The sequence below is a fragment of the Hyperolius riggenbachi genome, chromosome 1 (assembly GCF_040937935.1).
Source record: "Hyperolius riggenbachi isolate aHypRig1 chromosome 1, aHypRig1.pri, whole genome shotgun sequence".
Classification (NCBI taxonomy): Eukaryota; Metazoa; Chordata; class Amphibia; order Anura; family Hyperoliidae; genus Hyperolius; species Hyperolius riggenbachi.
Window position 1 is genome coordinate 198,827,955 of NC_090646.1, and position 144,179 is coordinate 198,972,133.

At 44.2% G+C, this 144,179-nt stretch overlaps 3 protein-coding genes across 3 annotated transcripts in view; all 3 read left to right on the forward strand.

Moving 5' to 3' along the window:
- The first annotated feature begins 17,379 nt into the window (after window positions 1-17,379).
- MGARP (mitochondria localized glutamic acid rich protein) lies at window positions 17,380-109,819 on the forward strand. The gene is made up of 8 exons (XM_068278526.1): window positions 17,380-17,617; window positions 46,243-46,346; window positions 49,150-49,388; window positions 60,105-60,220; window positions 72,211-72,588; window positions 88,747-88,932; window positions 98,690-98,736; window positions 102,677-109,819. Exons 1-7 carry the CDS (start codon window positions 17,542-17,544, stop codon window positions 98,731-98,733), a joined length of 1,143 nt encoding a protein of 380 aa, XP_068134627.1. The 5' UTR covers window positions 17,380-17,541; the 3' UTR covers window positions 98,734-98,736; window positions 102,677-109,819.
- Window positions 22,278-25,479, forward strand: LOC137546916 (uncharacterized). The gene is made up of 2 exons (XM_068269952.1): window positions 22,278-23,015; window positions 23,370-25,479. The coding sequence occupies exons 1-2, from the start codon at window positions 22,562-22,564 to the stop codon at window positions 25,421-25,423; spliced, it is 2,508 nt and encodes an 835-aa protein (XP_068126053.1). The 5' UTR covers window positions 22,278-22,561; the 3' UTR covers window positions 25,424-25,479.
- Window positions 109,820-126,570: 16,751 nt separating the features above from the next.
- ELF2 (E74 like ETS transcription factor 2) overlaps window positions 126,571-144,179 on the forward strand; it is a 166,574-nt gene continuing 148,965 nt past the window's right edge. Inside the window, exon 1 of the mRNA XM_068279741.1 lies at window positions 126,571-126,589. The gene's annotated coding sequence lies outside the window, so the exon portion shown is untranslated. The remainder of the gene's footprint in view (window positions 126,590-144,179) is intronic.

Here is a 144,179-nt window from a genome sequence, read left to right on the forward strand (position 1 = left end):
TTAGCAAACTGCAAACGTGGGTCCAGCAGCACTTTTTGCGGTTTGCAGAAGCGTTACTGACTCAGTGTAGAGTATAGGAAAAGCTCAAACCGCTCTGAAAAACGCTAGATGAAAGCGGTTTTCTAGGTGTTTTTGTTACAGAAGCTGTTAAGTAACAGCTTTTACTGTAACAATATTTGCAATCTGCTACACAAAAACGCTCCAAAAACACTAGGCATGTTTAGAAAACGTCTCTAAACATGCCTAGAATCGCTCTGAAATCTGCTCCAAAAACCTCTAGCGTTTTGAGGATCTGCTAGCAGTTTTGGTGTGCACTGGGCCATACTGCCATGCTTTGATACCAACCAAATATGCACTAAAGATGGATGGGTGAGACCTTTCCTTGCTTCATAATTACAACATGCAAATGCATACTCCATATAACTAGACATTGTGATATACATGTGATAGTGATGTACGGTTGCGACTTGGCTGCTTGAAAACTCTGTCTTTGAACTGGCTTTGGTGTCTGGTTATAAACTTTGGAACAAATTGGCTGCGATTGGGCCATCGATGGATGTTTAACGAGTATAGGAAAGTGCTGGGACGTACCTGTAAAGCTGGTTTTGCTTGGCCTCAATTGGACTTTCTTTCTAAAGGATTTCAGCTGGCTTTTGTGAATATAGACTGTTACAACCACAGTGAAGCATAGGCACAGGAACAAATATGCTTCACTGGTTTCATTATTTTTCCAAGTTCTGATTTTTTTTGAGCAGTAATTGGACTTCTCTACACTTACTGGGGATGCCCAGTACAGTTAAGGTAGAGATAGGAAGTATAGGTGCAGGCAGCTATTCCACCTCCGGGGTATCCTATGCCATCTCTAGGGGTGTTGTTTTTAAGGGGTGGTTGATGGGTTTTGTGGGGAATGCATGTTTGCTGTTATAAGGATTACTATTTTTAAAGCTTACTAATAAACAGATTTTTTGATAAGTGGATTATATCTGTGTTGGATAATACATTATTATTATAGCCACCTAGGGGACAAATGCCTAAAGGTACTCTCTTGTCATTCCATTGATTAGATAGAGGTATCCCTCCTCTATGTGGCGTGTTTTCTTTTTTCCTTTTGGTATAATTTCTTTTTTCTTTGTTGAAGGACACACCGCTCCCCCAGGTCCTCTAATTCATTATTTAAAATTAGCGGTTTCCCTCCCACACCAAGAATTTTTAATAAAAAAAATAAAAAAAATTACAATAAAAAAAACAAAACAACATAAATAGTTACCTAAGGGTCTGAACTTATTAAATATGCATGTCAAGAGAGTATATCATAATATTTATTTTTAATGATGGGCTTGTAAATAGTGATGGATGCAAATTGAAAAAATGCACCTTTATTTCTAAATAAAATATCGGCGCCATAAATTGTAATAGGGACATCATTTAAATGGTGTAATAACCGGGACAAATGGGCAAATAAAATACATGAGTTTTAATTACGGTAGCATATATTAATTTCAAACTATAATGGCCAAAAACTGAGAAATAATGATTTTTTTCCATTTCTTTCTTAATCTTCCTGTTAAAATGGATTTAGAAAAAAATAATTCTTAGCAAAATGTACCACCCAAAGAAAGCCTAATTAGTGGCAGAAAAAACGAGATATAGATCAATTCAATGTGATAAGTAGTGATAATGTTATTGGCTAATGAATGGGAGGTGAACATTGCTCGGATGCATAAGGTTTTCGACACGGTGGTGCTGAAGTGGTTAAGTATTGCATTCCAGGGTATCATTAACTTCTTGGTGCTGCAGAAGAAAGCTTGAGGGCTCGTTTCCACTAGTGCGGCGTGCGTCTCGTAGACGCACGCCGGCACTGAGCGGGTGGGCGGGATCGCAGGCGATTCCCATCAGCCGTGCCATGCACGGCTATGGGAATCGCAGCCTCCGCCGCGAATTCTGTGGGGGTTACCGGCCGAATCGCTACTGCAAGCGATTCGGCCGGCGGCGCCGTTATCCCCTATGGCAGAGTTTCCCCGCGCGATTTGCCTGCGGGGAAACTCTGCGGATTCGCGGCCGTTTCCGCGAGAGTGGAAACGGGCCCTGAAAGGAAATCCATGCTAGTATGATGCAAACATTGAGCCCATTATACTCAACCCTGAAGATGCGGTGTTTCACCTTCCATGATGAAGATTTTGAGACTGAAGATTGAAGATGCAGCAAGATCTACAGGCAGTGATGAATTTTCAGTTTCCAGCACCTAACCAGGGCTGGTTCTAGACTTTGCTGCCTGAGGCCAGTGCTGCTCGGAGACCCCCCAATCACGGATTCGACTATTCGGCCATGATTGAAAAAAAAAAAAATCAGTAAATTCTGTGATTAATTTCCGGATTTGAAACGGACTTACGAATTTGACTCCGATTTTTTTCTGTGAATAAGGCAATTACGGAAATTCACGTCCGTGATCTCGGAAAAAAGTTTAAGCTATTATTAAAGCCCCCATACATGCTACAATCCCCCAAATTGCATGGATTATAAAGGTGATAAACTTAAACAAAATTCCAAAAATAACTTTTAGGTTTTGAGAAAATGGATTTTAACGTTAAATCAACACTTTAAATGTGGCTATTAATTGGTAATAAGTGGTTTTAAACAGGGAAATACACTTTAAGCAATCACAGAGGTAAAGGTGAGTCCCAATGGCACCTGGCAGGTGGATGTCCGTGGATGGATGTCACAGCAAGCGTGGGGCTGACATAAAGGGGCACTACGGCGGAAAACTGTAAAATGTAAAATATGTGCAAACATCTACAAATAAGAAGTAGGTTTTTTCCAGAGTAAAATGAGCTATAAATTACTTTTCTCCTATGTTAGTGTCACTTACAGTAGGTAGTAGAAATCTGACAGAAGTGACAGGTTTTGGACTAGTCCATCTCTTCATATGAGATTTTCAGGGATTTATTTATTTTCAAAAGCACTGGCTGCATTTCCACTTGTGCGGTGCGAATCGCCGCGGTAAAAATTAGCATGCGGATGCAATTTTCATTCGCATGGACGACGATGTATGCGAATTTAACCATGACAGTGCTGGTGTGATTTTCCATTGTTTCTATGCGAATTCGCATGAAAATTTGCATGAAAAATTCGCATACCCAAACCACATGCAAATTTCCTATTAAATACATTGCATGCGATTCGCATAGCGGTATGCAGTATGCGAATTCTGATGGCTCTGCCATGCAAATTTTTTCTGCACAGAAAAACGCAAAGGAATCCTGACAAGTGGAAACAGTCCCATTCACTTGTATTGCTATGCGAATTTGCATGCGAAAAACGCATGCGAATTCGCTATAGTGGAAATGGGCCCTGAGTGAATAGCAGTTGCTCTGTCCAACTGCCAAAAAACTGTGTAGCGAGCAGGGAAGCTGGCCAGCATCATTATTTAAATTATCTGTAGGGAATATCTTTATAAAGAATAAAAGCCTTGCTGAGAATCCCCATGAAGAGATGGACTAGTCCAAAACCTGTCACTTCTGTCAGATTTCTACTGCCTACTGTAAGTGACAGCAACATAGGAGAAAAGTAATTTATGGCTCATTTAACTCTGGAAAAACCGTACTTCTTATTTGTCTATGTTTGCACATATTTTAACCACTTCCCAACTGAGGGGTTTTACCCCCTGACCACCAGAGCAATTTTCACCTTTCAGCGCTCCTTCCATTCATTCGTCTATAATTTTATCATTACTTATCGCAATGAAATGAACTATATCTTGTTTTTTTCGCCACCAATTAGGCTTTCTTTAGGTGGGACATTATGCCAAGAATAATTTTATTCTAAATGTGTTTTAATGGGAAAATAGGAAAAAATGTGGGAAAAAATTTTATTATTTTCCAGTTTTCGGCCTTTATAGTTTTTAAATAATGCATGCTACTGTAATTAAAACCCATTAAATGTATATGCCTATTTATCCCGGTTATAAAAGCGTTTAAATTATGTCCCTATCATAATGTTTGCCGCCAATATTTTAGTTGGAAATAAAGGTGCATTTTTTTCAGTTTTGCGTCCATCCCTAATTACAAGCCCATAGTTTATAAAGTAACAGTGTTATACCCTCTTGACATAAATATTTAAAAAGTTCAGTCCCTAAGGTAACTATTTATGTATTTTTTTTTTAAATTGTAAATTTTTTATTTTTTTTTTAATTACAAAAAAAAATAAATTGGGCAGTGTGGGAGGTAAGGAGTTAATTTTTTGTGTAAAACAAGTTTATTTGTGTGTAAAAAATGGTTAGGGTGTAGTTTTACTATTTGGCCACAAGATGGCAACATTACCAATTTGTTTCATGCGACCTGCAAGCGTCCTTCCGGACGCTTGCAGGAAGTAGAAAGAGGCTGGGACTTTGTTATTTTTTCACAATGATCGCGCTGCTCAGCTGAGCGGCAGCAGATCATTGCGGGGCTTAGATCAACGAACGGGAATGGATTTTCCCGTTCGTTGATCTCTGGGCGAGCGGGCGGAGGCGTGTTTACTAGCGGCGGGCGGCGTGTTTACGAGCGGGAGCGTGGACAGCGGCGGGAGTGCGCAAAGTACGGATTTCTCCGTCCCTGGGGGTGAAAGGATGGAAAAAGGGGCGGAGAAATCCGTACGCGCGGGGGTAAAGTGGTTAAATTTTACATTTTTCCGCTATAGTGCCCCTTTAAGTAATCACTCACTGGCTAGCTAGCTGAATACAAGTATCAGATACAGTATAAGGACAATGTAAGGACTGAAAACGCGCTTGTTGATGTACAATATGGCCTGGAGATGATCCTCTCAGTGCCACAGAGTCTAGCAAGGACGTAGCTCTGGAAATGGCCCCCACTTTATATACAGGAGGGGAGAGCCACCCCTCCTATGACTGGTTGCTAGGGCCTGGCTGGGGGCCTCTGATTAGCCCAGGGATGTCAATTCTGCCCATTTCCGCCAATCACGACCTAATCTCGGATTTCCACCGTGATCACGGCCGTAACCGAATTTTGAATACTTGCATTCACGGAATTTCCGTGGCTGGTTTCTGTGATCCAGAATTGATCACGAATTCGGATTTAGCAGTTGAATAGTGGAAAAATTCTAGTGAATCACGGCTATTACGTCATGGAAATTATTCGAGCAAAACTGCCTGAGGCAAACTTGTGAGGATGCCTTGAAAGCCAACCCCCCACCCCCCCCCCCCCCCCATTTGGAATTATTGCACAGCACTTGAAAATGTTCACCCTCAGCATATGCAGGTAGCTAGGTATACTTGCCACCTGTGTAGGTAGCCAGTATAGTTGCCACAAGTGTAGGTTGCTAGTATAGTTGCCTCCATTATAGGTAGTATAGTAGCCCCAGTATAGGTAGCTAGTATAGTTGCCCCCAGTATAGGTAGTATGGTTGCCCAGTATAGGTAGCTAGTATGAGTACATATTGTCCCGGCGCAGGAAGAGCCAAATACTCTCCCTGCTGCCGCTAAACTCAGAGGCGGTGTTACATACTATTCCCCCTCCAAGTTGTCGCAACTCGGAGGGAGATGTAATGCGGGTTCTGCCATGACGGCACCCAGCTTTGGTATACGGCGTTGTGCAATGAAATAACCTGCTTCGGCTAGTATAGGTGCCCCCAGTATAGGTAGCCTGGAAGGAGAGCATTGGGCACAGCGGTGGGGAGGGGGGCTGGGTCCCCCCGCCAACCCCCCCCCCCCCTTTAGATATTACAGCAGTGTGTCAGTGGCAGCCTTGCGGGTGATAATTAACTCACCTCTTCCTTCTTGCGTTCCAGGCATCAGAGCGCTGCATGCATCCCACAGGTCTCCTCCTTCAATGCCGCCCACAGTGGAGGGCATTGAAGGAGGATACCTTTGGGACGCACGCAGCGCACAGGCTGGGCCTGCGCGCTGTCAAAAACCACATCCCCCCCCCCCCCCAGTGTGCTGTTTTGCTCCCTGTTTGACAAAGAAGCAGCGCATGCACTGTCTACTTCCACTCCCTGTAATCTTGTGCTCCTGCCCCGATGTGCACAGCAGCTACTACCATTCTGGATGTGCTTACTTTGAGAAATGATGCTCATGTATGAGTGGCACTTGTCAAGTACACATACCCATAACACTCCCGGCCTTAGCTGCTGTGCACATCCGGGTAGGTAGAAGAATATGGAGGCTGCCATAGTTATTCCCTTTTAAACAATACCAGTTGCCTGGCAGCCCTGCTGATCTATTTGGCTGCAGTAGTGCAGTAGTGAATAAAACCCGAAACAAGCATGCAGCTAATCTTGTCAGATCTGACAATAATGTCAGAAACTCCTCATCTGCAAATGCTTGTTCAGGGTCTATGTCTAAAAGTATTAGAGGCAAAGGATAGCCAGGCAACTAGTATTACTTCACAAACACTGGTTCGCACGACAGCCGGGGGCCCCAGTCTCTCTCACTGGCTGGGGCCCCTAAACCACCATGCGATGCCTAGAGGAAAATGCAGGCGAACCCTGGACCTCTCACTTCCAGGGACTTCACTCCCATCGCCTCTAAACTGAATGCTAACTGCAACACACACAATTGCTCACTACTAGTTCAAGCAATCTCCTACCTTTAACGCCTACACGCGGCGGTCCCTGTAAAAGATGTAATCAACAATTACGTCCAACCGAAGCCTCCCACCTGAATGCTAATTTATGCAATTCCTGCTAGATTTGGTATGGCATGCAAAGGGTGTATGACTGTACACCTGATTGGCTGACTGGCACCTGCTAACCAGATAAAGGTAGGAGATTGCTTGAACTGGTAGTGAGCAATTGTGTGTGTTGCAACTAGTATTACTTAACAGGAAATACATACTCAGCCTCCATATTCTGCTCGCTTCAGTTGTCCTTTAAACATAGTTACAATTTTGCACTTAGGGGGTTAATTTTAGTCAAGTATAGAGACACAACTTAACCCTTTCGCAGCCAATTTATTTAGAGGCTTGCAAGTGCGCCAGGGGAATTTATTTTAGCACATTTTTTATTTCTTATTTGTTACATGTCCTTGCTTAAAGGGATACTGTAGGGGGGGGGGGGGGGCAGGGGAAAATGAGTTTAACTTACCCGGGGCTTCTAATGGTCCCCCGCAGACATCCTGTGCCCGCGCAGCCACTTACCGATGCTCCAGCCCCGCCTCCGGTTCACTTCTGGAATTTCAGACTTTAAAGTCTGAAAACCACTGCGCCTGCGTTGCTGTGTCCTTGCTCCCGCCGATGTCACCAGGAGTGTACTGCACAGGCCCAGTATGGTCTGTGCCTGTGCAGTACACTCATGGTGACATCAGCGGTAGCGAGGACACGGCAACACAGGTACAGTGGTTTTCAGACTTTAAAGGGCCGGAGCATTGGTGAGTGGCTTCGCGGGTACAGGATGTCTACGGGGGACCATTAGAAGCCACGGGTAAGTTCAACTCACTTTCCCCCGATCCCCCTACAGTATCCCTTTAAATTACTGTAGTACTGTAGTAATGTGTACTTATTGCCACTTGTCACTAGGGGGCAGTGTGAGACAATAACAGAGGACTTTCAGTTTCTATATTTTCTGCTAGCAGAGAGACATCAAAGCATTCCATGATTCTACGGCACAACGAGTTTTGCAGACTGAGGCTGGCATATTTGTTTCTTCTTAAACAATACCAGTTACCTGACAGTCCTGCTGACATTTCAGGCATCAGTAGTGCCTGAATCACCGACCTGAAACAAGCATATGGGCCATGGCTAATCTATTCAGACTTCAATCAGAAGCATCTGTTTGGCATGCTAGTTCAGGGTCTGTGGCTAAAAGTATTAGAGACAGATTATCGGCAGCACAGCCAAGCAATGTTTAAAATGAAATGAATAGTAAAAGTAAAGTGGTGGAACTGATGCTCCTTGTCCGTGACCATAAAACACGTACAGAAAAACTCACCAATTAGGTGCTCTCTACAACCCCTGATCATCGTACACAGAAGGGGGTCATTAGGAGATGGCAGATGCAGCAGAGGAAGCTGTGACTGTCGTCACACTGTGCTCACAGGAAGTGAGGGAGACACAAGGAACTCGGGAATTCAGGCTGCAGACAGGGTGCAGAGCAAAGAAGACTGCCGACCAGGAGAATTTATTTACTTTAATGTGTGGCTTCTGTGATGTGTAATATATTTAAGGCTGGGATACACCGTGAGTTTTTTCGGGAGATAGATCAGTTCTGACAGGTCCGATCTGATTTTGATCATTTTTCTGATTTTCGCATTGAAGTGAATGGAAATTGATCCATTCACTCAATTGGCCAGTAAATCTGCTGAAAAAACTCATTATGTATTCCCAGCATTACAACTGTATTTTTTGCTAGTTGTATTTTGTTCCTGCATTGTTTGTTTGCTGTTTATTGGACTCTACATTGATTGTAAGTTACTGGAATCAGGTGGGGGATTTGCTATTGTTCTATTGTTTGTTAGCAGACTGCCGCCTTGCTGTTATCTCCTGATAACATTTGATGTCTGTCTGTCTGTTCACAAGTCTGATATACTGTCTGGTAGAGAGAGAGGGAACCAGTTTGGTGAGAGACAGCTAGGTGAAAGCTTTAAGGCCCATACACACGTCGGATTTGCGCGAACGACGGGTCGTTTGAACGTTCCGTCGTTCGCACGTTTCCGCATGAAATCCGGCGTGTGTACAGACTATCGTTCGGGAGATAAGACTGGTTACCAGCGATCCGCCCGGCGGATCGTTGGTAACCAGTCTTATCTCCCGAACGATAGTCTGTACACACGCCGGATTTCATGCGGAAACGTGCGAACGACGGAACGTTCAAACGACCCGTCGTTCGCGCAAATCCGACGTGTGTATGGGCCTTTATGCTACTTTTTGGATGGACATTCTCTTCTGCATGGATCAGAATAAAACGTTTATCATTGGATTCCATGTCTGCTCATGGTTTATGGACAATTCTCATGTCATATCATGACAGCTTCTTTTGTCTCACAAGTCTTGCCGTCCTTCTGTTTTTTTTCTGCCCAATACCATCACCTTTGCTGGCCTTCCCAGAAATCCGGCCCTGTCTACAGGCCTTTAACAATGTCCACTGCTGAAATAATTGGTCATGTTCATGACCTGATTTTGACAGGTTGGTGAATCTGGGATAAAACAATTGCTGAAACACTAGTGAAATACTGGGAATACATTGGGTTAATTTCTGAGCAGTTGGGTATTCAGAAACTGTAAGCCAAGTGGGTGCCAAAATATTAAATTCCGAAGTGAAACAAAATTAAATGGACAGCTTCAAAATTGGGACTGAAGCATTTTGAGCAATGTAATGACAGTTTCTTGGGGTAAGGAAGGTGTTTTGATGACTTGAAAGCCAAACACAATCTCGCAGGACAATGCACCTGCTCACACAATTGTGCAGGTGGTGGATGCTTTGAAGAATTTGGGGTTTGAATGCATTAACAATCCCTACTAATCACCAGAATTTGCTTAAAGGTGCGTACACACGCACGCACTACTACAGAGAACGACGAGTCCATCAGACCCTCCCGCTGGGCGGTCGTTCTCCCGACAGTAGTGCGTGTGTACAGTCTGTCTGCAGACTGATAAGGCTGTTTCTGAACGATCCGCCAGCCTTATCAGTCTGCAGACAGACTGTACACACGCACTGCTGTCGGGAGAACGACCGCCCAGCGGGATGACTATTTCTTGTTTCCAAATGTTAAAAAGCATTTGACAGACTAGAATGTTTTAAATGATTTTGATGTGATAGCAGCAACGAGAATGTTAAGTATTTTAGTGACCAGTCATTATGAAGGGTTTTTTTTGAAAGGATTTCAGTTTGAGAAATGATGTGCCAAGTAAGTTGGACTTTTGGGGTCAAAATGTGGAATAGCATGCCCGTTTTCTGGCTCAAGGTCATTCCCTTCTTGAATGAGCCTAGAACTTTTCAGCACCCCCTCGTATCTCCTGCAATACTTACGGACAGAATAATTAGAATATCATAAGAAGCAGACTTCCAAAAGGTGCAAGCTATAATGAATACTTATTACAGATAACTGATGAGATGCAAATACAGTTGAGGTTATGCAGCAGCATTTGATTAGTCTATTTTAAAGCTGCATATATTTACATAAAATTAACACACAAAACAGCATGAACTTGGAATTATTTGCATCTCATTGATTATCCCTATTATAGTTGAAATCTTTCAAATTCCCATGTAATCGTCATTGGAAATAATATTTTCAGCACCTAACAAATGAAAAAGTAGTAATTAAAGCAGCGCTAACTTCTTTTGAGTATTTCCTTGCTTGCTGGGTGTTTAAATGATATTTTATTGATAGGATGTAAAAACCTCTGCTGTGAGAAAACTCAGGGGAAAAGTTAACTGAATAGTGGCTGGTGTGATTCAAGTTTGATCGGACTGAGATCTTGGGAAAGTATGTACGGTAAAAGAAAATTTAATAGAACAGATCACTTTCTTCCACTGCTCCATGGTTCAGTGCTGATGTTTATCATACAGGGGCGTTTCTAGCCCCAAAGTTCAGTGGCACGTGCCCCTGATCTATTCTGGGGCGCCTTGGATGTCCCCCAGGTAGAGTAGAGGCATCACAGCACCCAGCATGGCACCACATAGTACCCAGCATGCCCCACAGAGGTACCACCGCACCCAGCATGGCACTACACAGCACCCAGCATGGCATTACAGCACCCAGTGTGCACCATAGAGGTACCATAGCACTCAGCATGACACCATAGCACCCAGCAATGGAGAGTATGCTGGGTGCTATGGTACCTCTATGTGGGCATATTGGGAGCTGTGCTGTGATGCTATGCTAGGTGCTGTGATGCCTTTACGGGGGCATGCAGGGAGCTGTCGTTCTTCTATTGGGATATGCTGGGAGTTGTGATGCCTCAATGGGAGGTGTGTGGGAGCATGGGAGGGGGTCCACTAGAAAGTCAGAGAATGCTATGGAGGGACTGGCAGCAGCAGTGCTCGCCAAGCAGAAATCAAGACCAGCCAGCGCAGAAGCCACGTAACTGCCTAGTTATGTTAAGACTGCTGTTAAGCTCGTGTAAATTTGGCCCCACCCATGGTCACACCCACATTCCGCTGCATGGCCACACCCATTTTTTGGCTGGAGTGCCCAAAAGTGCCCCGGATCTCTTAAGGTGCATGCACACTCACTACAGAAGCCAACGACGGGTCCATCAGACCCTCCCGCTGGGCGGAGTTTCAGCAGGCAGTAGTGCATGTGTTCACACTGTCGGCGGACTGATAAGGCTGTTCCGCTTAGCGGATCCTTCAGGAACAGCCTTATCAGTCCACCGACAGTGCGTACACACGCACTACTGTCTGCTGAAAGTCTGCCCAGCGGGAGGGTCTGATGGACCCGTTGTTGGCTTCTGTAATGCGTGTGTACGCACCTTTAGGATCCTAGCAACACCGCTGTTATCATACCCATTGTAGGCACTCTCAGCAGTGGACAGGAGTCACTATGGGCATGCTCTCATTGCCAGCACTACATTTTTCAGAAATTTGTGCTGCAGCACCTCTTCCCACTACCATGTTGCCAGTTCATAGGTTGACTTTCTTTGGACCACGTTTGGTAGTTACTAACCACTGCATACAGAGGAACACTCCACAATTCCTGTGATTGTGGAAAAGCTTGGACCCAGACAAATAGCCATCACAGTCTGAACCTTGTAAAAGTTGCATGGATCATTATGTGTCACCATTTTTCCTGCTTCTAACACATCAGATTCAAGAACTGACTAGTCACTTGCTGTCTGATATTGTCCTCCCCTTGAAAGGTGCCATTGTAACAAAACAATAAATGTTTTTTGTTTCTGTCTTTGGTTTTAATGTTGTGGATGGTCAGTGTATGAAAAAGGCAGTTTTAGCACCAAGAAAAACAGTCATAAATGGAGTAACTGTAGGAAAGGGTCATGTACACATTTGCTTTTAGCATCTTGTCATACTTCATATGTTTTTTTTGTTGTTTGTTTACCTTCAGAAGAACTATGTAAAAAAGAGATGAAGTATGTCAAGGATACGTCCAGCCAGCTAGATGGAAGACCTTGACTCCTCTTACTGTTTCATGAACAGTTTTCTGCATTTATAAGCAAGGTCCCAGTTCATAACTGGGAGAACATGAAGCATTTTAGCATCCTGCTCAGGATGATAAAGGATACTGGAGTCATAATGAAACCATGTCCTTTTAGATACCTGGGGCTTCTTGATGCCCCGTACTCTTCTAGGTCCCTCACTGTCCTCCCGTTGCCTTCCTTAATACAGTGTGGGGCACAATTAAGTCCACGTCTTAGCTAAGTTGCGAACTAGCGGCATACTTCCTTGATCGTGCTCCATTGGCCAGGAGCATTCTGTGCATGTGCAGTGCAATTTACCAGTATTCTACTAGTGGCTATCCTCGGTGTAATGGCCTAGAAATAGTGAATGCAGAGGTTGCAACTGCACCAGGGGCCCCTGGACTAGAGTGGCCCTCCTTCTTCCATCTTATTACATTTTTATTGGTGCTATGCTGGTAATAAACACCTCTATGTGTGCATTGCATAGTAGTAATCCTTAACCACTTCAGCCCACAGGGTTGACATTTTTTTGCATCTGAGCAACTTTCACCTCCCATTCATTTGCCAATAACTTTATCATTACTCTACACAATGAATGGATCTATATCTTGTTTTATCTGCCACCAATTAGGCTTTCTGTGGGTGATGCATTTTACTGAAAATTAATTTATTCTAAATCAATTTTAACAGGAATATTAAGAAAGAAATGGAAAAAAGTATTATTTCTCAGCTTTTGGCCATTATAGTTTGAAATTCATACATGCTACCATAATTAAAACCCATGTACTTTATTTGCCAATTTGTCCTGCTTATTACACCATTTAAATTATGTCCCTATCACAATGTATGGCGCCGATATTTTATTTAGAAGTAAAGGTGCAATTTTTCAATTTGCGTCCGTCACTATTTACAAGCCCATAATTTTTAAAAAATATATTAATACACTCCTTTGACATGCATATTTATAAAGTTCAGACCCTTAGGTAACTATTTTTTTTATTATTATTATTATTGTAAAAAATTTTTTTTTTCAACACTGATTTTTATTAAAGATAATAAAAGAGCATAGAACAAGATTATGAAATGTTGAACAGGTCTAGAGTTTCTTTGGAAAGTGTAATAAGAAGAGCTATTGGTAGAGGGGACTGTGTCGCCTTATTAGTATTTAACAGGATCTTCAGTCTGCAGTCCCAGACTCTGACAGTAAACTAGGCAGAAGAAGTTTCAATTGTCCATAAGAAACATATTAAAAGAAGCTAGAAGGTTGGATTATAGAAGGTTTAAAGGGATACTGTAGGGGGGTCGGGGGAAAATGAGTTGAAGTTACCCAGGGCTTCTAATGGTCCCCCACAGACATCCTGTGCCCGCGCAGCCACTCACCGATGCTCCGGCTCCGCCTCCGGTTCACTTCTGGAATTTCAGACTTTAAAGTCTGAAAACCACTCCGCCTGCGTTGCCGTGTCCTTGCTCCCGCTAATGTCACCAGGAGTGTATAGCACAAGCCCAGTATGGTCTGGGCCTGCGCAGTACACTCCTGGTGACATCAGCGGGAGTGAGGACACAGCAACGCAGGCACAGTGGTTTTCAGACTTTAAAGTCTGAAATTCCAGAAGTGAACCGGAGGCGGAGCCGGAGCATCGGTGAGTGGCTGCGCGGGCACAGGATGTCTGCGGGGAACCATTAGAAGCCCCGGGTAACTTCAACTCATTTTCCCCCGACCCCCCCTACAGTATCCCTTTAAGTAGTGGAAAAAAATGAAGTGGAAGAAGAAAGAGAGAAAAGAGGGTAGGGATAAAGGCACTAGGAATTGTCATGGGTCGCAGTGGTTACGGACCTCTCATAATTTTTTTAGGTGAGGATAATAAGGGAGAGAAACGAAGGGCTTATTCAGGCTATGATGTATAATGGGATGTCCAGGGGTGTAAGTGGAGTCTTGGGGGGCTTGGGGGGGGGTGCGAAAAGTCCGTATGCCCCAGGGTACTGGGGTAATAGAGTCAGGGCGGTCTATAGTCTGTGATAGTTTGCGTCCATGGGTCCCATATTTTGTGAAATTTGTCTTCTGTGTCCCTTAGCGATGCAGTCATTCGTTCCATAGATTTAGTCCATGAGATTTTAATCTTAACATCTAAGATGCTCGGCGGGGCAATATTTTTCCAGGATGTGGCAATAGATAGTCTGGTGGCAGTGAGTATGTGAGTAATGAGGCGCATAGTATGTGTGCTTAGGTCCGGTATGGGTTTGCCTAGTAGCATTAAGAGGGGGTCTAGGGGGACTTGGACACCAGTTACGTTTAGAATTAGGGATTGTACATGTTGCCATAATGGGATTATCAGAGGGCAGGACCAAAAAATGTGCTCTAGGGTACCTTTCTCTCCGCAACCCCTCCAGCATAGATCAGAGGTGCCTGGGTATATTTTTGACAGCATCTCAGGAGTCAGGTACCATCGGAATAAAATTTTATAGATATTTTCTTTGATGTGGGTACACATTGAGGAATGTTTAGCATTCTCCCGGATATCTTCCCAATCCTGAATGGAGATAGTTGAGGAGAGAGAGCCTTCCCATTTTGACATGTAAGGGTGTGAAGGGACCAGGGAGCCTGATTTGTTATGTAGAATCAGGTAGATTTGTGAAATTAGGCCTTTCTGATGTCCTCTGTGATCGCATAGTCTTTCAAAAGGGGTATATGTCGAGATAGAAGTAGAGTTGTGAGTATATTTATGTAGGAAGTGGCTAATCTGGTTAAATTCTAGGAGTGTTTGAGGGGTAAAAGTTATCTTTTCCTCCAAGGTTGACCTGGATAGTAGTTTTTTAGTAAGTGGGTCTGTACAATTATGGAGGTTAAAGTAACCTAATGAGAACCACCTGTCCATGAAGTTCTTTGAGATTCCGGGAGGAAAAGAGGGGTTGCCTAGTATTGGGTAAAGTGGTGAGGGATTGGATCGTAGGTGCGCCATGTGGACAGAGGTTTTCCATATGTGTAGTGTAAAGGTGATTGTGGGGAGGAGATTAATATGAGGTGTTTTAGGGGGAGGTGTTGCGCATATAAAAGAAGCTAGAGATAAGGGCAGTACATCAGTAGCCTCTAGAAGAGCCCATTTGGAGAAAACCCGAAAGCTCGTCCACTCTGTTAGTTGTCTTAAGTGTGAGGCTAGGTAGTAGTATTTTAGGTGTGGAAGGTTCAATCCGCCTAATTCTCTGGGGGAATAGATTATTGATTTAAGGACTCTAGGTCTCTTATGGTTCCAAGGGAATTTAAGTAACTCGGATTGCAAATGAGAGTTGGGTTGAGGGGACCCGAACTGGGAGAGTCTCAAAGAGATATAATAGACGAGGTAAGATATTCATCTTTAGTGCGTATATTCTTCCTAACCAAGAAATTTTGTACGCCGTCCATTTATGTAGATCTTGGAGTATGGTATGGATTAGGGAGGGAAAATGTTGTTTGTAGATGGTAGAGTATGTGGGAGTGAGGAAGATCCCTAAGTATTTAAGGGATTGTGTCTTCCATTTGTAGGGATAATGAGATTTTAGAGTAAGAAGTAATTCAGGGGGAATTTTGATTGGCAGGGCTTCAGTTTTTTCCTGGTTTAGTTTAAAGTTAGAAAGAGATTCATAATTAGAGATAGTTTTATGCAGGTTTGGTAAGGAGATTAAAGGTTGTGTGATGGTAAGTAATATGTCATCTGCAAATAATGATATTTTATAATCATGATCCTTTTGTCGGACTCCATGTATGTTTGGGTTCAGTCTAATAGCGTATATATTTTTTTTAATTAAAAATTGTATGTGGGTAATTTTTGGTGTGAGAGGTAAACAGTTATTTTTTAATGTAAAAAAGTGTATTTGTGTAATGTAAAATGTATGTGGGTGTAATTTACTATTTGGCCAAAAGATGGCCACAGTCAAATAGTCCTGGGAGCAATCGAGCTCGCTCCCAGGAAGAAGATTGAAGCAGGGGAACTTTTCGGAACGCAGAAAAGCTGCAGCGTCTGTAGAGATGCTGTCGGCTTTTCTCCGGGGGGATCCGATCAGTGAAAGGGATCTATAATCCCTTTCACTGTTCGCTGGGTTAACGGCCGGTAGCGGGAGCGCGCACGGGGGGGGGGGCCTGCGGGAGCGCGTGCGACCCGCTGGAGTGTGTGCAGCCTAACTGGACGAAATATTTCGTCCAGTTAGGCTGAAGTGGTTAACAAAGTGTTTCCTTAGGGCCTGAGCCTACAGACACAGTTGTGCTTGGTTTTCATTTACACGTCAGTTAAAAATGCTGAAAAGCGGACAGAAGCGGATACAGCTGCGTTAGTGGGCTCAGGCCCGTAGGCCCCATTTACACTTAATCAGTTGATACACGGTTTTTCTTTCTTCTCCATAGCAGTGTATTATGAAAAATCTTTCAGTTAAATAGTGTGAACTGTGTCATAGGAAAACATGGGCATCACTTTTAAAATCAGTTGTCCTTTCAGTTATAACTGAGAGCAACTGATTAATTACACCACTCCCTCTGTATCCAAATTATCGTGGCACGCCTTTTCTATGTTTACCCCTGGTAGGCTCCTCTAACCTACGGCTCTGTGGTCCCAACCTTTGCATCCCCTATTGTTATGCTACTAAGCTGCACATGGCACTCAAACCTGAAGTCAGTTTCTCAAACCCAGACAGATAATAAAAACTGAATGCAAATAAGCAGCAGCATATACGTTTTAAATGACCAGCCTGAACGTGGGGTTTAAATGCTGTGCTTCCTACAAAATAACTTCAATTTCCAGTAAAGAACGTTTGACTCTTATTGAAACGTCCAATGACACAGATGAGAGGAAGGATAAATGTGCCGGGTGTTGCCCCGCCTCCTGTTCTTGCTGTGTACGTGCCGGGCGCTGACCCGGAATGTGAGAGAATTCACAGTGCGTGTTGAGCACTCCCCTGGCTATGTCAGCCTCCTGCAACTGCAGCATGACCTTGCCAAGCCTCCACAATACCAGGCGCTGTCACACTGCTACTCTGCTAGAGCAAAAGACAAATGCTGATACATGGTACACCTGCATCGTCATCTGCATTGAGCTTCACTCATCTGTGGGATTACAGTACTGACAGATAGGACGCTATTTATATGCAGCAGGCAATTATTGCTAGTAGTAGTTGCGTGAAATACTGTATTTAAACAACAGCAGCTACAAATGAAAGTCGGAAAGTCCCGCAGAAAGTCGCGTAATTGGCGCCCTAGCTATCTGTTCTGCTTATAACCATTTAGTACGGCTCATGCGCACGCGCAGTGGGTGTATAATCGCCCAGCAGCCAATAGAATGCACTGGAACGTACACCTGGGGGGCAGAGTGGGCATGGCACACCCCCTCGTGACGTCTTGTGTCCTTGCTCGCTTGAGGCTCCTCCCGGTGCTGTCAAGCTGCCCGTGTTCTTCCTACGATTGTCCTGTGTCCTGTCCTCTCAGTGATCCCGAGACTCGCCATCCAGCAACATGCACCTGTGCCGGAGTGCCCTGCAGAGACTGGCTCCCCTCACCCAGCGGAGCTCCGCTACCCTCCTGCGCAATGGTGAGCCACCTCCCTGTCACTGACAGCTCTCTCTGCGCAGCGTGCTGTATGTGTGGTGTCAGCATTCCACCCAGCATAATGCTCAGGAGGACATCACCTCTAATGTAATGCACTGTACCTGGGCATTGTGCCCCTGTGAGGAGCAGGGGGTGTATGATTATTATGCATCTTCTCATCGGCAGGCTTTTATCTCTTTTCCTGGGGATTCCCATTCTCCATACATGGGGCGGTTATTCTAGTTCTGGCAAAGCAGAAATGCAGCTGTGAGGTTCTCCATGTCTCGTGACAGCAAAGGGTTGTGTGCGGATTACGTTCTGCAGTATAGCGATCTCCTCTATGCCAGCCATTATACGTCACATGAATGAGCCATGTCCTCTTGCCCATACACAAATCCATGCAGTTGTTCTGTTGATCACGAAAGAGGTTGTTGCAAACAGTAATGTAAATTATCATGTGACATCAAATTATTGACCCGCCAAATGCAACCCAATTAGTGCCAATAGAAATTAGAATAGAAATGGCCCATCAATCGCTGCAGTATCTTTAGCTCAGGAGTCAGCTGAGCAATATGATTTCTGTGTCCATAGCCTTCTCTATGATGGAATTTTTTTGATGGAATTTTAGAAAGGATTATAATACCTGTGAAAAATCTCACTGATAATTTTCTAACAATTCTGACTGAATAGTCATTTTAGAGCAAATACATTTGTTCTTTTGAATGTGAAATGTGATACTTTTATTATCTGTTTAAATAAGAAGATTGCATTAAAATCTAGTTGTGTATGGCCAGAATTGAATAGGAACGTCTGCTTTTTGATGCAGGTCTAGGTCACGCTGTGTGTTTGTGAAAACATAAATAGGCATAATGTTTGCTTTTAGATGAACAAAATTGAGTGAAAATCGCATTTTTCTAGTGGCTGTCTCATTTGTTATTTTTATTTTCACAATGCACTGAATGTTACTGCAGATTGTCCTAGATTTGTAATACACGTACAGTAATTGCAGTGCTTGCAGGATAGAGCTATGTGTAAGCTACTGATTTGTTGCTGGCTGATAATGGAGGCGGAAGGCAGTTATGGCCTAGTAGACAACTGAAGGTCAAACATCTGAGGAAATGGAGATCACAGCCTGATGGTGATTATGGTGCCTGATAGCCTGCTTATGCCAGAGTATAGGTTTTGTCTTACAGGATTCTGCACCACAGGCCTGTTTCAAAGGGAATTTCCTAGTGATGAGACAAATTGTGGGTGGAGTCTTCAGTTTAGCCTTGATTGCACAATATCAGCATAGTAATGTTACATTACAAGCTGATGTGGAGTGTATAAATAAGTGTGGTTTGAGTAGTGAAGTCATGCTTTACAGGAAGAAGCACTTGCTGGTCTGGTTTGGGATTACCAGAAAGTACATCTGGTTTATGTCTTTCCATTGTTGACTGGTGTACATGCCATACAGAGATCCTTCTAGATAATTTCATTTATTTTCCATGTTCCTGCTTGGTGGAATGTTAACAACTGATGTTTCTGTGATTCATTTTCCTTCCCTTATTTAAGTGATGCATTGGATGTTTCATGACAAGCGAGCTAACAGAATATTTATATATATATATATATATATATATATATATATATATATATATATATATATATATGTGTGTGTGTGTATATATATATATATATATATATATATATATATATATATATATATATATATATATTTATATAGCGCTGACATCTTCCAAAGCGCTGTACAGAGTACATATAGTCTTGTCACTAACTGTCCCTCAAAGGAGCTTAAAAATCTAGTCCCTACCATAGTCATATGCGTATATTGTGTAGTGTATGTATTGTAGTCTAGAGGAAACCCACGCAGACATGGGGAGAACATACAAACCCCTTGCAGATGTTGACCTGGCTAGGATACGACCCAGCGATGCAAGGCGAGAGCGCTAACCACTACGCCACCATGATATATATATATATATATATATATATATATAAATTTTTTTTATTTTTTTTTTACAAAACGGCATATGGTTTCAAGTGTTAATGAACACCTATGATTGTGAGCTTTTACTATAACTTATAGTGAACTTCCCCGTCAATTTAGGAATTCACAAAGGCTGCATGGCATGCCAGTACTTAGGCTGCCTTGGTCCTGTATTTCCTTACTACCAGTTTCCCAAGGATAGAATAGATCACCTGACCCTGACCCACCTCCTCATACGGTACCTGAAGTGAAAAAGAAAATTGAAAACTTACCTCAGTAGTGGGGAGCATCTGGCTACTGAGGCTGTACTTTTACCTTCGCAGAGCGGCTGTGCTCGTACACGAACTGAACCACTGTCTCAAAGAAGAAGAGGGTCCCAGCTAGCAGTGGTGGGGTGAAAGTTTGCTTGTAAAGAGTTTAACTACTTCACCCCAAAGGCGTTTTTTACCCTAACGGACAAGAGCGATTTTCACCTTTCAGTGCTCATCCCTTTCATTTGCCAATAGCTCAATCACTACTAATCACAATGAAATGATCTATATCTTGTTTTTTTCACCACCAATTGGGCTTTTTGGGGTTGATATTTGTTTTCAGTAATTACCTTATTTTCTATGCATTTTAAAGGGAAAAACAAGGGAAAAAAATGCAAAAAATATTTCTCCAATTTCATCCCCTATAGTTTTTATATAAACACTGCTACTGTGCATAAAACCCACACATTTTATCTGCCTATTTGTTCTGGTTATCACAAGATTTTAATTATGTCCATAGTACAAAGCATGGTGACAATATAGTATTTTGAAATAAAGGTGTATTTTTCCCAGTACGTCAGCTCAGACAGCACCCCTAATGAGACTTGTCTCCCTCCAACACACGGACAGGAATCTGCAAAAGATTTAAATTTGCATAATAGGCGGCCCCAGTATATAAGGCATTAGTCATCAATTACCTTCAGTTCTAGTTTCCTGTCCGGACGTGAAGGAGTGAGAGGTCTCCAGGGAGCCATCTAGTCAGGCGGCTGGGGCTCTGTTGCGGAGGTTTTCCTGGGCAGTCCGCTTCAGGGGGAGCGGTGTGGAGCCTGGCAGCACTTAGGAGGCTTCTCCTAGGAAGGCGGCGTTTTTATGCGTGCAGGGGCACGCAATGGAAACTTCCGATGCGGAAATCCGGAAGTGGTCACGACGCTGGCGTCCCACGTGACCCGGAAGTGCAGCAGGCGGCAGGGGCCGCGGCGGTGAGCTGCTTCAGCTGGGGATTATGCAAATTCTTCAGGAGCAGGTATTTTAGCCTCTCAAATCCTGGTCTCAGATGTGTTGTAAGCTGGGATCATGGAGGACGCTGTAGGACCCTCTCCAGCATTATCTGTGGAGTCTGGCTCCGAAACCCCTCTGGCAAGTGGTTATATGCACACTGCTTAGCTAGTTTTTTCTATGATTATTTCATGGGGGTTCTTGGCTAATTTAGATTTGTTTGTTTGTGTTTTAGCCCAAAAGATCTGATAAATCGAGTGCGCACTCCAGTCAGGACAAGCGCACAGACACCAAGGTTGAGAAAAAATGTGCTATCTGCAACAATCGCATCTCTTCTACCTCCTCTAAGAAATTATGCCAATATTGCACTGATAAGATTGTAAAGAATGAGTCTCCTGCTGTGTTTAAAGACTTAATGGGCTGGATGAGAGCAGAAATGTCTACTGCTATTAAGGAGATAAAGGATTCGGCTATGAGCACTGCTTCTACCTCTAATATTTCTACTGTGCCTGTTGTGTTGCCTGTGGATCCTATTGCAAGCATTTCTGGAATAGTTGTTACGAATCCTCCTGCTGCTGCTATGTCTCCAGCTGGATCAGGTGCCGCCCTTCCTATTCCTCTGGGAACTAAGAGAAAGAGGTCGGGGGAAGATTTGGGTGAATCTGAACTATCGGAGGGAGAGATTTCTGCATTTGAGGAAATTTCTGAGGAGGAGGCAGTGATTAAGGGAAGCAGACCACATAGGTTTGCCTTCTCTCCTGAGCTTATGAAAGACTTTATTGCTGCCATGCATAAAACAATGGGTATAAAGACTGAGCAGAGATCCTTGACAGCCCTTGATCAGATGTATGAAAGTTTGACGGATCCCCAATCTCAATTTATCCCTGTTCATTCCTCTCTGAAGTCCGTGATTAAGAGAGAATGGGATAGTCCTGAGAGAAGAGCCTTTTGGCCTAGATCTATGTCTAGTCGCTATCCTTTTAATCCGGATGACCAGGCTTTTTGGGGACCTCCGCCTAAGCTAGATCCGTCATTATCAAGGGTTTCAAGGAAGACTGACTTGTTGTTTGAAGATTTTGGCAATCTTAGGGATCCCATTGACAAGAAGATGGACAATATCCTTCGTAGGGCCTGGGAATCATCGTCATTAACATTTAAGCCGGCAGTGGCTTCCACCGCAGTAGGGAGATCTTTGAAAACATGGCTCTTGGATGTACAATCCAAGATTGCCTCAGGTGTACCGAGAGAGGAGATACTTAACGACTTCCCAAATCTGTTTAATGCTACGGACTATCTCACTGATGCTGCTGATGACACTGTGAAATTAACTGCAAGAACAACTGCTTTAGTAAATTCCGCTAGAAGAGGGGTTTGGGTAAAGACTTGGGGGGGTGATAATTCCTCTAAATCAAGACTTTGTGGTATTCCCTGTGAAGGGGGTCTTTTGTTTGGGTCAAAACTTGATGAGACCTTAGATAGAACCGCTGACACTAAGAAAAACTTCCCCACTAAGAGAAGGTCCTTTCAATACAAACGGTCCTTTCGCGGGCCCCCAAAGTCAGAATCCAATGAGCGTCCCACCACCTCCAGAAAGAGGTGGGCTCCTTACAGAAACCAGAGAGGGAAGCCCAATCCCCCCTCAACTAGCAAGACTACAAAACAATGACATCAGGCTTCCAGTGGGAGGGAGGTTAGCCCACTTTTACGAAATATGGCATCAGTACTTCACAAACCCATGGCTTCTGCACATTGTCCTGGAAGGATACAAAATAGAGTTCGAAATGTTACCTCCCCAAAGATTCTTTGTCACTCCTCTGCCATTAGGACATACAAAACAACTAGCCCTTCAGGACGAAGTAAAATCCTTGCTTCTCAAAAGGGTAATTCGGGAGGTCCCCTCATGTCAAAGGGGTCGGGGGTTTTACTCTCCAGTATTTCTTGTTCCAAAGTCACAAGGAGGCTTTCGCTTCATTCTCAACTTAAAAGGTCTAAACAAGTCAGTAAAGTACAGGAAGTTCAGAATGAACAACATTATTTCTGTGATTCATCTTTTACAGAAGGACAGTTTCCTTGCATCTCTGGATCTGAAAGATGCGTACCTGCATATTCCCATTCATCTCTCCTCTCAGCAATTCCTCAGATTTGCAGTCCAGTTGGACGGAAAGGTAAGACATTTTCAATTTAATGCTCTTCCTTTCGGGCTATCCTCTGCGCCCTGGTTGTTTACTAAAGTCATGTCAGAGGTCTTAGCAGTTCTAAGACTGAAGTCTGTTAATGTTATTGCCTATTTGGATGACTTATTGCTTTGGGGTTCCTCTGAGAGGTTACTGTATGCCCATTTGGACTCATGTCTCTCATTCCTTCAGTCCCTGGGTTGGCTTGTCAACTGGGAGAAATCCTCTCTGACCCCTTGTCAATCTATGGAATATCTAGGGTTCAACATTGACACTGTTAATGAAAGAATTTTTCTGACTGATAAGAAGATTTCTTCTATACTAAATACTGTTCTTTCTTTTCAGAAATCAAGATCAGTCTCGCTGAGAAGGGCCATGGCCACATTGGGTCACTTAACAGCCTCATTCCCGGCAGTTCAGTGGGGCCAGCTCCACTCAAGGGAATTACAAGTGTGGATTCTAAAGAACTGGAACAGGAGATCAAGTTCCCTAGACAGGGCGGTGATGATTCCTCACAGTATCAAGGTATCCTTGATGTGGTGGCAAATCAAGAAGCATCTATCCGTGGGTCGTCTCTGGAATTATCCATCTCAGACGACGATAACGACGGATGCCAGTGCGTGGGGATGGGGGGCCCACATGGACTTTCGACCAGCTCAGGGTCAGTGGTCAGACCAGATGAAATCAAGCTCCTCCAACAGCAGGGAGCTCGAAGCAGTATGGCAGGCCTTACAGTTTTTCAGCAGCCAGATCCAGGGCCATCATGTTCTAATAAGATCAGACAACAGCAGTGTGGTGGCTTATGTGAACCGTCAAGGAGGAACAAGGAGTCACCTGCTGTGGTGCCAATCGGGTCGCATTCTCAGATGGGCGGAAGCAAATCTGGAATCGTTGAGGGCAGTCCACTTGAAAGGGACCTCAAATCACCTGGCAGACTTGTTGAGTCGGAAAGCTTTGGATCAGAACGAATGGTCAGTCAATCCTCAGATTCTTCTGGAAATTACATCTCATTGGGGATGTCCGGAGATAGACTTATTCGCAAGGAAGGAGAATGCCAGGTGTCGGAAGTTCTGTTCCCTCCACCCGAAAGACAATCCTTGGGCAGTGGACGCCTTCTCAGTGAATTGGGGCTTCCATTTGATGTATGCGTTTCCTCCAATACCGCTGTTATCCAGGGTTTTGAACAAGATTATACAGGACCAAGCACGAGTTATTCTGATTGCGCCATTCTGGCCAAAGAGACCCTGGTTCACGTTACTTCAAGCCTTGAGGGTATCAGAACCAATCAATCTTCCTCCTCATCCGGAGCTTCTGTCTCAGGGGCCATTCTTTCATCAAAATCCGGAGCTTCTGCATCTTACGGCTTGGAACCTGAATGGGGATTGTTAAAGGCAAGAGGTTTCTCAGATGAATTGGCTGGCACTTTAATCCAGAGTAGGAAGAAGGTGACTCGTCAGATCTATCAAAAAACCTGGAAGATCTTTAATGAGTGGTGTGTTGAGAGATCAATGGTCAACAATTCCCTGACTTCAGTCCTGGAATTTTTACAATCTGGGTTCCAGAAGGGGCTCAGTACCAGCACCCTAAAAGTCCAGACGTCTGCTCTGAGCGTTTTCCTGGAGAGAAGATTAGCCCAGGAGGAGTTGGTTATACGTTTCTTTGAGGCATTAAAGAGAATTAAGCCTGTGGTGAGAACAAGGATACCTCCTTGGGACTTGAATATTGTGTTGCAAGGTTTATGTAAACCTCCATTTGAACCTTTAGAACAAGCTTCTGATAAGTTTTTATCCTTAAAGACATCATTCCTCTTGGCAATCACAACCGCAAGAAGATTGGGAGAGTTGCAGGCCCTATCCATAAAAGAGCCGTATTGTGTGGTCTCAGAGGATAGGATCACCCTACGATTGGACATTGCTTTTTTGCCTAAAGTAGTATCTAAGTTTCACAGATCGCAAGAATTGTTCATTCCTTCCTTTTGTGATAATCCAGCGAATGACAAAGAAAGGACGCTTCATTGTTTAGATGTTCGAAGATGCTTGCTTCAATACCTGGAAAGGACTAAATCCTGGAGGAAGACCGAAGCAATGTTTGTAATCTTCTCAGGGAATGCCAGGGGAAGTAAAGCTTCTAAACCAACACTTGCAAGATGGATCAAACAAGCGATTACTGAAGCTTATCAAATACAGGGCAGGCAGCTGTCCTTCCCAGTAAAAGCACATTCCACGAGAGCTGTATCAACTTCATGGGCAGAGAGGGCAGGAGCCTCGATAGAGCAGATATGCAGGGCAGCAACCTGGTCCAGCCAGAACACGTTCGTGAAGCACTATAGGCTTAATGTTTTGGCTAATTCTGACCTATCCTTTGGCAGAAAAGTTCTGCAGGCTGTAGTCCCTCCCTGAATTTATATATCGTGTATATCGTCTCATTAGGGGTGCTGTCTGAGCTGACGTACTGGGAAAGACCAAATTACTTACGGTAACGTCTTTTCCAGTAGTCGCGAAGACAGCACCCCTACAACCCACCCTGGGTAAAAAAAAAAAAAAAAAAAGATTAAAGATTATATGAGCATTATTACGGTGTCCGTGTCTTTTGTATAGAACTGAAGGTAATTGATGACTAATGCCTTATATACTGGGGCCGCCTATTATGCAAATTTAAATCTTTTGCAGATTCCTGTCCGTGTGTTGGAGGGAGACAAGTCTCATTAGGGGTGCTGTCTTCGCGACTACTGGAAAAGACGTTACCGTAAGTAATTTGGTCTTTTCTTTGGTGGTTTTATTTTTCACTATTTTCACATGCAAGTGCACAGGGATCCACGTGCACGCGCACACAGCAGCAGCAGCACTGTCTGACTTACCGTATTTTTTGGACTATAAGATGCTTCGGACTGTAAGACGCACCTAGGTTTAACCACCCTGGCGTTCTATTAAGATCGCCAGGGCGGCTGCGGGAGGGTTTTTTTTAATAAAAAAAAAACTATTCCATGCAGCCAACTGAAAGTTGGCTGCATGAAAGCCCACTAGAGGGCGCTCCGGACGCGTCATTCTGATCGCCTCCGGCGATCAGAATTAACAAGGAAGGCCGCAATGAGCGGCCTTCCTTGTTTTGCTTACCTCGTCGCCATGGCGACGAGCGGAGTGACGTCATGGATGTCAGCTGACGTCAGCCGCCTCTGATCCAGCCCTTAGCGCTGGCCGGAACTGTTTGTTCCGGCTACGCTGGGCTCGGGCGGCTGGGGGGACTCTCGGGCGATCAGGTAGCACACGCGGCTGGCAAAGTGCCGGCTGCGTGTGCTCCTTTTTATTTCATGAAAATCGGCCCAGCAGGGCCTGAGCGGCAGCCTCCGGCGGTGATGGACGAGCTGAGCTCGTCCATTCCGCCCAGCAGGTTAAAGGGCAAAAATCTGGGGGAAAAAAACAAACTACTAAACCAGGTGCGTCTATGGTGCAGGGCGTCTTATGAACCCTTTCCCCCACAAACTGTCTATCTAAGCTACACTGACTGCTCAGCTACACTAACACCTGCTGTCCCACTAACTACATTACACTAACCCCTGCTGCCTCCCAAAACCTACACTAAGCTACAATGCCCCCACTACCTCCACTAAGCTACAATGCCCCAACCCCCCACTACCTACAGTGGTGTGAAAAACTATTTGCCCCCTTCCTGATTTCTTATTCTTTTGCATGTTTGTCACACTTAAATGTTTCTGCTCATCAAAAACCGTTAACTATTAGTCAAAGATAACCTAAATGAACACAAAATGCAGTTTTAAATGATGGTTTTTATTATTTAGTAAAAGAAAAAAACTCCAAATCTACATGGCCCTGTGTGAAAAAGTGATTGCCCTCCCTTGTTAAAAAATAACTTAAAGGTGGTTTATTACACCTGAGTTCAATTTCTGTAGTCACCCCCAGGCCTGATTACGGCCACACCTGTTTCAATCAAGAAATCACTTAAATAGGAGCTATCTGACACAGAGAAGTAGACCAAAAGCAACTTAAAAGCTAGACATCATGCCAAGATCCAAAGAAATTCAGGAACAAATGAGAACAAAAGTACTGTAATTGAAATCTATCAGTCTGGTAAAGGTTTTAAAGCCATTTCTAAAGCTTTGGGACTCCAGCAAACCACAGTGAGAGCCATTATCCACAAATGGCAAACACATGGAACAGTGATGAACCTTCCCAGGAGTGGCCGGCCGACAAAAATTACCCCAAGAGTGCAGAGAAAACTCATCCGAGAGGCCACAAAAGACCCCAGGACAACATCTAAAGAACTGCAGGCCTCACTTGCCTTAATTAAGGTCAGTGTTCACGACTCCACCATAAGAAAGAGACTGGGCAAAAACGGCCTGCATGGAAGATATCCAAGGCGCAAACACTTTTAAGCAAAAAGAACATTAAGACTTGTCTCAATTTTGCTAAAAAAACATCTCAATGATTGCCAAGACTTTTGGGAAAATACCTTGTGGACCGACGAGACAAAAGTTGAACTTTTTGGAAGGTGCGTGTCCCGTTACATCTGGCGTAGAAGTAACACAGCATTTCAGCAGAAGAACATCATACCAACAGTAAAATATGGTGGTGGTAGTGTGATGGTCTGGGGTTGTTTTGCTGCTTCAGGAACTGGAAGGCATGCTGTGATAGATAGAACCATGAATTCTACTGTCTGCCAAAAAATCCTGAAGGAGAATGTCCGGCCATCTATTCGTCAACTCAAGCTGAAGCGATCTTGGGTGCTGCAGCCAGGGCTGTGGAGTCGGAGTCGTGGAGTCGGGCAATTTTGGGTGCCTGGAGTCGGAGTCGGGAAAAAATGCTCCGACTCCTAATGAATTTGTAACTGTAATTAAAATAGAAAATATGATAAAATGTTCTATTTCTCAGATAATAGTCATTAAAAATAATGTATATATACAGTATATATACAGTAATAGCTGTGCTTAGTCCACAAAAATGAAATAAACCAATCAAAATTAGTTACTTGTGCTGCTTCAATAAAGCAGTCCCCGTATTTTTAAGGTCAGATATACATATCTGATTGTGACTGTATATATGATGTGTACACAGGAATCTCTTATATATACACTAAATAACATCTATGCTGTAAGAATAAAGCCTGATGTGTAGCTGTGTCCCTAATAGAGATGGTCAACGAGATGGAAATAATTCTGCATTGATGCTGATTTATGCAAATGTATGCACTCCCTTTGCTGATGAAATCAAATAATTTGATATGTTGTTAAAATTTGGTTTGGTGACTACAAATTAAAGGGTAACTGAGACGGATGAAAAGTAAAGTTTTATACATACCTGGGGCTTCCTCCAGCCCCCTTCAGGCTAATCAGTCCCTCGCTGTTCTCCACCACCCGGATCTTCTGCTATGAGTCCTGGTAATTCAGCCAGTCAGCGCTGTCCGGCCGCATGCCGTTCCCACAGCCAGGAACATTCTGCACCTGCGCAATAGTGCTGCACAGGTGTAGTATGCTCCTGGCGGCGGAGTGTGTGCATGCGCACTACGCCCGACTGGCTCAAGTACCTGGACTCATAGCAGAAGATCCAGGTGGTGGAGGAGGACAACGAGGGACTGATTATCCTGAAGGCGGCTGGAGGAAGCCCCAGGTATGTATAAAACTTTAATTTCATCTGTCTCAGGTTTACTTTGTTACACAGTAGTACTATACTCTACATATGCACTCCCCACAGAGCTGCAGGGAATCCACTGAGAATGCTGTGCACATTGAACACAGAGGTGTTGTCAGTCACCCATAAACCTTGTTCAGATTGTGCATGAAGAATGTGTAATAGAGGAAGAATCTCCTCATTCCCCTGCAGTGTACCTGCACATCATTCTTACATGTACCCACGGTTACATTGCCTAGGGCCTGATAGATGTTCTTTGTTCCGATTTGTACCTTTTACAAGTACTCTTACCAAGGACTAGTTTTAGTCTAAAGGGAATAAATATAGTAGTCTACATATCCTTCTCACTTCAGTTGTCTTGTAAAATTCCTAAGCGTTGGCAGTTAAGAGACGAATTTCATGTTACATACTTTTAATCAACAAAATTGTAATATGCAAATTAGAGGAGTCGGAGTCGAGGAGTCGGAGTCGGTGGAATCCTAAACTAAGGAGTCGGAGTCGGTGGATTTTTGGACCGACTCCACAGCCCTGGCTGCAGCAGGACAATGACCCAGAACACACCAGCAAATTCACCTCTGAATGGCTGAAGAAAAACAAAATGAAGACTTTGGAGAGGCCTAGTCAAAGTCCTGACCTGAATCCTATTGAGATGTTGTGGCATGACCTTAAAAAGGTAGTTCATGCTAGAAAACCCTCAAATAAAGCTGAATTACAACAATTCTGCAAAGATGAGTGGGCCAAAATTCCTCCAGAGCGCTGTAAAAGACTCGTTGCAAGTTATCGCAAATGCTTGATTGCAGTTATTGCTGCTAAGGGTGGCCCGACCAGTTATTAAGTTCAACGGGGCAATTTCTTTTTCACACAGGGCCATGTAGGTTTTGAGTTTTTTTTCTCACTAAATAATAAAAAACATCATTTAAAACTGGATTTTGTGTTCAATTATGTTATCTTTGACTAATAGTTAACGGTTTTTGATGATCAGAAACATTTAAGTGTGACAAACATGCAAAAGAATAAGAAATCACGAAGTGGGCAAATAGTTTTTCACACCACTGTACACTAAGCTACAAAGCATTCTTCATACATACTTACTGATCCTATGGCAGAGGCATGCTGCCAGGGACTGGGCTGATGTTTAGCCTGGGCTACTGGGGATGGTGTCCCAGGTCCCCTTGCAGTCTGGTCCAGAGAGCAGGGACATCTGTAGCAAGGACTGGATCACCTAGATGGAGCCAATGCAAGGACTGGAGTCACGTGGGCAGCTCCAGCTGATAGCCCACGTAACTCAGCCGCCAATGTCCTCAGTCCGAGTAGCTGCAGGGAATGAAGAAAAAACACAGATCTTGCACCCAGGGAGTGCCGCTCAGCTGCATGGATGTCTGCAGAGCCGCTTTCTTCCGGGTGGTGGGAAAGAAGTAGGGACATCGGTGGCGAGAAGCAGATGCCTGCCAGAGCCGCTCCAAGGATTGGAGTCACGTGGGCAGCTCCATCTGATAGCCCACGTGACTCAGTCGCCGATGTACTGGTGCGGGTGGCGGTAGAAAAGGAAGGAGGAACTGCCGATCCAGGGAGACTGCCGCTCAGCTACATGGAAGCCACGCCACAGATGCCCGCACAGCCGCCAATGTCCTCAGTCACGTTGGCGGCAGAGAAGGAAGAAGGAACCACCGATCCAGGGAGATTGCCGCTCAGCTACATGAAAGCCACGCCACCAATGCCCGCACAGCCGCCAATGTCCTCAGTCCAGGTTGCAGCAGAGGAAAAAGAAACGTGGATCTTGCACACAGGAAGAGTGCCCTCAGCTGCATGGAAGCCACCGATGTCCGCAGAGCTGCTGATGTCCTCCTTCCGGGTGGCGGTAAAGAAGGAGGGACATCAGGAGGAGCACTAGAGTGGATAAGGAAGCAGGAGGGACACAGCAGCAGGATGCAGGACATGGAGCCCGCGGCTGGATAGGTGAGGGCTTCCAGTATATCTTGCACCTGCCTGTGGGGGACACCTGGCTGCACATTCGGACTATAAGACGCACTGCCTCTCCCCCCCCCCCCCCCCCCCCACACACACACACTTTTGGGGGAGAAAAAATGCGTCTTATAGTCTGAAAAAATACGGTACCCAGATTTTTCCATCATGTCCAATCAGATACATATCGAAAAAACTGAAAAATTGTTTGTTTTTTTTCTTGATCAAAAACGATTCTTATAGTTTTTCTCTTTATTCGATCGTTTTGGTCAAATAAAACTGGAAAATCGAACATTTTAATTGTGCAGTGTACAGGCACTATAAGTAACACAGAGGATAAAATGGGACACTGAATATATCTAGAGGTGTCCTTTATTTACTGACCAAAAAGCATGTGAGTGTTGAGGCAGAGACCTGATGGTAGTTATTACATGGATTACAATTTTTCGGGCTTGTGTCAGTGGTTGCCTTTACATCAGGTGATATACATGGATTGGCAGTCAGGTTGGTCTCTGCTTCAGCACCTACTTCAGATGCCACTTCTTGCTTTTCTTCTGGCCAGTAAATAAAGGGTGGCTTTGGATATAGCCAGTCCCTTGCTTTGTTTTCTGTCCTACATTCATAACTTCTTCCCTCCATCAGAGAGTCTGGAGAAATTCAGTAATGTGGCGCCTGATGTCACCCATCTGTGGCCTATACTTCAAGTTTTGTTTATGTTTTCTCCAGCTGTCATACAGCTATTGGTGAGTCAGACAGAAGTATCAGCATTTCTTTCTACCTTTGTTGCAATGTCCTTAAGGTGGCCATACACTGGTCGATTTGCCATCAGATCGACCACCACATAGATCCCTCTCTGATCAAATCTGATCAGAGAGGGATCGTATGGCTGCCTTTACTGCAAACAGATTGTGAATCAATTTCAGCATGAAATCAATACACCATCTGTGAAGCTGCCGCCGCCCCCCCTGCATACATTACCTGATCCGGCCGGCGCGAGTCCCCCGGTCTCCGCTGTCCCTTCTCCGCTCTGGGCTCCAGGGCTCCAGCTTCACTTTACTTTCTGTCCGGGGAAGTTTAAACAGTAGAGGGCGCTCTACTGTTTAAACTTCCTGTCGGGACAGGAAGAAATGAAGCCTGCCGGAGCCCACAGAGGGTATACGCGCCGGCCGGATCAGGTAATGTATTGCCGCTAGCGTCGGTCATCGGACACACGAATGCCACTATCAACGCACTCCCGACCCACCGGCGATCGAGCGAAATCTTCCGCACGGACAGATTGACGGGAACGATCGATTTCGGATGGAAATAGATTGTTCGGTCTGCGTTTGCACAATGATTTCACAGCAGATTCGATCACAGTGATCGAATCTGCTGTATATCTGCAGGAAATAGTATAAGTGTATGGGCCCCTTTAGAATGCTTCATGTTGTACACATTCTGTTCCTGTTTATTACAGCTGTTATCTTGTCACAGGTTCAAACAGTTATGTAAATGTCCTAACATCTACAGTGGGATGCGAAAGTTTGGGCAACCTTGTTAATCGTCATGATTTTCCTGTATAAATCCAGGGCTGTGGAGTCGGTACAAAAATCTTCAGACTCCAACTCCGACTCCTCAGTTTATGAAACAACGACTCCGACTCCGGGTAACCAAAATGGCTCCGACTCCTTAGTCTAATATTTAACAGGGCTGTGGATTTTGTACAAGAATCACCCGACTCCGACTCCTCTGTTTATGAAACCACGACTCTGACTCCGGGTGCCCAAAATTGCTCCAACTCCGACTCCACAGCCCTGTATAAATCGTTGGTTATTATGATAAAAAATGTCAGTCAAATATATCATATAGGAGACACACACACAGTGATATTTGAGAAGTGAAATTAAGTTTATTGGATTTACAGAAAGTGCGCAATAATTGTTTAAAATTAGGCAGGTGCATAAATGTGGGCACTGTTGTCATTTTATTCATTCCAAAACCTTTAGCACTAATTATTGGAACTCAAATTAGCTTGGTAAGCTCAGTGACCCCTGACCTACATACACAGGTGAATCCAATTATGAGAAAGAGTATTTAAGGGGGTCAATTGTAAGTTTCCCTCCTGTTTTAATTTTTTTCTGAAGAATAGCAACATAGTTACATAGTTATCTGGGTTGAAAAAAGACGTAAGTCCATCGAGTTCAACCAGAGAACAAAGTACAACACCAGCCTGCTCCCTCACATATCCCTGTTGATCCAGAGGAAGGCGAAAAACCCTTACAAGGCATGCTCCAATTAGCCCCAAAAGGGAAAAAATTCCTTCCCGACTCCAGATGGCAATCAGATAAAATCCCTGGATCAACATCACTGGGCATTACCTAGTAATTGTAGCCATGGATGTCTTTCAACGCAAGGAAAGCATCTAAGCCCCCTTTAAATACAGGTATAGAATTTGCCATAACTACTTCCTGTGGCAATGCATTCCACATCTTAATCACTCTTATTGTGATGGGGGTCTCAAAACAACTCTCAAATGACCTGAAGATAAAGATTGTTCACCATCATGGTTTAGGTGAAGGATACAGAAAGCTGTCTCAGAGATTTCAGCTGTCTGTTTCCACAGTTAGGAACATATTGAGGAAATGGAAGACCACGGGCTCAGTTCAAGTTAAGGCTTGAAGTGGCAGACCAAGAAAAATCTTGGATAAACAGAATCGACGAATGGTGAGAACAGTCAGAGTCAACCCACAGACCAGCACCAAAGACCTACAACATCATTTTGCTGCAGATGGAGTCACTGTGCATTGTTCAACCATTCGGCGCACTTTACACAAGGAGATGCTGTATGTGAGAGTTATGCAGAGGAAGCCTTTTCTCTGCCCACAACACAAACTGAGTCGCTTGAGGTATGCTAAAGCACATTTGGACAAGCCAGCTTAATTTTGGAATAAGGTGCTGTGCACTGATGAAACTAAAATTGAGTTATTTGGGCATAACAAGGGGCGTTATGCATGGAAGAAAAACAACACAGCTTTCCAAGAAAAACACCTGCTACCTACAGTAAAATATGGTGGTAGTTCCATCATGCTGTGGGGCTGTGTGGCCAGTGCAGGGACTGTAAATCTTGTCAAAGTCGAGGGACGCATGGATTCCACTCAGTATCAGCAGATTCTGGAGACCAATGTCCAGGAATCAATTACAAAGCTGAAGCTGCTCTGGGGCTGGATCTTTCAACAAGACAACGACCGTAAACACTGCTCAAAATCCACTAAGGCATTCATGCAGAGGAACAAGTACAACGTTCAGGACTGGGGACTGAGATGGCCATTACAGAATATACTGTAATTGAAAATCTGTGGTGTGAGTTAAAGAGAGCTGTCCATGCTCAGAAGCCATCAAATCTGGATGAACTAGAGATGTTTTGTAAAGAGGAATGATCCAAAATACCTTCAAACAGAATCCAGACTCTCATTGGAACCTACAGGAAGCATTTAGAGGCTGTAATTTCTGCAAAAGGAGCTACTAAATACTGATTTATTTATTTTTTGTGGTGCCCAAATGTATGCACCTGCCTCATTTTATTGAAACAATTCTTGCACACTTTCTGTAAATCAAATAAACATAATTTCACTTCTCAACTATCACTGTATGTGTCTCCTATATGAAATATTTAACTGACATATATATGTCAATATGTCAATAAACATTGACATATGTCAATAACCAACGATTTATACTGGAAAATCATGATGATTAACAAGGTTGCCGAAACTTTCACATCCCACTGTATGTCAATGTCAAATAATCTCTATGTACCTCAAACTGACCCTGTAGTGAGAGGCATATGGAGATGGCCATATTTCCTTTTTAAAAAAGCCAGTTGCTGGGCTTTCCTGTTGATCTTTCATGCTTAAAGGAATACTATCGATGTATGCATTTATTTTTTAAATGCTGTATGTTGTAGCACACATTAGGACAAGTATTAGGAGCAATTTGATTCCTCACACAGCTGTTCCTCTCAGCTGTAAAATCCTCCCTCAGTTTTGGAGTCGGTGTTGGATACAAGATGTATCTAAATACTGACTGCTCCCAGAGGGCTAGACCATGTCTCTGCACAGGGGAGTTGCTATCAACTCCTCAGTTTATAGTTTAATTATCACCTTGCTGAAAGAATCTTGTTGATATGGTGGTAAGGGGTTAAAGCCTCATCTACACGCGTAGATGAGGCTGCGATCCGGCGGCTCGATTAGCCGCCGGATCGCCTCTTCCGCGTGCCCGCCGCGTCCCCGCTCGCTGCGCGTGCGCCACATTCGATTCCCTGCTCGTCCCCGCCGGTGCCGCTTATCTTCCGCTCGATTCCCTGCCATTGTCCCCTCGCGGGGAGTGAGCAGGGAATCGGCGGAAGCAAGATCCGACCTGTTGGATCTTATCAATCGAGCCGCATCAGCGGCTCGATTGATAAGGAGCATCGCGGCCGCATCTACGTGTGTAGATGCGGCTTAAAGATTCTAGCAATGTGTGTTTATTATCTTTGCTTCTCTTGACTGAAAAATATACTAATAATGCTAATTGTAAACAGTGGTCTGCCCCTCTCAGCAGCTTGTAAAGTGGATGCAGCCTGGAGTGAATCATCATGGCAAGCAGGCAACCGGTCTCAGTGTAAACACAGACTAGGGTTATAGCTAGTTATATTCCAGCAATATTACAGCTCATATAGTTACCTGTTACTACCTCAGATCAGCCTATTTCTCCTCATGTCTCCTGCATGCTGTGAGTGACACAGTGAAATATATTTGTGAGCTGTGCGAGAAATGAATTTTTAAGCAGGGATAGAGTGCCCCCAGTACTAGTGTTAATGTGTACACTAATATAGAGTATTAAAAAAAAAGTTGTTTCAATCGATAGTATTCCTTTAAGTACCATCTGAGGTCCTGATATAGGTAACTACGGTAATATTGCCATGCACAGACAGCACACTTCTGCCAACAAGTACTGCAAGTTACTCTATTAGCGTGACGCGTGGTACTCGAGTAGCGCAACAGCTGCTCCGTTAACACTCTTTATTAATTCGCACTACCATAGCATCGTTTTCCCTACTCGAGTATTACGGGTTGTACCAATAGCGTATCTTGTGGTACGCACTTGTGAAAGTAAGGGTAATATTGCCGTGTGCTGCCTGTGCACGGCAATATTACCACTGTTTCCTGCATCATGCCCTAAATCACATATTTAAAATGTTACTTCTGCTGTCAAACAGGAAGTATTGGGAAGAGCACAGGGTGGAGCGCCATGGCTATCACAATGATTACAGTGCAGTGTGTTTCGTCAGGGTAATGCACAGCATGCAGTCCATTTACAGGGTAATGTGTGTGTTTACAATGGCAGTGAGGCATACTTTCTCAGTACTGTATGCTTTACTGTGTGGTTGAACGCTACTGCACAATGTAAATTCAGCTCTGCTCCGTTGCAATCTTCTCACAACGCAATGTGCACAGGGACCTCAAAGCTAGGGACACGCTACATTAAACTTGGTTGAGGAAGGCGTTAAAGGATGTATGAGGTGAAAAAAATAATAGCAGATTTACTTACCTGGGGCTTCCTTCAGACCCTAGAAGCCTATTTGTCCCTCGCTGCAGCTCTGCTCTTAGCCAGTCTCCTGGGGGTCCCCTCCATAGAGGCCATGTCGGGGGCTTCTGTGCATGCGTGGACGCGCCTCTTTTAGTCCTGCTACTGTGGCTGGAGGTTCTGCACAAAACACTCCCAGCCACGGGAGCAGACCACAAGCAATGTGTCTGCGCGCTCAAGCATGCGCAGAAACCACCGGGACGGCGCCCACTACGGAAGCTGGCGGCGAGGGACACATAGGCTTTTAGGGGCTGGAGGAAGCACATTTGTTATTATTTTCTTCACCTTAGGTATCCTTTTAAGGACCGTCTAGGCCGAGAATGTTTACAAGAGCAGCCTGACATCTTCAAATGATGCAGCATGCCAGATTTTTCTCAATAGGATGCCCAACGGACTCCTGAGAACTTAGATCTCCTCCTTACTCTGTCCCACCATCAGCAGTCTCTCACTTCCTGACATATGCCATGCGTTCTTCCTCCTACAGCTGAATGGCAGCGTTTGTACCCCCACACGTGTCCACATCTGACTCATGGCATTGTTGTCTGCCAGTAAGAAACGTCTGAGTGCATATTTTTTGATTATTTTGGACATCTGCCTTAATATTTTAAATCTTATTGATTCTGTAATCACAGTTCTCATTAGTTGTGTTTAGTTATCAATCAGAACTGCTCTAACAATGTTACCAATGTGGCGACTGATACTAGAAATGTGATCTAAAATGTTGCCTTGTCATTCAGTGACAATTCTAACATCGATTGATTAGATACATAAATACATAGGCCATACACTTACCGCATTTTTTTCTCTTGATATCTGTACGATTTGATAGAATCTGCTAGAAATCGTAGCTGCAAACAATTCCTGATCGACCAATTTGTGTTTTAACTTACATGCCTGTTGGATATAAGAAGACACCAACAATCGCGTTTATTTTTGGAATGTTGTATTAGCCGCCAGCTATCTGTGAGTTTTGAGCTTGGATTCCTTAAAATTTTGCTCGATTTCCAGCTGAAATCAGTTGATTGTGCAGGATGGAATATTTTGCTTGGTTCTAAGCAGGTCAGGAGCGCGTTGCTAGCAGCGCTCGAATCGATGACTGATGAAGTCACTTGTCCACGTCGTGGTTCTGATCTCTTCTCTCCTCACTGGCTGCCTTATCCTCTCTTCACTCCTTTCTGCTAGACGTACCAAGTGCTAGAGGCCAAATACTAGAGGCTTTTTGTGGTCATGTAAGGTACGTGCCACAGTGTTTGACCTCTACATTACGTCACACTTGTGCTCGGGGACTTGAAAGTAAAAGAACAGGAGCTGGCGGGGAGAGACTGGGACCGTGCGGTGGATAAGTGACTATAGTGCACGGCTTGGGGAGGGGCTGTGACCCACTCACAGCTTGGGGAGGGGTTGTGACCCGGCAAGCGCAAAGATTTTCAAAGATTTCAGGCTTAAATTGATTGAAAATATAATCTTAGTGTATTGCATAGAGGGAGTCAATCAGATAGCTCCATGTCTCTGATTAGATAATCTGTTAGTCATATCGACCAGTGTGTGGCCAGCTTAAAGTGAACCAGAGACGAAGGATCCTCATGTATTTTACCATATATGTCAGTGGGAACATTAGAGAAAACACCTACCCTGCTCTCTGTTTCATTATTTACTGTTCAGATTGCTTTTTATCAGCCCAGATAAAATCCCCGACTGAGCATTCAGTCTGGCTTTGCTATAATGACTCAGCTATAATGATTCCTGAGCAGAGCCACAAGGGGGCAGGCTTGGGCTTGAAAAGACAGCACAGAAGACAGACTCAGCTATAAAGATTCCTGAACAAAGCCAGACTGAATGCTCAGTCGGGAATTTATCAGGGCTGATAAGAAGCAATCTGAACAGTAAATAATGAAACAGAGAGCAGGGTAGGTGTTTTCTCTAATGTTCCCACTGATATATACAAGTAGTCCTCGGTTAACGAACAAGATGGGGACTGTCCGCTCGTTCTTAACCTGAATCTGTCCTCAAGTCGGGACAGCCACCTTTGCCCCCGTTTTTAAATGCAGAGTAAGCGCAGCGGAAGGTAAATAGAGGACATTTCACCTGATCCTCGGCGGTAGAAGGTCTCATCATGGTGCCCGGAAGCTGCGCAGCCCGTCCTCTCGCTCTGTCCGCTGTTCCCGGTGTCGGCTTCACATGTGTCGCATAATGACGCATTAGCAGGTGCTGCCACTAGGGGTCTTCTCCTGATTGCGTCATTATGCATCGCATAAGAAGCCGCCGGGGAACAGTGGACGGAGCGAGAGGACGGGCTGCGCAGCTTCTGGGCACCACGATGGGACCTTCTACCGCCGAGGATTAGGTGAGATGTCCTCTATTTACCTTCCGCTGCGCTTACTCTGCATTTAAAACGGCGCAGAAGATGTAGTCCCCGGGGCGGAGCATTAGTCGCGGCGTTCGTATCGGCGGGTCGTTCGTAAGTCGGGCGTTCGTAAACTGGGGACTACCTGTATGGTAAAATACATGAGTGTGCTTCGTCTCTGGTTCCCTTTAACCACTTGCAGACCGCGCACTCATAACGCGCGTCGGCAAAGTGGTAGCTGCAGGACCAGCAACGCACATCTGCGTCGCCGGCTGCAGGCTAATTAATCAGGAAACAGCCGCTCGCGCGAGCGGCTGCTTCCTGTCAATTCACGGCGGGGGGCTCCGTGAATAGTCTGCAGGCCGCTGATCGCGGCTCGCAGGCTAAATGTAAACACAAGTGGAAATAATCCGCTAGAGCCCACCCAGCACAGATCTTGGAAATCAGTGCTGGTCCTTAAGGGGGGGTAATGGCTGAGTCCTGAAGTGGTTAAAGGACAACTGTAGCTAGAGGGCTATGAAAGCTGCCATATTTATTTCCTTGTAAAGTGTACCAGAGATGACAGATTTTAATGATTTTTTACTTACTCGGGACTTCTTCCAGCCCCAAAAGAACGGATGGGTCCCTTGGCATCCTTCCGAGGGCATCCGTTAAGCCGCGATCAGCTCCGGTATTCGGCTCAGTGACGTCAGCAAGGGGCCTTCTGCGTATGCGCGGACCGTCTGCACAAGCGCAGAAGACCACGGCTGACGTCACGGAGTCAGACTGAGCCTGACTGAGACGAATACCGAGAGCTGATCGCGGCTTAACGGAGGACTTTGGGAGGACGGCGAGGGACGCATCCATGCTTATGGGGCTGGAGGAAGCCCTGGGTAAGTAAAAAAATCTTTAAAAGCAATCGTCTCTGGGTCATTATAAGCAATAACAGTTGCCTGGCTATCCTGCTGATCCTCTGCCTCTAATACAGTTAAGCCCCCTCTACACGATACAATTTTTTGTGCGATTTGATTCATCGATGGCAAATCGAATCCCGATCAGACATGTCGGATTTAATCGAATCGATGAATCAAATCGCACAAAAAATTGTATCGTATAGATGGGGCTTTGGACACAAACCCTGAACAAGTCTATGCAGATCAGATGTTTTTTCGCATTAATGTCAGATCTGACAAAATAAACTGCGTGCCTGTTTATGGTGAGGTTCAGACACTACTGCAGCCAATTATATCAGCAGGGTTGCCAGGCAACTGGCATTGTTTAAAAGGAAATAAATATGGCATCCTCCAGATTCCTCTCATTTCAGTTCAAACAACCATTCCCTTTAAAGGACAACTGAAGTGAGAGGGAAATGGGGGCTGCTATATTTATTTCCTTTTGAACAATACCAGTTGCCTGGCAGACCTTCTGGTCTATTTGGCTGCAGTAGTGTCTGAATAATACACCTGAAACAAGCATGCAGCTCATCTTGTTAGCTTGTTCAGGGTCTAGAGCTGTCGGCAAATTAAAAGCAGGAATGCCAGGCAACTAATATGACTAATACTAATTACTAATTTAATATTAAAAGGAAATAAATATGACAACCTCCATATCTCTCTCACTTAAATTGTCCTTTAAATATAATGGTCCTTTGCATTCTAATAAAAATTGGTATTTTGTTGCCTTTCATAGTGATAACTTGAATCTATGTTTATAAATATATATTTTTTTTGTTCAGTAATATCCACAATAAATAGTAGGCAATTGGTTTCATCAAAATAAATCAGATTTTTTTTATTGGTTCCTGTTCTTTGTCTTTGTTCTTTATTATATCAGCCTACATTAATATTGTAGTACAGATTGTTCGAACTGTTAATTTTTATCTTTTTTATCTTGATTTTAACCTGGTGCTTGTATGGTATTATATAAAGCAGCTTTACAGCACAGAGTAATCGCGCTTCAGCCATCTGTCAGCACCACAGCATAGATAGGAAAGCCATTCATAAACTCAAGTGACGGTTGTTTGGCTTACTCACTTCCTGATTATACAACTGCTGAAATACTAGCCTAAAAATGAGTTGTTAGGTGATATGAAAGCAAATTATTTATTTATAGGTATGGTCACTGAAGCAGAAAGCCAGCATATAGACTTTGTAGTTTTTTGTTTTTTTTATTTACAGCCATGTAGGAAGTAGAATAAATATTTATTTTTAACGATGAGTTTTTTTCTTTCTCCATATTCTAGTGTTAAAGTGAACGGGACCTTAAAAGAAACAAAATAAGCACCTGACAATGCTATGTACATAGATCCTTGACATGATGACTGTTTGTCTTTTTCATGTTTGGATATATGCATACTGTCCCAATGAGACGTTATCTTGCTTGTATGTTTTTTCGCTGAATATTTTCAGTACTTGCGTATTATACCATCCAGCACATTTGGGAGCCTCCTGTTAAAAATATATCTACTTTTCTTGCAAGGTTGAATCATCTTTAGAAAGCTGAACGTCTTGGCTTTTATTTGTACCAGGTCCCAGGTCGGTATGACACACGGTTTCTGAATAAGTGGGTGCTGAAGGAGGGGTGCCCCCTACACTTAGCTGTCGCTGTTACTATTAGAAGCCTCCGATCTCTACAGTGGTGTGAAAAACTATTTGCCCCCTTCCTGATTTCTTATTCTTTTGCATGTTTGTCACACTTAAATGTTTCTGCTCATCAAAAAACGTTAACTATTAGTCAAAGATAACATAATTGAACACAAAATGCAGTTTTAAATGATGGTTTTTATTATTTAGTGAGAAAAAAACCCTCAAAACCTACATGGCCCTGTGTGAAAAAGAATTTGCCCCCTGAACCTAATAACTGGTTGGGCCACCCTTAGCAGCAATAACTGCAATCAAGTGTTTGCGATAACTTGCAACGAGTCTTTTACAGCGCTCTGGAGGACTTTTGGCCCACTCATCTTTGAGGATTGTTGTAATTCAGCTTTATTTGAGGGTTTTCTAGCATGAACCGCCTTTTTAAGGTCATGCCACAACATCTCAATTGGATTCAGGTCAGGACTTTGACTAGGCTACTCCAAAGTCTTCATTTTGTTTTTCTTCAGCCATTCAGAGGTGGATTTGCTGGTGTGTTTTGGGTCATTGTCCTGCTGCAGCACCCAAGATCGCTTCAGCTTGAGTTGAGAAACAGATGGCCGGACATTCTCCTTCAGGATTTTTTTGGTAGACAGTAGAACTCATGGTTCCATCTATCACAGCAAGCCTTCCAGGTCCTGAAGCAGCAAAACAACCCCAGACCATCACACTACCACCACCATATTTTACTGTTGGTATGATGTTCTTTTGCTGAAATGCTGTGTTACTTCTACGCCAGATGTAACGGGACACGCACCCTCCAAAAAGTTCAACTTTTGTCTCGTCGGTCCACAAGGTATTTTCCCAAAAGTCTTGCCAATCATTGAGATGTTTTTTAGCAAAATTGAGACGAGCCTTAATGTTCTTTTTGCTTAAAAGTGGTTTGCGCCTTGGATATCTGCCATGCAGGCCGTTTTTGCCCAGTCTCTTTCTTATGGTGGAGTCGTGAACACTGACCTTAAAGGGACTCCGAGCTGACAAAAAAAAGGAAAGTTGTACTCACCAGGGGCTTTCTCCAGCCCAGTGCTGGTCGGGAGGTCCCACGCCGGCGTCCTGGCTCCTCTCCTTCTCGCCGCTCCGGTATGGCTGACAGGCCGCAGCCCGGGCGACACTCGGTAGAGTGTCGGGCTGCAGCTTCCGCGTATGACGCGGATTACGTCACACGCCGGCCGCCTCGCGTCATCACGGCGGCCGGCGTGAAAGTACTGCGCATGCGAGATTAAAGCGCGCATGCGCAGTACTTTCACGCCGGCCGCCGTGATGACGCGAGGCGGCCGGCGTGTGACGTAATCCGCGTCATACGCGGAAGCTGCAGCCCGACACTCTACCGAGTGTCGCCCGGGCTGCGGCCTGTCAGCCATACCGGAGCGGCGAGAAGGAGAGGAGCCAGGACGCCGGCGTGGGACCTCCCGACCAGCACTGGGCTGGAGAAAGCCCCTGGTGAGTACAACTTTCCTTTTTTTTTGTCAGCTCGGAGTCCCTTTAATTGAGGCAAGTGAGGCCTGCAGTTCTTTAGATGTTGTCCTGGGGTCTTTTGTGGCCTCTCGGATGAGTTTTCTCTGCGTTATTGGGGTAATTTTGGTCGGCCGGCCACTCCTCTGAAGGTTCATCACTGTTCCATGTTTTTGCCATTTGCGGATAATGGCTCTCACTGTGGTTCGCTGGAGTCCCAAAGCTTTAGAAATGGCTTTATAACCTTTACCAGACTGATAGATCTCAATTACAGTACTTTTGTTCTCATTTGTTCCTGAATTTCTTCGGATCTTGGCATGATAGCTTTTGAGGTGTTTTTGGTCTACTTCTCTGTGTCAGATAGCTCCTATTTAAGTGATTTCTTGATTGAAACAGGTGTGGCAGTAATCAGGCCTGGGGGTGACCACAGAAATTGAACTCAGGTGTGATAAACCACAGTTAAATTTTTTTTAAACAAGGGGGGGCAATCATTTTTTCACACAGGGCCATGTAGATTTGGAGTTTTTTTTCTCACTAAATAATTAAAACCATCATTTAAAACTGCATTTTGTGTTCAATTATGTTATCTTTGACTAATAGTTAACGGTTTTTGATGAGCAGAAACATTTAAGTGTGACAAACATGCAAAAGAATAAGAAATCAGGAAGGGGGCAAATAGTTTTTCACACCACTGTATATTGGGCGGGATTGACTTTAAAGCCTCATCTACACGGGTAGATGAGGCTCCGATGTGCCTTATCAATCGAGCTGCTGATGCGGCTCGATTGATAAGATCCGACAGGACGGATCTCCCCACCGCAGATTCCCTGCTCGCTCCCCGCGAGGGGACAATGGCAGGGAATCGAGCGGAAGAAAAGCGGCGCCGGCAGGGACGAGCGGGGAATTGAATGTGGCGCGGCGGGCACGCGCGGGGACGCGGAAGAGGCGATCCGGCGGCTAATCGAGCCGTTGGATCGCAGCCTCATCTATCCGTGTAGATGAGGCTTAAAGTTCCCATTGACTTTAAAATGCCCATACACACATCGATTGATTCATTTAAATGTTTTATTAACTGAATTTGGACAAAAATCTATTGAAAATCTAGGTCGATTGGGGTGGGGCAGGGGTGGTGGTAAATTGACGGACCATATCATTGTATTGCACAGTGTGATCAATTATCAATAGATTCCCTACTTAAATATATTAAAATCAGTGTGCTTTGAGTTGTAGGAATCAATTCCTTATGAATCGACTCCTTTCTTTTGAATTAATTGATGGTTTTTGAACTTTTTTATCTTAGATTATGTTAATTGATTTTCCAATGTCATACTTCTAAACAGTAGCACCAAACAAAACAACAATTCGAACAACAACAAAAAAATAACTACTAAAGGTACAATCCAAGGCATGTAAAATGCAGACAGTAGATAAAATAATTTAGAAGAAACGCAGTAAGTGCATCAAAGCATCATGATATCTCAAAAGATGCAATGGAACAGACGGCATAATAATAAGCATGGAACACTCAAGCAGAATAGAGTCACCCACAATCATATGACTTAATCTATCCTGGACTGAAATGTCTAAATGCCGGGTTTTGATGTCAGAGGGATTGACCCAAATTGACCATATCTTAGCAAATTTGGTAGATTGGTTACGACATTGGTAAATCAGCTTATATTGTGGTAGAGCTGAGTTCACTAGCCTTTTCCAATCTGACAAACTAGGTACATTCTGGTTTTGGAATGCTATATGTGTTGTGGTCACCTTTAGTTACTGATTTCAGACTGTATATTGAAACGCTGTATGTGTATGGTCACCTTTAGTTACTGATTTGAGACTGTATATTGGAGCGCTGTATGTGTATGGTCACCGTTAGTTACTGATTTGAGACTGTATATTGGAACGCTGTATGTGTTGTGGTCACCTTTAGTTACTGATTTGAGACTGTATATTGGAACGCTGTATGTGTATGGTCACCGTTAGTTACTGATTTGAGACTGTATATTAGAACGCTGTATGTGTTGTGGTCACCTTTAGTTACTGATTTGAGACTGTATATTGGAACGCTGTATGTGTATGGTCACCGTTAGTTACTGATTTGAGACTGTATATTAGAACGCTGTATGTGTTGTGGTGTATGGGCTTACACAAGTGTAAAGAGATCCGTCTATGGAGGTGGTGTGTTTATTCAGTCTTCTTACTGCTGTCGCAGTCATTGTATTTGCATGGACAAAAGCAAAGCACCTTTAATTGTAGGTTTTCATTTCTGCAGCCATGCACACTCTAACATAAACTAAAGCCTGTTATTCTTGTGAGAGTGATGTACTTGTAAATTTATTAGAAGGGGTGGTCAATGAGATGCAAATAATTTTGATTTGATGCAAATGTTTTATGGTCATTGATTTTATGCAGCTTGACTTGGTCCAATCAAATGCAGCAGTTGTAGTACCTGGTTCATTTTCAAGCTGCATATAGTTTTCAAAAACTCTGCATCCAGTTATTTAATCTCCTTGAACATCCATATGATTGACTTGTCACCAAATATTTCCAGAAGTATGACAGATGTGAGCTCAAAAAATGCTTAGGTCAGAGCCTTATGCTGGGCATACACAGGTCGACCCGGCGGCTCGATTAGCCGCGGGATCGACCCCCGCCGCCGTCGGGATCGATTCCCACTCATCCCCGTGGGCGCTTCCTTATTTTCCGCTCGACTCCACGCTGTTGTCCGCCCGCGGGGATTGAGCGGGGAATCGATCCGGCGGGTCATCTGACCTGTCGGAAATTATCAGCTGGGAGCATCGGCGGCTCGATACACGATACAGAAGCGAACCATGTATCCCCAGCATAAGATGCATAATATTTTAGGAATAACAAATATCATGCACTTTGAATTGCTGATGAGTTCAATCATGTGCTGGAGTCTTGTATTTGTGTCTCAAGTAACAAGATACACCCCACAGAAATCTCCTTTACAAGAACATATGGCACACATTACAATATGCCCTCCCTTCCCGTGTTGTACAATAAACAAATTATTGGTGTCCAATCAAGTGAAAGCAAGAAGTTTTAAATCAGGATGATACCATTTATTGGCTAACTACAAATGAATAAGAAAAAACAAGCTTTCGGCCTTGCAGCCTTCGTCAGGTTTACATCCTGTTAGTTTGCAAGCTGGTGGTACAGACAGCTTATATACATGCAACATCAAAAGGAAAAACAGATATTTTTTTTCAAGCATAAATACGTCATTAAGATGCCTTAATACACACAGACCATCTAAATGGGGTAAGATAAGGATCCTTGTTTACTTCATTGCTCACAGACCTGGTATTAGGATTGACCCAGAAGTATCGTAAATTCTTAGTTCACAAGTTCAGCTAGAGTGGCTGAGACAGTTCATATATCATCAATCTCATACCAATATAGAAAGTTGTTGTCCTTATTCAAGCCCTTCTGCACAGCTTTGAACCAATTTATAAATTTTGTTTCTGCTATTAATCGGTCATTTGACGTTTTGAAGCCGCCCTTCAGGGCAGTGACACGAAGATCATCCATGCTGTGTCAAGTGAGTAACATTGTGTGTTTGTCGTCTGTTCCAGCTCCTGTCCGTCAGATGTCCGCTAGCAGTGTGCCAGGCTCTGCTGGAAGTTCTCTGCCTTATTACTTGTTCGTTGGTGTGACTACGACGGGTGCAGGAGTATATGTAAGTATGGCTACCAGTGCTGGAAAGTTCTTTAATGGTTTGTTCCTATAAATATAGAGCAGGTCTAAAATCTGCTTTCTGTTTTTGCTTTTTAAAATGAGGTTTAAGCTTTTATTAGTTCATTCAGAACAAAGAGTGCACAGTGTCATGACAGCAGAAAATGTATATAACTAAAGTCCAATCATAAGCTGATCATGAAAGGACAGCTGAAGTGAGAGTGATGTGGAGGCTGCCATATTTATTTGCATTTAACCACTTCACATTCCATGGTTCTTTCCCTTCTTAACCTCCCTGGCGTTCTGGACGAGCTGAGCTCGTCCAGAGACAGCGGAGGTCACCGCTCAGGCCCCGCTGGGCCGATTTTAATTTTTTTTATTTTTAAACACGCAGCAAGCACTTTGCGTGTCCTACCTGATCTCGGCCCCCCCGAGACCCCGTGCGCTGCCTGGCCAATCAGTGCCAGGCAGCGCTGAGGGGTGGATCGGAACTCCCTGTGACGTCACGACGTTAGTCGCCATGGCGACGGGGGAAGCTCTCAAGGAAATCCCATTCAGAACGGGATTTCCGGACGGGTCTTTGCGCCGGCGGCGATCGGAGGGGTGGGAGGGGGGAATCATGCAGCTAGTGCTGGGTTAGCTACATGAAAAAAAAAAAACGTGGGAATCAAAACGCCAGGCAGGTTAAGATTCCTGACAATTTTGTCATCAAAGTCATACACGTGTAGTTTTTTTTCAGGACAAGCTAGGCTTTCTTTGGGTAATAGATACATTGCTAGGCAACAGCAATGCATATGTACAGTGTTGGGTCCCGGAGCTGTCGCTCTATTGATCGCATGCGATAGCTACTGGCGGCAGCCATTACAGGTTTCTGCTAATATTAGGGCTAAGTATAGGTGATACAAGGGGTTAATTAGTTAGGTAGGAGTTAAGATTTGACTTGGGGAGGAAAGAGAAACACTTTATTATTTAATGGGAACACTGTCACTTTAATACTTTTTTTTTTCCTCTTGGTTTTATGAATGAGTGCTGCTATTAGCAGCACTCATTCACAGTTAAATGAATGCACGGGCGGGACCGGCAGAAGCGCACATGTGCACGCGCAGGAGCGCTCCGCAGCCTTTTAACTGGAATGTTCAGGGGGGCCAATTAGGATGTGAAATTCATGTCCTAGAATCTTAAAGGACCCCCGAGGTGAAAATAAACTAATGAAATAAACGATTGTATCTATCTTCCTTCTCCTAAAAAATGAGTATTTTAGATAAATCCACAGTTTTATTTTATGTTTAAATCTACTTTTTAAGTTTTAACTGTTTTATTATTTTTGCTCAATGACACATTTATTGAAGTATGCCAGGGCTAAAATCTATGCACTATTGACCCTTTTTATCTCCCTCCTGCTCTCAGAAGCCATTTTCTGTTAGGAAAGTGTTTTATAGTTGGAATTCTTATCGGTGAGGGTCACACTGTAGTCACTTCCTGTCTGAGTCAGGACTGAGTCAGCCACTTTTTAACAAACTTGATTTTTAACGTTCAGGAAGGCTCTAGGTCCTTAAAGTCCCCCTGACCTGGTTCCCTTTTCTAATTCCCCCCCCCCCCCTTTTCCTTCCCCGGATACTTTTAATATAGTTTTGTTACTGGTGCTGTGATTAGCACACAGCACTATTCTCCCCCCTCCAGCACCCCCTGTAGCCCCTCGTAATATTTCACTAAGCAGAACATGGAATATGGGCGGGAAGGAAGTGGCAATTCTTCCTCCCCTCTGCCTGTTCATAATTCAGCCCCCCCCATTCGCTGCTATAGTTCCCCATATGATTCTCTGCACTCAGTGCACAGGCGAGCTGTATAGGTTTGTTTTTGTTTTGTTTTTTCCTCCAGTATAGGTTTGTCAGTCATAGGTGCCTCCAGTATAGGTTAGACAGCCATAGGGGCCCCAGGTATAGGATAGACAGCCATAGCGGCCCCCAGTATAGGATAGACAGCCATAGGGGCCCCCAGTATAGGGTAGTCAGCCATAGGTTCCTCAGGAGTCTGTAGAAATAGAGAGGAGGGGGGAGAGGCATCACAATGGGAAAGAGCCGCCAGGAGAGGGACCCGACTCCCCCCTCCCTCTCCTCGGGCCCCCCTCCATGCTCCCCTGTCAATTGAAAAGATGTCTGGGGGCAGGGTGTTAGCAATTACTCATCTTTCAGACTCCAGGCGGAGTTCACTTGCCGCCAGGCTGCTCTGTACAGCGCCGCTCACAGGAAGTATTACGCGGCGCTGTACAGAGCAGCCTGGCGGCATTTGAACTCCGCCTGGGGGCCGGAAGTTGAGTAATTGTTAACACCTGCCCCCGGACATCTCTTCATTTGAGGGGGGAGCATGGAGGAGGACCCGAGGAGAGGGAATGAGCAGTGGGTCCCTCTCCCGGTGGCTGAGTCCCATTGTGCCTGAGTGCCCCCCTCTTCCTTTTTTGCATTCCCCTCTCTCACTGCACTTTGGGTGGTCACCCGTACTCCTCCCCGCCCATAGAAATGGGCCTGCTCTGAGCCTTCCCTATTCATAGGTAAGTATCTGATTTATCTATGTATTTAAATCACTTCAGATTAACTTTAAAGCTGTACAGCATGTAAAGATTTGTAGTAAATAGGATAATGGCTCATAACTTGCCATCTGAATTTATTTCTACAGTACACTGTAAGGTTGCATTGACTGCCTGGAAAGCATATTTTCTGGAAAATGTAGTTTCAACTTAACATATAGTAAACCACAGAGACAGATGGGCAATTTTCAGCATTTACTACGTGACCCTTCTTCCCCTGCAGGTGTACCGACACCTGACAAGAGACTCTGAGCGCCATCGTGAGCGTGATGAGCTCATAGAAAAACACAGAGTTCAGCTGCTTAAAGGTGAGTGTTTACTGCAAAGTGCAGAAGTTTCTCAGTGCTACCTTTTCTATCTTTTTCATTGTATAGCACCACAGGTGATGTTGGCAGCAATAACTATTATAGATTTTTTTCTCCCCATTTTTGGTCAGTATAACCAGGCTCTTTATTTCTGCATGTCCTAGCTCTTATTCATGACTAGAGGATGATCTATTCACTGCAAATAATTTCTAACATTCACATTTTATGTAAATGATATGCAGCTTGAACTTGGACCAATAAGAGTTGATAGGAAGTTATTCTGATTGGTCCAATTTCAAGCTGCATATAAATAACATGAAATTTGAATGTTAGGAGAAATTATTTATAACTCATTGATCATCCCTTTTCATGACTGCAAGTTGGTACGAGTGATTGGGAGCTGGCTAGTCAGCAATAGATCGTGGCAATCTGGTCTTAACAGAGATAGAACAATGCCAATTTCCTGGCTGCCCTGCTGATCTTTCATCATACTTTGGTAACAAGCATGGACCTACTGTAGTCAGACTTTAGTTCCTGACCTTCAAGGATGATAGGCAGCCTCACATTTATTTCACTACAAGATAATTTAAAGTCTTAATGATATTTGTATCTACAAAGTCTGCAACTTGTTTGTGCTCCCTTGCATTAAAGAGTTTTTGTAAATGAAGGTAAAGGAAATTTTGAAGTAAGAGAATATGGAAGGTGCTATCAATTAGTTAAAGGACATATGAACTGAGAGATATAAAGGCTGCAAAATCACAAACACTGGTCCACATGACAGCCCAGGGGCCCCAGGTCTCACTCACTCGCTGGGGCCCCCAAACCACCATGCGACACCTAGAGGGAAGTGCGGGCAAGCCCTGGACCTCTCACCTCCAGGGAACTCACCCCACCACCTCTAAACTGAATGCCAAATGCAACAAACACAATTGCTAACTTCCAGCCAGAGCAATATCCTGCCTCTATCTGGCCAGCAGACGCCAGTCAGCCAATCAGGTGCACTGTCATACACCCTTTGCCTGCTGTACCATACCTAGCAGGAATTACATAGATTAGCATTCAGGTGGGAGGCTTCGGTTGGACGCAATCGTGAATTGCGTCGTTTACAGGGACGCCCCGTGTAGGCACATCTCCCACACGGTCCCCTCCCTAACCACTCACCTGTCAACCGCATCCTAGAAGCTGCAAAAAATAAATTTAAAATCACAAACACTGGTCCACATGACAGCCCAGGGGCCCCAGGTCTCTCTCTGGGCTGTCATGTGGACCAGTGTTTGTGATTTTAAATTTATTTTTTGCAGCTTCTAGGATGCGGTTGACAGGTGAGTGGTTAGGGAGGGGACCGTGTGGGAGATGTGCCTACACGGGGCGTCCCTGTAAACGACGCAATTCACGATTGCGTCCAACCGAAGCCTCCCACCTGAATGCTAATCTATGTAATTCCTGCTAGGTATGGTACAGCAGGCAAAGGGTGTATGACAGTGCACCTGATTGGCTGACTGGCGTCTGCTGGCCAGATAGAGGCAGGATATTGCTCTGGCTGGAAGTTAGCAATTGTGTTTGTTGCATTTAGATATAAAGGCTGCCATGTTTATTTTCTTTTAAACAATGCTGTTGACTGGCACTACTGCTGATCTCTTTGGCTGCAGTAGTGTCTAGATCCCACACCTGAAGCAAGCAATATGGCTAATCCAGCCAGACTTCAGTCAGAATAATCTGACCTGCATACTTGTTCAGGGTCTATGGCTAAAATTATTAGAGATCAGAATCAGAATCTTTATTTCGCCAAGTGATAGATAGAGGCTCAGCAGGACAGCCAGGCTACATGCATTGTTTAATAGGAAATAAACATGCCAGCCTCCATATACTCACATTTCAGGTGTGCTTTAAAGAGGACCAGAGATGAAGCACCCTCATGTATTTTACTACATTTATCAGTGGGAACATGACAGTAAACACCTACCGTGCTTTTAGTTTCATCCTTCTCTGCTAAATCTGCCTGTTATCAGCTCTGATAAGAATCCCCGACTGAGCATTCAGTCTAGGTTTGACCTGGAATCATTATAGCTGATTCAGTCTTCTGTGAAGTCTTTTCAAGCCCGCCCCCTCCTGGCTCACCTTTCCTGCTTTGCATACTCAGAGCTCTGATGACATGGGACGGGCTGCTCTGCTGAGAAAGAAGCTCTCAGTTTCATTCCTATGAGAGACGCTTCCTACAGGCAGCCACACAGCATACCAGAATAATAAAGTTGAATGCACACAGATAGATGAAAGGCTGCAGCAGCTCTGCTTGTCTATAGTTTCATAGAACCTAGACAGAACATCCAGAACAGCTCATAACCCGGAAGCAGAAGGGGTATGAGCTGGCGGCCATATTGGATTTTCCTGGAGCAATAATGGATAAAAAAAAACACTCAAAAGGCACACCAGAGCGGTGAGCATTCGGGTAGAGCATTTATTCCTTATAAGCTTACAATCCCTTTAAAATGTACCAGAGATCATTAAATACAAAGAATCGATACTTACCCGGGGCTTCCTCCAGCCCTATAAACACGTGTGAGTTCCTCGCCGTCCTCCTGCGGTCTGTCGTTTAGCCGCGATCAGCCCTGGTAACTGACTCAGTGGGGCCCAGTCTGGGTCTTCTGAGCATGCGCAGAAGACCCAGACTGACGCGACTGAAGCAATTAAGGGAGCTGAACGGCAGACTGCGGGAGGATCAGCTGATTGCGGCTGAACGGCAGACCGCGGGAGGATCGATTCTTTGTATTTAATGATCTCTGGTTTACTTTAAAGCAAATACTTACTTGGCTCTTTTAATCCTTTGCTTTGAAAACCTTCGGAGTCACTGGCCAGAATGCAGGTCAGTTGTTTTCACCCCACCAACTGCATGCTTGTTCCCACTACTGTAGCTAAAGGAACAGTTTTACAGCCAGACTATTGAGAGTTTTTGTTAATAAAGGAACGATGTGTGCCTCCATTTTCCTTTTAAAGTGGACTCAAATTAAAAATATATTTTTACATAATTTATTTTCTAAATTATAATAATAAATAGCAGCCTTTTTTCAGCTGCATGATGACAAATATAAAATATTTTACATTTATTGGAGGAACCCCTCCCTTCCTTTCATATTGCCGGGACAGAATCCGGCAGACTGGTGGAGTAGGAGGTGTCCGGCAAAGGAGGAATTGCTAATGGCTGCCCCCAGTATAACCCTAGCTATGAAAAGAGAAGGGTGAAAAGCATGCACTGAAATGATCATAGGTTTGAAGGAGTGTTTATTTATCTTTGTATGTGTCAGAGTGGTGCAACTAAATATTTTTAATTAAAAAAATGATTGGTTTGGGTCCGCTTTAAGTTTAGGTTCCCTTTAATCCTTCCTATATGTAATGGGCCTATTTTTCACATTGGAGAAACAATTTACTGCACCCTTTCTATCATATTTTTTGTCCCATTATACTGATGGTAAATGTATGAATCTTCAATTCTTCATGTTTCTTCCCTTTAATGCTGCTTATGAAGAAAGTGGTGAATAATTATGCTTTTGAAGTTCTGCAATCTATGTACCCACATAGCACATGTTCTGGAAATGATCTCTGCAAATGAGTTGGTATCGATGTAAAATTGCAACCAACCAGTGTCGGACTGGGAGGTGGAAAATCTGAGGAAATCCACCTGCTGGCCAAGCAGCAGTAACCCTGTGTTATCACTCCCAATAGAAACCTGTAGCAAGTCTTCACTGTGAGCAGCAACACCTGATTACTGCTGCTTGGCCAGCAAGTGGATTTCCTCAGCTTTACCACCTCCTAGTCGGACACTTCAACCAACTCTGACATCTGTTTTCAAGTTAGCCAATAAATGGTATCATCCTGATTCAAAACTTCTTGTTTATGCTAAATAGATATTGCTCAATTCATGCAGTCCAGTGATAACAGCTGAATTAAATAAATTATCTTTCAATCCACTCTGAGTAAAGCAGACAGACCATGAAGAGACAGGATACTCATTGAGTAAAAGCTACCACCTCATCCTTAGGGCTTGTTCACATCATTTTGTGCAAATGGCCGTGCAATTGGAACGCAACGCATACGATCGCATGCCATCTGTGCAGCTATGCATTCATTACAGTGAATGGGTCAGCGATGCGCTTCCCGAAAAATGCATGCAGCAGTTTAGACACCGCATCACACTGCTGCGTAGCGCATGTGATGGGAACTGCAGAAGTGCTGTCTGTGCACTTCTGCTGTTCTTGCGTGTCGCACATCAAATGCGTTCCGGGAATGCGCACGGCAACGCGTATGATGTGAACGAGGTCTAAAAGTGGACCTGAACTCTTGCACAGGACAGAAGGAAAACATATAGAGTAGAAATGCACCCTGCATGTATTTAGAGAGTTTAGCCTGTTTAATTCCCCCTCATTTGTGTCTGATCACAGGTTGTAATTTAATCTCTCCCTGTGTCACATGACTGCCACGGCCGAGATGGCAGATAAGCTCATTTGAAAGCACAGGCTGTTAACAATATGTCTGCTTCCATGAATCAGGAAGTAGAAAGTGCAGACTTATTTTAGGATTTGTATCTGTAGTAACAAAGAAATGTTTTTTGTTTAAAGGCTATTATGCTGTTGTGTATCTTTTAGAGCAGACTGGATGTTCTTAGTCCGCTTTAAGAGCAGAGTGGATGTTCGGATGTCCGCTTTAAGATATAATTTCCTTCAATACTACTAGAAGTTCTGGTGAATCAGCTCAGACTAATTGTGATAATTCTACACATAGGTTACTCTTATTGAATACATTGTCTTGTGTTAACAACATTTTTTTTTTCTTCCCCTCTCTTTGCTCCACAGAAGAGAGTAAGTACATGTTTTTTAATACAACCTTCTGGTAACGTTTCCTCCTTTTGATGGTGCTTGCAAAATATATTTCTTTGCCTTGGTCCCATTGCCTAATAATTGCATTGCGCTATAGTGAGAGATGTATTAGTCTGGTTATAACCTCCTATATGTGTGCTTGCTGGTGCACACTGCACTGCAAGGTTGGAGGCCCTGGGCTCAGCAGTATATTATGCTTGTCAGTGTGTCCCTAGTTTGAACAAGGGTTTCTTCGCAGTTTTTAGAAACAATTTACTTCTCACTGACGCATTAAAATGAAATCCTTTCTGTCAGAGTAAGACATCTGATCATGTTATTTTCACATTTTACAAGCTATGATGGCTCACAACATTGTATGTTGACTCCTTTTACCTTGTGAAGTGAAACTGCTTTTACCCTTGTTCACAACAACCCCCCTTTCACTTTGTGTTTTCCGTGACTGTATGAAAGTGGCCTCTGTGTCTTTATTCATTCTGGTTAGCTCTTAAATATTTTTTGTGTTTCTCCAGCCATTTTTTTTCAGCATGAGCATCACACATTTTTATTTAGCTCATGTTTCTTTTATTTTTCTCTAATTGTCACTTTTGCTTCTTACGATTTCCAGAATAAAGGCCAAGGGGAGATACCTACTAAACTTGAACAGCAAAAGGGATAGTCCATCTTGCCGTGTTGCCTAACTAGTGATGATATCTAGTCGCACGCCTGCCCTTAAAAAGCCACATTATTTTTAAATTGATCCTTTTTATTTTTAACAGTTCTTATTTAATACTGTATGTAAAGTCCCCCTTTTATCATACAAGGGGTCTGATCTGGTTTTGATTGTTGCATTTTGTGAAATTTGTTAAGTTAAAAAAAATCGGTTATGGCTGATTGCTCTGATTATCTGTGTGTAAATGACAGTCCAATAAAAAGACCACTATGAATGTTGTTTTTGACTTGCTTCCTTTTATTTTTTTTCTTTTCCCTACTTTTAACTGGGATTTCAGAGTAGGGCTTTTCTTAGACTTAGAGGGTCCAGTAATGGTTCCTTGAGGTGATTGTGGTGTCCTAACCCTGAAAGTGTGGGCTTTCTGTGTGTTGATGTCACTAACATGCACTATGCTTGCTTGCTTTCCCTGTCACACATGGCTGCTGCCACTGTAGATATGCTTAGTGTGAAGGAACTTCTAGCTGAACAACAGATTCTGAAAGAGTGAATTGCAGCAAAATAAATGCTAAGGACATTGACAAGGTATTTTGCTGTAAGGCACATTTTCATACTAGGATGCAAGCTTTATAGCTGGTGATATTAATGGAAAGCACTGCATTCTTGTTTTGTACTACTACTCTGGTCTTGCATTGGAAATAGGAAATGCTTCCTTTACCCTGTATTCAGTTTTCTCTGGTAGCTTCTACAATAGAGCGTGCAGCTTGGGTGAGCCGAGCATGCATGCCTGAAAGAGGTTACTGAGCAGAATGCTACCTACGGAAAATGATTGCAAATGGCAAAGTCTGGTGACTTACATAACCAAGGTGCCATGTTGGACGAGTTCTGGCATTAACCTTTGAAGCCTATCTAAAGTTAAAGTAAACTGCTTGTTCCACCCAGTTTAGTGATAGCCCATATCTTCCCATGCCTCTAGCACTTTTTCCGTAGGTAGTGGAATGTGCAGCGGCATTCTGAGAGGAGGCTAGGCTCATAACAGCCCATAACAGCTGTTTTCTATTTTTTTCACCTACCTTCCCATAGATTAATTTGCATACTACCTAGTGTTAGCCTACGGGAAAAGCAAAAACTAGAAGAGGTGCCGCAGTTGCGTCCTATGAATACCATTGGTGCTTGAAGATATAGCTACACACTTCATTACCTATGCAGAAGGAATGCAGGGGGCAGTAAGAATTATGGATTAGTGCTAAAGTTGTCTATACTAGCTTCATTAGCCCAATGCTTTTAGCTTAAAATAGACATTTTCCACATACTTGCCCCTACTATTAACATAACCCCAAGCATAACCTATCACTAGCTACAACAGTGGCTGAATCATCACACTAACCCTACCATTAGCCTAAACTTGCCTTATTATCCTCTAAAATTGAAGCCTCCATAGTTGAGTTCTCCTAGTTGTAAATCAATAGTTACTGCTTTGTGGCACAGGTACGCAGATATGGCATTTTGACTTTTCTGTGGTTCCCTTAATAATAGTTCGAAGAGATTGACTCCATGTTACAGCTAAGACATAAAACTTTCAGAAGGCTGTTCACATAATACCCCCTTTCTCTGGTAGCAGACTTGCTTTTAGGCGGGAGGCCTCCTGCTTCAGTGACTTTCCCAGTGGTAGGAACAAGATTATCCTGAAATTAGATATCCAAACAGGCAAACAGCATTTTGTGTGAGGGAAAAACTGAAGTGAAAGAGTTACACTGTTTGTGCATGTTTTTCTTCAATTGACTGAGCTCACTAATACTCTTTCTAATCTTCCACAGTTGCACAAAAAATAATAGTTTATGAACCATAAAAATGCATTCACTATACACTGAAAATTCTTACTGTTGCTGTAATATATGAGCCCAATGATTTTTAGGTATAGATGGATGTATGTAATGATTAAATCACCAACTCATTTCTCCTGTGTCCGTGGTGAGATCCCGAAATTAAAGCCTTGTATGTATGCGAGACGGTTCTTGAGCAACCTTGGTGATTTTGGCCACCTCTAATTAGAACCTAGAATTGTATGGTGGCCTTGGATTCTCCACCAACCCAGAGGTGGTGGTATTCCAATCAATATGCAACCCACAGAGTCGGCACCATCGATTTGTATTAAAGCTCTTTTATTCCATCAAAAGTGGTATAAAAGGTAATCTGTGACAGCGACAGCCCTGCTGTTTCGGTCTTGCGACCTTTCTCAAGCTGTTCAGCATTACATATCAATGATGTTTAAAACCAACACCCTTATATACTCATTCCACCTACACCTAACCAATCAGATTGAAATCCAGCAGCCAATCAGGAAGGGGTGGCCATCCAGCAGACCTGATAGAGAACAGCACCTCTTAAAATGCAAATTTCAGACCTCCCATACTGGTGTGACCAGGCCTATCCCTCATACTTATTCCCCTCCCTCCCATTCATCAGGAGTATATGGGGGAGTATTATGCAATCACCTGTGCACTCAGACAGCCTACTCAACAATCTCCGTTTAGCAGACGGGTAATATGTAATGCTGAACAGCTTGAGAAAGGTCGCAAGACCAAAACAGCAAGGCTGTCGCTGTCACAGATTACTTTTTATACCACTTTTGATGGAATAAAAGAGCTTTAATACAAAACGATGGTGCCGACTCTACTGTGGATTGCTTATTGGAGTACTACAGTTCGGAGTACTGAGAGTCTGGGCACATCAACTTTCCCACTCCTGAGTGCTTGCTTCACACTGGAAAAGCTAATCAATATGCAACCAGATATTTGCCAAAATATGATCATTTATCTTTTGGGGCATGGACCAGGTGATTTGTCGACTCAAGGCAGATATTTATTTCATTTACCATAAACTCTAAGGATATGGTAAGCTTAAGGTTAGCTCACCCTCATTGCTCCATTTTTTTTTCATCCGCATTAAATTAACCAAGACAAAGCAGGAGAAATTAAGTAATTGCTTAGCAGTTGTGGTGGTAGTTGGTGATTTAATCCACATATCTAAAATTGTCCAAAAATGTAATCCATTTTAAAAGGACTCCTTGAAATTTAATAACAATACTCTGGTGGCTTGTTTATGGTTACTGTGAATATCAAAAGCACCTAAAACCAGCATCTAAGGTGGCGATAAACCTCTGACATATTTTTTAACTTATTTGAGTATATATATATATATATATATATATATATATATATATATATATATATATATACATACATACACTGTATTAACTTATTTGAGATCTGCCAATTAGAGGTCAAATAAATATTATATTTCTCATATTTTTATTTTCAATTATTAATGTACCCAGTCCTATGTGAATTTGTAAAGGGGTACTCTTTTACAAGCGCTCTGTCTTCCTGTGCAAAGTGGAAATCAGTGAATCCTGTTGTTAGAAGACAATTGTATGGCGTGCATCCCATAACTTTCTTGAAGTTATTTACCAGTAATGGCTCAGTCTCCCATTGGGGAGGTGACATTACCATCTGGACAGGCAGCTTGGACTGCCGCTGTGTATGTGGAAGCAGAACAATGCCATTCATTGTTATAGAAACCAAAGGACCTTTACCCATTTCGAGTTATAATGGAGGAAATCCTTTCTTTAAATTGGAGCCCTAGTTAGGGGACTGATGCCCAGGCTGCTGGAGTGGAGATCCACACTATGGGCCTGTTCCATCTGCAAATTGTAAACACAATGTAATCAAGCTCCATCGCAGTAATAAGAAAATAAATGTCAAGATGCATAGACAAAAATATACTCCTTGCTAGGGAAATATATTTGATTGGTTCATTGGAAAATCATAGTAAAAAAAAATCACCTACTATTCTGATGTGGGTTTTTTCCTTTGAATTACTTACACAAGCAGAGACACGACAAAAAATGCAGCTGCTCTTCCTGGATAGGCCCAGTCCTGTGCAGCCCCTGCTCAGGCAGAATATCTTCTCCACACCACTTCCTTCACTGTAGAGGTTTTGTCAGTAAACGCCTGTGCATACCTAACTTATTTGTATTAATCAAAAATGACTGCATGCTGATTGATTGGCCAACTGTTAATTATCCCCACTGGCTTCACAGGCTTTGCCACTTGTACATATAGAAGACCTGTGCTGTTTTCTATTGTGCACATACTACACTTCTTGTTTTGTTTTTTCCTTTTTTTATAAAGGGTTACAACCAGAATGCTGTCTTCTGACTTACTACTCTTGTCAGCCCTCTGTTTCTCACCCAATGTCTGTCCTGTTTACCCTCTGCTGTTTGTTGAAAGTCTACAAATGCACTCATGCAAAATGAAAGACTGAGAGCATACTGAGGCATGTGACCACATTACCACACTGCTTGTTAATGTCCTGTGCCAATAACTGCAGACAACTAGCGAATATGAAGGCTACCATTCCTGAAGTGCTCATTCAAGACAGTCAACAAGATTGGTAATCATTTTACCTTGCATGACAACTAGCCAATCAAATGCACATCTTTTGGTCTTGATTGGCCCAATTCCAATCTGTATACAGTTTCCCTGCAACCAGTAATCATTAGCATTTCATTAACCATCTCTAGTAGTTATGGAAATGCCAGTTTCTGGGCTGTTCTTTGTGCATCTCCCAAAAGGACCCATCAGATATTACGATTTTCCTAGTCTGTTTATGTTTTCCATGTGTGAGAGTCAGACCTCTTTTCCACAGACTGCTAAACTGCTCATTTGTCGGTAACACCATGCTTGTCACATTTAACATGCAACAGCATTACCGGATGACGAATAACGCGTTTGTGCACAGAAACTGCATGGGGGGGACACCTGTTCACCGCCTGTGCCGAGTGCTAGCAAGCGCCCTTCCGGTGGATGGGAGCAGCTGACAGGTGGCAACTTTACCGCCTTCTGCTGTTTGTGGAAAAGAGGCCTCAAAGTAGTCAGGGGATCAACACCACGACCAGAATTAGCATTGCTCGATGAAATGAAAATCATTCTGGCTTGCATGCGCATTGGATATGACTTGAAATTGGACTTTCCAAATGCACTTTTTGGCTTTTTTAATGTAAGATATACAGTATACAATTTGTATTAAATCTCCAATGCATGCCAAAATGATTAGCAGCTCATTGACCATCTCTAGCCAGAACACTACTTGCATCTTCACACAAGATGAGGAAGGGTGCCTTCACACTATAGCCATTGCATTGCGTGATACAGTTAAGTCCCACTTAACTGGAACTCGGGCATCTGGCAATCTCAACTAACCGGTATGCCTAGCGAGAAACAATGTTCTTTCCTATATTTGTGTAGCAGAAGCTACGTAGGATTCCTCCAGTCGTCGGTCTTCTTCACTCCTGTAGTTCTCAGTGGCTTTGCAGTGTCCTCGTATGCGTCCCTGTTGTGTCACCTGACACATCAGAGCCATATACGGAGGATGCCGGAAAGCCACAGAAGCAGACCTGTCCCTGGAGGATTTGTAAGTGATTGCCACTGCTGCGCACCTCCTTGCCTGTCATACGGGGGAGGTTAGTGTTAAATATAAGGCCGGTTGTTTGACTTCTTAAGCAACCACTATAATCACATACCCGGCATCAGGCACTGCCCACCTGTTTCGCATAAATGAACCGCTACTGTAATTCTGCATGTGAACTCACTGCCCATACAATTCTATGGGCCCGTTCACATTTCTGGGTTGTAACGGATCATGTAATTCATGCAGTAAGTTTATGGATAAAGTGCATGAATATGTGCACATTGCATAGACATTGACCAGGCTTTGAAATAATCATTGCAGTGCACACACACTATAACGAATGCATTATGCAGCATACACAGGGTGATTACAGTATAAAGGTGCCCAATAACATTCCAATTTCCCAAAGAATCGACGGTTTGATTCTATCATTGGAATCGATCGGAAACGGTCGTTCGGGCACACCAATAGAGGCAAAAATGATAACCAATCCAATCAGACTAAAGGAATCGGTTACAAATTCGGATCAGTAGAACAATGGTTCGTTGTTGACTAGCACTATTGACAGTGCCCGATTGAATTTTCTGGAGATTGTACCGTTAATGGGCACCTTAGGGAGCCACTCCTCTCCAAGAAAAATTCCTGACCTCACTCATTACCTAGTCTGCTGTTAAAGTGTACCTGAGATGAAAACACAAGGATTTATACTTACCTGGGACTTCTTCCAGCCCCCTGTCATCCTTGGGGTCCCTCAGTGTCCATCTAGTCCCGTCCATTCCGCTGCTGGCAGCCCCAGTAAAGTCTCTGACGGAGCAAGTTGGTAACTATTATGCCTGCGTGGCTCTGGTTGGGTACCTCCTTGGTAGCACTCACGCCTGCTCAGTTACAAACCACAGTAGTGTGGCCAGGGCAGCAGCAGTCCCTGATTACCAGGGCTGACAGCGGGATAACGAAGGGGATCGGACAGACATCAATATCAACCCCAGGAAAGTATAAATCCTTGTGTTTTCATCTCAGGTTCACATTAAAAGGGAGGAGTGGGAGATGTTTACGCAAGTGAACACTCTCCTCAATATCCTAGAATGCAAACTAAGCAACTTGTCCAGTTTGTAGTGATGATGTTAGTAAATGGCACTGGAACAAGCATTTCCATTGAACGAGTATTCATGGAAAAGCTCATACTGTCTATCCACCCTGCATTATGAAAGTAATATGTTTTTTCGTTCTTTTTACAATTCAGAGCGGTATACATATGTTCAGAAAATCCACCAAAGTGCATGTTAAATTCACCATTCATACTTTGTTATGCCATTTTATGTTTCTAACACCACTACTAAGCATAAGAATCTGTTAATGGATGTAATGGAACCAGCCGTCCGTCGCAGCCCGGCGCCTCATTGCAAATGCTTTTCTGCACACTTACAGGAAAGCATTTGTCGGCTTTCGGCGACGCTTTCCTACGTGAGACATTTTTCATCCACATAGGGGGACACGAAAACATTATGGTAAATGATCCTGGAAGCAACCTGCTAGGCGCCGAGTAGACGACACCAGAAATCGGGATTGAAACATGTTTGTGTAAACAGTGGCAAGTGATTGTTTCAACGGCTATCCATTCATCTTAATAGACTGTTTTTAAATGGGGAGAGCCGCAGCCGCCATTTACTGTCGCAGATCCATTTGTGTGAACCATCCCTAACTATGCAATAAGTTATGGGTATAAGTATCACTAACCATATTCCCCTACTTACATGTTCAGGAGTCATCTTCCAAGGCAAAGGGGGATTCATGTTCATAGATTGAAAGCTCAGAGTTATACAAATCCACATTAAGTACATAAATCACTTTGTAATGTACCATATCCTCTTAAAAGCTTATTTTCAGAATGAAAATAATGCTCCTTACTTTTCAGCTTTAGATAAGTGTACCATTGTGCATAGCAAAGCTGGGGGACAGATTAAAGGTGCATACACATATCCAATTTTGATTGGTCAATCAATCACTCATTTTACCACCTCCATATAGTATGAGGGCAAACAGATTGTTAATAGTATGAACAGATTGTGTAGGTAAGCTCTCATACTACATGGATGAGGTAAGTGTGTACCTGGCTTAGGATGGGCTCACACTCGTATTTTTTGTGCATTGTCTGCACAGGCAATCTGAGAACTAAATTTAATCAATGGTTCACAACAAAAAACAACTGACAGCAATGCAGCACTGCCAGACGCAGAAAACCGGACGCAGAAAACTGATAGACAAATGTGGATCCAGCCGTAAGCATGGTTTGTTAGACTCTGTAACAAAAAAAAAATGTCCCTTGTGGGGTACTTGCAGGGCCGATTCTAGACAGGCACATATGAGGGGGCAGTCAGTAATGTGAAGGGGGCATCACAATCAATTAGAAATGATTGTTCGTATGAACGATCAAAATGATCGTTTGGGACCACTAATGCACAAAACTCTCCTAACCAATCCAATTAGATTAATGAAATTGAGCCCAAAATAGGATCGATTTCATTAATCTATTCGGATTGGTTAGGAGACATTTGCCCATTAGGCAAATGTGGGGCTGTTTGCCACCGTCCTACCCCTAGAGTAGAGCGGTGTGTGTTAACTTGTAATGTGCACCTGATGGGCAGATAGCAGCATGTACTTGGCTTGATTCACTAAACCGTGATAACTCATATCATGGCCACGCTAGTGTTTTTGCGCACAATTGTTCACGATTGCACGCGAAAACGCTAGTGCGGCCATGATATGAGTTATCACGGTTTAGTGAATCAAGCCCACTGAGTGAGGTGAGGCCTAGATGTATTTCTCTCACCTGTTAACTGCTGCTGCCAGGGCCTCCTCCTGTATGTGGCTTTTCCCTTTCTCTCTTCCTCCTCTGCCCCCTCCGCCGATCACCTCAGCTGGCTGCCCGGTCCTCAGGACACTGTGCATCGACGAGCATCCTTGCAAGTTGCAAACTGTGGCAGTATGCTCTGCCCCCCTCGCACCTCTCTCCCCTGCTTTGTCTGCTGCCTGGATGTGGGAGGAATCGGCCCGGCAGGGAGGATGTGCGTCTAGAATTACCCGGGTGTCCCGACCGGTGGAAGGGACTCGTCTCCATGATAACTGGGAGAGCTGGCCAGTTGGGAGGAGGTGTAGCGCTGAAAGCCAATGAGAGCGTGAAGGGCATCCTCTTCATGCTCCAATTGGCTGTCAGTGATACACTTCCTCCCGACAGGCCGGCTCTCCCAATTACAAATGGAGAAGCATCCCCTCCACCCCAAGGGACACTCGGGTAATGTTGTGGTCGCTTGCACGCACATCCGCCCTACTGGGCCGATCCCCCTCCCCCATGTCCGGGCAGCAGACAGAGCAGAGTAGAGCAGCTTGAGAGGGAACCCTACCCCTTTGAAATTTTGATTTGAGGGGGCTCTGCCTCCTCTTGCCCCTGCCTAGGGCCGGCCCTGTGTGTATGCCTCGGGAGGGGAAGCCTCTGGATCCTAATGAGGCTTCCCTTGTCTTCCTCCTTCCCACGGTGGCAGCACTGGCTCCCCAGAAACTACAGCCAACAAGGGAAGCCGGCTGTGGCACAAGCCCAGTAGCGCCTGCAATATTTACCTTCCCCAGTGCAGTAGCAGCTACCCAATGGGCTCAGGTGGAAATAGCCAAGCCCGCTTGGGTCCGCTTTGGTGTGCAGGCGACTCGCGCCTGCGCAGTAGAGTGGACCCAATCTGGCTTGGCTATTTAAGCCCGAGCGGAGTGCCACTACTGTGCCTACACTGGAGCCAGAGAAGGTAAATATTTACATGCCCGCTGTTCGTAGGCTTCTAGGGCTGCCACTGTGGAGAGGAGGAGGATGGGGAAGCTTTGTTAGGATCTCGATGCTTCCCCCTCCCTAGAGGGAGAGGGAAGCGTCTAGAGGGGTTTTCTTTTATTACAGGTTTCTTTAAAGATCTCTTACTATGCCCTGTAATTCCTGTGTAGACATTGCATATTTAGCTTCACTTTCCTATCTAGAGTGGGTGAGAGGTACAGGGGACTCCACCTTCCTCCCAAAGCCTAAAGGGTTTCATACACTGAGCCGATTAGCGGCCGATCGATTTGCGGTCGTTTTCGAGCGATTTCAATCGATCTGACATGCTGGAAAATCTAGGTCGATCTGTTGAGATTGCATATCATTTTGCATTGGACCTAATGAAAATCTGATGGCAAAAAAAAAATGCCATCAGATCGATTTTCAATACATTTCCTACTGAAATCTATTGGAAATCTGTTCCTAGTAAAAAATGTCCCTAAACACATCAGATAGATCAGAAATCTATCTGATGATCTATCTGCTGCTAATCTAACGAGTGTATGGCCACCTTTATGCAGAGTGGCACAAGGAGCACTTCATTTGTACCTGGTCTGGACATAGGACTGCATTGTAACGGATCTGTATTAAAATCTGTGTACAGTCTCCATTGCAGTTCACACTCATTATAATGCGTGCGTTGTGCAACTGACCACTGTGAAACCAGCCTTAAGGTGGCCATACACTGGTCGATGTGCCATTAGATCGACCAGCTGACAGATCCCTATCTGATCGAATCTGATCAGAGAGGGATCGTATGGCTGCCTTTACTGCAAACAGATTGTGAATCGATTTCAGCCTGAAACCGATTCACCATCTGCTGAGCTGCTCCTGCCGCCTGTCCCCCCCCGTATACATTACCTGATGCTGGCTCCCGGGCATCTTCTCCGCATTGCACGGCTCTGTTCCGGCTCCATTACGGCGCTTCCTGTGTTACTCCGTGACCAGGAAGTTCAAATAGAGCGCCCTCTATTTGAACTTCCTGGTCACTGCAGTGACACAGGAAGCGCCGGGATGGATGGAGCCGGAACAGAGCCGTGCAGCGTGGAGAAGACGCCCGGGAGCCAGCCTCAGGTAATGTATACTTGATCGGATCGGCCGCCGCTAGCGACGCGCACTTTACCCGCGGGCGATCGAGGGTAATTTCCCGCACGGCGCGATCGACGGACCGATCCGATTTCGGGAGGAAATCGGATCGGCAGCTGCGTTTACCGCAAACGATTGGCAGCAGATTCGATCCCAGGATCGAATCTGCTGTCGAAACGGCCGGGAATCGAGCCAGTGTATGGCCTGCTTAAGGCTAGTTTCACACTGGGACGTTGCATACCCTGTAAAAACAGGATTGCAATGGAGTGGAAAAGTCACATCACACAGGGGGCTTGATTCACTAAACCATGATAACTCAAATATCACACCTTATCGAAGATATCACACCTTATCAAAGTTAACATGCCTTATCAGCAGGGCTGTGGAGTCGGAGTCGAGGAGTCAGAGTAATTTTTGGGTACCTGGAGTCAGAGTCGGGCAAAAATGCACCGACTCCGACTCCTAATGAATTTAAACTGTAATTAAAATAGAAAATATGATAAAATGTCCTATTTCTCAGATAATAGTCATCATAAATAATTTATATATACAGGCTTTATTCTTACAGCATGGATGTTATTTAGTATATATAAAAGATTCATGTGTACACATCATATACTGTATATGATGTGTACACAGGAATCTTTTATATATACACTAAATAACATCTATGCTGTAAGAATAAAGCTTGATGTCTAACTGTCACTAATAGAGATGGTCAATGAGATGGAAATAATTCTGCGTTGATGCTGGTTTATGCAAATGTATGCACTCCCTTTGCTCATGAAATCAAATAATTTGATATGTCGTTAAAAGTTGGTTTGGTGACTACGAATCAAAGTGGACCCAAATTAAAAATACAAGATTTCAGAAATAAAATCTATTTTCCAAATTATAATAATAAATAGCAGCCTTTTTTCAGCTGCACGATGACAAATATTTACATTTATTGGAGGAACCCCTTCTTTCCTTTCATATTGCCGCGACAGACTCCGGCAAACTGGTGGAGGAGATCAAAAACAAAACACAGGCGGCTACTGATGATGTCACAGGGGAGGTGATCTCAGCTTGTGTGAGATTTCACATAGACGACACCCCTGTGAGGGAGGGTAGAAGATGACAAACACACCCATGATCTAAAACCTCCTACTAAGCTCAGAAGTAATGGCTGCCACCTGTATAACCCTGGTTATGAAAAGAGTGAAAAGCATGCACTGAAATGCTCATAGGCCTTCAAGGAGTGTTTATTTATCTTTGTATGTGTCAGAGTGGTGCAACTAAATATTTTGAGTTAAATAAAATGTTTGGTTTGGATCCACTTTAAAGGGTACCTGAGACAGATGAAAAGACAAGGTTTATACATACCTGGGGCTTCCTTCAGCCCCCTTCAGGCTAATCAGTCCCTCGCTGTCCTCCTCCGCCACCTGGATGTTCTGCTATGAGTCCCGGTAGTTCAGCCAGTCAGCGCAGTTCGGCCGTCTTTCGCTCCCACAGCCAGGAGCATTCTGCACCTGTGCAATAGTGCTGAGCAGTTGTAGTACGCTCCCAGCGGTGGAGTGTGTGCATGCACACTACGCCCAACTGGCTCAAGTACCTGGACCCATAGCAGACGAACCAGGTGGTGGAGGAGTACAGCGAGGGACTGATTAGCCTGAAGGGGGCTGGAGGAAGCCATGTATGTATGAAACTTTAATTTCATCTGTCTCAGGTTTACTTTGTTACACAGTAGTAATATACTCTACATATGCACTCCCCACAGAGCTGCAGGGAATCCACTGAGAATGTTGTGCACATTGAACACAGAGGTGTTGTCTATAACCCATGTTCAGATTGTGCATGAAGAATGTGTAATAGAGAAAGAATCCTCTCATTCCCCTGCAGAGTACCTGCACATCACTCTTACATGTACCCACAGTTACATTGCCTAGGGCCTGATAGATGTTCTTTGTTCCTGTCTGTACCTTCTACAAGTACTCTTACCAAGGACTAGTTTTATGCTGGGGATACACGGATCGACCGGCGGCTCGATTAGCCGCCGGATCGACCCCAGCCGCGTCCCCGCTTGTCCACGCGGATCGATTACTACTCGCCCCCGCCGGCGCTTCCTTATCAGCGCTCGATTCCCTGCCATTATCCGCAGGCGGGAATCGAGCGGGCGGGGGTCGAGCGGCTTTATCGGGCCAGCTGAATATTATCAGTTGTCCGGATCAGCTGGTTGATACACGGTACAGAAACGTACCGTGTATCCCCAGCATTTGTCTATGACTAAAAGTATTAGAGGCAGAAGATCAGCCGGCTAGCCAGGTAACTGGTATTGTTTAAAAAGGAATAAATATGGCAGCCTCCATAGCCCTCTAACTTCAGTTGTATTTTAAAATTCCTAAGCGTTGGCAGTTAAGAGATGCATTTCATGTTACAGACTTTTAATCAACAAAATTGTAATTTGCAAATTAGAGGAGTCGGAGTGGGAGGAATCCTAACCTGAGGAGTCGGTGGATTTTTGTACCGACTCCACAGCCCTGCTTATCAGAGTAGCATAGCGAGCGCTACGAACCCGCAGGGGCTCAGGGCAGGACTAGTGTCATTGCCAGTTAGCAGGCACAAGTTTGTAGCGCTCACTATGCTACTCTGATAAGGGGTGTTAATTTTGATAAGGTGTGTCTTTGATAAGGTGTGATATTTGAGTTATCACGGTTTAGTGAATCAAGTCCCGTGCGTGTGCGATGCAACAGATACTCTGAAGTGTACAGTACATAAAACGTATGCTTCACTGCAACTGTATGAAACAGTCAGTTGGAATAAAGTGAGGGATTCTGTGTGGTACCGGACTACATGTCTGGTACTGCAAAGCTTGCCTCACATTATTCCAAGGGATTTATGCTTTGAAGTAAGCCTAACCCTAAAGGCAGGTACACACTTGCAATTTAGGTGGTTCTGGGCTCCTTTTCCAAGTGTGTACAGTCCTAGTCAAAAGTTTTAAGAATTACACAAATACTGGTTTTCACAAACTTTGTTGCTTCAGTTTTTATGATGGCAATTTGGGCAATTTGCATATACTCCAGAAAGTTATGACAAGTAATCAGATGCACTGCAAAGTCCTTAGCCTCCTTGAAAATGAACTTAATCCTCAAAAAAATATTTCCACTGCATTTCAGCCTTGCCACACAAGGACCTGCTGAGATCATTTCAGAAATCTTGTTAACACAGGTGAGAGTGTTGACGAGCACAAGACTGGAGATCATTCTATTATACTGATTGAGTTAGAATAGCAGACTGGATGCTTTGAAAGGAGGGTGAGGTTTAAAATCATTATTCTTCCTCTGTTAACCATGGTTACCTGCATGTAAACACATGTTAACATCATTGTGTTGCATAAAAAGAGCTTTACAGGTAGGATATTTTTACTGGATCATCAAGAACTTCAAGGAGAGAGATTTAGTTGTAAAAAAAAAGGCTGCAGGGTGCCAAGGAAAGTCCAGCAAGTGCCTGGACCATCTCCTAAGTATGATTCTACTGCGGGATGGGGGTGCCACCAGTGCAAAGCTTGCTCAGTAGACGACAGGTAATGGTGAGTGCCTCTGTACTAAGAGTGAGGCAAAGACTTTTGAAGGATGGTCTGGTGTCAAGAAGGGCAGCAAAGAAGCCACTTCTCTCCAAGGAAAACATCGGGGACAGGCTAAAAAGTACAGGGTTTGGACTGCTGTGCTGAGGACTGAACTAATGTAATTTTCTCTGATGAAGCCCCTTCCTAATTGTTTGTGGCATCTGGCAAAATTATTGTCCAGAGAAGAAAAAAGTGAACGCTACCATCAATTCTGTCTCATGTCAACAGTTATCTTAGGCCATTCATGTGTGGGACTGCTTCTCATCCAAGGGGGTGAACAAACAAAAACCCACAAATTCTGCTAAACCCAAGCATTGTTTATGAAAGAAGGGATTGCCATCAGTTAGGATGTGGCCCAGAAGTTGGTTAACAGCATGCCAGGGTGAATTGCAGAGGTCTTGAATAAGAAGAGTCAACACTGCAAATATTGACTCTGCATAAACTTGATGTAATAGTCAAGAATAGCCTCTGAAACTTATGAAATGTTTTTAATTATACTTCAATACACCACAGAAACCACTGACAAAAATATCTATAAACACAGCTGCAAACTTTGTGAAAACCAGTATTTGTACATTCTCAAAACCTTTGGCCATGGCTGTATAATACACCCCAATACCTGTCAACAATATATTTGTGATGGATGTGTTGGAAAATCTTGCCCAATTGTTTATTTTATCTTCAAGGCTCTAGCTCAGCAGTTCCCAACCCATGAATGTGTTGCAGGAACTCTGGGTATGCGTTGCTGAATTTTGTCAAGTCCATGGGCACCTGGTTGGTTAAAAGAAAGAATTGTGGCCTGGAGCCAGGGCCGGTTTAAGCAACAATGGGGCCCCAGGGCAAAATAAACCTGCCCCCCCCCCCAACATATACCCCGGAACAAAAATCGGCATTAGGGGACTTTTTTTGCAGCTCGTATAACAGGGTGTGAAGTCCCAATTGGTCGGAGCTCCACATTCTGGCTATCCCAACCTGCATGGGGGACAAGGTGTTAAAAAGTTTCAAAAGGGGGGACCCCACATAATTAAAAAAAAAAAAAAATTCCCACACTCTAAACATAAAAAAAATAATTGGGAAAATAGGAAAAAATGCCAGGGATCTTCATACAGCCATATTGCGGCTGTATAGCGATCCCTGGCCAAAGCGCTGTGGCTGCGTATAGACCCCCTGGAAACCCCGTCAGGAAATGTATTGCGCTTTCGTTTGATGCATGTAAAATTACACTACAGTTAGGTTTGCTACTAAAAAAGACATTTACCGCATTTAAAAGTATACTTTTTTCCTTCAAAACTTTAAAATCGATTTTCTCAAAAACTATAAGGTCTTTTTGAAAAATTGTTTTTTTCTTTTATTCCTAATGATCTCCTTAACATATCCTGCAAATTTAGGGTTTCTAGCATTTAAGGTGGATTTGCTATTAACCATTAAAGTCGGCAGGTTTTTAAATGTGTATTTTTTTTTCCCTTTGAAACTTTAAAATCGATTTTCTCAAAAACTATAAGGCCGATTTGAAAAAAAATTTTTTCTCTTGTAGCCACTGGGGGCCCCTACAAGCTCTGGGGCCCTGGGGCAGCTGCCTCCTTTGCCTTAATGGTAGCGCCGGCCCTGCCTGGAGCAATGTTATCTCTGCCCCTGGAGTGTCTTCCTCTCCATCCCCTGCAGCAGCCTCCTCTGCCTCCATCCAGTAAGCCCCGGCTCTCTTTCAGTTATTGTACACTACTTGAGGGAGGCAGGGCTAGTTTTTATGGCTTGTGAGTGAGAATGGCATATATAACAGTGTCCCTTTCCCACACAGCATGCTCACCTGCCTCTCCCCACACAGAACCCTCACAAGCTTCTCCCATCACAAAACCCTCACCAGCCTCTCCTCATGCAGCACCCTCACCTGCCTCTCCTCATGCAGCATCCTCATTAGCCTCTTCTAATCCAGCACCATCACCTGCCTCTCCTCATGCAGCATCCTCACCAGCCTCTCCTTATCCAGCACCCTCACCTGCCTCTCTCCACCCAGCACCCTCATCCGCCTATTCCTACCAACCACCCTCACTTGCCTTTCCCCACACAGCACCCTCACTGCCTTTCCCCACACAGCACCCTCACTGCCTCTCCCCAAACAGAACCCTCAACAGCCTCTCCTCATCCAACACCCTCACCTGACTCTCCCCACTCAGCACTCTCACCAGCTTTTCCCCACACAGCAGCCTCATGGCATCTCCCCACACAGCACCCTCACCTGCCTCTCACCACCCTGCTACATCACCTGCCTCTCCCAACTCAGCATCCTCATTTGACTCTCCCCACACAGCACCTTCACCAGCTTTTCCCCACCTCACTGGCCTCTCCACACACTGCACCTTCACCTACCTCTGCACACCCACCCAGCACCCTTACCTGCCTCTGCTCACTCACCCAACAGCCTCACCTGCTTCTCCCAAAATAGCACCCTCAACATCCTCTGCACACCCACCCAGCACCCTCAACTGCCTCTGCACACCCACTCTCACCTGCCTCTGCACAACTGTCCATCATTCTCACCTCCCTCTCCCCCCACAGCACCTTCACTTACTTCTGCACACCCACCCAGCACCCTTATCTGCCTCTGCATACTCACCCAAAACCCTCACCTGCCTTTACCCACACAGCACCCTTAGCTGCCTCTGCATACCCATCCAGCACTTTCACCTACCTCTGCACACCCACCTAGCACTCTCAACTACCTCTGTACACCCACCAAGCAACCTCACTTGCCTCTGCTCATCCACACAGCATCCTCACCTGCTTCTCCCCACACAGCACCCCACCTGCCTCTGCACAACCATCCATCATCCTCACCTGCCTCTCCCCACCCAGCACCGTCACTCGCCTCTGTCTTTGACAGGATTTATCTAGTTAGATAAATTGGCCAAAGAAAACTTTATCTGCTGATTTCAACCAAAAAATGAAGGAGCACAGACTTGCTTTAGTTTTTCATGCTGTGTAGTAAAATACAAAGATATAAAAATATATAATATACAAATATATTATACTTTGATTATAAAAAAAAGGGTGTGAAAACTTTCCACCACATGTTCATCAGAATGTACTATGTATATAAATAAACAATAATTCTAAAACAAATGGTTAAGAACCCCCTATGAATTACGTATGGCTTCACTTCACGGAGCTTTATCAAACACTTTCTCAAACGTTTGATAATTTACCTCATGGGTAAAATCTAATTTTGAATTCACTAAGGTGTTATAGATTTATTGAATGTTTTATCGATGAAATGATCAATAAATCTATAACACCTTAGTGAATTCAAAATTAGATTTTACCCATGAGGAAAATTATCAAACATTTCATAAAGTGTTTGATACAGCTCCGTGAATTGAGGCCTAGTTGTTATTACGATAAACATCAATAGTTTGTGCCTTCAGGTATGCTCCAGCACTTAGTTTTGCATTGGTGCTTGAGTGCTGTCCTTGGATAAATGTTCTTTGTTGGAACTGCATTATTCTTACTCAAATACTTTAAAAGGTAAGACTGTGGAAGCCGAGGAAGTGTCTCTTGTGAATGCTGTTGAAATAGGCATAGAGGAAGCAGCAGCGGAAGAGGTCGCAGTGCAAGAGGAAGTACAAGTCGCCACCACATCCTTAGAGCCAGAACAAGCTGTGACTGTGACTGAAGAGGAAACTTCACCAGCACCCGCTGAGGTAGAACAAGCTGTGACTGAAGAGGAAACTTCACCAACACCCGCTGAGGAAGAACAAGCTGTGACTGAAGATGAAATTTCACCACCAGCACCTGCAGAGGAAGAGCCAACAGTGACTGTGGAGGCATCTACACAGCAAGGTTACAAAAGTTACCGAGTTGTTGTTTTTTTTAGCATGAACTGTTTTCACTGAACTCAGTAATGCCCTAGAGAGAATTTTAAAATATTTGTAGGCTAGCAGTCAATGCATTAAATATAACGTTTTTGTATGTCTTCTGACAGGTGCATTGTTCCAGACCCTCTGTGGCACAATAACCCCTTAGGGCCCTTTCACACTGGGACGGTGCAGTATTTTTACCGCACCGTACCACACTGGAGGGCTTTAAATGTCTATGGGGATTTTCATACCAACATGGCGCAATGCGACGGAAGTGACGTTTTTGGGGCACCCCCGATGCGAGGGCAAATCTACATTACCGTGCGTTTCTGTGGTGGACCGGAAGTTATGTAAGTGTATGGCGACGCATATATTTTAAATCGTGCATGCGCGGAAGCGTATTTTAGCAGTACACTTCGGCACACGTGATCGCTTCGACCAATGGAAGAGAATGTCGCTTCCTCCTTCCCCGGCTGCCAGATTACCACGTACTAATGCAGTAATCCCTATAGGCCCCTGAAGGCATGTTTTGTGCAGTTCGGCCCTAGGGCCATACCGCTACGACCAATCCTCAGTCAATTTTGGCATTTCAGCGGTGTCGCTATTGATACAGCACTAACATTTTCATTACTTACGCCATCTAAGTGATATATATATATATATTATATATTTTATTCTTTATTTATTTTTTCAGGACAATCTAGGCTTTCTCTAGGTAATTTTTTTTTTTTTTTTTCACAAAGCAGAATTTTATTTGACAGGGAAATATTAGGCTTCAATGCAGAAAATATAAAATGTTTTCTTTCTAATTTTCATATGACAAGTGTCACAGTTATAAAATACATCAAATGATATTCTTTGGCTCCTCCCGGATTAAAATGATACCATATATGCTTTATTTCATTACTGTTTCGGTATGTGGCATGGTGCCCTCATTATCCATAGCCTGCACCCCTGTACTGATCAGAGCTGTACAGATGCACTGCTAGGTGACAGCAGAGCGATGGATCCGTACAGCATTGGTGCCCAGAACTTTCTCCCTAGTGATTATATCTGATTCCTATGAGTGGCAGTCATTAAAGGTGTATAAATATGTACAGGTACACAGGGTAGCGAGGGGTTAATAGGCTAAGTAGGTGTTATAATTCCAGTATATGTATAGCGATTGTCTCCTTGCGAGGTAGCCACTAAAGCACACTTGATTAGGAAGATCCAACAGTCGAACCCAGGTCTCCTATATCAGAGGCAGAGCCCTTAACCAATACACTCCCCAGCCACTGTTTTAAAACTTCACTTGAAAAAAAACCTTACTTTTTGCTATAATCACTTCCTACAATGTGGATATTTATATGCATCTAATTTGTGCACTTTTAGTGCAATAAAGACATTTATGTAAGCTTTGTGCAAGCGCTTCTGCACGCCTGCATTAGTTCCCTTAAGCCCATGGCATGAAGTGTTTAATCAGAAGCGTACACAAATGGCTTTGTTCTACTGAGCATGCACAAGCCTTAAAGAGAATCTGAAGCAAGATTAAAACTCGCTTTTCACCTTATATTCAACAGGGGCATGTTTGCCCCTGCTAAAACGCAGCTATCCCATGGCAGAACGGGGGGTCTTTACCCCCCAAATTCCCTCTGCGGTGTCCGGGGATCGCTTCCTGTTGAGGCAGGGCTAATGGCGGCAGCCCTGCCTCTCAGCGCGTCTATCACCGCGGATCGCCGCCTCTCCCCCGCCCCTCTCAGTCTTCTTTCACTGAGAGGGGCGGGGAGAGGCGGAGATCCGCCGCTGATAGACGCGCATGGAGGCAGAGCTACAGCCATTAGCTCTGCCTCCATTAGCAGCAAAATCTACGACCAAGTTGATTGTGGATTTTGCAGGGGGGGTTTTGGGGGATAAAGACCCCTCGTTCTGCCGCGGGATAGCGGCGTTTTAGGGGAAAACATGCCCCTGTTAAATATAAGGTAAAAAGCGAGTTTTAATGTCGCTTCAGAGTCTCTTTAAGGCTCGTACACACATCGGATTTTCGCAAACGACCCATCGTTTGGACGGATTGTTCAAGTCCAGTCTTATCAGCTGAACGACAGACTGTACATACGCCCGATTTGACGGTCAAACGGCCGGTCGTCTGGACGTCCAAAGGACGGGTCGTTTACGAAAAATCCGACGTGTGTATGTACCTTTACTTGCACATGCCTAGTTGGGATGTGCCCGTCCATGGCCAAGAGTGTGGCCAGAAAAAGGCTCTATGAGGATCTGGGAAACTTCTGGACCATCCAGAGGATTCCAGTTAATGAGGTATCTAACTTTTTTTCCTCCTCCCCACTTCAGCTTTACTTTAAAATAGGCACTGAGCAATAATGCAGTATACTTGCATTATTTATGTTACACCCTTTTAAATATGTAGGCAACTCAACCCCAATGTGTTTAGTATAATGTATTACACTGTACTTGTACTAAATGGCAGCAAGTTGCACTTTGTGCTGGTCTCAGCTTCAGTAATCTGTCTGAGAATTTCTATACATCTCTGCAGGGTTAAAGGATACCTGAACTGACACGATGAGATATCATTGGTACATATAATACTAGACCTACTAAGAAATTGTTTAAAGTCTCTTTCCGGTTTCCTGTACAGAAAGTATTAATAAAATAGTGCTGTTATCTATGCAAATGAGTCAGTCAAACAGAATGTCAAATTTTGCCTGATGTCCTGGAAAGTAACTAGTAGGCAAAACACTTTTATCTGGCTGAAGAAACAATTCTCATGAGATTTAAATGCTAGACAGTTCTCCTTCACCGGGAAACTCCTGCACATGGCAACAGGCTGGGGAGAGAATTCAGACACACAGTGACACTTTTAGGGCTGAGCCACACACCACGCTGCAAAGTGCTTTGCAATCTGTCTGCACTGTGTTTGTGTTTTTGAAAACACTCCACAGCACTAAAATCGCCACAATCACGTTTTTCCGACGATTGTGGTGAATTTGCCATGATTTTAATGCAAGTCAATAGGAGTATGTTTTCAAATCGCAAATGCAGCGCAACAGATCGCAAAGCACTCTGCAGTATTGCTTAGCACTAAAGGAGAGGAGAGGCGTAGTCTGCTATACACACCTTCAGAAAGGTGGCCACTGGTCATTTGCCCAGTTCTTTGGGCTGATTTGTCTAATAAGCATGTACAGCAAATTGAGGAGTATATTTTCAAATAATCTCAGAAACTGACCATACACTTTTAAGTGCAATCTGGGCAGATAGGTGAGTTTCATACATGTGAGGGATTTGGTTGGAGTGGGGTTAGCAGTTTTAAGTCTGCTGCAGTGGCTGTGGTATAAAGGAAAACGTACCCTATTTTTTGGCATATAAGACACACTTTTTCTTACCCAAAACGGGGGAAACTGGATGTGTGTTATATTCTGAATATACAGAAAACATTAGTGTAGAGTGCGTAGGGAAGCTCTTACACATCCTGCCGCCGCTCTCCTCTCCCCCTCACTCTAGCCGCGATCCTCTTTTCCCTCTCCAGGTGCAGTTCACTGATGCCGCTGCTAGGTTCCTCCTGGCCTCCTGTGAATGAATAAGCATAAGCAAGCATTAGTGACATTTTCCCCCTCTCCAGCTGCGGTCGTCTTCTCCAGTGCCACTCACGGAAAGCTGCCGCTATACACCAGGTTATTCTTCCTGGCCTCCTCCTTCTTCCTGTTCACTGAAGGTGCAGTCTGGAGCAGGGCCGGGCCGAGGCAGAGGCTGGAGAGGCTCCAGCCTCAGGGCGCAGTGTAGTAGGGGGCGCACAATTCATTCAGCTGTCATTCCCAATTGTGTTTGAAACAGAAAGAAATAAGAAAAGGGGATACATGACAGTGACTGCAAGCCAGATAAATAGAGATTAAGGTGTTGGGGATGTTGGGGGCACTGGGGCGCCTCTTAGTCTAATAGCAATTAGTGTGTGACGGCTGAGGTGGCAGGGATGGAGGGGCGCACTTTGCTGTCTCAGCCTTGGGTGCTGGAGGACCTTGTCCCGTCTGTGGTCTGGAGTGACCTCAGCGGCGGCTTTCTGTGAACTGCACCTGGAGAGGGAGAAGAGAATCGCGTCTGGAGTGAGGAGGAGAGGAGTGTGGCGACAGGATCATGTGTAGTATTGATGTGTTATTGTAATATTGTACTAAAAGAGCTAAATATCAGGTATGTAAGTGGCTGACTCAGTCCTGACTCAGACAGGAAGTGACTACAGTGTGACCCTCACTGATAAGAAATTCCAACTATAAAACACTTTCCTAGCAGAAATTGGCTTCTGAGAGCAAGAAAGAGATAAAAAGGGGAATTTCTTATCAGTGAGGGTCACACTGTAGTCACTTCCTGTCTGAGTCAGGACTGAGTCAGCCACTTACATACCTGATATTTAGCTATTTCAGGCAGAGAAAGAAAGAAAGGAACACAGCATAGTTATTTGTGTGCTAGGCACTGTACATACCTATGTCTATCTCATCATGTCACATGTCACTTCGGGTATCCTTTAATGTTAGCATAGTGCAGTGTAGTGAATTAAAGTGGTGTGTTGCGTCAATGCAGTGCAGTGAATTAAAGTGATGTGTTGTATCAGTGTAGTGAAGTGTATTAAAATGGTGTGTTGTGTTAATGCAGTTCATTGTAGTGAAGCATATTAATGTGGTGTGTTGTGTTAGTGCAGTGTAGTGTATTAAAGTGGTGTGTTTTGTTAGTGCAGGGATCAGTGTAATGTAGATCGTGTAAATTAGAGAAAGTTGGGGGGGGGGGGGGGGGGTCCATAAGATGTCTCTGTGCTATAGATGCACTAGGTTTAGTATTTTTTCTTTTTTGCCCTCTCTACCTAGATGCATCTTATGGTCCAAAAATAAGGTACCGGTATATAACAGACAACTACTAGTGGGGTATTGTAATTGTTAATTAGATCAGGCGTAAAAATCAGGGTTGTGGGGTCGGCACAAAAATCATCCAACTCTGACTCCTCAGTTTATGAAACCACCAACTCCAGGTACCCAAAAATTCCTTAAACTGACTCCACAGCTCACCTAATTTTTTTGAGTTGCCACTTACTCTGCACAATTTCAGGGAAGTTCCTACAGGAACAGTATGGATTGGGGCAGGGTTGCGTTCTGTCCATCAGACCAAAGGGTTTTCGCCAGACAGAAGGGAATGCCTGTATACACTACAGACTTTTGACCAATCCTTAGCTTTAGTTGTTTATTTTAATAGGTGTATTCTGTGACAATTGGGAAGAGAATGTGCAGTTTCATACTGGAATCAAGGTCACCAGTTCATCCTTTTAACTGCAAGCAAAAGGAAACAATTCCAGTAAAAACTGCATGGGGTTTAGGCTATGTAAACGTTTGTAGAGCAGCAAGATTGCCACTTAGTGACCACTTTTTACTTAATTTCTCCTCTGAGTCTAATTTGCGGTTAGTATTTCAGACCACTCCATAGACCCGGTCAGACCGTTTTAGTGTAACAGGACTTCTTGTTTCTTTTTTGTGACCAAAAGCATCTTTAATAAACATAAAACTGATGCTGTATAAGGATTAATTGTGGTTGTGAAAAAATAACTGTTAATGGCTACAGTCACAATTCAGCAATTTCTGTTTTAGTAATGCAGTAGATGCCTTTACAGTTTGCAGCCTAAGTTGTGCATAATTGAGAAACCGCATATGCGGTATAATGCACTGGCTTTGATATTAAAAAGACAAACCTGATGAAAGAACAACTAATCTTTAACCACTTCAGCCCGCGAGTTGTTTTCACCTTATGCATGAGAGGAATTTTCGCATTTCAGCGCTTCTCCGTTTCATTGCCCAATAACTATATCACTGCTTATCACAACTAAGGCCTCCTTCACATCTCTTCAGCGCAGATGGCCGTGCGATCGGAATGCAACTTGTACGATCGCACGCCATCTGCGCTGCTGCCCGCTGCTGATCCCATCCATTGACAGTGATGGGATCAGCTCTGCGCTTGCAGGCAAAATGCAAGCAGCAGTACACAAGCGCTTCATAGCGCATCGTACTGCTGCGCAGCGCAGTAGATGTGAATGGTAGAAGGGCTTTCTATGCCCTTCTGCCATTCCTGCGTTTCAGCACATCATACACGCTTCCAAATGCGCACGAAGCGCGTATAATGTGAACGAGGCCTAAGTCATCTATACCTAGGTGTTTTTTTTTGCCACCAATTAGGCTTTCTTTGGGTGGTACTTTTTGCTAATAATTGTATCCTAAATTTTTGAAAAAAATTCATTATTTCTCAGTTTTCAGTAATTATAGTTTTAAAATAAAATGTTGTACTGTGAATAAAAGCCACACATTATATTTTTATTTGCCCATTTGTCCCGGTTATTGCAACGTTTAAATCCTCATATCCTTAGTACAATGTATAGTGACAATATTTTATTTGGAAATAAAGGTGCATTTTTTTTTCAGTTTTACATCCACCACTAATTGTAAGCACATCATTTAATGGTAATATGGTAATAATGGTAATATACCCTCCTGACATACATGTTAAAAAAATGTTAGTCCTTAATGTACGTAGGTGTAATTTTACTACTTGGTCACATGATGTCCTCGCGCATTATTTTCTATTAGTGCACAATAAGTACGCAAATTGGAAGTAATGTATGGCTGTGTTACTTCGGAAGTGACGCGGGCATCTCATTGATGCCGGCGATCACGGAGACCTAGAGGGGAGATGAATGAATAGGAACAATGTTCCCATTCATTAATCTAATGATCAGTGGTGATCAGTGGTGGGAGCGAGCGAGTGGGAGGGAACGCAGCGGCACGATCACTCCTACATCTGAGAATGATCACTGTTTTTGAACAAAAACGGTGATCATTCTCGCGGCATCTCATTGATGCCGGCGATCACAAAGACCTAGAGGGGAGATAAATGAATAGGAACAATGTTCCCATTCATTAATCTAATGATCAGTGGTTGGAGCGAGTGAGTGGGAGGGAACGCAACGGCACGATCACTCCTACATCTGAGAATTGAACAAAAACAGTGATCATTCTCTCCGCACAAGCACGGATTGGCTCAGGGGACTTCTGTCCCCTGCCACCAATCCCCCGTCTCTGTGATCATCGTGGACAGTAAGATCTTCTTGGATGCCTCTTATTTCCTCCCTGGTGGCTGAGGTGATTTTGTCTGCTAGGTCAGATAGATCTTCTTTAGTGGGTAGATTGTGTAGGTAATCCCATATCTCTTTCAGAGACTTAGAGATCATAGCAGCCAAGTCTTCATCTCTGGCGGGCATGTCTTTGGGCGGAGAGCTGGCAGCCATCTTAGGTAGTGTCTAGTTGGGAGCCCGCAGGATTGTATTCTCGTTAGAGGGTCGGCGGTGTGCCTTGCCAGTATGCTTAGAGTGTCTCTTGCTCCTCCGGGGTCCACTGGCCATCCCTCTATGGCTTGGTAGAAGGGTAAAAGCACTTCAATCAGTGTTAAATTGTGATCATGGGTGAGGAGCTCTGAATAGGAGCGACTCTACGCGGCCATGGCTGACTCTGCCCCTCTCTGTGACCATCGTGATCACGGGCATCCGCCTGCACAGCCCAGTAAAGTGCATGGACGTGAGACTTACATCCGTGCGGCTGAAAAGGTTAAGTTTGAGCTCTGTACTAGTCATGCCATGTCTAGCAGACGTTCAGTTATAAATAGATGCCTCTGGGAAAATACATTTCATGTCATTGAATGTGGTTGGGGTGGACAGATGGCTCCAGAAGAAGGGAGATGGGTCTGTGTCAGCCTAGTCGTCATTCACCATAATTTAACAGCCGGATATAGACTTTCTTCTGTATCCGGGATGTTGCCTGCCTTTTCTGACTATACACAGTGGACATGGTTGTAAACTACGCTGACCCTGTACCAGCTGCAAATGGAGCAGATGGGATCTTCTTTTTAGAGGTACCTGCTCATATTTGCTTTATGCTATGCCAGACCCCAGCTTTATTTAGTTATCTTTACTCAATAAAACTGTGCAGGACCAAAGTGGATTGCCCTTAACAGTACAACTTATCTTAAACCCCAAATGGACCCACATTTTTTATTTGAAGATTGGATGAGGCCAGGGAAGTAGAAAACCCCTTCCAGGATGTTATTGCTGTCTTGACCAACATTGGGGAAAATTTGCTGTTTTCAAAGTTGTTACAACCAGGCATGTACCGTAACTAGAAAGAGCAGCAGAGGGGAGAGGGCATGGAGCTAATACAGGACTCCAGAGCAGGTATTGTTGTGGCCACACTTGTTTTGGGTGGGGTGAGCATTATGCCGCGATCCCTGGCAGATGAGTCTCCTGGTTGTGGGAGTCACCAAGTGTAGACAGGGAAAGGGGTGTAAATATTGGAGGAGGGCACCAACATGTTGCTGATGATTTGGACTTTAAATCACTAGTTACAAAGGACAGAAAGCAAGGGAAATCTCCCCATTGGAGACACCTACATCGATCACAGTCTGACAGTGGCCCTAATGCTAGGTACACACTATGAGATTTTTCTGGCAGATTTACTGTCGGAAATCAGATTGAACGTGTTGGAAATAATTGATCTGACTGTAAATCTGACATAGTGTGTATCTACGGTAGCATTAGCCTTCCTGTTGACTGAAGTCAATGAAAGCAAGAATTGGTGGAAAATATTTGCAATGCCGTTCAGTAGTAAATGTAAGTTTGGAGATCTGTTACAGATTCTTTTAACTAACTTATGGTTGTTAGGAAAAAACATAATTTGGGCCTTGTAATTTATACTCCCAAAAGTAAACTCTTTCATTGTAACTCAATGCAGCCAAGCATTACAAATGTTACAAGTATCATCCAAGGCAGATTATTCTTCGGGGAGAAAAAGTACCTGTTATCTTATTCCTCCCTTTTCCTCTCTTCCCAGTAGTTAAAGCAGTGTACAATTCATTGCTGCACTTTGCATCTCCTAACATGGTGCACAGCTGGGTCAGAGCTTAGGCCCTATACCATAAATTATTTTCCTAGCCAATAAGGCATGTGTAAAAATACCTAGTCAGTGTTTCAGAAGTTCCAGAGATAGTCAGGTGAGGTCATTTTGTTATTTTATTTGAAAGACAAGCTTGGCTCCTCCTACCTCCCTATTGTTCCTTTATTACATGTTGTGGCTTCATTGAGGGTGCGTTTCCACTAACGCGAATTCGCATGCGTTCCCCGCATGCAAATTCGCATAACCAATAAAAGTAAATGAGCCTGTGTCCACTTGTCAGGAAAACGGAGCGTTTTCTTGTGCAGGAAAAATATGCACAGCAGAGCCATCCGAATTCGGACACCGCACATACCGCATGCGATTCACATACAATGTATTTAATAGGGAATTCGCATGGCGGTTTTGTATGCGAATTTTCATGCGAATTTGCATACGATTTCGCATGAAATCAATGAAAAAGCACACAGGCACTGACGTGGTTAAATTCACACACAGCATCAACCATGCAAAATCGTATGCGAATTTGCGGTAAAATTTGCATGCAACCGCATGCAATTTTGCTCCTGCATGCGAATTCGTCCACGGAGAATCCGCTGCGATTCCCCACCGCACTGGTGGAAACGCACCCTGACACATAGGGAAGCCCAGGACAAATTATCAAGTTCTTCAATAGAAGGAATCTGGTGCACTACAAACTTCAATGCCTTCTTAAAAACTGACACAGATCCATAGTAAACACTCCACAGTACAAACAGCATCAAGCAGCTAGGGGTGTGGAGGAGAAAAGTCCAGGCATAATTTTGTCATACCCGAACCAGCCAACGCAGGTTAAATGGGTGGCAGTGGAGCTGTGGTAAAATGGGCGATGCATAGATAGCTATAGTGGCGGAGAGGAGTATAGGAGTGTAGTAGAAGTGGTTAGCGTAGTGGAGGAAGTGTTAAGTGGTGAAAGGCAGCGCTGTTATCGGCGAAGATTGTGCCAGGGGAAGGGGGTAGGCCAGTGTTAGGCATCGGTAGAAGGAGGGTTAGTGTGAGAATAGGGTTAGGTGTAATGATAGATAGCGGTGGATATTGCGGTGGGAAGAGGGGGTTAGGCATAGAGGGAGGGCTTGTGTGCAAAGAGGGTTAGGTCGGTGTTAGTAAAATATCGGTATAATTGGAATTAGCCACAACCAATAGTATCAATCATTTTACCAAGATTCTACTAGCGGCTTTCCCTGGCACTCAAATTATTGCCACGCCCTTTTTAAATGTACGTGGACCAGCAGCCTTTATCTGTAATAGTAATATTTATTTTGACCTGCAGATTGCACTGAAGGTTATTTCTGATTATGTATTTTATCAGTTCAGTTTTCTGAGTTTCATTAGTCAAGTAAATTGCAAGTATTCTTCCAAGGAGAACTACACAATGCCTGGTACACACCATGCAATTTCCTGAACTGATTTCTCATCATTTTTTTGGTATATTTTGTACAGAAGTGATTGGAAAATCGATCAAAAAAATTATTGGAAATTGGATTGGCCCTATCGGAATTTATTGATTCGACCCTTCTATCTGACAGGAAATTGCATAATGTGTACCAGGCATTAAATATAATTGAGTTCAGCAGTCATTAGAAATAGTTTGTATTTATTTGTAATGCAAACATTTTACATCTTTTTGTCCTTCAAAATCTACACGCGTTTTAAAGGGGTACAATAGTCTGTAACAAAATACAATAAAAATCTATGGGCAATAAGTCTCTCAACTTCTTTTGGCCCATAGTTATCTAACCTGCCTTTGGCTCAGAGCACTGTAATCTGTGTTAATCTGTGTTAAACAAGTCACTCTCGTTTCACAACACCCTCAGAGATGGCATCAGATGTTTGCATTTTCGTGTAATTACTGGAGTTATCTGGTAGTAGAGAAGGGATTATCTTACATAAAATCGGTACATCTGTTCCATTCAGTCAATTCTCTCTCTGTTTATTCATTAACAAAAGTATTTTGTGAGTGGGAGAGCTATGTGAGGACACCCTTCCTATCTGCGCAATCATGTGATGTACTGTAACTCCAAGGAAATGAAAGCAAAGCTGTTTCTGTGCTTTCAATTCCTGGGTTTTGTTCTTTTTTTTTTTTTTTTTGAATGAGGTTCTGTTGTCAGATTTTTTAATGGTGTTGCTGGTCAATAGGACTGAGTGAAAACTTTGACTATAATTGCACTTTAAAGCGGACCTCAACTCAGAACCTCTCTGCTCTAAAAGATACACAATAGCATAATAACCTTTAAAGAAAAAACATTTCCTTGTTACAGCTGATACAAATCCTGAAATAAATCTGCACTGTTTCTACTTCCTGCTTACATGGAAGCAGACATATTGTTAACATCCTGTGCTTTCAAATTAGCTTATCTGCCTTATCTGCTGTGGCAGTCAGATGACACAGGGTAGAGATCAAATTACAACTTGTGATTAGACAAAAATGAGGGGAATTAGACAGGCTAAACTCTCTAAATACATACAGAGTGCATTTCTCTCTGTTTTCATTATGTCCCGTGCAAGAGTTCAGGTCCCCTTTAAACTACCTCTAGCCAGCTAGCAGACTTCAAAGTTTCACAGTAAATAAGGATGTAAGCAGAGAAACAGGTTATTTGCCATACAGATTTAAGAATAGTAGTGATATCTTTAAGCACAATACAATGCCTGTCAGAAGGTGCATATCATCTATAGTTGGAGAACAGCTTATGAATGCCCATTTACACTTGCTCCAAGATGCAGTGTAACTACTATGTGACATGCTGCTCACAGCAGTATTTCAGATAATATTATATGCTAAGGAACTTTGTATTCATTATCAGTTACAGTATCTGACTTATTTATGGGGTGGGGTACTTTTATACAGTCCATCCTGGAGATTTTTTACGATTAATACACAAAGGTCAATATTCAGTGATAGAGAGAATTGTAGAACAGCCTGACTTCTCTGTACTATTATTATATGCTGAAAAGTGTCCATGAAGCAGCCAGTTTGGTATTCTGCACAGAAGTCTGCTGCTGACTAGAAGCTCCTGCTGCAGGAACATTCCACAGGGATTTGGCTGGCCCATGTTAAATTATGTAAGCTTCATTTGCCTTCACTGTGCCAGCTTCAGTATGTCAGTGTTCATTAGTAAATATTCTATCATTGGCTGCCTGACAGGTTCTGGTCCATTGTTTGCGGTAACTGGTGTGTGTTCTGTCTCACTGAGTGTCATTCTCCAATTACCTTTGCATTGATGCACACTGTGCAGTGATTAGTATTGACTGATAGGGTTATTACTTTCACAGGTTTTTGCTCTGTTCTGCTGCAAGATTTTTTTCCGGTGGTTCCAGCTTACAGTCTTTATAATTATATATTGCACAATTAAATGTAAAGTCCAATCCACACCCTAGGTCATCTAATCTTACTCATTAGACATTTGTAATCCGTATGTTCAATTTCGATAAAAACATTCAATAAAACTGAAATCAGTCAAAATCCAGGGGCTCAGTTGAAACTGATTGAGATAGTGACTCTTCTGGGAAAGACCATCATTTTTATTGCACAGACTGCATAGAAAGCCTAGTTGCTCCGGCAAAAAAAAAAAAAATAGATCATGTTGGTGTGATAAGTAGCGATAAAGTTATTGGCGAATGAATGAGAGGAGCGTGATATGCAAAAACTGCTGTGCTTTTAAAGGGGAAATAACTTGTGGTAGGGAAGTGTTTAAAACAAAGCCTGGCATGACGGACTGTATTTTTTACTTTAGGTAGTCTCTAACATCTTGCCATAGCGCCTCACTGAATATTAGATTATATGACAGCAGAGATTATCCCTCGTCACACCACAACTGCTAGCTTCGTTATAGCTGATTGCAGGACATAGCTATGGAGCCTTGCTCTCCATATGCTCATGACCACCGCCACTCTCAGTTGCACTCTATGGCAGATAGAACGGCCTTTCCTGATCAATGTTCTATCAACAAAATGGTTGAACATCTGTTCAGAGGGCCTCTTTTTTAATAGATTTTTGTAGATTTTATAGCCAATGCACCATCTAATCAATTGAAAATGTATAGTGTATTTTCCCCTTATGCAGCTTGTTTAAATACTTGAAATATATAGAAATGAGGGTTGGGTTTTTATTTCTTTTTAGGTTAAGTAGAGTTTTACTTTAATTATATTTGTAGTGACTGTTGTACCTACAGTGAGTTGCAAAAGTATTCGGCCCTCTTGAAGTTTTCCACATTTTGTCATATTACTGCCACAAGTATGAATCAATTTTATTGAAATTCCACATGAAAGACCAACACAAAGTGGTGTACACATGAGAAGTGGAACGAAAATCATACATGATTCCAAACATTTTTTTTACAAATAAATAACTGCAAAGTGGTGTGTGTGTATAATTATTTGGCCCCCTTTGATCTGAGTGCAGTCAGTTGCCTATAGACATTGCCTGATGAGTGCTGATGACTAAATAGAAGGCACCTGTGTGTAATCTAATGTCAGTACAAATACAGCTGCTCTGTGACGGCCTCAGAGGTTGTCTAAGAGAATATTGGGAGCAACAACACAGTGAAGTCCAAAGAACACACAAGACAGGTCCAAGACAGGTCAAGGATCAAGTTATTGAGAAATTTAAAGCAGACTTAGGCTACAAAAAGATTTCCAAAGCCTTGAACATCCCACGGAGCACTGTTCAAGTGATCATTCAGAAATGGAAGGAGTATGGCACAACTGTAAACCTACCAAGACAAGGCCGTCCACCTAAACTCACAGGCCGAACAAGGAGAGCTCTGATCAGAAATACAGTCAAGAGGCCCATGGTGACTCTGGACGAGCTGCAGAGATCTACAGTTCAGGTGGTGGAATCTGTCCATAGGACAACTATTAGTCATGCACTGTACAAAGTTGACCTTTATGGAAGAGTGGCAAGAAGAAAGGCATTGTTAACAGAAAGCATAAGAAGTCCCGTTTGCAGTTTGCCACAAGCCATGTGGGGGACACAGCAAACGTGGAAGAAGGTGCTCTGGTCAGATGAGACAAAAATGGAACTTTTTGGCCAAAATGCAAAACGCTATGTGTGGCAGAAAACTAACACTGCACATCACTCTGAACACACCATCCCCACTGTCAAATATGGTGGTGGCAGCATCATGCTCGGGGGGTGCATTTCTTTAGCAGGGACAGGGAAGCTGGTCAGAGTTGATGGGAAGATGGATGGAGCCAAATACAGGGCAAACTTGGAAGAAAACCTCTTGGAGACTGCAATGGACTTGAGACTGGGGCGGAGGTTAACCTTCCAGCAGGACAATGACCCTAAACATAAAACCAGGGCAACAATGGAATGGTTTAAAACAAAACATATCTATGTGTTAGAATGACCCAGTCAAAGTCCAGATCTAAATCTAATCGAGAATCTGTGGCAAGATCTGAAAACTGCTGTTCACAAACGCTGTCCATCTAATCTGACTGAGCTGGAGCTGTTTTGCAAAGAATAATGGGCAAGGATTTCAGTCTCTAGATGTGCAAAGCTGGTAGAGACTGTTATAATTTAAGTAGGCCTCAGTTATTCGGACTGAGTTTAGGTAAAAGGCTTGTTCGCAGAATATACCTTGTAAAATAGAGTTTCTTGTGATGTAGGCAGAAGCATCTCAGTGTCTGCTTGAAGCAGATGGATAACAAGCAGATAATGAGAACATGTTCCTGAAGGAAGGCCACAGGCCTACACTGTCCCAGACAAATGGACTACGAGAACAATCAACATAGGCCATGTTTACAAAATATCACATTCCTGTAAGTAAGGGAAAGGCATCATTAAATATTAATCGAGTAGGTGTGTATTAGGACACCACGAGGGGTCTAAGCCAATAGTCGGGTCTGGGGATGGCTAAGATGAGGTCACATTTAACTCTTTCCTAGTCGGTATTAAAGGGCCGGAGGGCTGACGGAGCTCTCTCTGATTCCTACTTCCATGCTCTTTATCTGCTGACTGGAACACCTAATATTTTTCTCTCTTTATGTAATCTGATATAATGTATGCTGTACATAGTTAGTCTAGATGTAACATAGAGTAGATATAAGAAGACCTAATTACCCTCGGCAGGAAGGTAATCACGCCGCTGTAACGCAACATGGAACTTTGCTTGGCTAGGATATGACGTACTGTATCGGTATAGCTGTGTACTTAACCCTCCTGGCGGTTAATTTTTTTTGCCACTTAGGCAAAAATCCTTTTTTTTTATTTATTTTTTGTTTTGTTTCATGTAAAGCTACCAGAGTGGTAGCTACATGAAACACCACTAGAGGGCGCATGTGTCCCTCTAGTGCGATCGTCGCTCGCATCAAAAGCAAACAGGGGAACGCGTATATAACGCGCACCCCTGTTTGGCTTCTCCTGTCGCCATGGCGACGATCGGAATGACGTCATGGACGTCAGCCGACGTCCTGACGTCAGACGTCTCCGATCCAGCCCATAGCGCTGCCCGGAACTCATTGGTCCGGGCAGCGCAGGGCTCTGGCGGGGGGGCCCTCTTGAGCCGCTGCGTGCGGGCGATCGCCGCAGAGCGTCGGCGATCGAGCTGTACACGCGGCTAGCAAAGTGCTAGCTGCGTGTACAGCAGTTTAAAGTGCGCGAATCGCCCCACCAGGGGCTGAGGTATCTTCCTGCGCGGCATAGCCCGAGCTCAGCTCGGGCTTACCGCCAGGAAGGTTAATAAACTCCATCAAACTTTGAAGAAGCCTGAGAAAGTCTATCTCCTGCTTGCTGTGATGAGTCGTGTGTGCAACTCTCGCTGATGAGTTTGCTGGTGCCGGAGGAAAAGGTGATTTATAACAGTTTATAACAGAGACATACCCTAAAAGACTGGCAGCTGTAATTGCAGCAAAAGGTGGTTCTACAAATATTGACTCAGGGGGCCGAATAATTACGCACACCCCACTTTGCAGTTATTTATTTGTAAAAAATGTTTGGAATGATGTATGATTTTCGATTTACTTCTCACATGTACACCACTTTGTATTGGTCTTTCACGTGGAATTCCAATAAAATTTATGCATGTTTGTGGCAGTAATGTGACAAAATGTGGAAAACTTCAAGGGGGCCGAATACTTTTGCAACACACTGTATAAGTTATCACCTGGAAGATCTCTGGAATAATATTGGTGTTCTGTTTACACAGTGGAAATAGAGAATGTGGAACCTGTAGCAGAGGATTTACCTGCAGAGACTCCTCCTGTCCTGGAAGCGAGTTCAGACAACATTCCAGAGGAGCTGGCCTCAGCAGCAGCAGAACAAGAAGACTGGTCTGAGCTCTCAGCACGGAAGCCAGAGGAGGCTGCTGAGGAAAGTACAGCAGCAGGAGAAGGTGTGTGTTGCCCTGTTGTCTTGTGAGGCCTGTCGTGATCTGAAGCAGCCCAGTTGAAGGAGATGAGAGCATACTGTGGTTGGGGCCAGTGGTGTAACAATATTTATTGTTTATTTAGTTAAGCATTTATATAGCGCCAGCCTATTACGCAGTGCTGTACAGAGTATATTGTCTTCTCACTAACTGTCCCTCAGAGGGGCTCACAATCTAGTCACTATGTCTATGTATGTATCATGTAGTGCATGTATCATAGACTAGGGCCAATTTAGGGGGCAGCCAATTAACTTTTCTGTATGTTTTTGGGATGTGGGAGGAACCTGGTGTGCCCGGAGGAAACCTATTCAAATACGGGGAGAACATACAAACTCCTTGCAGTTGTTGACCTGGCTGGGAATCGAACCGGGGACCCAGCACTGCAACGCAAGTACGCTTACCGCTACGCCACAGTGCTGCCCAAAAATAGCGCCATTGCTCCGGGGCTTGCTCCTTCTATCTCTTACAGAATAAGTGCAGTAAAGAAGTATAATATTTACCTGCTCCAGCACTGCATTGGGTCTCCTCTTCTTCACCATAATTGTACTCAATGCCAAGCCGCTGCAGCTAATGCTAATAACATTTTGGGATGCATTAAAAGGGAAATAAAAACTTGAGATGCTAGCATAATATTGCCCCTGTTTAACTCTAGTAAGTCTACATTACAGGAAAGATATTGCAGTTTTAGAGCAGGTGCAGAGACAAGCAACATAATTGATACGAGGGATGGAAGGTCTCACTTACCAAGAAAGGTTAGATAAGCTGGGTTTATTTAGTCTAGAGAAAAGACACCTTAGAGTGGATCTAATTAACATGTATAAATACATCAGAGGGCCATATAATAGCTTGGCGGATGAGCTTTTTGCCCCTAGGCCTTCTCAAAGGACTAGAGGACATGATCTGCGCATGGAGTAAAAACGTTTTAGCCATTTATTTAGGAAAGGGTTCTTTACAGTAAGAGTGATTAAGATGTGGAATGCATTGCCACAGGAAGTAGTTATGGCAAATTCTATATCTGCATTTAAAGGGGGCTTAGATGCTTTCCTTGCGTTGAAAGACATCCATCGATAGCAATAGAGTCAGCACCATCTAGTATTCTTATGCTCTTTATTGATAAAATAGCATGATGTATGCTGTCAGCAGCGACAGCCCTGCTGTTTCGGTCCACAGACCTTTTTCAAGCTGCTCAGAATGTGCATCACACTACAAATTAAAATCAATGAGTTTAAATAGGCACATTGCCATATTCCAACCAATCACAAACAGGCACCTCCAAGCCAATCAGAATGCAGAGGCCTTCGCACGGACCTGATAGGAAACTGAGGTCCCTAACATGCAAATTATTCCATTACTATTCCACCCACATGACGAAAATAACTCCACCTATATCAACACACATCCTCCCAATAATAACACAGGGAGGGTAAATATTCATTACAAGCGATCAACATCTCTGCTTACAATAAAACATCTCCAGATGAGAAATGCATACAGAAACATCGCTGAACTTACTGGAGTATTGTCACACCGAATTCCCACAGTTCAGGATCGAGCGGCTCCTCTCCGTCCACATCAAGCACTTCCGCATACGGACGTCCAATGACGTCAGTTTACATGTGACCAAGTCACATGCTCCCACCTCCAGGGGGCGTGTAGGGGCAATACACCCCCTCGTCCCCATGGCAACGTATGCACGCGTCTCCACGGCAACCCAGCCGTAGCACGGCGCTGCATATAAACATCCGCTGCCTCACAAAAATAGAGGAAAAAAAGGGAAAACATACTTATAGTGCTGTAGTGCACAGAGACTCACCACTCCATCTGGAACATCTGGGTCGGTCCTGTCTATTGGGCAGTTAAACGGCCTTCTGCATCCCCTGGCAAAAAAGTGCCTGTTAAAATAAACACAATATTAAACAACCATACCCCACCACGAAGAGAACACAGACACTTCAATCTATGCGGTTATAGTATGCATGGCAATAAGTCATATTCCTTGTTCAGACCACCTCTCCCCATAGTCCCCAGTTTTCTAATCCAACCCGCCTCCTTTGTGAGCAACAGCTTCAAACGATCTCCCCTCCTGGGTGTTAAAGGGGCCTGATCTATCACCTGCACCCTTAACTGCGCTACAGTGTGTCCACAATTCTTAAAATGTAAGGAGACTGCCTGCTCCTCACATCCACCTCTAATCGCCGTTTTATGTGACGAGATCCTATCCTTTAGTGGTTGGGTCGTCATTCCGACGTACCCCAACCCACAAGGGCACTTAATCAGGTATACCACAAATGCGAAACGTGCGGCCACTCAGTGGATGTGTAAAGCAATCTCCTTTTGGAGATTGCTTTACACATCCACTGAGTGGCCGCACGTTTCGCATTAATGGTTGTTACAACTGCGAATCAAGATTTGTGGTATACCTGATTAAGTGCCCTTGTGGGTTGGGGTACGTCGGAATGACAACCCAACCACTAAAGGATAGGATCTCGTCACATAAAACGGCGATTAGAGGTGGATGTGAGGAGCAGGCAGTCTCCTTACATTTTAAGAATTGTGGACACACTGTAGCGCAGTTAAGGGTGCAGGTGATAGATCAGGCCCCTTTAACACCGAGGAGGGGAGATCGTTTGAAGCTGTTGCTCACAAAGGAGGCGGGTTGGATTAGAAAACTGGGGACTATGGGGAGAGGTGGTCTGAACAAGGAATATGACTTATTGCCATGCATACTATAACCGCATAGATTGAAGTGTCTGTGTTCTCTTCGTGGTGGGGTATGGTTGTTTAATATTGTGTTTATTTTAACAGGCACTTTTTTGCCAGGGGATGCAGAAGGCCGTTTAACTGCCCAATAGACAGGACCGACCCAGATGTTCCTGATGGAGTGGTGAGTCTCTGTGCACTACAGCACTATAAGTATGTTTTCCCTTTTTTTCCTCTATTTTTGTGAGGCAGCGGATGTTTATATGCAGCGCCGTGCTACGGCTGGGTTGCCGTGGAGACGCGTGCATACGTTGCCATGGGGACGAGGGGGTGTATTGCCCCTACACGCCCCCTGGAGGTGGGAGCATGTGACTTGGTCACATGTAAACTGACGTCATTGGACGTCCGTATGCGGAAGTGCTTGATGTGGACGGAGAGGAGCCGCTCGATCCTGAACTGTGGGAATTCGGTGTGACAATACTCCAGTAAGTTCAGCGATGTTTCTGTATGCATTTCTCATCTGGAGATGTTTTATTGTAAGCAGAGATGTTGATCGCTTGTAATGAATATTTACCCTCCCTGTGTTATTATTGGGAGGATGTGTGTTGATACAGGTGGAGTTATTTTCGTCATGTGGGTGGAATAGTAATGGAATAATTTGCATGTTAGGGACCTCAGTTTCCTATCAGGTCCGTGCGAAGGCCTCTGCATTCTGATTGGCTTGGAGGTGCCTGTTTGTGATTGGTTGGAATATGGCAATGTGCCTATTTAAACTCATTGATTTTAATTTGTAGTGTGATGCACATTCTGAGCAGCTTGAAAAAGGTCTGTGGACCGAAACAGCAGGGCTGTCGCTGCTGACAGCATACATCATGCTATTTTATCAATAAAGAGCATAAGAATACTAGATGGTGCTGACTCTATTGCTATCGATATACTGGAGTTTCCTGTGCAGGGATACTGAGGGTCACAGCACATCCTGACATCCTCTCCTGGGTGCATGCTTCGGACTGAAGACTACATTGAAAGACATCCATGGCTACAATTACTAGGTAATGCCCAGTGATGTTAATCCAAGGATTTTATCTGATTGCCATCTGGAGTTGGGAAGGATTTTTTTCCCTTTTAGGGCTAATTGGACCATGCCTTGTACGGGGTTTTTGCCTTCCTCTGGATCAACAGGGATATGTGAGGGAACAGGCTGGTGTTGTACTTTGTTCTCTGGTTGAACTCAATGGACATATGTCTTTTTTCAACTCAAATAACTATGTAACTATGTAACCAGCAGTTATACTGTCTGTGCTGTCATCCTGCAACTCCCAATGCATGTCATGTCGAGTATGCAGTGAATATCGAGTGTGGCTGCCAGGAAGTACAGGAAACCAGGGTTTAGGCGGTGGTGGGGGTGTAAGAATGTGTAATAGCCACACGTGGGAGGGGGGGGGGGAGATGAGTGGCAGGGGATCCAGAGTTAATGTTACACCCCTGGTTTGGACCCTTGCTTGGCTAAGAGTTTTCTGTTCAGATTGCTGGTCACTGGGCAGAGATAAAGCTGCTATCTGAGAACACAGGAGAGTTTCTGCAGCTGGAATTATGTGCTACAGTAAATGGCTGTTGAAGGGCCTTCTAACCAGGTGGTATATTAAATTGATTCATTTGAATAATCTAACAATGATCTTATTTACAGATGAAAACGCTGTATTGAGCTAGTAAACATTTGCGCTTTGATTTAGGCTGTATTTCAAGACAAGACACAGAACATTTATATTGCGCTTTTCTCCTGGCAAACTCAAAGCGCCAGAGCTGAGGCCAGCAGAACATGCTCTATAGCAGCCTTTCTCGACCTTTTTACCCTGGAGGAACCCTGCAAATAGCTTTTGGATCTCAAGGAACCCCCGCATTTATTTTGTAGGAGGCATGGTCTTTAAAAGTATGTGTGGCTGTTTATTTCGCTACCCCTATTACACTGCCACTCATTATACTGCCTCCTAAGCCTCTAATTTAGTGCTTCTTGTTACAGCACCACCTATTATAGTGAGCTCCATTATACAACCCCACGATGGGGGAAAATGCCAAGGAACCCCTGCAGTGTACTCAAGGAACCCTGGGGTTCCAGGGAACCCTGGTTGAGAAAGCCTGATCTATAGACACACACTCTAATTTATATCCTTGTTGGCTTACTGATCAGGAAAAGCCCAGATTCAAACCCGGGTCTCCTGTGTCAGAGGCAGAGCCCTTAACCAGTACACTATCCAGCCACAATTCTCTGCATTAAAAGCTTTAGTGATCCAGCAAACCTCTCTCTCTATATATATTATTATTATTATTATTATTTTCCTTAGAAGTAAAGCAACATAATATATAAAAAAAGTGAATGGCGCAATAAACATGAATATTCCTCACTTACTAGTGAAGTGTACATGTATGACAACTGCAGCTAACCTATACCAGTCATCTAAGCCACAGGCTGATCATGTAAGATCTATGTTATATCATTTCTGGAAGTGTCCCAAAATGAAAGGCATGCAGACAGAACACAGAAGTATTTCATGTGATATGCTGTGTATGGTGGGTGAGTCCACTTATCTACTGTACTCGCAATCCGCAGAATGAGGTGTGGAAGAATTAGATCACTGTCAATGAAAGATCATTTCTCTTATCTGCAATGAGCAGAAATGGGAAAAAGATGATCCTCCTCCTTTCTTGGAAATAAGAAGAACACTATATTTACAATATCAAATTTAGGGTATGTTAATCTAAATAACAGTTTCATTTGTTAACAGTTATGGATGAATACAGTATATGAAATATATCAAGGGGTGAAAGCTGGGCACCCGGCAAAAATGAGGGTGAGCGACGCCCACTCTAGTGTGGCATATACAAGTCCTCACTTGTCTGGCCGCAACATATCATGCACAGTGACGTGCTACCAGTTAGAAGAACGGAAGAAAGTTCCCAGTGTTGCAAGAAAACATAAAGATACAGAGACCAGGCACCGTCCTGTTACTACATTTATTTACTGCCTGCAGCCAGATGACACATGGTATTGAATATTGAAAGCATCAAACCTGTCAGCAGTCTTGCATCAAATTTCGTAGATACATCCAGTGAGGCTTGCGAGGGGGTGTGGTGACCAGGGGGTGATGGATGTGCACAACAGCCGTTTCGCGATCTGTAGCGCTTGCTCACGTGCGTATCCGGGCCCGGATACGCACGTGAGCAAGCGCTACAGAGCGCGAAACGGCTGTTGTGCACATCCATCACCCCCTGGTCACCACACCCCCTCGCAAGCCTCACTGGATGTATCTACGAAATTTGATGCAAGACTGCTGACAGGTTTGATGCTTTCAATATTCAATACCATGTGTCATCTGGCTGCAGGCAGTAAATAAATGCAGTAACAGGACGGTGCCCGGTCTCTGTATCTTTATGTTTTCTTTGAATACAGTATATGCAATGTATTTTTTGTCTGCTGTTACGTGGTAAAAGTTTGCAGTCCTTATTGGGTCATAACGGAACGTAGTGAGGATTACTGAAAAGCTGAGTTTGTGCTGTAGCAGTCACTTGCTGCACACAAAATCAACAACTTATTTTATATACCAAAGACAAACTTGCACTTATTAAAAAAAGTTTCACTGCCAGTGCTGCACATGACTACTGCTGAGCATTTACCAAACCGCTAAGGCCAGGGGCCCCCTGTTAGCAACACTTGTGCTTGCAATATCGCTTTGTGTAGCATTTTGTCAAGCTTTTTGTAACGGTTGGTGTCAGCACGCAGAGAGAATCTGATTATTGGTGATCTGCAGTATCACCAAGAATGCAGATATATACCTGATTATTGATGATCTGCAGAATCACCCATAATACAGATATATTGCAACCTCTGGACACCACTAGGTATGTGAGTGTTTGGTGTAACAGTAATACTTTGAGTAACGCACCTGCTGAACAGGTGATAATTGACAGTACAGAGACACTGCTCTGAGAGCACAGGAACCTTCCAGCAGCCTGAGGCTCCTCATGGGGAGGAGTCAGGCTGAGGATAGGGAAGGCCAGAGGTCACTATCTGGTCTGGAGACTATCTCTTAACAGGAGAGATAGCTCTCAAGGTCGGCCTCGCCTGGTCGGCAACACACTGACAGATAAAGTACAAAGACAGAAGGCTGATTCGGTATCCAAGGCAAGCAGGGTCTGGCAACGGAATATCAGATATGCGAGGTACCGAATCAGAAGACAGAGGAGTAGTCGGAAAAGCTATAAGTCCTAACATATAACAAACAATGCCTATTCTGGGTGCGAGGTCCTTGGTCTCAGCACCCCGGAACTAGTCTGAAGTATACACAGATGGTAGTACAGTTCCCTAAGCTGGGTGAGAGGTCCTTGGTCTCTACACCCTGGAACTAGCTTAAAGTATAAACAGAATAACAATTCAAAGTAATCTGGCTAAGTGTGAATTCCCAGGTCCACCTGGTTCAAACACACTGAAGGATCTGACTAGGTCTGAGTGCTTCCACGTAGTGATCGCAACGGCAGACAACTTGCAAGTGACCAGCAGAAACTATATATGGAGTAGTGCTCTCCAGCACCACCCCTAATTGCTCAACCAATAGTATCCTGCTCTGGAGTCAGCTGATCTGCGTGGTCATCTGACTCTTCCTGCTTAGTATAAGAATTCTGCCTTACAGCGCGTGCGCGTGTATTCCTAAGGCTATGTGCAGGGCCGGTTTAAGCAACAATGGGGCCCCAGGGCAAAATAAACCTGGGGGGCCCCCCCAACATATACCCCGGAACAAAAATCGGCATTAAGAGACCTTTTTTTGCAGCTGGTATAGTCAGGGTGTGAAGCCCCAATCGGTCGGAGCTCCACATTCTGGCTATTCCAGCCTGCATGGGGGACAAGGGGTTAAAAAGTTTCAGGAGGGGGGACCCCACAATTTTTTTTTTAAATTCCCACACTCTAAACATAAAAAAAAAATTGGGAAAATAGGAAAACATGCCAGGGATCTTCATACAGCCATATTGCGGCTGTATAGCGATCCCTGGCCAAAGCGCTGCGGTTGCGTATAGACCCCCTGGAAACCCCGTCAGGAAATTTATTGCTCTTTCGTTTGATGCATGTAAAATTACACTACCGTTAGGTTTGCTACTACAAGTGACATTTACCGCATTTAAAAGTATACTTTTTTTCCTTCGAAACTTTAAAATCGATTTTCTCAAAAACTATAAGGTCTTTTTGAAAAATTGTTTTTTCCTCTTATTCCTAATGATCTCCTTAACATACCCTGCAAATTTAGGCTTTCTAGCATTTAAGGTGGATTTGCTATTAACCATTAAAGTCGGCAGGTTTTTAAATGTGTTTTTTTTTCCTTTGAAACTTTAAAATTGATTTTCTCAAAAACTATAAGGCCGATTTTAATAATTTTTTTTCCTCTTGTAGCCACTGGGGGCCTCTACAAGCTCTGGGGCCCTGGGGCAGCTGCCTCCTTTGCCTTAATGGTAGCACCGGCCCTGCCTATGTGCACTAACAGACTCAGCCACACCAGACACACGCTGCTGCGTGCAAACCGCCGCGCTGGACGCGTTTTGCCCTGCCACCAGACACACGCTTCCGCGTGCAAACCACCGCATTGGACGCGGAATCAGCCGCCTCCTCAGTAGCACATGTGGCGGCTTTTCCGCGATCTCTCACACTTTTCCAGTGTGTTTTGTAGGGCGATTGGAAACACTGTACAATCTACTGCCAGTGACTGTACAGCGCTTCAGATTTTGTTTTGTTTTTTTTATCCTGTGTAAAGTATTAACTACCTGCCAGGTCTCCCGATTTCCATGTCTGTCGGCTTTTGTCATGTAGCCTTACCCTCTTAGCTCATTAGCATTTATCTCCTAATAGAGAAGCGTTGATAATCGTTTGTACAAGGGGACAGGGCTACATGCTGGAAGCCAGCAGGTATGGACATCGGGAGACCCGGCAAGCAGATAAAACTTTATTTAATACACAGAACAATGGCCCACAAAGTTGCTTCAAAATTGCTTTTGAACAGCAATTCAAAAACAATTTTGCAGCACTCCTGTACTTTACAGGTTACTGCACACTAACGCCACAACCATGTCAGTTGGAGCCCCGAGTCCCCCCCTCCCCCCCCCCCCCCCCCCCCATCTACTTCTGCCAAACAATATCATGCTTGCACTGATGCACATTGTATATAGATGCGCCCAAGCTCTTGTGTTTAAATTGAGTGTCTTTATGCCACCTTGTTTTTCTCTACATGTGTAAGAATGTTCTGTTCGTTCTGACTGTATTCTGTGTGACCTATCCTACTTGTACCCTGTGGCGAAAATAAAGATTCTGATTCTGAATAACGATTCTGATACCTCCCAACTTTTTGTTATTCAAACCACACTGGTCCTTTATATCCTGGCTCATTTTTCTTCTTATTAACACATGAAAATAAGAAATATATCAATTTAAAGGATGTGAGTAAAGTTTATAGTCAATAAAACATTTTTTCAGTCAAAAATACATATACGGTATTTACATATATCTGTACATGAGTCCTGAAAGTGGGACAAATGAGGGAGAAAGAGGGACAGAGTTGCCAGAGAGGGACGGTCCCTCCAAAAGAGGGACAGTTGAGAGCTCTGTTACTGTATGCCATACCTATTGGGATAGGGGTGCACTACAGAACTGCGTAAGTGAAATAAATCCTAGCTATTCACTTTAAAGCATTGTCCACAGGTGGAGGTGTCAGTGATGTAGGTAACCACTTTAGTGGGCTATAGTGAGCACCTGCCAGTAGGAGGGAGCACATGTTACTCATTGTTCTGTGCAGCAATTGTGCTATATGGCATTTGTTCTACAGCTGAATTACAGTGGGCTTACATGATGAAGTGGTTACGGTACACCTCAAAATGTAGTGTTTTCCTGAGGATTATTTATTTGAGATGCTTGCAAAAAGTTTTGCATGTGGATTTGAAAATGCAATAGTCCTCTGTCATACTGATGAGAAATTTCTTTGCATTTTAGAAGTGGAAAATTCTGTAGAAGCTGAGGTTTCAGCAAGTTCCTAAATGGTAAGTTTTGTTTTGTTTGGTACAACATAGTCATAATCTCATTCAATTTTTCCAGTCCCGCACCTTCTGAATGCAGGGTGTGCGTCAATCAAATCCAGGAAGAAAAATATTTAAGTTGCTTTCACACTGGCACTAAAAACTAAAAAAGTGAGAGCAACATCAGACCGTTTGGAACAGATCTGTTAGCAGTAACGCAAATTTAGATCCTGCGCGACTTTTCTGGATCGACCAGACAAAGCGGAGGCCGGCAGGTATACTGAGCAGGTGGCAACACAAAGCAGAATGGAAAACGGATGAAAAACTGATGCCCAACCTAACAATCTGATCCGTTTGAAGCTGAAAGTGAAACAGTTTTTACAGGATCTGTTTTTCCTCCATCCAATTTTAACCCAACCTAAAGTGAGAGAGGACACTAAAATAGTGTGTTTATAAATAGAGATAGAATGCAGGGTAACTTGAGCCTCTTATGTAGCAACCTACAACCTGAAGGGCAGAGTCTTTCTCTGCACAGAGGATAGTGACACCGGAGCTGCTAATGACTAAGCAGAGATCATATACACACTCTTCAAACATTTATGTCATTGTAACTTACAGAATGGGGTATAAAAAATGTAGACTATAGCAAACTAGGGAGACACTGACACTATACAATTTGAACAACCTGATCAGAATGTCAGACAAGAGGTATGCAGTGACAGAGTCAGCTGGCAGACTGATGTCTGTACAGGCATCCCCCATTTTCTTTAGCAGCAGATAGCTGTGGTGGGATTTTTCATCTGATTGCTTTAGGTGTCGGGGGAACATCCTGTTTCTCCTTACCCTTCTCCCTTCAGCACTTGTTGTTCAGCTAAGGCCTGGTTCACACTGGAATGATCAAAAACTTATCCGAGTAAAAACTGATGAAATCACTCTTTTTATCAACTTAGTCAATGCACATTACATACTTCCATCCGTATGGATAGTTGATCAACTGATATGAAATAAAGCTATGAGGTTGTGTAAGTGTCAGCTCATACAGACGGCTGATGTTGGCTTTTTTAGCTAATGCTAAATGCTTTTCTGCTGCGAAAAGTGTCTAGCAGAAAAGCGTTTGGCATTGGTTCTCCACCTTTCGTAATCGTGTCGTGTTTTGAGCCCCTAGGCTCCTACACGAAGGATCTCTGAAAACTTGATAGACCATAGCGCGTACGCCAACAATCAAACGCAATTATATAACGCTGCCATTCATCTCAATGCAGGATGCAGTTGATCCCGGTGGTAAACGCTGTGCACAGGCCATCTGCAGTCGCCAGTCTGAACCAGCCCTTACAGGAAACCTGAACTGAGAAAATTATTCAAAATAAACACATAAGGTAACTTCAAATGACCATTACATAATTACCTTTCCATCAGTTCCTCTCATGAGCTCACCATTTTCTTCTGACATCGATCCTTTCCTTTTCTGACAACATTTTGTCAGAACTGCAATAGATCAGTTGATGTCAGTTATAGCTTAGAGGACAACTGACGTGCCAGGTAATGTCCATGTTTCCCTATGGCTCAAGTGGGCAATGTTACAGTTTAACAGTGTGCTGACGAGAAAGCTGTTTTGGGGTAAAGGCCATTTTCAAAATGGAGGACGCAGAATTTCATTGATCTCAGTGGACAAACAGGACGCAGGAGAGGAGAAGGAGATTGAGGAGCAGACTACACAGGAGGAAGTATGACTTGTGTATGTTTATTTTACTTTTTAATGTTCAGTTCAGGTTTTCTTTAAAGAGAACCTGAACTGAAAATAAAAATTTGAAGTAACCAAACACAGGTCATACTTACCTCCTGTGTAGTCTACTCCTCATTATCTTTCTCCTCTCTGCGTCCCATTTGTCCACTGTGATCAATGGAATTTTCTGTCCTCCATTTTAAAAATGGCCATTACCCCATAACAGCTTCCTGGTCAGCACACTGTTAAACTGTAATATCTCTCACTTGCGCCATAGGGAAACATGGACATTACCTTGCACATTCAGTTGTAACTGACAGCTGCTGATACACCAGTTGCTGTCAGTTATACTGTATATTTCAGTTCTGACAAAATATTGTCAAAACTGGAAGCAATCACTGTAAGAAGAAAATGGTGAGCTTCTGAGAGGAACTGATGGCGAGGTAAGTATGTAATATTCATTTGCAGCTATATCATGTGTTTATTTTAAATAATTTTACTCACTTCAGGTTCCCTTTAAAGAAAACCTGAACTGAAAATTAAAAGTCAAAATAAACATACACGTCATACTTACTGTACCTCCCATAATGGAATTCTCCATCCTCCATTTTAAAAATGGCGATGAACCCATAACAGCTTCCTGGTCAACAGACTGTTAAAGGGACCCTGAGCAGGTTCTAAAATCAGAATTTACACTTACCTGGAGCTTCCTCCAGCCTACCGTAGGCCATGCCCGGCGTCCTCCTGGCACCTTTCCCAGTCCCGCTTTTCGGCTCCCTGATGAAGCAGCCCCAACGACTTCAGGCTGAAGTCGTACAATATCAGAGCCGACAAGTGGGACCCGGAGAGGAGCCAGGAGGACGCCGGGAACATCGTGGCCTACGGAGGTCTGGAGGAAGCCCAAGCTAAGTGGAAATTCTTTGTAGAGATGTACAGAGGCGCCAGGAGGATAACATTTGTTAAAAACTTCGGGAGGTGGTGGTGGACCAGCCGTCCCAAAACAGACACAATGCTGTTGATTTCAGTAGAAAATATTTATTTACATACTCCTTGAACAATTCGCAATGAGTTTCACAGGCAGAATCCTGCTTCATCAGGCAATAAACAACAGGAGTATCACAAAGCTAGGGGTCCAATCTGCGTTTGGCACCTCTGGGTGGAAATTCTGATTTTAGAACCTGCTCAGGGTCCGTTTAACCCCTTCCCGAGCGCCTAATACAGGCATCGGGAAGGTGGCAGCCCCAGGACCGCCTAATGCTAAAAGGTGTCAAGAGCAGTGGGTGCCGATGCATGCACATACCCACTTGAGTAACAGTCTGCCAGTGGCAATCGCCGCTAGCAGACTGTTAGACGGCGAAACTGCCGTCTATTTACATTGTACAGTGCTGCTATTTACTGCAGCGCTGTACTGGGGACAGCCGTGTCACTCAACTGTCCCCTGGAGTGGCTCCGATCGTGATCCCTTCTCATAGGCTGGTACCTGATTGGCTGTCGGGGGGGAATAAAAATATATACAATAATAGAGAACGTTATTTAAAAAAAATAAAAAATGGCAGCAGCGATCAGGGCCCACCAACAGAAAGCTCTGTTGGTGGGCAGAAAAGGGGGGGAATTCACTTGCATGCTAAGTTATATGGCTCTGCAGCAAGCTATTAAAGCTGCAGAGTACTAAATTGTAAATAATAGCCTGGTCACTAGGGGGGTGTACGCTTGTGGTCCTGAACTGGTTAAACTGTAGTATCATCTACTTGGGCCATAAGGAAGAATGGGCATCAGTTGTCCTTTCATTTATAACTGTTAGCAACTAATATATATCTGACAGCAATTGACATATTTCAGTTCTGACAAATTCTTGTCAGAACTGGAAGGAATTGTTGTTAGATTAAAACGGTGAGCTTCTGAGAGGACCTGACAATGAGGTAACTATGAAATATTTGCAGGTATGTTGTGTATATTTTCAATAATTTGACTCGGTTCAGGTTCCGTTTATAGGCTTGTGTACGGTCCGTCGTTCAGCTGATAAGACTGGACTTGAACGATCCACCAGGTGTTCATGTCAAGTCTTATTAGCTGAACGACGGACCGTACACACGCCCGATTTGACGTCCAAACGACTGGACGTCCTAAAAAAATCCAAAGTGTGTACGAGCCTTAAGAAGTTCTACCGATCATTGGCTTACTTTACCACATGCAATTTAGATTTGGTGTTTCATATGGTTTTCCTTGTTCTTTTTCCTACAGATTGGATAATTGCCATAACTTCCCACGCAAACAGTAGTGTCCCTGAAATTCAGCATTACCAAATCCCGGACTCATTGAACCCATCATGCAGTGCTTGTTCCCAGTTTCCTGTGATACCACAATTCATGTCTATTGCTACATTTACTGGTGTTGAACAACTTCTGTTTTAATTATCATTACTTTTATTGCAAAGGAAGGTTGTGGGTTTCAAGTTGCTATTTTTTGTCAAAAGGGTAATGTACAATGGGTAGGTGGTGATTATTTTTTTCTACGTAAAAAGCAATGTCCGCTACTTCTCTTCTGTGAATCTGGCACTGTTTTATTTATAGAGACATGTTTTATAAAGTAAGTGGTCACCACTGACCATTTAACCAGCTGTGGATTATTCTGTGAGATGTATACAAAATCAGATACAGGTTTAATTTACCGTAATAAGAGCACAAAACAGTGTTCAACTGCAATTGTACTATCTCAGAGCAACCACATGTATTTTACTTTCACCTGGTTGTCATGACTTATTACATTTCACACAGCAGCGTTTAGAGCAAGGATAACTATACTTTGAAGTAAAATATCATCACCACAAGAGACAAGACATTACTATGCAGTACATCCCTGCTTGTACACTGCATGGCACATTTGACCCAGGCAGTGTTTTCAAATGCTCTTTTCTAAAGTGACACATGATGATCAATAGCAATTCTGACTCGTGTTCGAAACCCCTGCCCCCCCCCCCCCCCCCCCACACACACGCACACACTATGATACTCATTTACTACAGGAGAAAGATTGTGGCAGGTTCTGAATCCTTAATGAGCACCACAGGGCAAAAGCAACACCCAGCCATTTCAAGACTGGTTCATTCAGAAGACCTGCTTTTCTCAATGGACAACCACTTGCTTACGATGTCATTTGAATATTGTGGGCCTCTTACATAGCTGAAACACCAATTACAGATAATTACAATTTCATGGAGAATAAAAATGGTTACTTTCAGGACAACTATATACATTGCAAGAAGTTAAAGGGTAAGGCTCTGTTCACACTTGAACTGAGAATGGACATTTTTGTTAGTTCTCCGCCCATCACTAAGCGGGTAATAAACTGCTCCTATTTTATAAATAGGAGCCGTTCACAGTTGTCACTCTGCAACGGATCCGTGGCAGTAAGTGGGTCGCGCTTCTGTGCAGTCCCCAATAATCCCAGACAGGTGGATGCGTTCCTCCATATAGCCTATGGGGGTATCGCATCTGCCCCGGGCTACAGCCGAAACACTCACAGGAACATGAGGGAGGTGGCCAGTGTTGAGAGGTGTTTGACCTCCCTCATGTTAATGTGACTGCTTTAAGCCCTGTCACACATTGGAATAAAACTGATTAACTTCTCAAATGTGCCCTCTGCTGTCTCTTTTGAAGATTTAAGGGTAACTCCATGTTAGTACAAAATATATTCAACATGCCCCACTACACAAGCCATTTTGTCACTGCACATTGTTTAATATTACCTTTCAATTTCAATCTATAGCTGCTATAATTTTCCAATACGGGTACAAATTTCAGAGTAAACTTTATTGTAACAAGTAAGAGTATATTGTTTGGTGTACAGAACCTCTCAGAATTCTCATTTCTCTATATGTGATATTGGTTCAGAATTCTGGAAAAAGCAGGAAGAAAAATATTGCAAACATCCTTTCCAAGTTTAATTGCAGTGACTTATTCATTACACAGACCAGGAATATGGATTTCCATGGGGATGTATAGTTTTACAGTTAGCTCAGCTGAAACTTCAGGGCCCGTTTCCACTATCGCGAATATTCGCATAGCCAATACAAGTGGATGGCCCTGTTTCCACTTGTCAGTAATCCTGAGCGGTTTTCTGTGCGGGAGAAATCTGCACGGAAGAGCCGTCAGAATTTGCACACCGCTATGCGAATTGCCACTAATGTATTTAATAGGGAAATCGCAGTCACAGGTATGTCATCGTGATACAGCTTGTGATAATACTTGCCGGGTGTAAAGATTATCTGGCAACAACTGTTTTTATAGAGAAGGCAAAATAACACTAAGTAAAATGTATCATAGACTCTTACCTCTGTCTGTTTTTGAGATGGGTCATTACAGTGATCCAGTGAAATTGGAGGAACTGTGTGTGGTCATGCCAGGGTGGCATTCAGATATGGGATTTGACAGTTCTCTTGTTCCCCAACCCTGTGCTCAGGGCCCACCAACAGTGCATGTTTTGTGGAAATCCTCAGAGGTAGTTAATCAGCGCCGCTGAGACACTAATTACCTCACCTGTGCATGTTTGTGGTTTTCTGCAAAACATGTACTGTTGGTGGGCCTTGAGGACAGGGTTGGGGAACTCTACAGGACTATCCTCCCTCCCAAATTAATGGAACACTCCCTGTCCAAAACCTAGTGTTTTGCTTAAGAATGGGTAACATTTTATTTCCTGCTCTGTGCCAATAATTACACTTATAGAAAGATGGGAATTTGAGGGCATTCTGCACTATAAACAGTATACTTACACTGCAATTACCAAGAATTAAAATGTGATTTTGAACATATTTGCTGGCTTTAAAGTGATATATATATATATATATATATATATATATATATATATATATATATCATTATTAATTCATAAAGCGCCAAAATATTCTGTGGCGCTGATATTAACACTAAAATACACAGTGGCCTTTGTAGGAATGGTCATTAAAGTTACATTTTAAAAGTATACAAATGTTAAGATAAAAGTTCAGTTTTTCTGTAAAGTGAGGGTGTACTTGAGTATTTAAGTCTTAAAATGAAGCCCTGATCAATAATGAAATGTATTTGCATTTCTGATTTTAGCACTCTTTTTTTATGCCACCTGTTGGACTATGCAACTGCTTTCATGCATAAACTGTGTGTGTGCACTAAAAGGTCACAAGGTGGCACTGTGGGTTTTGCTGATGTGCATGTTTAATGTCATGATCTGTCGTGCTACTCTGCTCTATTGTAGCCTTTTCTAAATTGTTCTTCTACAATGTCAGATCTTTGCAAGTCTCTTTTATTCCTGTGATACTTAACTAACATCTGTACAAAGCTGTTGACCTGTATGGTCATCATAAAGACCACATCTGCCAACATCACCTTCATTACGTACAAGCTGCTGCTCTGTGCATATACTGATAGTAAACTAGTTACAGAGTGTGATGGTCTCTAAATACTATTATTTTTCCCACTGTTTTTCTGCACTCCTTATCTCTGAGCAACTCTTTAGTATTACTTACTTACATAATGAGTATACAGCGCAAAGGAGTCATTAATCATTTATTGACCTAAAGAGTGTGAGTCACATTCCAGTGTTTTACCTGGATTTTAAAATTAAGCTAACATCCATAGTACAGTTATATAGTAAGTACAGTATAAGTATATTGTATTATTGATAAGTTTCATTTTCATATATTTATTTTTACAGTCAACTGTATGTACACTAGCACTTTAAGGTCATACTAGTGGAAGGACGTACTACAAATCATTCATTGGGGAAGAACTAATGCAACAAATCAGATAAAAAATGTGCTGCTTTTTTGATGCTTTGACAATCACTAGAATCGTTATTATGGACATTTTGAAGTTACAGATTTCTTGAATTGCTTTATATTTCATCTCCTCTGTAAGCCCCATTCTTAAAAAAAAGTGTTTTGTATCCAGATAGCAAACAAATGTGAATCTCCCAGATGATGCTATCTGTATAGTATGTGAAATGTACACCTGTTTACAAGCAATACAATACCAAATAGTGCAGGGATGCAAAGTAGATATTGGCATTTTTTTTTGCCAAACTGGCTACATAATTAGCCCTTTTTAATTCATCTGTGTGAGAAACAAGTGTGGGTATACATGAAAATTCTGATAAAATTAGAGATTTTGTGTTCAAAGTATCACATGAAGAAAACGTTCTCTGACTTAACATGTACCTGAACTCTGGATGTCTTTTGTAAATAAAAGGTATGTGTACCTTCTCTGAAGCAGGATTATACACATGATGTTATTTTGTCGCTGTGAAGTCCCATTCCTCAGGTATCCTCACTTCTTGCCTTGTTGATTCTCTCTTAGCAACAGTAGCTAGCTCTCTGCAAATGCCCTGCCTTCACTTCCCCTTCCATCACCTTTTAATGTAAATAGTGTTATCTCAGACAGGCTCTTAACCACTTGATGACCCAGCCTTTACCCCCCCCCCCCCCCCTTAAGGACCAGCGCTGATTTCTGAGATCTGTGCTGGGTGGGCTCTACAGCCCCCAGCACAGATCGAATAACAGGCAGAGCGACCAGATCAACCCCCTTTTTTCCCCACTAGGGGGATGATGTGCTGGGGGGGTCTGATCGCTCCTGCCTGCGTGTGGCTGGCGGGGGGGGGGGGCACCTCAAAGGCCCCTCCACCGCAGGATTTCCCCCCTCCCTGTTCTCCCTCCCTGCACAGGAGATCGGAGGCTGCACAGGAACGGATCTGTCCTGTGCAGCCTCTAACAGGCTCCTGCCTGTCATGTGACAGCGATCCCCGGCTGCTGATTGGCCGGGGATCGCTGATCTAGTACAACGCTGCTACTGTTATCAGCGTTGTAAAAATGTAAACAAAGCGGATTATTTCCACTTGTGTTTACATTTAGCCTGCAAGCTGCGATCGGCAGCCCGCAGGCTATTCACGGAGCCCCCCGCCGTGAATTGACAGGAAGCAGCCGCTCACGCGAGCGGCTGTTTCCTGATTAATTAGCCTGCAGCAGGCGACGCAGATGTGCGTCGCTGGTCCTGCAGCTACCACTTTGCCGACGCGCGTTATGAGTGTGCAGTCGGCAAGTGGTTAAAGTGGATCCGAGGCGCCTAGGCATTCCGAGGCCCATGTTGCTCATGGGAGCTCAGTCTGGGGAGGAGGAGGCTTTTCCCGAAGGGGGAGGAGGAGGCATTACCAGCCAGAGATTTCGTAGGCAAGGGGGAGGAGAGAGGAGTGGAGTTTTCACAGGCGGAGGGGAGAAGACGCAGAGCAGCTTGCCTGTGTAATGATCACAAGCAGAATATGGCTGCTCTCGTATAACAGGAAGAAATAATCATAAACTGTTGAAGCTGTTTGCAGCTAGATTTGCTGTGTAATCTAAACTTTGGAAAAGATATATAGACGTTACTTGTTATATTTAATTTTTCATCTCGGATCCGCTTTAAGCCTTGTAGCCATGTTCAAGAACTGTTGCCTGGGAGAGATTGGGATTCAATCCCTCTGGCAATAGTGCTGGGCTGAGGCTGTGTAGACTCTACGCTAGCGACACATTCTGTTGCTATGCAAGGGGGAGGAGGGTCAACAGAGCTACGCACAATGGAGCGGCACAGAGCAGGCAGGGGTGAGTTGCAGAGAACAATACCATTGGGTAAGGCTCTAAGGGGTTTGGGGGCCACTATACATGCACTAGATTCTTACCTGACACGGTCTGGTCCCAACCACCTGCCTCGACCAAAGCCCACCTAGCGCATGTACAGAGCTTTACACACTTGCAACTTTTGTTGCCTAAAGAATTGTTTGCGATTGTTTCAGCCACACTTGCAGAGTGTGTACAGGAATCTCCGGACATCTCTAGACACCTCGGTAGTGATTGTGCATATTCGAAAATAAAGCCTATCTACTACTTATTGTTATTCTCCACAACCGCTCGCTCTCACATGCCCTCTCTTCATAAACCAAAACATGATGCACCGCAGCTTGCGTCACTCAACCTTCCCTTTCCCCTCTCCATAGGGCAGAGCTGCTTGGCGGATAACTGAGCAGCATGTTTGTACAAGGCGCCTGTGATTGTGCGCAAACCTTCGCTTATCACGCAAAGTAACGATGTTTGCGCGCAAAGCTTTGAGCGCGGCAGCTCACGTGATAACTGCTGTGATAGTAGTTATCACCCTTTTGTGAATCGAGCCCTGAGGGCCCTTTTCCATCTGCAGTCGCTAGCGTTCACGCTGAATGCTAGCGATTGCTGAATCGCAAAACCGGCGATTCCCTGACGTTTTGCGGCCGCGATTTTGCTATGCTATGCACTGCATAGCAAAATCGCGGTAAATATCGCTCCGCCGCGCGTTCGCGTTTGGGTAAAAAACGAATCGCGGTAGTGGAAATGACCTACCGCGATTCCTATGTTAAAAAGCAAACCGTAGCGATTGTAAAATCGCTAGCGGTTTGCGACTTTGCGATTGCGCTGGTGGAAAAGGGCCCTTAAAGTGAACGACAGGGCAACAATGGTTTACCAATGGGATCATTGTGTGCATGTGTTTGAATGCAACATCTACCAACATCTGTGATTCCTATCGATCTGCCATAGTGGATCGGTCTACATGGACGATAATCGTGGTTTGTCGGTGTCCTTTCATGTCAATGCTCTGTTTTTTCCAACAATATTGGGGTGACAAGTCACTCCTCGTTTATTTTAGATGGTGCCGGTCTGGCGTGTGTATTGATCTTAAGAGGATATCACTACAAAATAATGCTAAATACCACATGTGGTACAGTTTAATTAATGCTGCTTAATGTATATTCATGAAACATGTTATTTAGGTATGCAGAACATGACACATAATACCAGGTGAGGGAAAATTCAGTTCTGTGCAGTGTTTTTGGCAATCTGATTAGATTTGGATTATAGCATCTGACTTTCCATGACCCACATATTTTGTTGTACTAATAATTCAGTTCCATAGCATATGGTTGTGTCTGCCCGTTACTACACTGAAGCTAGCTAGGGATTTGTACAGTATATACAGTATATTTTTGTTAGATAATGTGAATGCTGCATCATTGTAACTGGAATATGTGTATTGCTCATGGTGCTTTTCCTGTGATAGATACAGGCCACTTTAACTGCCAGAATATTCTGTGCACTGAGCTGACTTTGTTTCACTGTAAGTTACATTGTATAGTCCTACCTCACCCAGCTGTACTCTCATTCCAATCTACCTGTCTTAATCACTACAATGGTTCATATCTCATAGGACTCAGCACTGTGGAAGCTGTAAGCAGGGTATTTTCATTCCTAAATGTTACACTTTGTATACTAGTCAGTATTTTCTCAACAGAGACCTTTCCTCAATGTCACTCACATTGGAAAATAAAAGCCTCTTAATCCTGTGTATGCGTGTGGATTCTTTTTGGAACAGTTGAAAATGTTAGGCTTACATCACACAGTGGAATGATTATGCATTTATTATAAATTAATATGTACCCTGGCAACTGGAGAGCAGTGATAGCTATAGTATTTTTTAATGTACACCTTGCACACAGATTTCAGATAAAACAGCAGAATGAATGCAGAGATCCTGATTAGAAGTGAAAAGCCAGATAGCATTTATGGTCACCTCTGTCCCAGAAGCACTAATGCCTTGTTATACAAACTGAAAGTAAGAAATGGCATCTGTGGAATTGTTAACCATTAGATCTGGGAAGTCCGGATCTTTTCAATGATTCGGATGATTCGAATCGGATCATTGAAAAGATCCAGATCTTTGAAGCGAATCTTCGAATCATTTTACTAGGGAAGCATTCTGGGGGTGAAATGACTAGCAGGACGCACTTTCCCTGCAGTGGACAGAGAAGGGGAAGGGGGTGGTAAGACAGAGAAGGGGAGAAGATGGACACAAGGGCAGGGAGTGGACAGAGAAGGGAGGAGGAGGACGAGAGGGGTGAGCAGTGAGCAGAAATGTTTTTTGCACACATTACCCACATGTTGCAATCATATGCTTTAAATATATTTCACCTATATGTTCATCTGTTTACTTTGAATGCAAATGTCTCACAGTAAAAAAAAAGCATTCCCCAATGTGTCCTTTTCTCACCTCGAACACTCATCATAAATGTAGGGAGAAGTTAAGTGCAGCTGTTTAGAGCAGAGTGCAGGAGGATCATATTGCACTGCAATCACAGTGCCTGCCCTGTCATTCTAGCCCAGCACGCTGTCTGCAAAGTTACTGTCTGTGCTTCTCAGCTAAAAGTTTCCCATTTGTTCACTATGCAGCACTAACATGAGCAGCACATTACAGCCAGTATGTGTGCTCTACACATATCTGGCAGTGGCACCCATGTCCCCTCTACCTGTCCCTGCAAGGCTGGCTCCCCTGAGTCCCCTCCAACAGAGCGATCCATCTCTGCTCTGCTTCCAGGACCCCCCTGCCAGCTGAGAGGCGGGGGCATGCCGCTCCTGGCTCCACCCTCTTTGTGAACCGAATAGTTCATTTTGATGATCCGGATGATTCGACTAACAAAAAAGATCCATATCAAAGATCCGAATCGTTCATGATCCGGACAACACTATTAACCATTTCAGATGAAAAGTTACTATGCACAGCAAGTTAAAAATACTGTGATTTTTTTTCATTGTTTTGTGCACAGTGCTGTACCATTAAAATTTGGTGTTCCCCAGAGCTCAATATTATCCCCTTTGTTTTTCAACATATACATGCTGCCATTCAGAAACATCATCCAAAAACACTGTCTGACACAACACTGCTATGCTTATGACACCCAGCTATATTTGTCATTCAAACCCAACATGACAGACCCCCTTACCAAAAACAAACACATGCTTAGCTGTGCCTCAGGAGTGGATGAATGACTGCCTTATGCATGGTACACACCATCAGATAGATGAATCGATAGCTAATTTCTGACACATCCGAACGGATTTCCAATAATTTTTCTGATCGATTTTCTGATAACTTCTATACAAAATCAATCAGAAAAACAATCGTAAATCAGATCGGACCTGTCGGAAATGATCTATTTGACCCATCTATCTGATGGGAAATTGCATGGTGTGTACCAGGCTTTAAACTAAATTTTGACAAAACTGGGGTTTAGCGATGGCTCGAACCTCAGATGTTGCGAACTTCCGTAAAAGTTCACGGACAGGCGGACCCGAGCGAACCGCCATAGCCTTCAATGGGCAGGCGAACTTTAAAATCCAACGGGGACTATTTCTGGCAACAAAAGTGATGTAAAAGTTGTTTCAAGTTGTTTCCTGGAGGGGGGCATGCCAGAGTGGGATACATGCCAAAAGTCCTTGAGAAAATTACGTATTTGATGCAGAGTAGGGTTATAATCCCTAAAGGGCAGAAATCACATTGTGTTCCTAAATTGGAGGCATAAAGTGCTTTAAAACATCTTGCGTGTGTATACATCGATCAGGTAGTGTAAGTAGTGTACTGCTTCACACTGACAGACCTAACTTGCTGTTTAACACACCGCCGCAAAGGGTTGTCATTAGTTGACACTCTCAGGACATAAAATGTCAGTCCTCTCAGTGGCAATGTTTGTGTAGTGATGGCGGTCCAGAAGTACTCCAAGGTAAATCATGTGCTGTTCCCGTTCAGTGACAGGCTTTGTTGTGTGGGGCCAACAAATTCATTCTGACCCGCTGCTACTTCTGTGTAGTCTTATAATATATAGTAATGTATAATAGAATGTGCTGTCACAATAATTATTATTATTTAGTATTTATATAGCACTAACATTTTACGCAGCGCTGTACAGAGTATATTGTCTTCTCACTTAACTTTCCCTTAGAGGGGTTCACATTCTAATTCCTACCATAGTCTTATGTCTACGTATGTATTGTGTAGTGTATGGATCATAGTCTAGGGCCAATTTAGGGGGGCACCAATTAACTGTATGTTTTTAGGATGTGGGAGGAAACCGGAGTACCCGGAGGAAACCCACGCAGACACGGGGAGAACATACAAACTCCTTGCAGATGTCGACCTGGCTGGGATTCGAACCGGGGACCCAGCTCTGCAAGGCGAGAGCGCTAACCACTATGCTAACCACTATGCCACCACCGTGCTGACCTCAATAATACAGTGGGAAGGTATGCACTGGTATAATACAGTGTGCTGTCAAACAGATACAATGGTAAGCTATGCACTGGTATAATACCGTGTGCTGTCGCACAGATACAATGGGAAGGTATGCACTGGTATAATAAAGTGTACTGTCACAATAATACAGTGGGAAGGTATGCACTGGTATAATAGAGTCTGCTGTCACACAGATACAATGGTAAGGTATGCACTGGTATAATAGAGTGTGCTGTCACACAGATACAATGGGAAGGTATGCACTGGTATAGTAGAGTGTGCTATCACACTAATACAGTGGGAAGGTATGCACTGGAATAATACAGTGTGCTGTCAAACAGATACAATGGTAAGGTATGCACTGGTATAGAAGTGTGCTGTCAGACAGATACAATGGGAAGGTATGCACTGGTATAATAGAGTGTTCTGTCACACTAATACAGTGGGAAGGTATTCACTAGTATAATAGAATGTGCTGTCACACAGATACAATGGGAAGGTATGCACTGGTATAATACAGTGTGCTGCCAGTGGTGGAACTACAAATCCCAGGTGGCCTGGCAACTGTAAGATATGCAATGATAATACAGTGTACTGCCAGTGGTGGGACTACAAATTCCAGCTGGCTGGCCTGGCAACTGTCTGTGGGCTGTATAAATGCTGTGTCACTCACAAAGACAGCTATGCTTTAGTAAGTTAAATCACAAATACAGTGAAAATTTAGGCAATGGTAATACAATGTGCTGGGCCTGGCACATAGAGATGTCCCGAACGGTTCGCCGGCGAACGGTTCCAGGTGAACTTTGGGTGGTTCGCCTTCGCAGAGAACTGGGAACCTTTTTTCAAAAAAGTTCCGTTCGCCCATAGACTTTAATGGCGCCGACTTTAGCAGTTAATAGCAAAGTCCCCTTACATAGTAAAAACACCAAAATTGTTGGGAATGTTAAGTGGAATAGTGGGAACAAGAAGAATTTTTTTTTCAAAAAGACCTTATAGTTTTTGAGAAAATCAATTTTTAAGTCTCAATGTAAATTCTCCTTCTGACCGTGGGAAAATATACTCCCGCCGACTTTAACGGTTAATTGCAAAGCCCCTTTAAAAGCTAGCAACACCAAAATTACTGGGAATGTTAAGAAGAACAGTGGGAACAAGAGGACATTTTTTTTTTTAAAAGACCTTATAGTTTTTGAGAAAATCGATTTTAAAGTTAAAAAAAAAAAAGTGTCGATTAATTAAAAAAAGAACTGATTCATTAAAAAGATCCGGCTCATTCATGAGCCGTTAGTATAGCAGAGAATGCGTCCTCGGCAGGACGTGAAGCTGCTGGCTCTCGCTGCTGTCTCTTCCCACCTGCCTGCACCTGTCAACCCCCACCTAGGCTGGCACCCAGTGCAGGTGCACTGGGTGCCAGCCTAGGTGGGGGTTGACAGGTAAAGGCAGGCAGGTGGGGAGAGACAGAGAAAGGACGCATTCTCTGCTATGTGGGTGGGGGGCTTCGGAGATCAACTTAATAGAAGATCGCAACATAAGAGGATACTGGCGTGGGAACATTTACCGAGGATATTGGTGTGGGAATTTTTTTTTAAAGGTACAGGTAAGTATTTCTGGTTAATTAAGAATTATACCCCTATACTCATTTCTCCTGGGAGGGGACTCCCAGATGCCACCATGACCCCCCTCCTCCCCCCCCACGGAGTTGTCACCCCACCTCCTCCTGGCACCGGAGGTGGGGAAGAACCCCTTGTCCATGGATAGGACAAGGGCTCCAGGGGGGGGGGGGGGAGAGGGGAAGGCTTGGCCGCCCCTCCCCCCCCCCGAGAGCCCCCCATACCATGGACCATGCGGGCTGGTATAGCTCAGGGTGCGAAGCCCCAGTCGGCCGGGGCTCCGCATTCTGGCTATCCCAGCCTGCATGGGGGACAAAGGGTTACAGAGGCTCGGGAGGGGGGACCCCACGTCATTTTTTTTCAAATTTCCCACACTCAGCACATAAAATTATTATATATATATATATTATTTTTTTTAACCACTTAACGACCAAGGTCAGCCGATCGGCGGACCTAGGTGTTAAGTGGTTTTACATAGAAACGGCCGCTCGAGCGGCTTTTGTATGTCAGTTCACGGAAGGTGTCTTCGTGAACGACCTGCGAGCCGCCGATCGCGGCCAGCAGGCGAAATGTAAACACGCGGGGAAGAAATCCCAGCTATTTACATCATACGGCGCTGCTGCGCAGTAGCACCGTAAAGGAGATCGTCAATCCCTGGCCTCTGATTGGCCGGTGATTGCCGGCAGCTGATAGGCTGAAGCCTATTAAAGGCGGTGCAGGATGGATCTGATAGCCGGTGGCGATCAGACACCCCCCCCCCAGCAGGACACCCTGGCTGTCTGCTGATCTGTGCTGTGAGCTGGAGAGCCCACGCTGCACAGATCAGCGCAAACAATCCCGGACTTACGAGGCCACAAGTATGAAAAAAGTTAAATAACATTTCATAATCCGGATCCATGGAGGACGCCATCTGCGCCCTCCCGTTCATTCCGCCATGGCACCCGCAGAACGAGCGGCTTTTCTATGTCAGTTCACGGAGGGTGTCTTCGTGAACAACCTGCAAGCCGCCGATCGCTGCTCGCAGATGAAATGTAAACACGCGGGGAAGAAATCCCAGCTATTTACATCATACGGCGCTGCTGGGCAGCAGCACCGTAAAGGAGATCGTCGATCCCCGGCCTCTGATTGGCCGGGGATTGCCGGCAGCTGATAGGCTGAAGCCTATTAGAGGCGGTGCAGGACGGATCTCCGTCCTGCGCCGCCCAGGGGAAAGAGGAGAGGGAGGAAAGGGGAAGGAGGCGGAAAATCGATGAGGAGCCCCCCACTGATTGAAAAGACCCCCCAGCAAGACATCCCCCTAGTGGGGAATAAAGGGGGGAAGTCTGGTCGCCCTGGCTGTCTGCTGATCTGTGTTGTGGGCTGGAGAGCCCACGCTGCACAGATCAGCGCAAACAAGCCCGGACTTACGAGGCCACAAGTATGAAAAAAGTTAAATACCATTTCATAATCCAGATCCATGGAGGACGCCATCTGCGCCCTCCTGTTCATTCCGCCATGGCACCCGCAGTAATAACGGCCCGATCGGGTCCCGACCCCTCCAAACGGGTCGGGTTCTTATTCCCCCCTCAATAAGGCCGCCACAGATTGTCGCGGCTGCGCAGTCCGCATAGACGTAATTGCGGCTGCGCAGCTCTAGGGCTCCTTCCGATGCGTCCGATGTATGCACGCATATTGATGACGCGGCAGGAGGAGGCCCTAGAGCTGAGCAGCCGCAATCGCGCCTATGAGGACTGTGTCTCCGCGGCAATCTGTGGCGGCCATATTGAGTGGGGAATGAGAACCCGACCCGTTCGGAGGGTCGGGAGTCGGGACCCGACCGGGGCCAGTATTACTGCGGGAGCCATGGGGGAATGAACGGGAGGGCGCGGATGGCATCCTCCATGGATCTGGATTATGAAAAGGTATTTAACTTTTTTCACATTTGTGGCCTCGGAAGTCCGTTAAATATTGTTTCCTGCTATCTTTTTAACATATCCTGCAAATTTGGTGTTGCTAGGATGTAAGGGGCCTTTGCAATTAACTGCTGAAGTCGGCGGGTGATGATAACCAACTATGGAACCCAACTTTGGAGTAAAAGTATAACAATATGCCTTCTACCTGCATGAGACATGTCGTGAGATTCAGACGTTACTAACGGCCATGGCTGCGATTTATGTTCGTCAGAATCTCCACCATTGAAATTAGGTGACCCTAGGCTATGACCTCTTTGACCTAGGGGCCCGAAACTCACCAGTTATGATCCCCCTAAGAGTTCCTACAATGCTTGAAAATTTGCCACTGCTGAGCCATCGCCCTTTGAAAAGATTTGAGATTTTGTAAAGTGAAAAAGGAAGCCATATTGGAAGCCTATGGCAGAATTCAGCACTTTTGTACCCCTATAATTCTGGTTGGTTATCATCACCTGCCGACTTTAGCAGTTAATAGCAAAGGTCCCTTACATCCTAGCAACACCAAATTTGCAGGATATGTTAAAAAGATAGCAGGAAACAATATTTAACGGACTTCCGAGGCCACAAATGTGAAAAAAGTTAAATACCTTTTCATAATCCAGATCCATGGAGGACGCCATCCGCGCCCTCCCGTTCATTCCCCCATGGCTCCTGCAGTAATACTGGCCCTGGTCGGGTCCCGACTCCCGACCCCTCAGAACGGGTCGAGTTCTCATTCCCCACTCAATATGGCCGCCACAGATTGCCGCAGATGCGCAGTCCTCATAGGCGCGATTGCGGCTGCGCAGCTCTAGGGCCTCCTCCTGCCGCATCATCAATATGCGTGCATACATCGGACGCATCGGGAGGAGGCCCTAGAGCTGCGCAGCCGCAATTACGTCTATGCGGACTGCACAGCCGCGGCAATCTGTGGCAGCCATATTGAGGGGGGGAATAAGAACCCGACCCGTTTGGAGGGGTCGGGACCCGACCGGAGCCGTTATTACTGCGGGTGCCATGGCGGAATGAACAGGAGGGCACAGATGGCGTCCTCCATGGATCTGGATTATGAAATGGTATTTCACTTTTTTCATACTTGTGGCCTCGTAAGTCCGGGCTTGTTTGCGCTGATCTGTGCAGACAGCCAGGGTGACCAGAATTACCCCCTTTTTTCCCCACTAGGGGGATGTCCTGCTGGGGGGGTCTGATCGCCACCGGCTATTTTCAATCAGCGGTGGGGGGGGGCTCCTCAAAGCCCCCCACCGCAGCGATTTTCCGCCTCCTTCCCCTTCCCTCCCTCTCCTCTTTCCCCTGGGTGGCGCATGACGGAGATCAGCTGCCGGCGATCCCCGGGCAGCTGATCAGTCTATCAGCTGCCGGCGATCCCCGGGCAATCAGAGGCCAGGGATCGACGATCTCCTTTACGGTGCTACTGCGCAGCAGCGCCGTATGATGTAAATAGCTGGGATTTCTTCCCCGCGTGTTTACATTTCGCCTGCTGGCCGCGATCGGCGGCTCGCAGGTCGTTCACGAAGACACCCTCCGTGAACTGACATACAAAAGCCGATCGAACGAGCGGCCGTTTCCATGTAAAACCACTTAACACCTAGGTCCGCCGATTGGCTGACTGTGGTCGTTAAGTGGTTTCATTTTATTTATTTATTTATATATATTTTTTTATTATTTTTATGTGCTGAGTGTGGGAATTCTGTAAAAAAATGACGGGGGGTCCCCCCTCCCGAGCCTCTGTAACCCCTTGTCCCCCATGCAGGGGATAGCCAGAATGCGGAACCCCGGCCGACTGGGGCTTCGCACCCTGAGCTATACCAGCCATCATGGTCCATGGTATTGGGGGCTCCAGGGGGAGGGGCGGCCAAGCCTTCCCCTCTCCCCCCTCCCCCCCCCCGGAGCCCTTGTCCATTCCATGGACAAGGGTCTCTTCCCCACCTCTGGTTCCCCAGGAGGAGGTGGGGGCGACGACTCCCTGGGGGGGGTCATCATGGTGGAATCTGGGAGTTCCCTTTAAGATTTGGACCCCAGATGCCCACCCCCTCCCAGGAGAAATGAGTATGGGGTACAAAGTACCCCTTAACCATTCCCACAAAGGGTTAAATTAAATAAAAACACAACCACGAAAAAAGTCCTTTAATTTTCTTAATTAACTAGAAATACTTACCTGTACCTTTAAAAAAATGTTCCCACGCCAATATCCTCTTATGTTGCGATCTTCTATTAAGTTGATTGAAGATCTCCGAAGCCCCCCACCCACATAGCAGAGAATGCGTCCTTTCGGACGCATAGCTGCTAGCTCCCGCTGTCTCTCCCCACCTGCCTGCACCTGTCAACCCCCACCTAGGCTGGCACCCAGTGCACCAATGGGTGCACTGGGTGCCAGCCTAGGTGGGGGTTGACAGGTGCAGGCAGGTGGGAAGAGACAGCAGCGAGAGCCAGCAGTTTCACGTCTTGCCGAGGACGCATTCTCTGCTATACTAACGGCTCATGAATGAGCCAGATCTTTTTAATAAATCGGTTCTTTTTTTATGAATCGACTTTTTTTTTTAACTTTAAAATCGATTTTCTCAAAAACTATAAGCTCTTTTTGAAAAAATGTTTTTCCTCTTGTTCCCACTGTTCTTTTTAACATTCCCAGTAATTTTGGTGTTACTAGCTTTTAACCACTTGCCGACCGCACGCTTATACCGTGCGTCGGCAAAGTGGCAGCTGAAGGACCAGCGACGCAGTATTGCGTCGCCTGCTGCAGCCTAATTAATCAGGAAGCAGCCGCTCGTACGAGCGGCTGCTTCCTGTCAATTCACGGCGGGGGGCTCCGTGAATAGCCTGCGGGCCGCCGATGGCGGCTCGCAGGCTAAATGTAAACACAAGCGGAAATAATCCGCTTTGTTTAAGGCAGATCGGCGATCCCCGGCCAATCAGCGGCCGGGGATCGCCGCCATGTGACAGGGGACGTCCTGTCACTGGCTGCACAGGACGGATAGCGTCCTGTGCAGCCCAGATCTCCCGTGGGTGGCAGGTAGGAGAGGGAGGGGGAGGATTTCGCCGCAGAGGGGGGCTTTGAGGTGCCCCCCCCCGCAAAATGCCAGCCAGGAGTAGCGATCAGACCCCCCCAGCACATCATCCCCCTAGTGGTGAAAAAAGGGGGGCGATCTGATCGCTCTGAGTGCCCTTTGATCTGTGCTGGGGGCTGCAGAGCCCACCCAGCACAGATCACCTAAAACAGCGCTGGTCCTTAAGGGGGGGTAAAGGGTGGGTCCTCAAGTGGTTAAAGGGGCGTTGCTATTAACCGTTAAAGTCGGCGGGGGTATATTTTCCCACGGTCAGAAGGAGAATTTACATTGAAACTTTAAAATTGATTTTCTCAAAAACTATAAGGTCTTTTTGAAAACATTTTCTTTCCTCTTGTTCCCACTATTCCACTTAACATTCCCAACAATTTTGGTGTTTTTACTGTAACGATCGGTGTCAGCACGCAGAGAGGATCTGATTATTGGTGATCTGCAGTATCACCAAGAATACAGATCTATACCTGATTATGGATGATCTGCAGAATCACCAATAATACAGATATAGTGCTAACCTCTGGACACCTCTAAATAAGTATATAGTGAGTGTTTGGTGTAACAGTATGACTTTGAGTAACCCACCTGATGAGCAGGTGGCCCTAGGCAGTACAGGAAGAACTGCTATATAGAGTACAGAAACCTTCCAGCAGTATGAGACTCTCCAAGGGGTGGAGTCAGGCTGAAGGTAGGAAGGACCAGAGAGTGAGTGACACCTGGAGGTGGATGTCACTGACTGATCTAGAGACTATCTCTTTAGTGGCGAGTGATAGCTCTCGAGGTCGGGCAAGCCAGGTCGGCAACACACAGACAGACAAAGTACAAAAGACAGAAGGCTGATTCGGATTCCAGGGCAGGCAGGGTTTGGCAACGGTATATCAGATATGCGTGGTACCGAATCAGAAAGCAGAGGGATAGTCAGGAAAGCAACAGGTCATAACAATATCAAAAAATGCCTAGTCTTGGGTGTGAGTTCCGTGGTTTCTATACCCTGGAACTAGTCTGATGTATAACAGAATGATAACACAAGTTCCCTAGTCTTGGGTGTGAGGTCCGTGGTCTCTACACCCTGGAACTAGTCTGATGTATAACAGAATGATAACACAAGTTCCCTAGTCTTGGGTGTGAGGTTCGTGGTCTCTACACCCTGGAACTAGTCTGAAGTATAACAGAATAATAACACAAGTTCCGTAGTCTTGGGTGTGAGATCCGTGGTCTCTACACCCTGGAACTAGTCTAAAGTATAACAGAATAATAACACAAGCTCCCTAGTCTTGGGTGTGAGGTTCGTGGTCTCTACAACCTGGAACTAGTCTGAAGTATAACAGAATAATAACACAAGTTCCCTAGTCTTGGGTGTGAGGTCCGTGGTCTCTACACCCTTGGAACTAGTCTGATGTATAACAGAATGATAACACAAGTAATCTGGCTCAGTGTGAATTCCCAGGTCCTCCTGGTTCAAACACACTGTAGGATCTGACTAAGGTCTGAGTGCTTCCACGTAGTTATCGCAACGGCAGACCATTTGAGAGTGGCCAGCAGTAACCATATATAGAGCAGTTTTCTCTGGCGCCGCCCTAAAGTGATCAACCAATGGTTACCAGCTCTGAGGTCAGCTGATCCCCCCTTGGCCATCATAAAAGTCCTGCCTTGCAGCGCACGCGCGTGTGTATTCCTAAACCTATGTGAACTAACAGGCTCAGCCACCCCAGCTGCACGCTGCTGCGTGCAAACCGCTGCGCTGGACGCGGAACCAGCCGCCTCGCTATCAATACATGCGACGGCTTTTCCGTGTTCTGCCACGTCACTAGATTCACGCTTCCGCGTGCAGACCGCCGCGTTGGACGCGGAATCAGCCGCCTTGCTGCTAGTACACGTGGCGGCTTTTCCGTGTTTTCCCACAGTACCCCCCCCCCCCCCCCCCGAGGAGTGGACTCCGGACACTTCCCACCAGGCTTTCCAGGATGTGGGTCTAGAATCTTTTCGGTCTCACATTCCGATTGGTTTTTTACCATCACAGGGAGGGAGAGAGGGGAATCCACGTGCACTGCTGGCTTCAGCAGAGACACATGGACTGATCTTACACCTCTCATACTGGCTGGGAGATCGACAGCGTAGGTGACAAAATTAACTTTCCTGGTCACTGGGAATGGTCCTGTGAATGTAGGACCCAGTTTGGGTGATGCTCGCTTCAGGGCCCCATGCCGAGAGGATACGTACACCATGTCCCCAGGGGAAAACTCCCACTCTACAGACTTTCTCTTATTAGTCTGATTTTTCTGAGTCCGAGGTTTCCTTGACACTGGTAAATGTTGTAAAGTACCCAGTGAGGTCTGACTAGATGTTTTACCCTGTAGAATGTCTCGCTGGCAAGGGCCCAGATTAGGTATCCAATCCTCCACCGTCTCCGCAGGTGCCCTGACCACCTTCTGAGGTAGGCCGGTCTCAGGCTCAGAACATTTTATTAAAGCTTCGGCTTTGACCTGCACTGCCACTTCTCCGACCTGTATCTTGGTAGCACCCACCCCAACTTTCCCCAAACAATGCCGATGACAATGGGCTGACCATTTCAGTAACTGTCCTGAAGCCCAGTCAATCTGTGGGGAATGGATTTGCATACCAAGAACAATGGTGGAGGTTGCCATGGGCATCACCAGGAACTGTAATCTCTCTTCATGTAACGCCCCTAAACAACATGACAACCAGGGGGTTTGGAAGAGAGTCTGACCACTCTGCAACGGAGAGTCATCCACTGCAGTGACCAGAATCTGCAGGTCTAATGGGACCAGGGGTATCCCCATTTTTTTTTACAAAATCATAATCTATGAGGTTTGCTGCAGAACCGGAGTCAACAACGGCTTCTGCGGACCTAGTCTGACCCTCCCATGTAATAGAGCAGGGAAGGAGCAGACGATCATTGTTTGGAGGTAACGACTGCTCGCCTCTGGTGTTGACCAACCCCAGACGGCAGCATTCTCCTGGCCCCTTAGCACCATATAGATCGCGTTTTCTTGGCCTTTTGTGACCCTTCTTCACCTGACTCAGCCCTGTATATCCGATTTGCATCGGCTCGTCAGAGGGTGACGAAGATCGAGAAGGGTTGTCTGAGATAGACCTTACAGCATTCCTACCACGAATCTGTTTCTGGTAGCGCAAACGGCGATCTATCTGTACGGCCAAAGAAATTGCCTCATCTACAGATTTGGGCTCAGGATGTCCTATCATTACGTCATGGATTGCATCTGGCAATCCTGCCAAAAAACAGTCCAATAGTGCAAATGACTCCCATCTCGCAGATACTGCCCTTTTCCTGAACTCAGCAGCGTAATTTTCAAACGGACCCTTGCCCTGCCGCAATGTCTTGAGCTTCCGCTCAGCGGTAGAAGCAATGTCCGGATCATCATAAATTATAGCCATTGCTTTAAAAGATTCCTCAACCGAGGCTAGGGCCTCATGCCCTGTCGGGAGACTATACGCCCAGGTCTGGGAATCCCCTGACAACAGAGTCGTAATAAACGTAATTCTCTGTGCCTCGGTTCCAGACGAATTAGGACTCAACTCAAAGTATGATAACACTCTATTTCTAAAATTCTGAAAGTCAGATCTATGGCCAGAAAACCTTTCAGGTACGGACATACGGATGTCCGTGACTAGAGGAGATCGCACTGAGTTTATAGCTGATTGAAGTTCCTGAATAGCCCCGAATAGCTGGCTAATCTGGGTCTGTTGGTTCAAAACTGCCCTGGAAAGATTGTTTACCGTGGCGGTCAGGACTTTAACATGACTATACAGTGAGTCCATTTGGTTTTGGTCTGCCATTCTGTAACGATCGGTGTCAGCACGCAGAGAGGATCTGATTATTGGTGATCTGCAGTATCACCAAGAATACAGATCTATACCTGATTATGGATGATCTGCAGAATCACCAATAATACAGATGTAGTGCTAACCTCTGGACACCTCTAAATAAGTATATAGTGAGTGTTTGGTGTAACAGTATGACTTTGAGTAACCCACCTGATGAGCAGGTGGCCCTAGGCAGTACAGGAAGAACTGCTATAGAGAGTACAGAAACCTTCCAGCAGCCTGAGACTCTCCAAGGGGTGGAGTCAGGCTGAAGGTAGGAAGGACCAGAGAGTGAGTGACACCTGGAGGTGGATGTCACTGACTGATCTGGAGACTATCTCTTTAGTGGAGAGAGATAGCTCTCGAGGTCGGGCAAGCCAGGTCGGCAACACACGGACAGACAAAGTACAAAAGACAGAAGGCTGATTCGGATTCCAGGGCAGGCAGGGTTTAGCAACGGTATATCAGATATGCGTGGTACCGAATCAGAAAGCAGAGGGATAGTCAGGAAAGCAACAGGTCATAACAATATCAAAAAATGCCTAGTCTTGGGTGTGAGTTCCGTGGTCTCTACACCCTGGAACTAGTCTGATGTATAACAGAATGATAACACAAGTTCCCTAGTCTTGGGTGTGAGGTCCGTGGTCTCTACACCCTGGAACTAGTCTGATGTATAACAGAATGATAACACAAGTTCCCTAGTCTTGGGTGTGAGGTCCGTGGTCTCTACACCCTGGAACTAGTCTGAAGTATAACAGAATAATAACACAAGTTCCCTAGTCTTGGGTGTGAGGTCCGTGGTCTCTACACCCTGTAACTAGTCTGAAGTATAGCAGAATAATAACACAAGTTCCCTAGTCTTGGGTGTGAGGTCCGTGGTCTCTACACCCTGGAACTAGTCTGAAGTATAACCGAATAATAACACAAGTTCCCTAGTCTTGGGTGTGAGGTCCGTGGTCTCTACACCTTGGAACTAGTCTGATGTATAACAAAATGATAACACAAGTAATCTGGCTCAGTGTGAATTCCCAGGTCCTGTGGTTCAAACACACTGTAGGATCTGACTAAGGTCTGAGTGCTTCCACGTAGTGATCGCAACGTCAGACCATTTGAGAGTGGCCAGCAGTAACCATATATAGAGCAGTGCTCTCTGGCGCCGCCCTAAAGTGATCAACCAATGGTTACCAGCTCTGAGGTCAGCTGACCGGCCTGGTCAGCTGATCCCCCCTTGGCCATCCTAAAAGTTCTGCCTTTCAGCACCCGTGCGTGTATTCCTAAACCTATGTAAACTAACAGGCTCAGCCACCCCAGCTGCACGCTGCTGCGTGCAAACCGCAGCGCTGGACGCGGAACCAGCCGCCTCGCTATCAATACATGCAGCGGCTTTTCCGCGTTCTGCCATGTCACTAGATGCACGCTTCCGCGTGCAGACCGCCGCGTTGGACGCGGAATCAGCCGCCTTGCGGCAGCTTTTCCGCGTTTTCTCACATTTACTATGTAAGGGGACTTTGCTATTAACTGCTAAAGTCGGCGCCATTAAAGTCTATGGGCAAACCGAACTTTTTTGAAAAAAGGTTCCCGGTTCTCTGCGAAGGCGAACCACCCGAAGTTTGCCTGGAACCGTTCGCTGGCGAACCACTCGGGACATCTCTATGTGCTAGGCCCAGCACATTGTATTACCATTGCCTAAATTTTCACTGTATTTGTGATTTAACTTACTAAAGCATAGCTGTCTTTGTGGGTGACACAGCATATATATTGATGTACAGATTACAAGAACAGCCCTTGGAAAATTGGAAACTAAAATATTTAGAAAACCAACTTCCACAAACTCCCTATTGTCCTGGGATAGCCATCACCCGGTACCCCTTAAAAAAGGAATTCCGAAAGGACAGTACCTTAGAGCACGGAGAAATTGCTCAAATGACCAAAGTTTTAATGAAGAATGTAGTACATTACAGAAAAGATTTAGTGATAGAGGATATCCTAATTATGTGGTAAAAGAAGCAGAGAGAAGGGCCCAGGAAACAAAGAGGGAGGATCTGTTGGTCCCTAGACAAAATGCAAAGGAGACAGGTACCAATGAAAATGCAATGCGAATTATAAGCACTTTTTCGCTACAATCAGAAGAAATTAAGAAAACTGTGGGCCGACACTGGTCAATTCTCCAGCTGGATCCACAATTGAAGGAAATACTTCCAAAAACACCAAACTTTACATACAGGAGAGGAAAAAATATAGGAGATGATCTGGTGCATTCTTTCCTACCAACCTCAAAAAAGAGCATAAAAAAAACCTGGCTTGATAGACCTCTAAAAGGAATGTATAAATGTGGCCATTGCAAAGCATGTCCGAACGTAAATACATGTAAAAAGTTTGTGGCCCCTAAAAATGAGAAGTCATATGAAATTCTGGACTTCTTCAATTGTGAAACTGAGGGTGTAATATACGCCATAGAATGCCCATGCCATCTGATATACATTGGAGAAACAACTAGACAAGTGAAACAGAGAATTCTTGAGCACATTGGTAACATACGAAACCCAAAGGACACACCGGTGTCGAGACATTTTAGGGAATTTCATGGAGGCGATACCTCATGCTTAAGGTTTTTTGTTATTCAGCAATGGAAAATGGGACCCAGGGGGGGAAACCTAGATCTTAAGCTACGGCAGCTTGAGGCAAAATGGATCTACCGGCTGGGAACCCTGAGTCCTGGAGGACTAAATGAGGGATTTACATATACCCCATTTATCTAAATAAGGAATAAGCTAACAGCAGTTTAGTATATCTATATCTCCTAATTTATTGATCTAGATAGAGGGGACATCATTAAAAATATCACCCAGATGAATATAATATGGCATACCACATCACTTACGAATATGTTGCAAAATGTTGTGTAACAGAGGCAGGATTGAAAAAGAAGATGCTTTACCTTTAAGGTTGAATGATACTGTTGCTGGATCATTGCGAGTAATGATAAATCTCCTATGTACCAGTAATTTATATGTGGTAAACTGTAGGTAGTAATATATTATTAAGTATCTGTGTAAGTAAGTGAATAACTAAATAAATGTGGAAAATTATGTAAAAGATGGAAAGGTTCTATATTTGATTATTAGTGGAGAGTAGAAATAAGATGACAGCTTGCGTATCAGAGTGGTTACTTCCTGGATACAGTGAACCTCAAGCCCCGCAATATGTTCAAACTAAAGGAAAGAGTAATATGCGCTCCAGCAAGGAACGGGGAGGAGGAGCGAAAGGTACGCTCACTCCCCGTATGTAAACACTGGTATCCATGGTGATGCTGCGAAGCGCAGCGCACGAGTGTTGGAATGACGTGGGGCGGAGGAGTGACCAGGGAATCCCGCATTACGTTGGGTCTAAACATGACGGCAAGCCTCTGTATCCATGGGAACCCCATGCAGTGCAGGGATTGGACGATAGAATCATGTGATGGTCACATGGTGATGAATCCACCAATTAGAGCCTCCTAATGCTAGTATATGGGAGATAGGACGATGTTTGGCGTTTCTATACCTAGAACAATGATAGAAGCATGACACTTGGAGGGACCACTATTGAATATGTGAGTAACTGGTTTAAGAACTTTGGAGATGGATGATGTAGTAATACTGCTGTTTTGGAGATTAATGGAAAACGATACAGGGACCAATGAAAATAAGGGAATGATGATTGATAACCAGCCTGACCAATGGGAGGAATACAAAAACGGGTGGAGTAGTTTCTTGATGGAGACCGCCCCCTCTATTGGTATATAAGGAGATCAGGCGACTATTCATTTCAATGCTGACAGAGCTGGAGAGCACTACATGCTCTCACTTTTTTGTTTTCTTTACCGAAATGTATTTGTAATGCTTTTTCTTTCTATATGCACTAGCAACTCTTTGCACTAAGCACTTTATTTTCCCTGACGACGACTCCATGTAAGGAGTTGAAACATGTCGGATTGGTGGAGGGTTTATTATTTATATGTAGCAAGTAAAAAGCAAACAACCCAGATTGGGCTTTAAGAGCATAGTCACTAAAAATTGCAAAGTGGTGCAAATGCTCGATACATATTTTGATCCAATCTTGAGGGTTTCTATGCACTAATAAAAGGAAAACAAATATGAAATAAGTTTTTAACAAGGAACAAATAAAAGTTATATTTTAATAACTTCTGTAGGGATCAATTGTGTGTATAAATTAAAATCAGGTTTGTGTATCATGTCACTAGATGCACGCTTCCGCGTGCAGACCGCCGCGTTGGACGCGGAATCAGCCGCCTTGCGGCAGCTTTTCCGCGTTTTCTCACATTTACTATGTAAGGTGACTTTGCTATTAACTGCTAAAGTCGGCGCCATTAAAGTCTATGGGCAAACCGAACTTTTTTGAAAAAAGGTTCCCGGTTCTCTGCGAAGGCGAACCACCCGAAGTTTGCCTGGAACCGTTCGCTGGCGAACCACTCGGGACATCTCTATGTGCTAGGCCCAGCACATTGTATTACCATTGCCTAAATTTTCACTGTATTTGTGATTTAACTTACTAAAGCATAGCTGTCTTTGTGGGTGACACAGCATATATACAGCCCACAGACAGTTGCCAGGCCAGCCAGCTGGAATTTGTAGTCCCACCACTGGCAGTACACTGTATTACCATTGCATATCTTTTCACTGTATTTGTGATTTAACTTACTAAAGCATAGCCGTCTTTGTGGGTGACAATGCATAAATACAGTCCACAGACAGTTGCCAGGCCACCTGGGATTTGTAGTCCCACCACTGGCAGCACACTGTATTATACCAGTGCATTCCTTCCCATTGTATCTGTGTGACAGCACATTCTATTATACCAGTGAATACCTTCCCACCGTATTAGTGTGACAGAACACTCTATTATACCAGTGCATACCTTCCCATTGTATCTGTCTGACAGCACACTATTATACCAGTGCATACCTTACCATTGTATCTGTTTGACAGCACACTCTACTATACCAGTGCATACCTTACCATTGTATCTGTGTATCTTGTTCCCACTGTTCTTCTTAACATTTCCTGCAAGTTTGGTGTTTCTAGCTTTTAAATGGGCTTTGCTATTAACTGCTAAAGTCGGCAGGCGTTTAATTTTCCCATGGTCAGAAGGAGTTACTTTAAAATTATTTTCTCAAAAACTATAAGGTATTTTTGTAAAAATATTTTCCCCTCTTGTAGTCACTGAAAGATCTCAGATGTTAGACACCTTAACCACTTGCCGACCGCGCACTCATACCGCGCGTCGGCAAAGTGGCAGCTGCAGGACCAGCGACGCAGTATTGCGTCGCCAGCTGCAGGCTGATTAATCAGGAAGCAGCCGCTCGCGCGAGCGGCTGCTTCCTGTCAAATCACGGCGGGGGGCTCCGTGAATAGCCTGCGGGCCGCCGATGGCGGCTCGCAGGCTAAATGTAAACACAAGCGGAAATAATCCGCTTTGTTTACATTGTACGGCTCTGCTGCGCAGCAGCGCCGTAAGGCAGATCGGCGATCCCCGGCCAATCAGCGGCCGGGGATCGCCGCCATGTGACAGGGGACGTCCTGTCACTGGCTGCACAGGACGGATAGCGTCCTGTGCAGCCCGGAACACCAGGGGGACCAAGTAGGAGAGGGAGGGGGGGGGGATTTCGCCGCGGAGGGGGGCTTTGAGGTGCCACCCCCCGCAACACCGGCAGGCAGGAGCGATCAGACCCCCCAGCACATCATCCCCATAGTGGGGGAAAAAGGGGGGCGATCTGATCGCTCTAGATGCACCCTGATCTGTGCTGGGGGCTGTAGAGCCCACCCAGCACAGATCACAAATAACAGCGCTGGTCCTTAAGGGGGGGTAAAGGGTGGGTCCTCAAGTGGTTAAAACATCTTTTCCATCACTTTTCTGGCCAGCATAAAGGTTTCTAGTTTTCAAAGTTCGCCTCCCCATTGAAGTCTATTACGGTTCGCGGAAGTTCGTGCGAACCGAACCTTCCGTGGCAGTTCGCGAACAGGGTTCCCTCACCCTTTGGGACCACCTTACCACACTTAATCAAGACGGCTCCAATCTTGGAAGCGTTTAAATCCAAACTGAAAAGCCCCCTGTTTAGTCTGGCATTTATGGTCACATAACTTTTCCTCTGTAACACATTGTTATATATAGATCTGAGACAAGCTTATGCATTTTGGGTCCTACAGGAGAAAAGTGCTTTACAAATGTTTTGTTGTTGTATCCTCCACCCTAGTAATATATATATAAAAAAGCGAAAGATACCCTAAGAAGAATTTTGCAACAAGGAACAAACTAGTGTGTGTATCAAAATCGCTGCAAGCAACAGGTTTACCCCATTGGATAGGAGGATTGGGTGCTGTTGCTAGGTGGCTGTCTTATTCCATAGACCAATGTAATTTGCAGGTCATAGATTCATGAAAACTCTGTTTTGTTCTGCCAGAGGCTAGCCACATAGCAACAGCTGATGAAGGGAAAATTTACCAATAATGCTTAAAAAATGTCTTGTCTGGGAACATCTAGCTGCGTTAAGGATTGTATATAAGGGAACACTTGCTAAAGCTGCCTTAGTAGAAGAAAATCTTCTAACTAAATAAACCCTGAAAACCTTTTAGGCCTTTTTCACAAGGGAGGCAGTGAATTCACCGCCTGTCAACTGCTCCTGTGCACCGCCGTTACCACCGCACTAGCAAGTGCCTGGCCGGAGCACGGGAACAGTTGTCATTTTTTGTCAGGTTTCATGGTTTTCTGTCACCTGGTAACACACCACCACATACCAAGTGATGACACACATGTTGTTACAAACTCTGCCATTCGGCTGCATTTTGATTGCACCCAAATCGCTTGTGGCCTGCAGCGTGATCTGCCTGACAATTGCACAGTTAAGTGTCCCATGTGAAAGGGGCCTTTATATTGGCTGTGGACATGCTCTTCAAAATCCACCTCCTAATGGTGTTTGTAGAAACCAGTCTAAAGGGGGTCTGGGAGTTAACAATTGAATATTGTCATCTCTAAAATGAGGGAACAATTATAAACATTCCTAGTATCATCCAACAGCCAACTTAGCTCAATCACCCATTAATGTGCAAAGTGTTAAGGTGGCCATACCTCTAGCGACTTGGCTGTATGTTAGTTTTCTCTATTAGTTACATTAGCTGCTGTGAAAAAACACACGCGTTTTTCTGCATACAAACACACATAAATAGTGTGCAGAAAATGTATACAGAAAAACGCACACGGAAAACTAAAAGACAAGTGTATCCCCTGCCTCAGTGATTTCTGGTGTAAACTAAACTCTGAGGCTGAATGCACACACAGCAGGGCATGAAAGGTCCTCTGTCATGTGCGGGTTTTTTTTGTGTTTTCTTTTGGTGCGTTTTTTGTGCGTTTGCGTTTTTCCACATATGTATTTTTCTAGCACTTTGCATGCATTTTTACGCGTTTGCGGTTCACATATACAAAACGCATGCGTTTTCAATGCGTTTTACATTGTGTTTTATGCAAATCACTTGGAAGACAACAGGAAGCGGAAATACATCACAAAACAATATGTTTTGAAAAAATGCATATAAAAACGCACGAAAAACGCATACAAAATGCAATACATTACATTCCCATTGACTTTCATTATGTGCGTTTTTGATGCATTTTTGAATATTATGCAACAAAACTTCAACTTCCCAGCAAATGGCCACTCCCTCCTGGTACCCGCTATCTAAATTGCAAAGTAGTGCAGCAGAGTAGTATTACATTTACCAGCTTCTAGGCACGGCCTGCTCCACACCGCAGCCTGTGTGCCATACAGCACCCCTCTGCATGCATTAGAGGCCATAGTGTACTGGCTGGATAGTGTACTGGCTCTGCCTTTGACATGGGAGACCAGGGTTTGAATCCTGGCTAGGTCAAGTACCTATTTGGTAAGGCGTTAAAGGCAAGACTCCCTAACACTGCAGGGTGGCCTCTTGAGTGTGGCTGCAGCTCTTGAGTGCTTTGAGTCTGACAGGAGAAAAGTGCTATACAAATGTTTGGATTATTATATTGTGCACATTGCATGCCTGCAGTGGAGAAGGGAGCATGCAGACCTGGCACTGCAGTAGTTAAAGCTTCACTGTGCTACTTTGTAAACTGCAGGGTAATGCTGGTCTGGGGATAGTGCGAGAGGGGGAGTGCAGTCAAAGTTTTTCTAGTGAGTCAAACTCACTAGAAGTACATAGAAGAAATGTTTACATCATATTTTGTTTTATCATAGAGCAGGATTAGTTAACAATGTGTATAACATGTGTAAAGCACAGTGCAATCGTGCACTGAGTTTTGGAATCCTCTATAAATCTCTGTTCCTGCATTTGTTGTGAGTGTGAATTTTTTTAATTATCTGATTTTTTTACAAGAAAAAATAATATTGCATTACCAGTCTGTTTTGAGTTTCTACTGTATTATTTGTTGCAAAACAGCACCATCTAGTGTTGGACAAATAGATTTTTTATTTTTTTTTAAAATGTGGTTTTCTGTAATTATTATTATTATTTAGTATATATGGTGTATATAGTGCCGGCATCTTCTGTCGCGCTGTACAGAGTATATTGTCTTGTCACTAACTGTTCCTCAGAGGGGCTCATAATCTAGTCCCTACCATAGTCATATGTCACTGTATGTATCATAGTCTAGGGCCAATTTAGGGGGAAACCAATTAAACATATACATGTAATTTCTAGATTTCGGGATGCAACATGCATGCCACCAAACATTCTAACTTTAACTAGTGGAAAAATTAGGTCTTAATGAATGCATGTGTGGTGGTGTCATAAAAAGGGTTAACAGAAGCAGCAGCAATTGGTAATATCACAAAATAAACAAAAATGTGAAAATTTAGATTTTTTTTCACACCTCAAACAATTAAATCTTGTGTTACATACAAACATATACACGTGGTTGCCGATTTGCTCCATAATCACATAAATACAGACTCATGGCTAGTCCCTGAATTTGTGGACACACGCAGGTGGCTGTCACATGGAGGTAACCAAAAGTAGGACATGTACCTCAGGTGCAAAGTGGCTAGACAATTTTTGTTTACAATATCCTCAAAATGTAATGGATAGGTAATGGAGCTGTAGGTAGGTACACTACACAGTGCAATTAGTAATGTGAGAATAGGGGCTAATATCACACAATGGGCCTGATGCACGAAACGAAAGCCTGGAGATTTTGCAGTGTTCTTGTAGGTTACCAGGGTAATGCTTGTGTTGCTACAGTTACGCGTGTTACCATAGCATTGCGCATGTTATGCTAGTAATAGTGTAATGGGTGGTGCCGGCGATCACAAAATCTGGAGTGTGAATGCTCCCATGGGGAGCCACTGCACTAGCAATTTGCTGAACTCCTTCTTGTAAACTGCAGACCGACATACTCACCCAGGGAATTCTCCTCCTATGTCCCTGGTGGAGTGTACATCCCACCTGATGCTGATGTCAAAACGGCCCTGCACGAGCTCAACGATACCATCACGCAGTGGGAGACATCCCTCCCAGGCTCACTGCTCATTATTCTGGGTGACCTCAACAGGGCCAACTTCCGGCAAGAGCTGCCGCACTTCCATCAGCACATCACCTGCTCCACCAGGAATGTTTACACTCTGGACCATTGCTATACAGTCCTTAAAGAGACTCTGTAACATCAAAAACCTCCCCTGGGGGGTACTCACCTCGGGTGGGGGAATGAGGCTTCCCACGCCGTCCTCTGTCCCACAGGGGTCTTGCTGCAGCCCTCCGAACAGCCGGCGACAGACCCGACTGTAGACTCAATATTTACCTTTGCTGGCTCCAGCGGGGGCGCTGTGGCTGCTTTCGGCTCGGAAATAGACGGAAATACCAGATCTCCGTCGGGTCCGCTCTACTGCGCAGGCGCCGGAAACTTGCGCCTGCGCAGTAGAGCAGACCCGACGGCAATCTGGTATTTCCGCCTACTTCGGAGTCGACAGCCGTCAGAGCGCCTGCGCAGAAGCCGGGAAGGTAAATATTGACGTCACCGCTGCACGGAGGGCTGCAGCGAGACCCCTGAGGGATGGAGGACGGCGTGGGAAGCCTCATTAGGATCCGGAGGCTTCCCCCACGAGAGGTGAGTACCCCCCAGGGGACGTTTTGACGTTACAGTTCCTCTTTAAAGGGAACCTTAACTGAGAGGGATATGGATGTTTCCTTTTAAACAATACCAGTTGCTTGGCAGTCCTGCTGATCTCTTTGGCTGCAGTAGTGGCTAAATCACACACCTGAAACAAGCATGCAGCTAATCCAGTCTGACTTCAGTTAGAGCACCTGATCTGCATGCTTGTTCAGGGGCTGTGGCTAAAAGTATTAGAGGCACAGGATCAGTAGGAGAGTCAGGCAACTAGTATATTTTTAAAAGGAAAAATCTGTATCTTTCTCAGTTTAGGTTCCTTTCAAAGATGCATTCAAGACCATTCCGTGGGCAGCATTAGGCTCATCTGACCACTGCCTCATTCACCTGATACCCACCTACAGAAGACGCCTGGAAACCATGAAACTGGTCCTAAAATCCAGAAAAGTATGGTCAGATGCTGCTAAACTACAACTTCGACCGCTTGGACTGTACGGACTGGAAGGCCCTGGAAGCACCAAACCTAGATGAGGGGGCAGACAATGACCTCAATTCACTAAGCTTATCTCCTGTCTTTAATAACTCTTCTAGAGTTGTTACCATGGTGATAAGGCATGTAGTATTCAGGAAACATTTTACCTCAGGCAAACCTAAAGTTAACTCTTCTGTCTTTAAGTTAACTCTCCAATCCTTAAAATAACTCCAGAGTTAAAGACAGGCGTGTGAAAATAACTACAGAGGAGGTAAATTAACTACAGAGAGGGTAAATTAACTACAGAGGAGGTAACTTAAGGAATGAAGAGATAAGATTACTCTCTCACTGTGTGGAGGTAAGTTTTCTCTTGCCTTATTATCTCCAGCATGATGTTAGTGAATTGAGGCCATAGTGTCCTCCTACATCAGCTTCTGTGAGGATCATTGTATCCCAACAAAAACCCGCAAGCACTACCCGAATGACAAACCATGGTTCTCTAATAAACCTCGGCAACTGCGGAAGAGCAAGGAAACGGCATACAGTTCTGGCAAACAGGAGAACTGAAAGTCACCAAAAAGAACTATGCGGTAAAACTGGAACCTCTCCTCGAGAGACTGATAAGCTGTCTGGAAGGGGCTCAAGGCTGCCACGAATTATAATGACCCCTCCTCCCCCTCATTACGCAACTCCAAGCACCAAGCTTGCCGAGAACCTCAGCGACTATTGCAGATTTGAGAACCAGGCAGCACCCACAGGGCTTCCAGTGCCTCCTGCCTCATCTTCTGACTTAAATGTACCACACCCAAGCCTTCCCCTCTGGCTGTCAATGAGGAGGATGTTCTGTGGCACCTGTCAAGGATAAATGCGAGGAAAGCCTCAGGCCCGGACGGAGTTGCATCAGCCTGTCTGAAAACGTGCGCACGGCAGCTCGCTCCTGCTCTCTCCATCTTAAAAAAATCAATCCAGGATGGCAAAGTCCCCGCTTGCTTCAAGAGGTCCACTATCATACCTGTCCCCAAAAAACAGGGAGTATCCGACCTCAACAACTTCAGGCCAGTGGCTTTCACATCTGTTATCATGAAGACCTTTGAAAGCATGGTTCTGCCTCTCCTAAAACTATCCACTGAGGCCCTGCTGGACCCGTTTCAGTTTGCGTACAGAGCACTGATGATGCCATAAACATCTGCCTGGAACTTGTCAATAAACACCTGGATAGACCAGGCTCATACGCTAGGATCCTCCAACTTGACTTTAGCTCAGCGTTTAACACCATCAGCCCCCAAAAACTTCAAGAGAACCTTGCTGCCCTCGAGGTCCACCCCACCCTATGCCTATGGATCATGGACTTCCTAAGTAACAGATCCCAGGCTGTCACGCTGGACACTATCACCTTGCAACCAAGGACCACCAACATAGGGGCCCCTCAAGGATGTTTGCTGTCACCGTTCCTATTCACCCTTTATACAAACAACTGCAGGTCCACGGCGAACTCTGTCAAAGTTATCAAGTTCACTGATGATACTACTATAGTGGGCCTCATCTCTGGGAATGATGAGCAGGAGTACCGCCACCAGGTTGACAGAATTTGCCACTGGTGTAGGGAGAATGGCCTAATCCTCAACACTGGAAAACCTGTTGAGCTGACTGTTGACATTAGAAGGCACACTCCCACCCCACCTCCAATCTGTATTGATGGCACAGAAGTTGAAAGCATCCCCTGCGCACGCCTCCTAGGCACTACAATTTCCAAGAACCTGACTTGGAAAGCCAACACGACCTCCACCCACAAAAAAGCCCAGCAGGGGCTATTCTTCCTCCGCCAAGATTAGAAGTTTGGCATCGCCCAGCAACTTCTGATGCGCTTCTACACCGCCACAATTGAATCTGTCCTCTGCTCTTCCATCTTGGTCTGGTATGCTGGCTTCTCCGCCAATGACAGACACAAACTAGAGAGGGTAATAAAATCAGTGGAGAGGGTAATTGGGAAACCACTTCCCTCTCTTGATCAACTTTTTAACTCCAGACTGTGCTCCAGAGCTCTAAGGATTATCAAGGACCCCTCTCACCGGGGCTTCCGCTTCTTCAGCCAGCTTTCCTTGGGCCAGAGATTCCGGTCTATCTACACCAGGACCACAAGACACAGGAACAGCTTCTTCACCTCAGCTGTCAACTCTTTGAACTCTATGGACTCTCCTCACACTGTACAAAATGAGTAGTCAACTTGATGTTTTGTATGTTTAATTGCTGTATTTCTTATTATTATTTGTATTGTATGTCCTGTTTCACACTAGCTCTGTACCTGCCAAATTCTGGGCATGACCCAGTCGTACTTGGCGAAATAAAAGGTTCTGATTCTGATCGCCGGCGATCGGCAATTACACCGCAAGCACCCCCAACGGTAGAACAAATAGGCAACTGAGGACTACTAAAATGCACAGCTAACTTTCTAAATTCATGCAAAATACCACAATGATATAGCTAAACAATTCTATCTACAATAGGTCCTTATCTAACTTTTTTTCCAATATGAATGTAGCTCTGTCCTTGTCTCTTTCTATTCCTCTCTCTCCTAACAGCATGAATAACCCCTCCCCTTTTTAAAGGCCTGTGGTCTGGTCTCTAACGATTGGTTGCCTGGTTAAAGGGGTGCATTATGGGAAGAAGTTTTTGGCCGAGCAGAGGGAGTTTCCCACCTGATATTTTCCCTCCTAACTGCCCCCTGGGCCTTACTTGTTGCCTTGTTCCTACATGTGGATATTTTTTGTGCAGCGCTTCAGCGGTCACCTGAGAGTATGTGTTGCGATGTGATATATTACTGATATTTTACTTACACTTACCCAGCACCCATTCTCACTTGAACCTTCCCCTCCTAGTGCCTTAGCCCCCCCCCCCCATCTAATACATAAAACTATTCCGCCATCCCCCCCTTCAAGCATTTAAAACTAACTTCCCGCTTCTTATTGCTCATACTAAACCCAACACCAAAATGACCATCAGCTGTAGCTGATCGTCTACAATCATTCATTTCAATGTAGTAGCAAATCGGCTTATACCAGAATCGGGCGCCCAACTCATCGCTTGGGCCCCAATTACTGATAATTTACAGAAGTGTCTATTAGACTACTAATCTATTCTCCCAAAAATGACCTGATCCGGTCATTTAAAAGCAGTAGCACAGCCTCTTTCAAATTATGCCATAATATTTCGATAAAATTTACAGTTGCCCATTGCAGAACCCTCTCTTACTGAATTTTTAAAGGGTACCTGAAGCAAGAGGGATATGGAGGCTGCCATATTTATTTCCTTTTAAACAATACCAGTTGCCTGGCTTCCTGTGATCTTTTTGGCTGCAGTAGTGTCTGAATAACACCTGAAACAAACATGCAGCTAATCCAGTCAGAGCAAATGATCTGCATGTTTGTCCAGGGTTAATCGCTAAAAGTATTAGAAGCAGAAGATCAGCAGGACAGCCAGGCAATGTGCATTGTTTAACCACTTGACCCCTGAGGGGTTTTTCCTCTTTAGGACCAGAGTAATTTTCACCTTTCAGCGCTACTTCCTTTTATTCGCCAATAACTTATTCTTTACTAATCACAAGAAAATGATCTACAGTATATCTTGTTTTTTCACCACCAATTAGGCTTTCTTTGGGAGGTACATTATGCTAAGAATTATTTTATTCTAAATGCATTTTAATGGGAATAAAAAGAAAAAAATGGAAAAAAATAATTATTTGTCCATTATAGTTTTAAAATAAAATGTTCTGCTGTAAATAATAGTGGCTCGATAGTGTACTGGTTAAGGGCACCGACTTTGACATGGGAGACCAGAGTTCAAATAGGGACAGTACCTGTTCAGTAAGGAGTGCAAGGCAAGACTTCCTAACACTGCAGGGTGGCCTCTTGAGCGCCTCCCAGTGGCTGCAGCTCTTGAGCGCTTTGAGTCTGACTGGAGAAAAGCGCTATACAAATGGTCGGAGTATTAAAGCCACACATTTTATTTGCCTGTTTGTCCCGGTTATTGCAAAGTTTCAAATATTTCCCTAGTACAATGTATGGCGCCAATATTTTATTTGGAAATAAAGGCGCATTTTTTCAGTTTTGCGTCCATCGCTAATTACAAGCCAATATGTAAGGCTTGGTGGTGTATTCTCCACAGTCAGCATGCAACGCATGAGCTGGCGTGGAGGAGGTACACACACCAGCACAAGGAAACAGGCTATCCCTAGTATAGTGGAGGGGAGGACTGACTCCAATAGGAGATTGTGGCGCACAGAGCCGGTGCAGATCTGACAGCCACAAACAATGCTTTCGTTATAACGTCTCAGCGCAAAGTAGCGCTGAGCGCATAAACCAGAACTGAGGAGATCAGGACAGGTAGACAGAATGAACGCTTGCTAGCTAGCGGCTACTTAGCGACAGCAAGCGTCCAAAACAAGACAGACTGGAATGAGGCAGCCAATGCGATTGCAGCGATGGCGTGCCTCACAAAGACAGGACAGGATAGTCAGGAAATAGCAGGATCAAGATAGATGAACGTAACACAGACAAATATACAATAAGTATGTTTTCCTAGCGTATTACAATTACAGCTATCAATGAAACTATTTGTAACGTCTGACTAACATATGTATATATCGGAAATGAACCGATATATGACATAAGCAGGAACGCTGACTAGGACTGGAGTAATACAGGGAACAGGACTCAGAAGGATTCGCTATCTCTTCGCAGAGATGAACGCAATCCACAAACGGTAACAGAACAGGATTCAGAAGGATTCGTTATCTCTTCGCAGAGATGAACGCAATCCACAAACAGTAACAGAACAGGATTCAGAAGGATTCGTTATCTCTTCGCAGAGATGAACGCAATCCACAAACGGTAACAGGACAGGATTCAGAAGGATTCGTTATCTCCTCGCAGAGATGAACGCAATCCACGAACACGACCAGGAGCAGGATACTAGCTCAGCACGGGTGCTCACGATACGCGCAAACTACCAAAACGTGCTGGAAAGCTGACTAACTGCACACAGGATATAAACAGTTTGTGTACGTATACATCAGCGACACTGATGTATCAACGTAACACGAATACAAGGAAAATAATAAACGTGCTGGTATGCATATATATGGGCAATGAACCAATATATGATGCAAAACCAGCAAAGTATCTTTAGAACAAAAAACACGATCGGGGGCTGAAGCGACAGCAAGACGGGCTTAAACTGAAGCTATGAAAACCCGAGGAGTCCTGCAGGAAGCAGATCTTTATACTGAGGTCATCCAATGGGAGCAGACATGCAGATTCCCACACAGGTGAATGGTAATCAGTCACAAGCTGACAGCAGGGAAAGGCAGACAAAGCTATGCAGCTTGCATGGAAAGAGATCAGAACTGCCTGAGCTGCAGCACTACTACTTCCAGCAATATCTGCTGCAGCAGCGATCATTACACAATAGTAATATACCCTCTTGAGATACATATTAAAAAAGTTCAGTCCCTAAGGTAACTATTTACGTATTTTTTTTTGTCATTTTTCATATGCAATTCACTCTTTCTCCTTAGTTTTCTCCAAGTTGATATTTTTACAACTCGTAAATAAAATTCCTTTTAGACTACCAGCAAGCAAAATAATACTCAAAATAATTTTGACAGTACTTTGTCATCTACCTTTTGGTACTTTTTCCATTACAGACTGTTAACAAGTTAATTTAAATTAAAGATGAAAAATTATCTCCTAGGAAAAACCTCAGGTGAAAAAGTGAATTGCATATGGGCCCAGTGTTTCTTGTGCCCCTAACAATGTCTCCCCAGCATTACAATGGCTCATTATAGTGTGCACTTTGCTCTGTAGTTATAGAGACTGGGTTTGCCTATGAATGCTGGCAGTGTTTAGGTGACCGCCTGTGACTGCTGATCAAGATGGGGGCAGAAATATGACTGCTAATTAGGGGTGTTGCTAGGATCCCAGAAGACCCCTGGAACTACAATAGGGGGAAATGGGCATCACAAATGTGGCTGGACCCAGATACTGAGAAGATTTCAAAAATTACAATCCACGGTTATATGCTGTAACAATTATTTAAATGGGATACATTTGCTGTGCCAAAACATTTTGTCTAATGATACCGGACCATAAGCAAGCATCATTGTCACGGCACTTTTTCCTACTCTGGTCTCTGATGTATGCATAGTTATGTATCCGCCCATCTTGAGCTAAACATCACTCTCCTCCGTGCACTGGAAAATGAGCTGTGCTTTCCCCTCCCATTTTAGGCTTTTTTAGTGTGTTGGTTTCGATTGGTGTCTGTAGCAGCATTTATGCACTACTGGCATGGAGGTGGTGAAAAACTACAATTGGCGGATCAAGGAGGTCACAAAAGATGCCAGGGGCAGCTAAAAGTGCGCATGGCTAGCATCCAGACACCAACTGAGGGAAGTCAGGCAGCAGTTTACTATGGGGGGTGGTGGGGAGCTGCTGTATAAGGAATAGTGGGCATACTCTGCATTGGTGGTAGTTTGCCTCACTTTAAATGTGTTGGGGAGGGGGGGGCATGGTTCTCCATGCCCCTCCCCCTTTGTGTTCTCTGCAAACCATCTCCACAACCAACCCCCCACAGTTTTCTTCTCCCAACACACCTTCAATCACAGCCCAAACACCCATACTCTCACCCCCCAATCGGTCATCAAAAAACGTTTCCTATAATATCTGCTGGGAGAAAGGAAGGCGGTAACCTATAAGTAATTCTGCATTTATGAATCCTTGACAGACAGGTCTTGAATTTCACCAATTCTTCTGACTTTTTTATGGTTATTAAAAAGTGGTTTCTAATATGTAATATGCTTGAAAATCATCTCTTACTTTACTAAATTAAGATCACAAGAGACATTTTGATAAGTTACAATTGTTTTTATTTTTCTGTGATGAATATATAAACGAGGGAATCCAAAGAAACAGAATTTGCTGTGCAATAACCAAACCATTAATGTGAGCTTTGGGTGACATACTGACCCGAGTCAACAAATCCTCCATCCCTGAAATTATCTAGGGTTCCTTCGTTTTTCCAAACCAAACCTCTTTGGACCAGTGCAGGGCTATAAGAATCACTCTGGCCTGATTCCATTGCTCTGCTTAATAAAGGAGAACTTTAGTGAGAGGTATATATATATAGGCTACCATATTTATTTCTTTTTAATACCAGTTGCCCTGCTGGCAAGCCCTGCTGATCTATTTGGCTGAATCAAACAAGCATGCAGATAATCTTGTCAGATCTGACAAAAATGTCAGAAACATCTGATCTGCTGCATGCTTGTTCAGGGGCAGGCCTATGGCTGAAAGTATTAGAGGCAGAGGATCAGCAGGATAGCCAGGCAACTGGTATTGCTGCTTAAAAGAAAATAAATATGGCAGCCTCCATATACCTCTCACTAAAGTTCTCCCTTAAAGAGGAGTAAGCCATACTATCTCAGGAAAAAAAAAAAATATATAAGTAGATAAATGCTTACTCTACTTACATAACAGATGTATTGCACTGTCCACGTTATGATTCCTGTGAATTCTATAAAGGAAAAGTAGAGAATCCTATTCTAGACAGTTTCCATATTTACCGTGGCTATTTTGAAGCCAGTTGTGATGTAATATCCGCCCTTAGTCTCCTCTGCCTGATTTGCCCGCCCTTCACTATAGAAAGTGCATTGTTTCAGTCTGAGAAATGTTGGCCAATCAGAGAGGAACAGAAGTGTGGGAGAAGAAAACAGGAGGGAAAGAGGCTTCCGCCAATCAGGCTGCATTAGTTAAGTCTGAGGGGAAGTAGAGAAGCAAAAAAAGATAACCCAGCATGCCCTGCAACTTCTCTTTTGTGTACCAAATTTTCTGTGTACCAAATAAGAGTCATGTAAACTGGGGAATGATAATTTATCAACAAGAAAAGAAATAGTGATTTTAACTTTTGGATTGCCTGATTAGCATCCTTATTACTTGTTTACCAGATAAAAATAATGAATTGATTTTTGATTTTATGCCCGACAGTTACTCTTTAACCACTTGAGGACTACAGTCTTTCTAACCCTTAAGGACCAGGCACTTTTTTTCCACTCAGACCACTGCAGCTTTCACGGTTTATTGCTCGCTCATACAACCTACCACCTAAATGAATTTTGGCTCCTTTTCTTGTCACTAATAAAGCTTTCTTTTGGTGCTATTTGATTGCTCCTGCGATTTTTACTTTTTATTATATTCATCAAAAAAGACATGAATTTTGGCAAAAAAATGATTTTTTTAACTTTCTGTGCTGACAATTTTCAAATAAAGTAAAATTTCTGTATACATGCAGCGCGAAAAATGTGGACAAACATGTTTTTGATAAAAAAAACCCCATTCAGTGTATATTTATTGGTTTGGGTAAAAGTTATAGCGTTTACAAACTATGGTGCAAAAAGTGAATTTTCCCATTTTCAAGCACCTCTGACTTTTCTGACCCCCTGTCATGTTTCATGAGGGGCTAGAATTCCAGGATAGTATAAATACCCCCCAAATGACCCCATTTTGGAAAGAAGACATCCCAAAGTATTCACTGAGAGGCATAGTGAGTTCATAGAAGATATTATTTTTTGTCACAAGTAAGCGGAAAATGACACTTTGTGACAAAAAAAAGAAAAAAAAAAAGAATCCATTTCTTCTAACTTGCGACAAAAAAAAATGAAATCTGCCACGGACTCACCATGCCCCTCTCTGAATACCTTGAAGTGTCTACTTTCCAAAATGGGGTCATTTGTGGGGTGTGTTTACTGTCCTCGCATTTTGGGGGGTGCTAATTTGTAAGCACCCCTGTAAAGCCTAAAAGTGCTCATTGGACTTTGGGCCCCTTAGCGCAGTTAGGCTGCAAAAAAGTGCCACACATGTGGTATTGCCGTACTCAAGAGAAGTAGTAGAATGTGTTTTGGGGTGTATTTTTACACATACCCATGCTGGGTGGGAGAAATCTCTCTGTAAATGACAATTTTTTCATTTTTTTTACACACAATTGTCCATTTACAGAGTTATTTCTCCCACCCAGCATGGGTATGTGTAAAAATACACCCCAAAACACATTGTACTACTTCTCCCGAGTACGGCGATACCACATGTGTGGCACTTTTTTGCACCCTAACTGCGCTAAAGGGCCCAAAGTCCAATGAGTACCTTTAGGATTTCACAAGTCATTTTGCGGAATTTGATTTCCAGACTACTCCTCACGGTTTAGGGCCCCTAAAATGCCAGGGCAGTATAGGAACCCCACAAATGACCCCATTTTAGAAAGAAGACACCCCAAGGTATTCCGTTAGGAGTATGGTGAGTTCATAGAAGATTTTATTTTTTGTCAAAAGTTAGCGGAAAATTGATTTTTATTGTTTTTTTCACAAAGTGTCATTTTCCACTAACTTGTGACAAAAAATAAAATCTTCTATGAACTCACCATACTCCTAACGGAATACCTTGAGGTGTCTTCTTTCTAAAATGGGGTCATTTGTGGGGTTCCTATACTGCCCTGGCATTTTAGGGGCCCTAAACCGTGAGGAGTAGTCTGGAAATCAAATTCCGCAAAATGACCTGTGAAATCCTAAAGGTACTCATTGGACTTTGGGCCCTTTAGCGCAGTTAGGGTGCAAAAAAGTGCCACACATGTGGTATCGCCGTACTCGGGAGAAGTAGTACAATGTGTTTTGGGGTGTATTTTTACACATACCCATGCTGGGTGGGAGAAATAACTCTGTAAATGGACAATTGTGTGTAAAAAAATCAAAAGATTGTCATTTACAGAGGTATTTCTCCCACCCAGCATGGGTATGTGTAAAAATACACCCCAAAACACATTGTACTACTTCTCCCGAGTATGGCAATACCACATGTGTGGCACTTTTTTGCACCCTAACTGCGCTAAAGGGCCCAAAGTCCAATGAGTACCTTTAGGATTTCACAGGTCATTTTGCGAAATTTGATTTCCAGACTACTCCTCACGGTTTAGGGCCCCTAAAATGCCAGTTCAGTATAGGAACCCCACAAATGACCCCATTTTAGAAAGAAGACACCCCAAGGTATTCCGTTTGGAGTATGGTGAGTTCATAGAAGATTTTATTTTTTGTCACAAGTTAGTGGAAAATGACACTTTGTGAAAAAAACAATAAAAATCAATTTTCCGCTAACTTTTGACAAAAAATAAAATCTTCTATGAACTCACCATACTCCTAACGGAATACCTTGGGGTGTCTTCTTTCTAGAATGGGGTCATTTGTGGGGTTACTATACTGCCCTGGCATTTTAGGGGCCCTAAACCGTGAGGAGTAGTCTTGAAACCAAATGTCGCAAAATGACCTGTGAAATCCTAAAGGTACTCATTGGACTTTGGGCCCCTTAGCGTACTTAGGGTGTAAAAAAGTGCCACACATGTGGTACCGCCGTACTCAGGAGAAGTAGTATAATGTGTTTTGGGGTGTATTTTTACACATACCCATGCTAAGTGGGAGAAATATCTCTGTAAATGACAATTGTTTGATTTGTTTTACACACAATTGACCATTTACATAGAAATTTCT

What these genes read in the sequence shown, in the direction of transcription:
- LOC137546916 (XM_068269952.1), top strand. Translation starts at nt 22,562, where the DNA reads ATGGCATCAGTACTTCACAAACCCATGGCTTCTGCACATTGTCCTGGA. An exon ending in CAGTCCAGTTGGACGGAAAG is followed by an intron (nt 23,016 to 23,369) that starts GTAAGACATTTT and finishes CTTTCTTTTCAG; the next exon opens with AAATCAAGATCAGTCTCGCT.
- MGARP (XM_068278526.1), top strand. Translation starts at nt 17,542, where the DNA reads ATGCACCTGTGCCGGAGTGCCCTGCAGAGACTGGCTCCCCTCACCCAG. An exon ending in CGCTACCCTCCTGCGCAATG is followed by an intron (nt 17,618 to 46,242) that starts GTGAGCCACCTC and finishes CGTCTGTTCCAG; the next exon opens with CTCCTGTCCGTCAGATGTCC. An exon ending in CAGGCTCTTTATTTCTGCAT is followed by an intron (nt 49,389 to 60,104) that starts GTCCTAGCTCTT and finishes TCACTCCTGTAG; the next exon opens with TTCTCAGTGGCTTTGCAGTG.